General features: G+C 36.5%; 9 protein-coding genes across 21 annotated transcripts; 3 read left to right on the top strand and 6 right to left on the bottom strand.

The window, feature by feature from the left end:
* The first annotated feature begins 1718 nt into the window (after window positions 1-1718).
* On the top strand, window positions 1719-6256 carry LOC104099446 (pentatricopeptide repeat-containing protein At4g01570). Of its 3 annotated transcripts, XR_687006.4 has the most exons (3): window positions 1719-4241; window positions 4348-4416; window positions 5245-6256. XR_687006.4 is itself a non-coding variant. In XM_009606441.4 (2 exons), the coding sequence occupies exon 1, from the start codon at window positions 1758-1760 to the stop codon at window positions 4206-4208; it is 2451 nt and encodes an 816-aa protein (XP_009604736.1). In that variant the 5' UTR covers window positions 1719-1757; the 3' UTR covers window positions 4209-4241; window positions 5245-6256. The 3 variants fall into 3 exon arrangements, 2 of the variants coding, with proteins under 2 accessions (XP_009604736.1, XP_070031421.1); XM_009606441.4 differs by lacking the exon at window positions 4348-4416; XM_070175320.1 differs by having other exon boundaries at window positions 4348-5306.
* A 4947-nt stretch (window positions 6257-11203) lies between these two features.
* LOC104099447 (uncharacterized) lies at window positions 11204-11875 on the bottom strand. The gene has a single exon (XM_009606442.4). It carries the CDS (start codon window positions 11873-11875, stop codon window positions 11204-11206), a length of 672 nt encoding a protein of 223 aa, XP_009604737.1.
* Window positions 11876-14420: 2545 nt separating this feature from the next.
* LOC104099448 (small ribosomal subunit protein mS33) lies at window positions 14421-17985 on the bottom strand. The gene is made up of 2 exons (XM_009606443.4): window positions 17844-17985; window positions 14421-14925 (listed from the first exon to the last, which is right to left on the bottom strand). Exon 2 carries the CDS (start codon window positions 14887-14889, stop codon window positions 14581-14583), a length of 309 nt encoding a protein of 102 aa, XP_009604738.1. The 5' UTR covers window positions 14890-14925; window positions 17844-17985; the 3' UTR covers window positions 14421-14580.
* An 11049-nt stretch (window positions 17986-29034) lies between these two features.
* LOC104099449 (sister chromatid cohesion 1 protein 4) lies at window positions 29035-46313 on the top strand. 2 transcript variants are annotated; one of them, XM_070175315.1, is made up of 16 exons: window positions 29036-29256; window positions 29615-29871; window positions 32623-32884; window positions 33650-33747; window positions 33828-33871; window positions 35549-35595; window positions 36394-36481; window positions 36613-37570; window positions 37673-38098; window positions 38456-38603; window positions 40444-40580; window positions 42110-43245; window positions 43961-43994; window positions 44586-44697; window positions 45663-45792; window positions 45906-46313. In XM_070175315.1, exons 2-16 carry the CDS (start codon window positions 29748-29750, stop codon window positions 46002-46004), a joined length of 3843 nt encoding a protein of 1280 aa, XP_070031416.1. In that variant the 5' UTR covers window positions 29036-29256; window positions 29615-29747; the 3' UTR covers window positions 46005-46313. The 2 variants fall into 2 exon arrangements, with proteins under 2 accessions (XP_070031417.1, XP_070031416.1); XM_070175316.1 differs by having other exon boundaries at window positions 29035-29871; window positions 37676-38098.
* A 279-nt stretch (window positions 46314-46592) lies between these two features.
* Window positions 46593-55872, bottom strand: LOC104099450 (U11/U12 small nuclear ribonucleoprotein 25 kDa protein). Of its 9 annotated transcripts, XM_070175318.1 has the most exons (10): window positions 55719-55872; window positions 54122-54421; window positions 52608-52636; window positions 51708-51774; window positions 51457-51514; window positions 49903-50109; window positions 49694-49799; window positions 48748-48847; window positions 47092-47217; window positions 46593-47056 (listed from the first exon to the last, which is right to left on the bottom strand). In XM_070175318.1, the coding sequence occupies exons 2-9, from the start codon at window positions 54395-54397 to the stop codon at window positions 47110-47112; spliced, it is 951 nt and encodes a 316-aa protein (XP_070031419.1). In that variant the 5' UTR covers window positions 54398-54421; window positions 55719-55872; the 3' UTR covers window positions 46593-47056; window positions 47092-47109. The 9 variants fall into 9 exon arrangements, with proteins under 9 accessions (XP_070031419.1, XP_009604741.1, XP_009604745.1 ...); XM_009606446.4 differs by having other exon boundaries at window positions 46593-47217; XM_009606450.4 differs by having other exon boundaries at window positions 46593-47217; window positions 49694-49790.
* A 10863-nt stretch (window positions 55873-66735) lies between these two features.
* Window positions 66736-79268, bottom strand: LOC104099451 (beta-glucosidase 42). The gene is made up of 13 exons (XM_009606452.4): window positions 78967-79268; window positions 78176-78242; window positions 78044-78102; window positions 77695-77770; window positions 76133-76207; window positions 75530-75617; window positions 74634-74859; window positions 74338-74453; window positions 70137-70351; window positions 69968-70002; window positions 69787-69889; window positions 67624-67732; window positions 66736-67059 (listed from the first exon to the last, which is right to left on the bottom strand). Exons 1-13 carry the CDS (start codon window positions 79126-79128, stop codon window positions 66864-66866), a joined length of 1527 nt encoding a protein of 508 aa, XP_009604747.1. The 5' UTR covers window positions 79129-79268; the 3' UTR covers window positions 66736-66863.
* A 648-nt stretch (window positions 79269-79916) lies between these two features.
* On the bottom strand, window positions 79917-85141 carry LOC104099453 (uncharacterized). Its single transcript, XM_009606454.4, has 9 exons — window positions 84560-85141; window positions 83125-83648; window positions 81708-81758; window positions 81511-81618; window positions 81279-81374; window positions 80971-81069; window positions 80819-80878; window positions 80598-80719; window positions 79917-80333 (listed from the first exon to the last, which is right to left on the bottom strand). Exons 1-8 carry the CDS (start codon window positions 85050-85052, stop codon window positions 80654-80656), a joined length of 1497 nt encoding a protein of 498 aa, XP_009604749.1. The 5' UTR covers window positions 85053-85141; the 3' UTR covers window positions 79917-80333; window positions 80598-80653.
* A 4548-nt stretch (window positions 85142-89689) lies between these two features.
* Window positions 89690-114704, top strand: LOC104118173 (protein transport protein SEC24 C-like). 2 transcript variants are annotated; one of them, XM_070175313.1, is made up of 26 exons: window positions 89690-89869; window positions 90017-90158; window positions 90709-91591; window positions 93059-93274; window positions 93475-93549; window positions 93700-93798; window positions 100928-101039; window positions 102921-103048; window positions 103979-104098; window positions 104894-104974; window positions 105692-105769; window positions 105879-105971; window positions 106248-106302; window positions 106842-106918; window positions 108577-108648; window positions 108769-108852; window positions 109032-109151; window positions 109265-109333; window positions 109866-109943; window positions 110104-110242; window positions 111747-111911; window positions 112391-112536; window positions 112683-112862; window positions 113398-113486; window positions 113661-113692; window positions 114260-114704. In XM_070175313.1, exons 3-26 carry the CDS (start codon window positions 90731-90733, stop codon window positions 114364-114366), a joined length of 3276 nt encoding a protein of 1091 aa, XP_070031414.1. In that variant the 5' UTR covers window positions 89690-89869; window positions 90017-90158; window positions 90709-90730; the 3' UTR covers window positions 114367-114704. The 2 variants fall into 2 exon arrangements, with proteins under 2 accessions (XP_070031414.1, XP_070031415.1); XM_070175314.1 differs by having other exon boundaries at window positions 90017-90247.
* Window positions 114705-115729: 1025 nt separating this feature from the next.
* On the bottom strand, window positions 115730-116302 carry LOC138893120 (uncharacterized). The gene has a single exon (XM_070176890.1). It carries the CDS (start codon window positions 116300-116302, stop codon window positions 115730-115732), a length of 573 nt encoding a protein of 190 aa, XP_070032991.1.
* Between the last annotated feature and the right edge of the window lie 4466 nt (window positions 116303-120768).

Genomic DNA, 120768 nt, shown 5'->3' with positions numbered 1-120768 from the left:
TAGTACTGGCTAGAGAGTAAATATATTTAAAATAGTGGCTAAAAAATAAAGACAATCTCTAATTAGTGTCTATCTGTGCACTTCCCCGAGCCTGTGACGTTATTGATCTTACAATTGTCATCCACGATCTTGCTGGACATTTCAGTTATAACAAGTCGCTGGCTCAGATCTCTATGACAAAATCTGGTTTTGATTTTTCTTATGAGATAAGGAGATTTGTTTGTACATTAGTTAACCAACTTGTTTTCCTCGTAAAAAATATTTTTTCTTTCAATTGAAATGTCTATCTTTTTAATCCATACCACAAACGTAAAATTTACTCTCCTCTAAGTGAAAAACTTTACGAATAGTTATTATACTACAAGTACGTGTATTATAGAATCCAAACGTATACACATAATATAAATTTTTGTGTTGAATCAAGCTACGATCATTTTGGGATAGGCAGCACAATACTTTACCCTACCCTCATAAGGTTTCTTATATTTTGCAACTCTTCTCTTAATATCTCCAATCAATTCAACTCAAGACAATTTGATGCTCCAAACTGTATTTAATAATTCCGCCATTGTTCGTATGGCCCTCAGCTTTTGTAAAAATTGGAAGGTTTCCACTTTAGTCCATAAATTAGAGGGAGGTTATCAATATATTTTTATCAGATAAGTCTTGGTCACAGAGCTGTTCGATATCTATATTGTTTGTAGGTTGAAAAAAGTCAAGGCGTCTGCAAATTAACATGCAATAATTTCAAGTATGAGTACATATAAGTAACTGTATATTCAGTACAACTAATGAACCTTATCTCTAATAATGAGCTAGTTCAATCAATTTTGGACAGGTCAAAACAAGTCAAATCAACAAATGGATCGTGATCCAACTTGGCCATTTTGCTTAGCTCAAGGTGAGTCACAATCAAATTTGGACGGGTCAAAACAATTCAAATCAACAAATGGATAACGACCCAACTTGTTCATTTTGTTTAGCTCAACCTGGGTCAAATTAGTGTTTTAAAAGGCGTTTTCGGGGCGAGCCCTAGGGCGAGGCGCACCAAAAATGCCCCGAGGCGATGGTGTGGGGCGAAAGTTTTAAGAGGCGTACGCCCGGACGTTTGAGGTGTGTTTTTTAGTGAGACGTAAGCCCCAGAGACTTTTTCAAATTAAAACAAAATTTGTTGAATAAGTCCTTCATATAATACCCAAATTTTCAAAAGTCAGCTTGGTAATTACTCAAAAGTTTTAAAAAGGAACTGAAATGTATTAAATTTAAAAGTCAAGACATTTTTTATTGATTGAATTCCTAATTCATGGTCTTTCCCAATTATTTATCTTGTAAGCTAGTTTGCTAATATCTCTCAAAAGCAACGAATATTTAATTTTTTTTACAAATTAAATACAAAGAGAACTCTATTCTCCTTTATAGTAGCAGGTTCAAAGTTCAAATTGTAGGTTAGTCATTCTTTTTGTTCCTCCATGTAAAAAATTTTATTCTTTTCGACTCAAGTTATTTATGCTTGTAAGTAGCGTATAATAGATTGTTTTAACTAATTTTTGTGGGGATGGAGCACATCTATCTCTCTCTCTATATATATATATATATATATATTATCAAACTGTTAGCTGAATTGACCAAATTACTAAAAACGACGGGTTGATTAAGCGAAATTGAGACAAACAAAAAAATAAAAAGGGTTTAAAATGTAATTACAGCATTAGCTTCCGCCATCTTTGTTTCAATAAATCAAAAACCTTACCGCTGCTATGGCCACAACAGCACAAAGAAACCTCTCAATTTTCTACACTAGAAGACACTTCACCGTCGTCGGAGCCAAAGTCGCCGGAACGAGGTCTCCGGCAGCATCGAAGATTGGAAACTTACTCGTCGTCGCTTCAATTACAAAAGCTTTGACAGCACCAGGAGGAACACGTAACCTAGAAAAATACAACGATTCAATTCCCCTATCAGAAACCCTAGTCCTCCAAATCCTCCGCCGCAACAATTTAGATGCCGCCACTAAACTCGACTTCTTCAAATGGTGCTCTCTCAGGCCCAATTTCAAACACTCCACCGAAACTTACTCTCAAATGTTCAGATCCATTTGCTATTATTATTTTCACAATCACCGGGAAGATATTTTCGTTCTACTCAACTCCATGAAGCATGATGGAGTGTCGCTTAATTCGGCCACATTTAAGTTGTTGCTCGACTCGTTTACTCGAGCTGGTAATTTTAATTCAGCTCTTGAGATTTTGGAATTCATGGAGAGTAATCTGAAAAATTCTAATATTAATTGTTTAAGTCCTGATGTGTATAATTCTGTACTTATTGCACTTGTAAAAAAAAATCAAGTTAATTTAGCTTTGTCAATTTTCCTTAAATTGTTGGAAACTTATGATGGGAATGGTAATAGCATTGGGATTAGCGATGCTGTTGCATGTAATGTGTTTCTTGTTGGTCTTAAGAGGGCTAATATGAGGGATGAATTTAAACAAGTTTTTGATAAGCTTAGAGGAAAGAAGAATATTTTTCCGTTGGATAGATGGGGATATAATATATGCATTCACGCATTCGGGTGTTGGGGGGATTTGTCTAGTTGCTTGAGTCTTTTTAAAGAAATGAAGGAAAGGGGAAGTTGGTTTAGTCCCGACTTGTGCACTTATAATAGCTTGATTCATGTGCTTTGCTTGCTCGGGAAGGTTAAGGATGCTCTTGTTGTGTGGGAGGAATTGAAGGGATCTTCGGGTTTGGAACCTGATGTTTATACTTATCGAATTGTTATACAAGGTTGCTCTAAGGCTTACCTGATAAATGATGCGATAAAAGTGTTCAGTGAGATGCAGTATAACGGTATACGTCCGGATACTATTGTTTATAACTCCCTCTTAGATGGATTGCTCAAGGCGAGAAAATTGACAGATGCGTGCAATTTGTTTCAGAAAATGATTGAAGATGATGGTGTTCGAGCCAGTTGTTGGACCTATAATATTCTTATTGATGGCTTGTTTAAGAATGGGAGGGCTTTGGCTGCTTATACCCTATTCTGTGATTTGAAGAAGAAAAGTAATAATTTTGTGGATGGGGTTACTTATAGCATTGTCATTTTGCATCTTTGTCAGGAAGGTAGGCTTGATGAAGCACTGAAGTTGGTGGAAGAGATGGAAGCTAGAGGGTTTACTGTTGATTTGGTTACCATTACTTCTCTTTTGATTGCAATTTACCGGGAGGGGCATTGGGACTATACAGAGAGGCTTGTGAAACACGTTAGGGAGAACAATTTAGTTCCAATTATTCTCAGGTGGAAAGACAGTATGGAAGCTACAATGAAAGCTCCACAGAGCAGAGAAAAGGATTTTACACCCATTTTTCCATCAAATGGGAACTTTGGTGATATTCTAAGCCTAGAAGATTTAACAGTCCCTGCGACTGATACTGCCCTTGGGGCAGAGGATGAGAGGGATCCGTGGTCATCATCACCATATATGGACATGCTGGCTAGTAAAGCGAGCTCCCAAAGTCATGCTACAAGAACATTCTCTCTTACCAGAGCAAAACGAGTAGACACTAAAGGTGCAGATTCTTTTGATATTGGCATGGTGAATACCTTCTTATCAATATTTTTGGCCAAAGGAAAATTGAGCATGGCCTGTAAGTTATTTGAAATTTTCACCGGCATGGGTGCTGACCCTGTTAGTTATACTTACAACTCTATGATGGGTTCATTTGTCAAGAAGGGATATTTCGACCAGGCCTTGGGTGTTTTACAGGAAATGGGCGAGAAGGTTTGCCCTGCTGATGTAGCAACTTACAATGTGATAATCCAGGGGTTGGGAAAGATGGGAAGGGCTGATCTTGCTGGTGCAGTGCTCGACAAGCTGATGAAACAGGGGGGTTACCTTGACATTGTAATGTATAACACCTTGATAAATGCGCTCGGGAAGGCTGGAAGAATTGAGGAAGTAAACAAGCTTTTCCGGCAGATGAAAGATAGTGGAATCAATCCAGATGTTGTCACTTACAATACACTAATTGAAGTTCATGCCAAGGCAGGTCAGCTTAAGCAAGCTTACAAGTTTTTAAGGATGATGTTGGAAGCAGGGTGTGCCCCCAATCACGTCACTGACACAACTTTGGACTTTCTGGAGAAGGAGATTGAAAAACTGAGATACCAGAAGGCGTCCATTAAACGCCCCAATGTTGATAACTCGTTATGAGAAGAACTTTCAGGTTTAGAGGAGTGAGTTCAGGTATGATGTTCTTCCATAAACTAGTGAATTCAGCATTTGCATAGCATGCAACATTGTTTAAACAGTTGTTCTTCTGGTCTAAAGTGGGAAATTGTTTTTTTTAAAGTAATGGTGGGCAATTCATATGGCTGGTATTCAGAATAGAGTTGGTTGTTTTTCATGAATGCAAAAGCAGGTAAATTTTCTACAAACAGCAATCCAGGAACTACTTTGATTTTCTTTTAATGCATAGTCTGAAGATTTGAAGTTTGAATCGCTGTTTGGCAATGATCTTGTTTTATGTTTTATCTATGGCTTCCCTAAGCAAACATGTTTCTGATACATCTGGCCTTTTCCGAAGAAATTGAGTATTTGTATGCTCATTAGTAACGCATTCTGACTTTTTAACACTTGAGTTTATATTTTGAAGTTGAATTCGAATTATGTTGGTGGTCAGATTTGATTACCTTATTTGGCATAGGGCTGAAGTTTATATCTACTTAGAGGATAGATAATTCATTTGGTTAAATAATTCGTTATAACCAGTGTTCTGATTTTTTGAGAATGCAATGTGATTGGTTAGAGCTCAAAATCTGGATTTGGCTAGGGCTTTTCCGATCCACTTAGTCTATCCTACCCGTCATGCAGAGTTCAGATCAACTGAGAAATTTATGAAGACCGGAAGCTATAGCATACAGAACTATAAGAACTATAATCACAAGATTAGGAAAATAAAAATGAAAAATCAGTTTCCATACAAATACCCTTTATTGATAGATTCTTAAAAATCACATCTTCTATTATTGTTCTCTTTTAGTGACCTTGAAGGGCGCCAAATACAGCACTAGAGTTTTCAAGAGAGATGATTCCCGTTTTGCTTGGTTTGTTACATGACTTGCATAACTTGTTAACTCGGACAATATATGCCTGACATTGTCCTCATTCTGCATTTCCAAATTATGCTCTTACGTTCTCCAGGCTCCATGTCTTAAGTTTTTCATTTGAACAAATTCTTATATTTTAGGAGGCTCGGGAAGAAGTTGAATTCATAGAAATTGAATTGAGTGCCTAGAATTCATAGCAAAAGTGAGTGCAAAGGGTTGTCAAAACTCATAAATTATAGAAACAAAGAAGCAGAAGAAAACCATCTGACAGGAACTTGATGATGGCACAGAACTGAGCTCTCACAATGGCTATTTCTCATCTTAGTGGATTGCTTTGAAATGCTCCTCCTGGCCAATGAGCTGCTGACTGGCGAAATTGGAGATGTCAGGGGGAGAATAAGTTTGAAGATAAGAGAAAGCTAGAAGTTAATAGAACATATCACTGAAGCATGCATCTATTGGCAGCAAAGACATGTGGATTAACACCTCATATATTGTATTCTCCGATTCGTCTTCCTGAGCCGAAGGTCTATGGGAAACAGCCTTTCTACCCTCGGGGTAAGGGTAAGGTCTGCATACACACTATTCTCCCCAAATCCCACTAGTGTGATTTCACTTGGTTGTTGTTATTGTATATTTTATTTTCCGAAGAATAAGAAGGTCAATACACCCCTCAATGAAGTGGGATGAAAATCATTGGAGACCAGGGTTCAATTCCCACCAAAGTCGCAAAAACCCTAAGTGTTCACTTCCTATTTGCCTGAGCCTCTTGGTGAACAGAGTTATATGGGATCTATGCTAGTGGGACTTTTGGAGATAACACTCTCTTACACTTCAGAAGTGTGTACGGCTCTTGTCGTAGAGATACGGAACTCAATGAAGAGGTGAATTGGAAGAAGGTTGAAGCAACCCAACGCAGACGCGCATCAGAATGCGAGGAAGTACAAAATATGGAGATATTAGCTAACTGAACACTGCCTGATATTAACTAGGTTGAATATCTTAATTTGATACACCATACAAAACATATGTATTTGAGTTGCTTTCTATTCTTTACCTAACTTTGGATTATATTTGTTCATTCTTTTCGAACATTTCCTTTTTGTATTTCTAGTTCTTGAACATTTCCTTTAGTACTCAAAATTTCATCAACATTCAACAGGCTCTCGAATTTGTTAATATTATTACTATTAATGTTTAATGTATATATTTTCCAAAAATATTTTCCCCTCATCAACCAAAAATCCAAATTCCAGAAAAATATTTATCTATTTTAAGGAAAAATGTTTTTCACAGAAAATGAGTTCCCTGATACCAATCACACTCTTAAACTAGACTGCTTTGACATTTTTGTTTGGAGCCTGGAGGTTTTAATGAAAAACACTCCGTCAATTTCACTGATTCTAGAAGGTTTTTAATGCGTTTCGCTTAATTATTTTCCGGGGAATTCTTAATTGGCTATTTCCGTAAGGTAGGGCTGTGCATAATTCGGTAAATTTACTGTACCGAAACCGAAAATTTTGGTATTTGGTATTCGTATGGTATTTGATAAGTTTTTTAAAAAAATGGTATTAGGCATGGTATTTGGTATTTTAAAATGAAATACCGAAATATCGATACAGTACCGAAATATATATTATATACTCAATACACATATTATTAATTATAACATAAATATAAAAAATCTAAAATTTTACTTTCCTTTATTCTCTAAGTTTATCAATTAACTCTAATCAAGTAACAAGAAATTTCTAATGATCAAATTTATTCCTTTATGTATATTTTTTTCTCTGGGTTGATATTTGCAGATTTTGGACAAAATTTTTGTCAACAAACGATTTTTATTTTTGTACTTTTGAGTACTTTAATTAAGAATATTACAGTCTATGACTTTATGCACTAGGTAGTATTCAAATCGAATAAATCGAAGTTACCGAAAGAAGAAAAATCGAACTATACTGAATTTAATTAGGTACAATATTGGTATAATATTTTAAGAAACGGAATACTAAAAATACCGAACCGAAATATCTAAATACCGTATCGTACCGACCAACGAATACCCTGACATAACGAGATTGTTCCGCCTAAAAACAGTATAGAATCAAAAAGTCAAAGTTACAAAAGAATCATAGTACTCTTCTTAAAATTCTCTACCAATTAAACCTCTTTGATTATTATTTTTTTTGTGTGTGAAATTAAAGTGAATTGGCAATGGTGGAAGAACTAGGCCAGTCCTGCGGATTGAAAGATTATTCCAAATCCTACTAAAAAGTTATTATTCTCTCTTTCCTACTTTATGTGATACGATACTATCTAATTTTGGATGTAAATTAGGACAAAGAATCTTCAATTTTTTAAAAATAATATTTATATTTATAAAAAGTACATAAGCTACTATAAATCATAATAATTTAAAAAATTTAAAAGACATGATAAAATCGCAGTCAAACAAAAATGAAAAATTTTCAGAAATCACTATGTTTTAGTGATTATTAGCTTGCCATAGCTACTATTTACTAAATTACTTCCTATAGCTATGTTTTAACTTGTTATAGAGTGTATTCGATATATTTAAGCTAATGTATTCATGAATACAATAGGAAAAGTCGGCGAAAAAAAGGGAATTATAGCTAACGTATAGACTGTATTCATATGTATTCGCGAGTTGTATTCGTGAATACAAAACGAAATTTGCGAAAAAAAAAGGGATTCAGCTGTTTAAAAATGGTAAGTGAATCAATTAACGCGATAGACTCCTAATATAACTCAACAAACTCACTTATGATACACAAAATTTGTATTTTCAGTTATTGAAAAGATTATCAACCGAAAAACACTCCAAAAACAGAGCAATCTTCAGAGATTCAATCCATCTTTCTTTTTTTAGTGGTATCTTTACTAATAGATTTATATATTAAAATTATATAATTACATTGAATACAGTTAAATACATAAAAATACATTGCATACACGAAGTATAGCAGGTCATCTAAAGTGCAAAAACATATGAATACATATTCAAGATACATTTGAATACATATAAACATCTGAATACATAAATTATATTAATTAAAAAAATATATGAATACATTCTACAATACATTGAATACATACTGTTAAATATATACTGCTGGACAAACAGTAAAACAAAGTGGAGCTTTGAAATTATATAATTACATTGAATACAGTTAAATACAGTGAATATATTAAAAAAGTAGAAAAAAACTAAAGACAGTGAATACAATAAAATACATGGAATACAGCGAGATACATTGAAATACAATGAAAAAAAGGATAACAGACTCTTCAAATTCCTCAGCCCCAAACTCCGTCCCCAGTCCACCGATATCCAGGCCGCCACCATGTGGGGCGTCGCCGCTGGTACCGGCGCCCTCTAAGTCGTCCAGGTAGTGAATCTCTCATTTTTGCTTTGAAAATTTTGAGATCTGCACTTGTATTTCTCCATATCTTTGTTTCTCCTTTATCCTTTTTTTTTTTCAGATCTTTGTTTCTACTTACCATAACTCTTTGGAGCAAAAAAAGTTGAATGCAGCACAACAAGGAAGGGGGAAAGTGGTCGTCGGCACAACCCCCTGCTAGGGTTTCTAAAGCAGGGAAAAAAAAAATAGGGGGAGGGGGGGGGGGGAGGGGAGAGAAGAAAGAGGAAAGAGAAAGGAGAAGAGAGGGAGAGATAAGTTTACTTCCTATACGGTAATTTTGCGAGAGAAAAAAAAAATATGAGAGAAAAATAATACACAGCGTATTTAATGGCTTAAAGGTAGAAAGTGACCATAAATAGATATTTTGCTATAAAAATTAAAAGATAGCTATAGGAGATAATTTTTTTAAAGGGTATTTATTTATAATAAATAAGGTATCAACCTTTGCTATAGGAGGTAAAATTTCCAACAAAAATTCATTTGACTCTATGCATCACATAAAGTGAGACTGAGAAATTATTATATTGATATAAAACGGATTAATATGACTAACAACAGGACCTCAACATATGGTTCAATTGACAGTTTCAGGCTTTAAAAGTCTTCCATTTTTCTTCTTTACTTGTCCTTGGGCACGCGCATTGCACGCCTATTCCATATAATTAGTAAAAAATTATATCGTCTTGTACATGAATAGTAAAACGCTTTGAATCATAATTGTATTTATAAGAAAAAGATTGCGCTTAGAAATCATTTATAATAATAATCTAAATATTTAAGCTAAGAAAAACAAAAGGAGAAGATAAAATATTAGCTCAAAAAAATTATTTGACTTTTTAAGAATTGTAAATGTTAGCTCAAAAAAATTACTATAAGCTGAAGTTAAAGAGCTTAACTTTGTAAAGTGAAGAATTTAGATACATGGACCTTACTAAATTCTTTGATAATTCCCAAGTCAAGTTTAATGTTACAAAACTAACTTTTGTTATTAATATTGAAGGTATTATTAAAATAACTTTTAAGGGCATAAAAGTCCAATAATAGTATAGGGTTATTTTAGTCTTTCACATTCAACTTTTGATCTTCATGCTTATAATATAGTATGATATGATATGATATGATGATTAATATTCAGGACAAGATAATAGTATTTAATATTGCAATATTAGAACCTTATTATTTGCATGTTAATTTACAAGTTACCATAATTAAGCTGGTCAAAAAATTTAGCTAGCGTTTGGCCATAGATTCCTAAATTTATTCTGAAAAATCTAATTTGGGTGAAGTTTGGTTTGAGGATGAAAATATGTTTGGACATCTGTTTTGGGTGAATTTTGATTTGGAAAAACATGAAACATGACTTATACCCATAAGTTTTAAAAACTATCACAAATATCCAACAGTACCATTATCAATAACATTCATTATATTATCGCAAACCATAGTCATGAACATAAATAAATTTGATACAAAATTATCGTTTTTATAATGAACTACATAATACACTATCAGATGACCGTGAAGACGAAACAACATCATTATAAAATAATAAATGGTGGGCTTTTTTATAAAATATAAAAGTTTGGGACAATTTTTAAAAAATATAATAGTGATATTTTGGTCCAAAACCAGCTATGATTTGGGATTTGGTCAAAATGTAGATAAAATCTATGGCCAAACATATATTTACCAAATAAAAACTAAATTTATTTTGACAAAATGTATGGCAAGGGTCTTTTAGAAAATCAAGCTGGGTGCAGGATCGCCGGCCAACCCCAATGGCAGGATCTGTGAAAGGATATACAATTCAAACGCAAAGCCTCTTCAAAAGTCACTGTTCTATTTACGATGTTTTTCATTATTTCAGCGTCAACTTTAAATAGAAAATTTGAAATTGAGAAATTAATTTTCGGAGTATTTCAAATGAAATACATGATTTTCCACCACAAGAAATTTATATCCAAATGCAATCAATATACTTAAAAATACTCTTTTCCAATTTAATTTCAAAAGAAAATGCAATTTTTTTAATTTTATCAACAATTTGCTTGTCTCATTCCCATTATCCCTGTTTCTACCACTGTAGGTTTACATTTTTAATCCCAACCTCGAATATAGAATTCAAAAGAATCAAGTTATCGCATTCTCTAGATAATTCAAATTGAAGCAATACTCTTATCTATTCTCTTTAAACGACTGTACATGAGCAAACGCTGCAAACCTAAAGAGAAACTTTGTCATTACCATTAATGTATATTTAGGTTCGTTTTGGTTTGGAGACAAGTTAGGCTGAAATTAGTTATACTAGTATTATTTCTTATTAACTGTTTAGTATGTTATTAATTCTAGGATTGTTTTATCCTATGATAATTTATCCTAGAATTATTACTCTAGATCGTGGCAAGTATAAGTTATTTCAATATTATTTTTAAAATTAGAATAACTTATCGCATGATTAGTAACCAAACACAGAATAAAACGATACTAAATTTTTATCCCGATGATTATTTTTGCTTATCTATCATACCAAACAGCCTCTTAGTGTTTATTATGGATAGGGATTAAATAGAATTAGACATAATAAAATAGGAATTTAAATATTTAGTACTTATTTTTTCAATTTCAAACCAAATATTATCCAAAAGAAGATAGAATGCTAAGGCAACGCCATGCAATGTTTTCGCAGGGAAAAACAACGCAATGACTTGGCCAACACGTTAGCCAAGTGGGGCCTACTCCTCAACCCCTCGATTTTTTTGGTGGGCCCACTCTTATTCTTCTTCTGACTACTCTTCACCAACGCCGCCGTTTCTCCACCGTTACTCGCCGGAATCACCGGCGGCGGAACACAACGGCGGCTCTGTCTTTTCTTGATTGCACTTAACTCCATTTCGGGATTGAACTTTACAGGCCCGAACATGAACATTCTTCTCCGAGATTTTTCTGACATGGAGGTTAGTGCAGTAATATTCACCTTCTGCACATTTTGTGAACTGTAAAACCGGGCCGAGTTGGCCCGTTTTTGGTTCATCGCCGTCGTAACGGGCCGATGAAATGAATTGGAACGAAATAATGGAGACAAATAAGTCTCATTCAATTGCTCTTCTAATTGCCTTTTGTCATTATTTTCATGGCTAATTTTTTTACCGCAGAAAATGATTTCTGAAAATGTATAATTTTCAGAATCAGATTCAGTGAAAAATTCAAAAAAATCTTGAGGAGAAGAGGAATTTTTGGGGCTCTCGTTTCCATCCTTCATTTGTAGGTCAGATAAAGAAATTGTTTCTAAATCTTCTTCTACTCTTCGTTTTTCAGCTTTGATATCCATAATCAAGAAGCTTTCAAGTTAAATACGATGTAAAAACAATTTTTGGTACAATAGAACGTAAAATATATATATATACTTATATACTGTACTATGTTGTGAAGATGTGAAGATTTATGGGAAAATATATGTACAATCACAAAAGTGATGTCCTTTCATTTTTCTTATTGTTATTTTTATTTTTATGTTTATTTTATCCTTCCCTTGTTGATGTTACTTAATTAGATGGAACGGCTTCTAGATAGATAGGACTAGAATTGAAGAAATTAAGGGGTTGATTACATGGAGAATTAGAATTTTCATTGATATCAAAATATAAAAAATTAAACCCAAAAAAAAGTAAAAGGAAGTCAATATTTAGTATAAATACATAAAAAGGAATTTTTATCTAACTACTTAGTATAATTTTTCGGTAAACGGCTCTGCCACTAATCACATGCTAGTTATACAAAAATTATGAAATATTTTATACTTTATCCCGCATAAAATAATACATATATTCTAATTTCTAGCTTAACTTATTATGCTTAAAAAAAAAATTATACGACCAACCAAACACACTAGTATAAGTTAAGCAATAATTATTTATGATACTTATACGAGATTTTATGTTAGAAATTATTTTTTCAATATCACCAATCCAAGGAGGTTGGAAAATTGTAAAGAAAATAAGGTTACTAGAAGAAGACCGGAGGAGGTCAAATAGTAATGTGAAAGAAGGTGGGAATTGGGAGAGGAAGGTAAGAAGTGCTAAAACGTTATCTAGAAAAAGATATGATAGTATTAATTTCTAACGTCTAGAAGATAATGTGATATTATCTCGGAACAAGCCAAAGACATTGATCCATTTAATGTGTGGAAATGACATCAATTAACTAATTTACAATATATTTAAAGATTAGTCAATTCGCTCAAAGTTTAGAATATGACGTACTGAAATTTAAACGTCAAAGTTCAAACTTCAGGATATCGTGTTCGTTCGAAAATTATATCCAAAATTTAAATCTTATGTCTTGAATTTTAAATTAGTACTTAGTTCAGAAAAGGATACTTAGTCCTGAGTTTTAAATTAGCAGCTCAAAAATTTAGGACACTAAGTCCTGAATACCAAATTAGCAGCTCAAAAATTCACTATATAAAAATTTAAAATACTTAGTCTCGAAGTTTGAGTGAATAGTCTAATTTTTAAATACATTTTAAATTACATATATATTTTAAAAGGCTTAAAAGTGTCTAATGGTATACTTCGTCCATATAAAGTTGATGAAGCAGTTTTAATGGCAAGGTTAATTACGACTGTCTGAATTAAAATATCTTGATTAATAAAAGTGTTAAACGGAGAGATATGACAAGGCCGTGGTTAACATGGAAAAAAATGAAACAAAATGATAAATAGTGGAATTCTCCAGATTATTAACAAAGGAGACAACTGCACAAAAATGGTAGAATTACAAACTACTCTCTTCGGCCCCAAAGATTAGTCAGTCTGACAAACTAAATTTGTTTTAGAAATTATTTTGATGTTTAAGCAAAACATCAAAATACAAGAGCGTCCGGAAAGCTAGAAATAACTTATTTTATTATTTTATGCGGGACAAATGAAATAAGAGTACAAATATTATCAATATATGGATTAAATTAACTAAAATGACAATAACGCCCCCATCATCTTCAAAACCAATTTATTTAGGGGTCGTTTGGTAGGATGCATTAGCTTTGTGTATTAGTAATACTTTGTTTGGTACACTTTTTGAACCTATGCATTAGTTATGCAAGCATTAGTTATACACCCTATTTGGTATTATCCTATGCATAACTAATGCATAAGAAACCATGGTATTAACAATGCAATAGGTTTTAATGCATGCATTAACTTAGTTAAAGACTAAAATGTACTTCGAAATTTATACTTGATTAAAATATGCTATTATGCAAGTTTGAAATAATCCAAGAAAGTGAGAAATAAAATTATATCCCTAGTAAATAAATAAAGACTTAGCATATTTTCTATTTTATAAATAAATATTAAGTTCTATACTACAATATAGGTAGACAAATCAAATAATTTGTTTAAACCCTTTTCATATACAAACATTCCTCAACATATGTTTCTTTAAAAAAGATGTTGTGTGGACTGGTTATGAGAGTATTTTTGTAAACAAACAATTCTTTTAGAAATTGTGCAGTATTTTAGTACATCAAACCAAACAATGGATAAGAAATATGTCAGCATAACTAATACCAACATAACTAATGCAAGCATAACTAATATCAGCATTACTAATGCACCCTATTCAGCATTATTCTTATACACTCTACCAAACGACCCCTTAATACAACAAACCAAACATCCAACCACAAATAAGCCCTCCATTACTAATTTATGCATTACATTCCTTTCATTGCTTAATTTATCGTTGCATTACTTGTTTTGACATTATGCAATCTATGCATAACTAATCCGTGCCTAGTTTGCATGTGAACCAAACGGCCCCTAACTTCACATTAGTTTATTTGCACTTAAAGTGGATATTGGGGGAATTAGAAGTCGAAACAAGCATGAAGAGTATTGAAAGCATATGTTTGAGTTGCAGGAAAAGGTCCCAGGAGATTAAAGAGAAAAAAGTTAGATATCAAATTGCAATCAGTAACACTAGAAACAGCCCAAAGCTGCTGATACCATTTGCAAGCCAGTGAAAGCGTCAACTCTATTTGTTGCGTTTCTTAGCCTGCTTGCCCTGGCCCTTCTTAGGTGGTCCCTTTCCACGACGTTTCAGCATTTCAAGCTTGCTCAGTCGCTCTTGCTCTTGCCGTGCCATCACAAGAGGATCATCTTTCATTATATCGTGCGGGTACCATTGTGACACCTTTTCACCAATGAGCTTCTTGCGTAAAACCTTGTGAGATGATCTCTGCCCAGTTGGATTAAGCACATGACCAAATATCCTGGCCCTTGCCTCAGCTACCCCTTCAATGGCTGTAGCAGCTAGCACATTCTTCAGTCTGCCAAAGTTCATTTCTTGGTTCTGAAAGCAGTTCCAGACCCGGATTCACTGCACAAAGAAGAAGCAGTCTCAACAATGGTTCAGTGAGAATTCTAATGCAATTGCAAATACATCAGACTCCGTGTTCTTAGAAGCACAGCAAAGAGACAAGATCCCTAACGTTTGAAGTGAAAATCGAGAAATGAAGCACATAATAAACTGAAAATTAAGGAACCACTAAGCATATACTATGAATTTAGCACTATAATAATCAAAATGCAACTAAAATAACTAATCTCATTATCTAATACTATATAATAAAGCCGAATTTTAATCTACTCAAAATAGAGACTCAATGAACCAACTAAACCTCCTTTGGATCGCTTAGCACATCGTTGCAAATAAAATAACTAATCTAATACTATATAATAAAGCCGAATTTCAATCAACTCCTCAAAATAGAGACTCAATGAACCAACTAATCCTCGTTTGGATCGCTAAGCACATCGTTGTTTGAAGTTCACACTTCTTTGAAGCACATGGCTTCATCCAAGAAGCACTACCCCCCGCTTCACATCGATATCTTTAAAGCAATGAAGAGATGACTTTTAATAACACTGATCAGGATCAACAAAAACCGGACTCCACCACCTGGAAAGGTCATTCAAATGGCCTCTTGTCGGTGAAATCTTGCTACAACACACTGTCACCTCAGAATAACAGTGGAGCTTGGCCACGGAAGAACATATGGCATAAAAATGCACCTCTGAAAACCTCGTGTTTCTCTTGGTTAGTGGGGCAAGGGAGGCCTGCCTCATCCAAAACAACCTTCAGCTAAGAGGCTTTCAGATTTGTAGCAGATGTCCTCTCAGTGAAAATCATTATAAAAAGAGATGCATATCACATATTTCTTCATTGCAAGATCACATATCACTCTGTAAAATTTATTTTTTGCTTTACTTGGCATCTTCTGGACAATGACAAACTCCATCAGAGAGCTCTTCACATGCTGGAACATGGACAGACTCAACAAATAAGTGTTACACAATTTGGAATACAGCTCCCCATGTTATTCGGTGGACTGTTTGGACAGAAACGAATAGCAGAATCTTTGAAGGCAACAAGAGAAACATTCTTAACCTTAAGTCTAGAACTTTTCCATAACCTGTTTTTCGGATCAAAATGTTCTTATGTACAGGACGTAGATGCCTTGTTAGAAGTAATCTAGGATCTGCACAACTTTGAACTTTATATTATTGCGCTATCTTAGTGTTGTTTACTCTCTAATAAAATTTCTTATTACTTGAAAAAAAAAATGAGTACATTACTTTAACAACTTTCATAAGAACTTCTACCTCATCCTTAAAACCCCTGATCACCAAAGGTGAGTTTTCTCTCCCTCTTTTTCTTTGGTACAGCTTTATAAAATGCTTAGCATCCATTGAAATGGATCAACAATAATAATTTCCACGAGGCCTTCTAGCTTCTTTTTCAAACTCAAGGGTGATGATATTGTCAACCCTAACAAGTATGAACACCGTTGTCACCTTTGCCGCAGAATTTTTCCTACCAATGCGCCTCCGCTACTGCATGTTTCAATTCATCTTTGAATCCATTTTCTCTACGTTCGCCCAGGGAAGAAAAGAGTTTAACGAACCAATTAGCTAGTACAGTTTTCCAGCTAACAATGATATCACAACATGATCATACTATTACTTTAGGCAGAGTTTGAGAATAACTTAAAATGACAGCAATTGCAATGAAACGTTGGTATTCTCGATGAGATGGTCTAAAAATAAGTATGCTACATGAAGCGCAATTGAAACTGAGTGTGGCCTAGTAATATGAAGGTACATCTTTTTCTTGGTCACATGAGATGTCATAATCACGGGCGGATTTTGTCCTTGCCAAAAACAATCATGGGTGGACTTTGTTTCGGACAATATTGATACTATGATATGTGTAGATTAAAAAGATGTGTATGTATAAACCATACTTATTCTGAACAGCCAAAATTTAAGAGTCGCCTCAGGTTACAACAACAACATACCCAGTGTAATCCCACCTAGTGGGGTCTGAGGAGGGTAGTGTGTACGCAGACCTTACCCCTATCCGTCTCAGGTTATAATTAATAAACCATAGGATTTTCCCCACCCTGTAAATTATAAGCGTAGGATTGAAAGATGGTGTTCTTAATCCCAAACAGAAGGGGGAAAAAAAGATTGAAAAAGGACGATGAAGAAAAAACATGGCTGCCGCCCCTATGTTTAAATTATGAAGGGCTCACTGTTATGCTAGTAGCAAATTAGAAGAGGGCGACCAGAATACGAGGTTCTTACCCTCATGTTTAGAGTGCGACGGACTCAAACAACATTTCAGGCTCGTTGCAGCGATAAGTTTCATAACTTATACAAATTCTATGTTCTTCGAAAAAAAATGTTAAATACAAACAATTGCAGATGTCAATAAGCAGTCCCAAGGGAAATATGAAAAATGAACTGAAACCAAAACAGCTGAAAAATTAAGACTTTAGAGTCTAAATATTAGCTAACAATTTATTTTAATGCAGAGAACTATAATGATAGAAAAATCTGAACATTCAGAACAAACACACACACACACACACACACACACACACACACACAAAAAAAAAAAAAAAAAAAACAGATAGAAAACAAACGGAAAAAAATTGGTACTGTCCGACCTAAATCATTTGCAGAAACAAATAATTAACATGCTGGCAGCAATACAGGTTGAAAAATGACTATTTTCTGATACCGTCCAAATTCAATTTTGCGTGAGGAAAAATGGAAATGGCAGGAAAAAGTAATTACACGGCTTCAAAACTAATAAATTGCCAGTAGGTAGAATCAAATGCACCATAAACTCAAATCCATAAGCACGCAGGCATACAACGCCATAACACCACCGGCAACCCCCCCCCCCCCCACACACACACACACACACAGAGGTGGAAAGGAACTGACCGGAGAAGCCGCCGACGGTGTTGGATGACGGAAGAGCGGCGACTGGGGTGAGCCTTGAGGGTTTCGTTCCAGCGGGTAGCGATGGGTTTGACGTTTGAGGGTTTATTGATCTGGAGTTTTTTCCCCAATTCTCTTTATTACTGCGTAATTTGTGTCAAAAATTCATAAACACTGAAGAAATTTTGTAGCAACTATGGGCCTTAACTTTTTAAAAAATAATTATTTATTTGAAGTTTATTTTCTTAATCTTTTTTAAATGAAAATTATTAATAATTTTCTTATAATGAATTTTTCAATTTATAATATAGCTTAGGTAAGATTTTATCGGTTTTAATTTTGAAAATTTTCTTTCCGCAACAGAAGTTATTAACATTATTCTATAAGCAATATGGGCATTTGAAAAATAATTAAATCTTTTTATTTGATTGAATATATCAGTTAAACTGTTATCTTCTAATTGTACTATTTTAACACTTTTAATTCAGAGAATAAATTTAAATCAACAATATCAAACTGATTATTATACTTTAAGGAACATTCAAGATTAAGACAATATTTTTTTCAAATTTCCATCATCTAGCGATCTCTGTTTTTTTACTCTAAATAGAAAATCAAAAATAATTTCATATGCTTCGAATTCTTTAAATATATTTTGAAGTTGTAAAATAACCTCCTCTACTATGTATAAAAAAGTAATCAACTCTAAAATACTCTTCAAGAGATTGTGAGATTTCGTTATCAACATTCTCATTAAATTATTTTTTCTATATATCACACGTTTCTTATAAAATTAGGCTTCGATATTCATTTTAAATACAATTTTCTTGGCAGAAATCATAGCAATTGCAAACTCTTATTTTCTATATATGCTAAAGAAAGAAAAAGAAATCAAACATTTTTACTTCACTTTGACTTTTTAAAAACTTATATGTAGCCTATCACATGTTACAAATATGGAGCCTAAATCAATTGCTTTACTTGCTTTAAGGAAGGGGCGTCGCCCGTTAGGTGATTGCAAATAGCTAGTAAGCTTGAAGTGTCCTAAAACTTTACAAAATATTATAAACAAAAAAGATTTTTTTATAAAGAAAAGGACGAACAACGAATATAAAATGAAGAGAAAGTTAGGAAATTTGTTTTGAGAGAAGTATTTTGTGAATAAACAAATATTATTAAGGATAAACTAATAAAAACCTTGGTCAAACTAAAAGTGCTTATAGGTTGAAAATTATAAGTTAGAGGTGACCAACTTACGATTTATGACTAATTTTAGCTTATAAGTACATTAGATGTTTACCAAACGCGTAGATAAGCAAAAAATGTACCTATAAGCCAGTTTGATCAGTTTTTAAGTTTAGCCAAACACTATCTAAGTTGTAGTATTATAAAAATGTAATTCATTAATAGTATTCCTGAAACGTAGCCGCATTTCTATTAATTATACATCATTTGGAACAAAAACATAAATGATGTAATAAATGTTCAATTATCATTTAGAAAATGCACTAATTAATCTTCATACTCACTCAATTTCAACTCTGTGACGTTGTTTCTTTAATAGTCTGATTAAAAAAGAATTTGTATAGATGCATAAATATTGTGGCATATTTTTAAGGCACAAATTTTAAAAGTTTTATAACCCTGCGTATATGATATGTTAAAGTCATAAGTTTCAAAAGTGTATATTTTTTCTTAAACTTTGTATCAATTCAAAATATATCACGTAAATAAAACGAAATGAGTATGCTTTAGGCTGTTTGCAAAATTCACAAAATACGTAATATAAATGGTCAATAATCATCTTTCTACTTTTGACAAACAAAGGTACCTCAAACAGTAACAGAGCTAGAAAACTTGCATATAGCGTTTAAAATTTAACATATATTCATAAAAAGTAACTTTCGACTTATATAAATAGTATAATTTTCTATATACTCAGTATAATTTTTTGAACAAGGATGTTCAACTGAACACTCTTCATTTTATATAGTGATGACACTAACCTCAAAATATAAATTTTTTAAAAAAATCATTCATATATTTACCCATGTTATAAATAGTATTTTATTTATGATGAATGTCTATATTTTAAAGAGATTTTAGGGTTTTTTACTTAGTGGCTAAATCATTTTTTCCCTATAAATAGAGGGTTTTATCACATTGTAATCCATCCCAAATCAATAAGAATTCTCTCTATCTACTTTTCTCTCTAATGCTCTTCTTCATCTTCTTTTATTGTTTTATAACACGTTATCAGCACGAGACTCTAACCAATTAAGTAAAAGCTTTGGGATTGAGCATAATGATTGTCAATTGTTCCATGAACTTCCTTCGTGATTAAATTCTGGATTTAAAGTAAGTATTTTACTTTATTTTTCTCTTTTGAATTTTTGAAATTCTATAATTTGATTTTAAATACAAGCAAAGGTAATAAATTTTGATTATAACTCTAATAGAGTTTGTAAGATATTATAACCACCAAAAGTGATAAAAATTTTATGTCTTGCCATGATCAAATTCATGTATGATTGTGTGCTTAAGAAGTGGAAACTCGTCCCATTGAATTTGCTTCATTCTCATTCCCTTAAGAGAATGTGATAGCAGTATGTGATAAGTGTGAAAGAAGACAAAATTATTACCATGAATATATCAATGGATGTGGATGTGGCAATAGACGAAATTATAATCGTCATCATTGTGGTAATGAGAACAATAAGTATTCTCAAAATAATCCTTCACTATGTGAAAGTAACATTTGTCATCGATTTGTCATGAGATTTTGTAAAGCACGTATAAATGATTATAGTACATTCATGATGTGAATGTGACAACATGTGATTTATGAATACATATTCATTCTGGGAAGAATATGAGTGTGCTAGTGGTATATACCACACTCGCCTCTAAAAGAAGGTTTGATAAGAAATAAGAAAATAATGTCATTATTATGGCATAAATGGTCATTGATCACGTACTTATTGTACGCCAAAATATTTTTGCAATGTGATTATTACAAGACAACGGTAATGCAAGAAACAAATCTTGCATATAATTTTGACCATAACCACAATGGTATAACTTTCTCTTTAAAAGAGATATTCACCATATGGATGTTGATAAATATGTGGTAGTACAAAATTAATTGAGAGTTCTAAAAGAGCCAATTATTACTATTTTGGAGGAACAAAATTGATTATCAATAAGACATTATGTTGTAGTAAGTCTCAAAGAAACTTATTGAGTTTCTAAAATATTCGCAAAAGCGATTGGTTATATTGAGATTATAAATAAAGGAAAATTTTAATATCTTATATTACTACAACTTGTAGCGGGTGATATGTATGTAAAAAGCTACCCGCTTTATTCTTCAATTTGTACTATACAAACAAAAGAATGCCACAATAAAGTAGAAGTTTATTGATATAAAAACTCATATCATAATAAACTTGGAGTTTATTCATAATTGCGCGTGTCATGATGTAAACCTGAAGTTTCCTAATACAGACAATTTTATCAAGCATGGCCTATTGAGCAATCTTGATTTAGATGCACAAAATAAATGAGAATTAACATGGATAAGTGTTGAAGAAGATTCTTTATGAATTCTCTTACGTTGCTTGTTCTCACGATTATTATACCAACTAAAATTGGGATTGAATCCCTTGAACTATGAAATTTATCAAAGGTGAATATGGGTCCATTCACCTGTAATGTAAACCTTATAAAGATGCATCTATGAGTTGGTTACATGTGCGATTATTATTAAACCGCAACCTGGTGTTTGTGAGGTAACTTGCTCAATAATTTAATATAGAGCATAATTTTCATATTTTCTATTCAAGACAGTCCATCTTGATAAGTCGGTTTACATCACAGTTGGTTTAGTAAAATGATTTATTGAGTGTCTTCACCTAATAGTTAAACTATTGCTTATGAGAACAAAGTTATCTATATTAGTTTGATATATATTATACACGAAAGTATATTACATTCTCCCCTCACAAGTGGTTCAGGGTCAGGAACCAAATAATTTCATCTTATTATTATTGACGTGCGGTGTATATTTTGATTAACACCATAATGCACAAAGATGAGTTCCCAAAGTTAAGGAAGCAAGTTAGTTTTTCTAACATGAGTGGGGGACAGGATAAACAGTTAAGAAAATGTCACGTAGAATGAATTATCATTTCTATATCTAGATCCTCGAATAAGATAATATGAACTTGAAGTTCATAAAAGATAATTTATCTGCAATATATTGGCAAGACGCATTTGCTGACCCAAAGAAAGTAACTAAATTCTCACTGAAAATGCTCCTATTAAGTCCTAGAAGAACAAAGTCTATGGTGCGCTTAAAGCATATAGACAAATCGGTTTCAAATAAACTTCTTGATGAAGAATACGAGCAAATGATCAGAATGATCATAAAAGAGGCAAGTGATCTAGAAGATCACATGACATAAAACTTCATAAAATATCATGAGAGATTCAGGTACCTGAATATATAAATGAAGAGATCTCTATGTTATGTCTTTATGAAAAATAAGAAGGTTGGAACCGATATAAAATATTTGTCGACGACATCTATAATAACGCTAAATATATATGAGGATCTTAAGTCTGGAGAAACAATTCAAGTGGAATTTGGTTTCATATGAAAGACATGTAGTTTTGGATATATAGTTCAAACACTCGAAAATATAAAGTCAATAGGTGTGTGCAATAACTTTCATGTATTTTATATGTCGGCATGACATGAAAACGTGATATAAATCTAAAGTCTATTTATATGGCTTATTTGACTATACTTATATGATAATCTCTGAAGGATTTCAATTGCTTGAAGCATATATAATTCTTGATCTTGAAGTACCACATCATCAGTACAATTTATACACAAATGTATCTTGCTATAACTATAAGTATGATAATGTGATAGCGATAATTTTTTACCTCTATGGAGATATTTAAAAGGCCATTCCACGACAGTTTATGAAGACATTATATATCTATTAAGGATGATGTTCATTCAAGTTAATATGACTGATTTGTGTATCAAATCTCTACCAACGATATTTTGAAGATGGTGCACAAGATTGGAATGCGAAGGCTCAAGGATGTGAATTGATGCTCTCATTAGGGGGAATTAATACGCGTTGTACTCTTTTTTCCTTACAAGATTTTGTCCCACTGAGTTTTTCTTGCAAGGTTTTTAACGAGGCAACCAAAATGCGTATTTCTAAACATGTGTACTCTTTTTTCTTTTCTGTAATTTTTTTCCCACTGGGTTTATTTTAGTTAAGATTTAACGAGACACATTATCTATTGAACAATAGTATTTTATTTATGGTGAATGTCTATATTTTAGAGAGATTTTATAGTTTTTTACTTGGTGGCTAAGTCACCTTTTCCCTATAAATATATGGTTTTATTCCATTGTAATTTATCCCAAATCAATAAGAATTCTCTCTATGTACTTTTCTCTGTAATGCTCTTCTTCATCTTCTTTTATTGTTTTATAACAACCCATTATATTTAGCTGATTTATGTTGATCTCATTGTTAGCATTAGCAATGTACTTTGGCATAATACTTGAGATTGTTGCCGTGCAAGTAAATCTTAAGCAAATGTCATAAATGAAATTTAATTATAAGTTGCATTTTAGAAGTGGGGTTTATAAATTGTATTTTAAAATGCAATTTAAGTAAATGAAACATCTCCGGATCGTATGTTATCTGGAATAACTCAGGACACACGTAAATCGCAATTCACATATGAGTTTGCATATTGTTTTGAAATTCTCACAAATGTTGCCGTAAGTGAAATTTCTCAACCAAAATTGCGCACTTTGAATAGAAATTATAAATTCCATCTATGTGACTCCTCAATTGTCCATTAAAAAAAATAGATGACATGGATCGATTTATATTTGATCCTTTTTAATATACTTGTTATTTAATCTGTTTTTAATAGATCGGTTATTTAATTTATTTTATTGAGCGGGTTGGACGAATATATAAAATATTTATCCATTTTGTCAACACTAATTGACAATTGAAACGTAATATTATTTTTAATTTATTTTAAATATGCTCACTTTACACTAAATAAAATTGAATTTACAGTTATTATGTTGAGTCCTCAACCTTTTAAATATGCAAACTTCTCTTGATTATTTTCTCTCAAATCCCCCCTTCATGAAAAATTATAGCTTTAGCACACACAATGAAGAAAGTCGAAAAGAGGTTTAATAATTTCAAAATTTCAGCATCAATTACACTTTAAAAAAATCCAACATCAATTCAAAGTATATTAACAATTTTTTTAGCACCATAATTTAATAACCAGTTTTAAAAATCACCAAACGCAGCACCTACAACAAATTCCCAAGTATTGTTAGGCAGTGCATGAATAGATAGTTCCTATATCATCTTCACTAGATATGTTAAAGAGGTTTATAGCATATTTGGCTAAGTTACAAAAATTAGTTTATTTTTTATAAATATTTCTTTTCAAAAGTATTTTTCTCAAAAGTACTTTTGGCGAGAAATTATTTGTGTTTTGCTAATTAATTTGAAAAGCACTTTTGAGCAGCAGTTGGTGTTTGACCAAGCTTTTAAAATTGTTTCTAAGTGTATTTTTCTCAAAAGTGCTTTCAAAAAAATGCTTTTGGAGATGAGCTACTTTTTTTTTTTGATTCTCCAAAACTGATGCTTCTTCTCCTCGAAAGCATTTTTTTTCCAAAAGGTTGGCAAAACACTTTAACTTTGAAAACAAAAAATACTTTTTTTGAAAAAAATTACTTCTAGGATGGGAGAAGTTTGGCCAAACAAGCTAATATAGTTCCTTGATTCCGGATAAGTTAAATTGACTCTCGAGAAACGTAAAATAACACATAATTTGAGGCGGGCGAGATATTTAGTTGGATTGTCTAGGTCATGCTCAATGCATTAACTGGTATCATGAGAGTGTACCTTTATGCTATATAAGATAATTATGATGTTTCATATTTGTTAGGAGTCAAGGATTTATCGAAAATAACCTCTATATTTATACAAGGTAGGACTTAGGAGTAAAACTACGTACTCGCTATCTTTACCAAACTCTCCTTATAGGATTACACTGATTTTAGTTTTTTTTGGTTGTTGTATGAAGTTTCATTTTTATTAATTTTTTTCTCAATCATTCTTCTATAACTCATGCATACGTGTTAGTTAGACATGAAAATTGCAAGATGGGCATAATTTTGGAAAGTGCTTTATTTTAACTGTCACTTATTTGCTCGTGGCAAATGATCGACGGGAAGCCATTTGGCGCTTGAGCCACTTATGTGTGTGTTGTGTATGAGTCTACTAAAACTCAATCATCACTTCCACCAAGGCAATGCTACTGCTCATCTACACGCAAAGGAGGCTGTAACTAGTTCAAGTTGAGCAAGACCACCTTTTTGGCTATGCCACCACTCTATGTTTTGCAATAACTACACAATGACAAAAAAGATAGTACTCTTTTTGTTAAGTATTTACCGGAAAGTGTGTATAAGATTGCGAGTTCGAGTCACCCCAAGAGCAAGGTGGGGGTTCTTGGAGGGAAGGATGCCGATGGTCTATTGGAAACAGCCTCTCTACCCCACAGTTGGGGTAAAGTCTTCGTACACACTACCCTCCCCATACTCCACTAGTGGGATTATACTGGGTTGTTGTTGTTGTATATAATATCCTAACTAATACCCAGACTTTAGACAGAGTCCCAAATCGACAAAACACAATAGAGATGCTGAGTATATAAGTTAAGAAGTCTTGAGCCTCATTTGTTTTTTGAAAGATTAATACGTCTTAATCTGAATGCACTTCTGGATATTAAGATTATAACATCTTAATCTGAATATACATTTGAATATTTAAGTTGTTTATTAATATATGAATATCAAATGATTAAGACTGTTTATTTTTTTAACATCGGAATGTATATAATTTATCCTTATTTAAAAATTAATAAATAAACAATTCAAGAAAAATACTAATTAATTTAATATTCTATTAATAAATAATTTTTTTAAAAATATGGTAGTTAGTGATGGTGGTGACTGATGGTAGCGCTTATGGATATTGAATGGAGGTGGTGGTTGGTGGTAATTTTGATTGATGGTGGTGGATCTAGGTAGTAGATATTGGTGATTGATGGTGGTGGTTCTAGGTAGTAGTTAGCGGTGATTGATAGTGATAGTTAAGATTGAAGAAAGTGGTAGTAGTTTATAATAGTGGATAATGGCAGCTATGATTGATGATGATGGTATGCGTAGTTGATGGTGGTAGTTGAGGTGACTGTGTGGGTGGTTGTAGTTAAGGATGATGGTTCGTGGCATTAGTTGATAATAATGAGGATGATGTTGGTGGCATTAGTTGATAATAACGGGGATGGTGGGTGGTGGTAGCCGATAATGATAGAGTTGGGGGTGATAATAGTCGATAATGATAGCAGTGGCGGCTATGGTTGAAGATGGTGGTAATCAGTGGTGGTATTTGAGTTTGGTGGTGGTTGAGTGTGCTGATGGTTGGATGGCACATGGTGCATAGTGGCAGGTGACAATTGTGGGTGGTGGTGACAGTTAGTAATGAATGTGAATGATAGTATCTTAATGAAATTAAGTGTCTGTTATAGATCTTAATCAATAAGATCTATTCAGGCCCATTAATTGGATGAGAAATTAAAAAACAAACACACCTAATGATTAAATTCTGAATAATCAATTAGACTTAAAAAATAAACGCACTTAGTATCTGAGATTTGAATGATTAAGATTCAAACCTTCATTAAGTGCAAACAAATGAGGCATTAGACCCTAGTGACGGGTGGCAAACAAATGACGTGTTTTAAACCCGTGAGTACGGGTGGCAAATGGGTTGTTTGGACTGGTGAAGATGGGCTGACTCATTGCATGGGTCATTACCCAACCCCGTCCAAAGTTCACTTGGATTAAGATGGGTTAGGTCAAGATGGGCTAAACAATAGGTTGTAACCCAAGCCGCCAAATTTTTGTAACATTCTCAACTTTTAAACAAGCATATATTATCTTATATTTTTGAATAAATGTCAATTCATGCCAAATAATTTCTTTCTTCAATTTGGATTTAGAACTTTATTTGATAGTTATTCACTTTATAATACTAACAAATATCGGAATAATTAAAAAGTAGTAAAATTATAATTTTCCACCCACCCCAACCCACATCTCACCACCCCAACTCCCTACCCTACCGCTTAACCCCTACCCTATCCTAAATAGAAATAACCCGACTTGCTAGTGATATTATCTGCTATGGCTCTAGGCTCTCATAGGTTTAAAATACATTAATAGGGTATACGGCTTATTAACTCAGATATCCACCATCTCTCTTGTGTTTTGACGATGTGGGGCTCTGTCTAAAGTTCGAGGTGTTATACTACGCCTATAATGGGTAAACTCAGTGACATTAATGTTTGACCAAAAAGTATAACTTTTGGTTGAAACTATTATTTTTATGAAATAATGTGTTAAACCTAATTAATGATAATATCTCTAGATGCAAATACTGAGAGCGTGAATAAGGTGGGACATATCCAATAAGAGGTTGATAATAATAAATATTAAATATTCATAAAGTATGAGTAATAATGAAAAAGTAACTGATAATAAATAGTAATAGATGACATTTAAGTAAATATGAGGAATGATTCATCAAATAAAAAATGGATTAGACGATTGTTCCCCCTGACAAAAACGAGTGACAGATAAATCCAAGACAGTTCGGACTATTCTCGGATCTGGTAAAAAATGTGAAATAATATCAACAGTGATCTTGATAAAAAGGTGATGTTTGTATCATTTCTAGAGGGAGAGAATTTTTTTCCAGCCAAATGTTCTTATTAGATTGATATTACATAACCATTTGTCCTTATCTTTTTCCTCCTTAGAACACACCCCCAGTAAAACTTAATAGTACATATATATAGAATATTATTTTGGATATTACCTCTATTGTCATATTCTAAAAATTAGCTGTTACGATTTCTTCCGCAGACTTCGTCCTCGACTATTATAAACATCTCGACCACGGGCTTTGCCATCTCCTGATCAACCTGAGCTGGTTTTTCCTCAATGCTTTCTCGCTCTAAATGTTCCGTAGCAGATTTCAACCTATACAACTACTATAGCTTGTAACAACTTGAACGCTTAGTTGTAATATAAATATCATTTATTCTCAAAAAAAGAGTCTACTAAAACTCATATATTTATATAGTTTTCACATCTTGATACAAAAATATAAAGCACTATATTAAGTTCAAACGACCTCAAATTGGACAGAGCAGGATTGATGAACTTGTGGTCATTACAATATCGAAAGAGATGCAGGACCCAACATACACGAGGCGTTCCAACAAAAGAAAAAAAAAACGAAGAGAAAAGAATAGGACTTAAGGAAAAGATCCAAAAGGAGCTACAAAGGCAAACCTAACAAATTTGATATCATTATAATTGTTGAATACAATAGCTTCAATATTTCGAATAGGTTTCCTTAAAGTAATATAGTATGCGCTAAACACATTACGGTGTTGAAAGCATAATACGTTGTAAATTTCAAAATAAGAAAAAATCAGGAGATCGTATGAGTTTATAGTTTATTTATGCATAATTACAATGCATAGAGTGTTTATGCGGTGCAATAATTATATATTGTTATATGGTGAATAATAATACATGGATTATTACAAAAGCATTTTCTAATTTAAGTATATCTTTTGTCTCTGCATACTCCTATATATGTATTACAATCAATAAAAAGATTTTCATATAAAGTATCACAATTTAGTAATACAACAACTTGATTTCCAGTATTAAACTCCGCATAGGACAAATCATGTGGGTTTTGTATTAAAAAATCAAACATTATATTAGTTATAAGAAATAAATAATAGTATAAAATTCATACAAAAAATAATTATTTTATATAATGCAAACCAAACAAACCCAAAAGATTAGTATTTTAGTTTCAACATAATTAGCACAACACAAAAAGCGTACGTGGTACACTTCTCACAGAAGTAACGATGACTTTCAACTCAAATCCCAGCCGTCCATTTCCGATCTCTCTGATCGTACGGTTCTGTTAAACCCTCAGAAGTACACATGAATAGTACAACAACTATTCTCAGTTCGAAGGCGCTTTGGTCCAAAAACTACGAGTTAGTTCAAAAATTGACAAAATTCTCAGCTTCCCACTTTCAGTTCAAATCACCCCCACAAAAAAAATTCACTTTTAATTTCATCAATTGTCTGCTAATTATTCCACTTTTAGTCTGATTTGGAGTTGGATCTTAGCTTTGGGAGTTGCTATTTCATTATTGGTTGAGCTGAATTCTTGAATTTTTCCAAGTAAGGGAAAGTTAGGGTTTCTCAAATTTCGGGTCTTTTCTTGGAAAAACCCTAGCCTATTAGTTCAAGCTAGTAATTTGAGTTGTGGGTTTTGGGAGATTTTACGGATTATTGAAGATTTGAAGCTAATTGCTGTGTTATTGAAGTTTTTGCTATGCTGTTTATAGTAAAGATGGGGTTATAGTTTGAATTTGGTGAATTTTATTGGAAAAGCCCTAGCTTTTTAGTCCAACACAGTAATTTGAGTTGTGGGTTTGGGAAATTTTATGGGTTCTTGTAGATTGAAGCTAATTGTTGTGTGTTATTGAAGTTTTTGTTATGTTGTTTATAGTAAAGATGGGGTTTTCTTTGGTTGTAGGTTTTTCAGGTCCTGATTGAGATTTGGGAAAAAAGTTAGGGTTTTTGGATTTGGAGTTAGGGTTGTATAATAGGGTGTTTGTGGATTCTATTTGTGTATGTGTAGAAGAAGAATTTGAAGTTCTTTTGGAGAAATGTTTTACTCACAGTTCATATTGGCCAAAAAGGGGCCTTTGGGAACCATATGGATTGCAGCACATCTGGAGAGGAAACTTAGGAAGAATCAAGTTGCTGATACTGATATTGGCGTTTCCGTAGGTCAGTTTTCCATCTGTGATTAGATACTTTCTCCTTGTTTTCATTTTCCTGTTCAATTGCTTACTGTGACTTGCTGCCTAATTATTTATCCGTATTTGGAATACTTGCTTTCTGGATGAATTTCATGTTGTAAAATATACATTTACATAACAAAGTAATAACAAAATATACAGGAGCAATGTGGTTCACTTGCGTTAATGCTCTCAAAATCTCATAGTTTATTGAATAACTAAGCATATAATGCCTTCTAATATGTGGGACAAAAGGATCCTTCTTGTGTTCATGTTGGTGCTAAGCGTGGAGATTCTTTTTTATGGTAGAAGTAAGTGCAAGAGTTTGTTCGGGTAGATTATCCTGGATCGATTAATGGTGTTAGAACTTTTAATAACTTCGCCTAAAAACAAGGTGGTGAAGGAAGAGTACTTTAAGACCACTTATCTCTCCTCCCTCCTTCCCCCCCCCCCCCCCCCCCCAAAAAAAATAAAATAAAAAAAAACTACTTTATGACCAAGTGCCTTTCTAGGGGTTAACTGAAATTTGATCCAAGTTCATAGGATTTTGATGGTTAGATTACCTGATTGGTTAAGCTAGAAGGAAATTTGCCATTTAATGCGTCTTAGGTTCAAATTCTAGCAGAAGCAAGAATAAACTAGGTGATTTCTTCCTATATGCCCAAATCTTGATGGGCAGAATTACCCGGTACCTTTGCTGGTCGGAGGTAGTAGATACCTTGTGGAATTAGTCGAGGTGCGTGCAAGTTGGTCTTGACTTCACATTTATAAAAAAAGATCTGCCATTTAATGTCCTTGACTGTCATTTTTTAACATCTCAAGTGTATAGGTAATCACAATGCTTCTGTTAAATGTGGACTAATGTGCTTGCTCTCATTTTTTCATTTTAGTGAAATTTTAGCAATTGATTATTTCCTGCGTTGCTGTTCTGTGTTGTTTCATTATGTTTTTAAGTTGGCTTAGTACCAGGATGTTAAACTCTCCTTGTTCGACTTTGTGAGCTATCTGCACGCTGCAATGGTATACAAAATATTTTCATTGGAACTCTTTGTCCATGGATGCTTCCATCCCTCTTTATGACAAAGGAGAGAGTTAATGAACTTATTAAAAAAGAAGAGGCAGCGAAAAGGGATGAGAAGAGAAATATGAATATAAAACCTCACTGTATACAACCTTTAATGACTTCAACATATATCTGGTTATTAAAAAAAAGACCCAATATGTATCTGTATCTGAGAAATCTGAGTATTTTAACTTTTCAAATGTATAAAGTTCTAATTATGTCGGTTGTAAGTAAGAGGAGAACTTGAATTATACTCTTTCTATTCCAGAATTACATCACTCAAATTGAGTTTTATAAATCTTCAATTCCTGGATGCACGAATCACATTGGCTTATTGGAGTATGAGTAAATGTTTTTAGACAGTTTGAGAGCTATTCTGAGTAATGATTAGAAATGTCAAAATGGAATAGGTACCTAAAATGATACTGCATAAAGTTTGGAATAATATGAATACTACTAGTTTATAGTTTTTTGAATTGTTGGAGGGAGGAAAATGTGTCATTAGAGAAAATCAGTCATGCTTTGGACCAAGGGAGTAATTTGGGGAGTAAATACAACTATGAGGAGTGAAAAAGAGATCTTTGAATCTTTCTGGGTCTTTGTATTGGGCTCGCATTCCCACTGGACGTTCCTTCTAATAAAGATACTTACCTTTAAATATCAAAGGAGCAATGAAGATGTGACAAAGTTCACCACAAAAAAGATTGAAAGCTCTACTTCTGGCTCTTTCTGGGTTTCTTTGCAGAAATACTTTCCAGTTTCTTTTAGTGAATTACTTTTTCCTCTTAGTATATTGCACAAAGAGGCAAGTTGAACATACATGTAAAATAAATGAAAAATTTAATATCATGGAACTTTGTATTGAGTCTATTTTGTGCTCCTTAGGCTGCAAAATCTGAAGAAGATATAGGCGATTCGAGTTATGTAATGCAATGCTTGAAAGAAATTTGAACTATCCAATTCTACGTTTGATTTACCTGTTTATGCCTATTTTTTAAGGAGGGAATATTTTGCAGCTTATAAACCCTCTTTCTAAGGGTTTTAACTTTTAAGCATGTGGAAAGCAAAGTTTCTTCAACCTGGTCAAAATTTGTGTGGCCTATGAACTTGTATCACCATTGGTATTGCACTTCTTTAATTAGTTATTTTGGCTTCTGATATGCAACGTAGTTATATTAGAAAGCACCAAGAGTCTGCACCTAGTAAACCAGAGCTTCTGCAGTAAAGCGCATACCCGTTCTTAACCTATCGTAAAAGAAGTGACATCCTGCTCATTAACTCTAGTTAACAGTAAAATAGCGCCCTTCTGTAAGGCTCAACTGATACAAGTTTCAGCAAGTTCTTGCTTATTACCATATCTATCTGAATATATGAATAGTCTGGTTCTTTTTGTTCCAACAGACTTTTGTGCCTGTCATATTTTGAAGAGAACAGCTACTTTACATAGAACTTGTTGAAGAAACTTTTGGTTAAAAAATAAAATAAAAACAGGAAACGTAGGCCGTGCTTAAATAGGATGAATGTGTTTTTTCAACAATGTTTCTAATTGTTAGGTTGAGAGCCTGAGGTCATCTTATCTCCATCCCTTTCTTCTGAATACTAATTTTTTTTTTGTCGCTTAATCACGAAAGGTATTCTTCCTTTTGTTTTTTAACTTGTTTTGTTCTTCTGCAACAGACTCAATCCTTTTTCCTGAAGTGCCAATTGCATTGCGGTTATCTAGCCATCTTCTGCTTGGAGTTGTGAGGATATATTCTCGAAAGGTGGGTTACCTATTCGACGATTGCAGTGAGGCTTTGCTAAAAGTCAAGCAAGCTTTTCGCTCCACCGCTGTGGATTTACCACCTGAAGAATCTAAGGCTCCTTATCACTCAATCACCTTGCCAGAGACTTTTGAACTTGATGATTTTGAATTGCCAGACAATGACACTTTTCAGGGGTCAGTTTCAGTCTATCTTTTTTTGTCTCTTTATTATATTTCTAGCTTGCTGCATGTCATGGCTTTTGCGAGAATACAACATACTCCCTTTGTTTCCCAGTTACGTGGATGTATTTCGTTTTTGGTCCGTTCCAAAAAAGAATGATCTCTTTCTGAATTTGGAAATATTTAAACTTACACTTCCAATTCTACCCTAAATAGGAAGCTTTTATAGCCGCACAAATACTCTGGTATGTTTAACACAACAACAACCCAGTATAATCCCACTAGTGGGGTTTGGGGAGGGTAGTTTGTACGCAGATCTTACCCCTACCCTGGGGTAGAGAGGCTGTTTCCGATAGACCCTCGGCTCTCTCCCTCCAAGAACTCCCCACCTTACTCTTGGGGTGACTCGAACTCACAACTTCTTGGTTGGAAGTGGATGGTGCTCACCACTAGAGCAAAATAATTATAGCCATACAAATGTTATGGCTTGTTTAGGACCACACGTTTTGAAAGTCCTTATTTCTTTCTTAAATTCCGTGTCCAGTCAAATATGTTCACATAAATTGAAATGGAGGGAGTAATATAGTTGCTCTCTGAGGGAGTTGCTCAATTTTTTGGTAAATGAGATATAAGGATGGAGTAAATAGCAAAGGATGTCTGAAGTACTTATCTTTTTTCTTCTCGTCCTGTTACATCAATTAATCTTATTTTGGTGGAAGATTGTGTTATGGTCCACTTAGAGCTCAATTTTTTATACTAAAGTCAACGTCAATTCTGCAGTAATTATGTGGACCATCATGTTAGTTCAAGGGAGCAGATTACACTACAAGATAACATGGAGGGCGTGGTTTACTCAACTTCAAAGTTTGGATTGGATGGTAATTATTACTTTGGATAACTGATTTCTAGATTTGTTATTTCACTGATACTCATATGTTGCATGGTGATTTTTGCTCAGAGAGATTTGGGGATGGTGACACTTCTGGTTTAGACCTTGATGAGGTAAATCATATTATTATTTCACCTCTTAGCTTCGCGTTATCTTGTTGCTTTATTTCATTTACCTTAATTCCAATGCCTTCCCTTTCCTTGTTATTCTTGCCTTCTTGACGGGAAGCATTCTGCAGCTCTTTCTTTTTTTTTTTTTTTGGGGGGGGGGGGGGGGGGGGGGAGCTGGTCTGGAATTGAGATCTTAGCTTTTCAGCAATATGATTATTGAAGCTGTTTTGATTTTGAGTAATCTCCAAATGTTGGATTGATTTTTGACCATATTCTGTAGTCCTGGATGCTACTAGGAAGCAGGAACGTGATTGATTTTTGTCCACTTAGACAAGACTTCATCCTGTTTTACAATCTAAACTTGTTCAATTGGAAGCACCTCTTCACTGAACATGATATAGTGTGTTTTTTCCCTTTTCTTTCCTTTGGAAATGGGATGCTTCCAAGTTCTGCTTATTCTTTTTCTTTACCTGCATGTTTGTCTGTGCCGAAACTACTGATGTTCTGATGCAACCTCTCTGTCTTGTTTAGTTGAGTTCCTTGAAATTTCTTTTTAGAGTTTAGTGCTAGAGATAAAATGGTATTATAGAATAGCGAAATCTATGGAAAGTAGAAGGTGCATTCTAGGAAGTGGAGGACCTACAAGCTCCAACTCCCAAAGGGATAAGGAGCAGAACAATTGAATGGAAAATGATTTTTTCCAAAGCACTGAATGTCACCCCTTTTGCTATCTTGTGGGTGCATTGGGGAAAAGGAACTTGGTTGCTTTTCGTGGGGAATGATTTTTTATAAAAAAAAAAGCCGGTATTTTGTTTCTAGTTAAGCACCCGTAAGTTTATCAAGTTGTATTACTTCTAAATGAAAGTTTCTCAAGTGTTTATTTATTTCTATGGTGCTAGAACAGTTGAGCTTTGTGGAATATTGGATAGATTTACTGCAGCTTCTCCAATTTAGTGTTTTCTCCATGTATGTGCATGTGTTTCAATGTTTTATTTTTTCCTTTTTTACCTTCTTTACCCTTCCCTTTTCTTTTTATTGGTTCAATATTTTATATTAATTTCTCCATGTAGCATGTATCTCAATTTAGTGTTTTCTCCACGTATGTGCATGTGTCTCAATGTTTTGTTTTTTCCTTTTTACCTTCTTTCCCCTTCCCTTCCCTTTTCTTTTTATTGTTTTTTTCCTTTCTTTACCTTCTTTTACCTTCCCCTTTCTTTTTATTGGTTCAATGTTGCAAATTAATTTTCTTGTGTGAAGTATTTTTTTGCCTTGAGCACTTCGCCTTACAGGACAAAAAGACACTTAAAAAGAAGTATATCTTTATGAGGATATACAAAATTCTTTCTAGAGGATCTCAAGGGAAGAATAATCAGTCATGGTGTATATAGTTTTATTTATCCTGTCATGAGAAGAGAAACTTCCTAACTAAAAAAATCTTGTTCAAGCTTCATGGTCACTAATGGCATATTTTCTACATGAATTATGTCCGATAGCTGTTAATCTGTAGTCCTCCATTGATGCAGGAAACCTATTTCATATGGCTAGAACTGGTCATATATATAGTGCTCCTTTTATGAAGAAATGTGTATTTCCTTTTGATAAAGGATGAAATATGTATTATAGTGTTATGTCATTTTATCTGTCTTCCATTCTGATTTTTGGACTTCTAATTGCAAACAGGAATTATTTATGGACAAGGTTGCTGCTGCTGGAGATCCTAGTGTGAGGTGGATCTCAAATTATACGCTGCCTCTTACAATATTCCCCCATCTCCATGTCCAAAAGGATATTTCTGATTAAAGCCATATATATATATATATATATATATATATATATATATATATATATATATATATCGGACATATTTCTGCAGAATGTTCCCAGTCATAAGTTTCTTATGAGCTTCATCTAATTTAAAACTATGATATGGTTTTTTTTACCTCCCGTTATGCCCTCATTTTGTGTGACAGATTCAAGCCATTTCATACCTGATTATAACTGCATTCCATTTATCTAGTTAAGTTTCTAAAATCCCCTTGGATTTAACGGTAAGTGGGGAGAAGGAATGTGATTTTGTTGATATTACTGTGGTGAAAGGTGTCCAATCTAGTTTACAAAACTCTGTAAATCTTATCTGCTAGAGGCTCACTGCGCCTTAAATCTATTATATTCACATTTCTCTCTGCAGTTAAGATTCTTTCAAGTGTATGAGTACCCTACTGCCAAGATGGTTTACTAAGTAATTGATGCAGAACCCATCTAGTGCTAAATAGGGTTATTGAATACCAGGGCTAATACGTCTGGTTGGATTCTTGGCGGGAAATGAGCCAAAAAAAATGCAGCTTGATGTTCTTCTTTTCTTTTGAATTTTTTTCTGACTCTCTTGACTTCTTATCTTGGGGTTCTGTTGGGGCAGATCAAACATCTATAAAAGGTGTTTTGATTGCCAATCCATCAGGCTGCAATTCTGTATTATTGCAGTTTAAATCATATGACTATCTGACACAAAAATTTACTGATTCTAGTGCTGATCCTCTAGCATCCGTTGAACCAATGACACCACTCAAACAAGAAGAACACCATGAAGAGATGGCTGCAAATTCCGAGAGCATGGTAACTAGTCTATCTGTCCTTTATTCCATATAATAGCTGGTTATCGACTATTTGTTGTTTTGTGTGTCAAACATCTCATTTTATGTACCTTTGCATACTTATGCTAGAATGATCAAGGCCTTTTCTTTCAGGTTGATGGAGTTGATGGCGATGCTGATTTCATGGATCATGCTCCATGCACTCCTGGGTTGGCGGAAGAACCGAACTTGTCTAACATTCAGGAAACATCAGCATGCGAGGACCATCTAGGACTGGAAGATCGTCATTTAACGGAATATGCTGTAAAAGGAAATTCAGAGAATCTCTCTTGTGAAAATAACGTGAATAATGGGAGTGAACTTCTAGAAAATCAGGCACTAACTGATGGCTCTAATGCTGATAATGTTCTCTTCATGGCTCCTGAGGAGAATGGTTACCATTTAGGCAACACGTGTGACAAACAACTGGCGCCGGATGGTCAGATGCCTCCAAGTGAAGTTGCAATTGATCCTGTGACGTCAAGTGACCCCCCTGTAGCATCTGGACCATCCTCTGCTGCTGTTCATCAGGCTAATTCAAAATCATCTGCACGAGAATGTGCAGATGAGATTATTGCTGCATCTGATTGTCAAACAAATGAGAGGAACACACAGTGCATGCTTTCTGGCATGGACAAGGTTGATGTATCTACCCCTGGTGGCTTCCACGACGACGCTCCACTTCCAAATGGAATTAGTACCACAAAAGTTGGCCATGATGTTTCTGCTTTAAGTAGCATTGGCCAGCCTGTTCCTGAAGATATTTCACCTAGTAATCAGAGATCACCTGAGGCAGTCTCAAATAACGTTGCAATTCCAGGAAATTTGGATGCTGGTGAATCCCAAGATATAACTTGCTTAGAGACACCAAAGACTGTTGATTGTCTGGAACAAAGTGTTTTTGCTGAAGATGCCATTGGTGCCCAGGTCCATGTTCTGAGTCGATGTAATGCTGCTCAACTTGATGCATCGATGTCTAGGTCTGAGCATGTTATTAATCATGAGCCACTATCTACTTTTTCGGGTTTCCACCCACCAGAAACTTCTAAAGAGGAGGAATCACATGTTTCAGGTATTTCTGCTAGAGTTCTAGGTTCCTTGGGAATCTGTGTGCTTTATTGTAATATTGTTTGCGAATGTACTCTTACACTTTCAGTTGAAACATGTCATGCAGCAGGTGATTTAGAACAAATTTCAAAAGAGAACCCCGTGCAAGAACCTGTATCGTGCGAAGACATTTTAAAAGAATCTAACAAATCAACTAATCAAGCGGATACTGTCGTTCTAGAAGATCGCCTCGTGGAAATTATGAGCGGTTCAGCTGCTTCTGCCTTGCCACCTCCTGAAAAGATTCTATCAATGCCAGGAGGGCTTGTTGATTTACCTCGGAGTATTTTTTCAGAGGCTACACCGGATTACTTGGCGGGGATCGATGAAGCATATGCTAGTGGTAAATTCATTTCAGGAAGGAAGCGCAGTTACACTGAGAGCACACTAACAGAACAGAGTCTCAACTCAGTTGAATCTTCAAGGATGGTCCGTTCCAAAATGACTGCAGGATTTATTCCTGATGATGATGATTTGCTTTCTTCTATCCTAGGTACATTAGAATTCTCCTCTCGGACTTTATAAAATGGGAGGGTGACTAGTTTTCATCTTAATGAAAATTTCTGGCTCATCTTCTTTAGAATATGGCATATATCCTCTTTTCTGATTCATGTGAAGCATTCCCACTCTTCAAATTATTTGCCACAATTCTGCAAAGAGTAATGTTTATAATATGCCTGTCAAAGTAACCTTGTAAGCTGGTCGTAGGTTCAATCCTTCCATTCGACATAATATTATCCTTATAAAAAAGAAGTAACCTTGTCAGCTTACATAACAGGGGACAGATGAAATTAACTTTGTGCTTGAGTTTAGACCTTATTAGTTGTAACAATCTTCATTACCATTTCAGCTGGAAGAAGATCTTCAGCACTGAAGCTTAAGCCTACTCCTCCACCTTCTGAGAAAACATCAAGCAAACGTCCTCGATCTGCTGCCCGAATGAGTGCCAGTAAAAGGAGGAATGTTCTTATGGATGATATCATGGTCTTGCACGGAGAGTATGTTCCATCATCTGTATATTTTTGTTTCATTTCCTGCAAATACGTATTGGTTTTTCATCAGTTTATATCACTAAACCGGGTATTTTGTATTTCCTGTCCTGTGGTCAAAATATAGCACAGATTAAACCATATGGAAGGAATAAAAATGTATCTTGGTATTTAAACAATTATAAATGGATCCGTACCAATAACTTCATTCCTAATTTTATCTTCATTCTAGGACACAACCTTATCAGGGTCCCCGGTACGAAGTAGAAAAGAGTTCCACTACCTCCTAACCTACAACCCTAATGCTAGACCTCCACACCTTCCTATCAAGGGTCATGTCCTCGAAAATCTGAAGCCTCGCCATGTCCTGCCTGATCACCTCTCCCCAATACTTCTTGGGCCGCCCTCTACCCCTTCTCATACTCGTCAAAGCCAACCACTCACAACTCCTTATTGGGGCGTTCAGACTTCTCCTCCGCACGTGCCCGAACCATTTGAGCCTAGCTTCCCGCATCTTGTCATCCATCGGGGCCAGGCCCACCTTCTACCGAATATCTTCATTCCTAATTTTATCCATCCTAGTATGCCCGCACATCCACCTCAATATCCTCATTTCTGCTACTTTCATCTTCTGGATATGAGAATTTTTAACCGGCCAACACTCTGCCCCATACAACATGGCTGGTCTAACCACCGCTCTATAGAACTTACCTTTGAGCCTCAGTGGCACCTTCTTGTCACATAGGACTCCAGATGTTAACCTCCACTTCATCCAATCCACCCCTATACGGTGCGCGACATCCTCGTCGATAAGATCTGCATCTGTAGCGTAATAAAATCTTGGTCTAGCTGCTCTTGCATTACTGAATTCTTTAGTGTGTGCCAGAGTTTAGGTGCTGGTCTTACTCTGATCCAATGGTCAAAGGCATTTCTTTTTATAGGCTTTGCTTCGATGTTGCACATTTGTTGTGGCCGCCTCGTCTTGTTTCTTTGTTTTTTCTCAGTCAACTTTCAGTACACAACCCTTGTTATTAGGGTAACCCATTCCTTAATGTTTCAGCGATCTGGAAACTGTTATCATGACTTCTAGTCTAGCACTCTGGTTCTCGTTCTATACTTTATCAGTGCTGTTAAAAAAAATATCGGTGACAAATAGAACAACCTAATACTTCTTAATGATCCTCAACAGATCCTCTTATAATCAAGTTGGTTCTTGGTTGGATCGAAGATATACCTCTTAACACATTTTTCCATCATTTCCATTTGTGCAACCAAGGTTGTGGCTTAGTGGTCGATGAAGCTGGAATAAAGACCATGGGAGACCAGGGTTCAAATCCCAGTAGAGACAAAAAAGCTAAGTGATTTATTCCCATCTATGCCTAAGTATTGGTGGGCAGAGTTTTCTGGTGCCTGTTGTGGTGGGAGGATGTAGGTACATGGTGGAATAGTCGAGGTGCGCAAGCTGGCTCGAACACCATAGTTAACCCCCCCCCCCCCCCCCCCCAAAAAAAAAAGAAAGGAAAGAGAATTGATTATCTTTTACATTTTAAAAAAAGAACTGACTCTCTTTTTTTCGTTTCTGCGTCTTATCGGCATGCCAATAGCTGACCCTTCTAGTGGCTATTCCAGTGTTTGCTATCTAGTAGTGAACTGATGTGGGATCTGAATGATGGCCAATTCAGTTAGGTGCTGTCACTCCAAATAGTTAGTTTTTGTTTTGTCATTTCTGCCTTATATACTTTTTCCTGATAAGTTATTCCTCGATGAACTGAAAAATTGGTTTTTGTTGAATAGCTTGACTGGCCTCACCCTTTAACTGACTGATAAAGCATATTTGCATTTGTGATAGTATGATAAGACAACAGTTGATACATGCCGGGGACATACGCCGCATAAGGAAGAAAGCTCCTTGCACACATGCTGAAATCGCAGCAATCAAGAAGCAGTTGTTGGAAGATGAAATTTTCAAAGAAGCGGTATTAACTGGTGGGTTCGACATACGACTCTACACATTCTGCTATTTGATTATCTCCTCCTTTTTTTTTGATAAAGTAAGAGATATTATAAATGGCATCAAGAAGATGCAGAAATATAGATATAAAAGATTTGTTAGCTTCAGTACAAAGAGTCCTATACTAATGTTAAACAGCTAACAATGTCCAAAAACTTGTCAGGGGATTATACAGGTGTTAAGGTGCTCCAACTGTACAAAAGTAAAAGACATTTAGCCTTAAGGAAATGGTTTGGAGTTGCTATTCCATCAAAACATCTCCTATCTCTCATTCCAAATACACCAAAAAATACAGAAAGGGATTAGTTTCCAGATTTTCTTGATGGTTGTACCAACTTTCCAACTGTTCCAGTTCAAAAAGGCTTCCTTTAAACTCCCAGGCATTACCCAGTCCATTCCAAAAAGAGACAAAAACATGTTCCATAGATCTGCTGAAACTGGGCAGCGTAGTAGAAGGTGCCTGGTTGTTTCTTCATTTTGCATGCACATGTGGCATCTGTTTGCCAAGTGGAAAGATCTTCTAGCTAAGTTGTTTTGGGTCAAACATGTGAATAGGTTGGGATATTCCTCCTGCAATGGTGTGGCACCAAGCCATTTATCCTTCCAGAATTTGATGTGCTGTCCTTTCCCAAATCTGAGGTTGCAATTTTTGGAGAACTCTTCCCATAATTTGCTGATGTTCTTCCAAGGACCAACACCATGTGGTGCTCTTGAGGTTTTAGTACACCAGTGATCGAGTGATCCATGTTTAGCAGTCACTATTTCCTTCCATAATGCTGGCCCTTCTTGACTATATCTCCATAGCCATTTCAACAGCATACATTTATTATGAACAGCTAAGTTTCTGATGCCCAGACCACCCATAGTCTTAGGCTGTGTGACCTTGGCCCACTTAACCAGATGAAACTTGTGATCTTCACTATTACCTTTCCAAAGGAAGTTTCTCCTTAACCTATCCAAATGTTGCAGTGATTTCTTAGGGATACTGAATAGAGACATAGTGTAGGTTGGGATACTGTCCTAGACACTACTGATGGCAATTTGATTTTCTCCTTATTTGTTGAATCATGCAATTGTTTTTGTTGTGGATCAATAACTGAGAACATTATAAAAGATGACATATTGTCTGTTTTTAATTTGTCAAAGTGCTTATATGATCTAGTTACACTTCAAGTTCCTTGGAGATTCGTTTCCATTGATTAATTTAACATCTCTCTACTGGGATGTACACTGTGGAACTGTTAAACTTATGTGTTTGGCAAATAAGTATAGTTAGACTCTATGTCAAGTGCTGTCAGAGTGTCAGATAGCTTTTCTGAAGACACCCTCAAAGTACGAGCACATGTTTTGTAAGTGTTAAAGTTCATTTGCTAATTGTTTCATGTTAGGAGAAGTTACATTATTGCCTTCCTCTTAACTTTGTTTCCGGTGCTGCATAATACCAATGGCCTTTCCTGTAATGGATACTAGCTCATCATATTGACTGAATTTGATTTTGATGCAGATATGTCAGTGGAATTGGCTTCTTTACATAAGCAAAAATTTGACTTGAGTACAGTTAAGGTCTCTTCTAGTGATGTTAGCTGTTCTCATACTGGGATGGCGGTTGACCCACAGCTAACTGCTGTGTATGCTGAAAATTCCATCTCAAATTTGAAGGAACAGCATCAACAGGTAACTGCTGAGTATGCTGAAAACCCCATCTCAAATTTGGAGCAACAACATCAACAGATAACTGCTGAGTATGCTGAAAATCCCATCTCGAATTTGGACGAACAACGTGCCATGGTGTTCAATGAACCACATGTTGAAAGAGATAGTGGAATAGAAGGAAGCAATGAATGGTATGTAGCTAGAGATGATAGCATATTAGGAGCTGTTGAGGCTACTGTTCCAACTGAGAACAAGGAAGTTGATGAGCATGGCCGACATTTAAATAGTGATGCCTCTCAACTGCGGCTGGACACCATCACTGATGCTGCGGTGCCCAATGACTTTAATCTTGAACCTTCAGACAATGCAGCAGAAGTAGGACCACAGGGAACTTGCCTTTCAGGTTTTCAGGCAGCTGAAGCAACAAATATCGCCTCTGCTGCTGAAGAATTATTTTCATGTCATAATAATGGCGGGTTAGGTGGCGATGGTGATGTAATAGCAGGTCTACCTCTGGACGATTCGTTTAATGAGTCTGGAAAGGAAGATGCTTTTATTTTAGCGGAAGTATCTTGTGGGCCACCTAATCATACACTGGCTGCTCAAGTTGATAAGGCTCTGGAAAATTTGAACGATGAAAACCTAGTGGATGGTAGTGAGTGGCCAGAAAACAACTGCTTTACTTCTGAAGCTGGAACTGGAACTGAAAATATGATAGGCAATGCAGTTCTACTGGATGCTGCCCAAGACAGTGCTACAGCTAAAGATGCAACTAATGTAGAAAATATTGTAGCAGAGAATGACAACCAGAGCTTTGCTGATAATGTTATAGGAACTGACCAACCTAACAGGGATATTGTATATGAAGAAATGGATTATATGCTGGATCATTCCATAGGAGCTGGACAATATCCATGTAAAGAAGAAGATTTCTCCTACAATACGGTGGCTGCAGATTTCTCTGATGCCAATCGGGGGGACCTTAATGTAAGTTTTGCTAAGTTTCGTGTTTCCATGTGCTCTCGTTTTCTATAGTTTCAGTACTCTGTGTGTGTGTGTGTGTGTGTGTGTGTGTATATATATATATAACAACATTATTTGTTCTGTTTTGATGTACTTGATAGAAATGCCCAGGATCACTTCTAGATTGTTATAGATAGTTTTGAGATATCAAGGTAGTAAAATGCGACCGCTGAAATTTAGGCCTTAAAAAGACAATTATGAACTGCAAAACTGCAGTACTCTTAAAATATAGCTTCTATTGAATTTTGTAAGAAAGTTGAGTACAGAAAACATCAATATGCTCATCGTAACTAATTTTGCTAACTAACCTATTACATGAAGTATCACTACTAACTGTAGGGCATCACAAATTTGTGCTGACAAGGAACTAATTAGAGTTTCGTAAAGAATCTGTAAGTTGGATAATTTATAGTCTTGGCTATAAGTGATTGGTAAACCTTTTTGGGTAGCGCAATATGTATGAGAAACTTTGTCATCATTTAGATGAAATGTACGCTGGATGTTCCCTTTAGTCTTGCGCTGTTTTGCTTTTCCAAACTACTAGATTCTTTGTCAGCTGGTTGCTTTTGTTGAAATGGGCTTGAAATGATGCTGTTTTTCTTTGCTTTAATGAAGAGATTTTCTTTGATATCTGCTCTCTGCTGAATTGTGCTTTTCTCATTTGTTGTATTTTCTGCAGGATCTAGATTATTCAGCTGCTGGAGATGATACAGGTTTGTTTTCCCTGACCTGCAACTTTGTAAGACCTGAAGACTTCCAATTGCCTCAAAAGAAAGAAAATCAAACAATGTCAAACTGGAGTAGTATGAAAATAGTTTTGAATTTGCAATAACAGAAGGCATGTTTGGTTACTTAATGGATTTCAGAACTTTGTATCTGAATTTTCTAATGGTAATGTAAATTCGATGATGGCATTGCCAAAGTCTGCATTTGGTTTGATGTTATTTGTTGTAAAATTGTTTTGAAGGTCTCTCCTTAACGACTCCTCTTTGTCCCTGTTGCATTTAAATATGTGAAGAAATAAGTGACACAATTAGAAGAGTTTGAGAGATGTCTGAAGACTAATGTCTTAACTCGGAATCCGTTTATAGGAACAATTTACAATGTATATAGCTGTATTTATGAGAGATGGGAGACCAATGCTATATTTCACCTAAGATAACTATTAATACTTGACTAACAACAACCAACCAAGGTGCCAACTTCGTTAATGTAAGTTTATTTGGAAGTTTTTGCAAGATTTCTCAAAGGTGTTTGTGATTCCATGCACTTAGCTCTGGTTTATCATTGTTGTTGGTATCTAGGGTTTTTGAACTTCGATGATGATGATGAAGAAGCCGAGGCAGTTGATGATTATGTACCTGATGCTGATGTCACCCGTATCACCGAGAACAGTGGATGGTCTTCTCGTACTAGGTGTGTAGCTTGTGCTTTTGTTTCCTGTTATTCTGCTGCTTTAACAGGGCTGCACAAACTGAGTGACATTTTAGGCAAATTTACCCTCCTTGCCTGCCTGCTTTTTTCGCTCCTTAATCTAGCAAGGGCAAAAATACAAAATTGTCAAGTAACCCAAGAAGCTCAATATTTTCAGAACAGAAATGTGTTCGGGAAAGGACCTCTTTAAATTCCTGCTTCTTGCTTGTTTTTCCTTCTTTTTCTCTTCCTTGTTGCTCTCACCGTATATTTTGACGAAACTTGTGAGTCGTTCTTTTATGTCTTAAATGGTGCATTTCGTCTTTTCTTTTTCCTTTTTTTCTTCTTGACAAGTATTGACATTGAAGGAAGTAATCCACGTGTAGAGTACCGGATGAACTACCCCATATCTTGCCTTCTTGCTCTGATTCAACTATCCCTCTTCTTTTAGTCCCGCAGAATGGTTTAGTTAGTCTTTTCTGCCAACTAACAGATGTGGCATATTAAGATAGTGGATCAATAAAGCTCGGTCTGATAAGCAGTAGCTAAACCAGCATCTTAGGTCAGTTGTGTCCAAGGTTGTTCGATGAGAGTTTTAATGATGCTAGTGGGACTTGTGATTTTCTATGTTGCCGATCTCTCAATAAATGGGGCTTTAACCCCCCCACCCCACCATAACATCCTATTACTAATTTGTGAATTCTAAGTCCGGAATGATTAAGGAAGCTGCATATACTCTGTGAATAAAAATTAGAAACTTTACATGATAGGAATGTGATACATACTTGATGAAATTTTTAACAGGGATATTAGTTCTAAGGCTTTGGCTTCCTTTCCTTTTGCCTATAGATAGGGTCTGTTATTTTTCTAATTTTATCTTAATATTTTCCTTGAGAAGCTTGTAGCTAGATGCTATTGTTTATGAACTAATATTTCGGCGGCTTTCACAATGATGTTTGTTTACTTAGGGCTGTTTCCAAGTACCTCCAAACCTTGTTTATTAAGGAATCTGAGCGTGGGAGGAAATCTCTCTCCATGGACAGTCTGTTAGTTGGTAAAACGCGAAAGGAGGCGTCGAGGATGTTTTTTGAAGCTTTGGTATGTAACGCCTGTATCATTTGTCTTTTTCCTAGAACATTTGTTACTGCCCTTTTCCTCTGTTTGCAAGTGCAATTTAAATCACCTTGTGTGTACGTGTGTGTTTATTGCAGGTTCTTAAAACAAGAGATTACGTCCATGTAGAGCAAGTGATACCCTTTGACGATGTCACAATAAAGCCACGAATGCAGCTTATGAAATCGGACTTTTGAATCTGATACGTTTGGTAGGGTATAACATAAAAAGTTGGTAAACAGAAATATGTATTTGTAGTAGTTAGTCATTGGGTCTGTTTGTGGTCTACTCTTGCTATAGTTCATTCTTTACAGTCATGTTTTGATGGTCAATGTAGTTAGGTTTTTACTTGGCTGGCAGAGTAGATCATTTGACAGGGGTGTTTGTTGCACTCTGTACAATATAGATCTTATTTATATGTAAATATCCTGTATAATATTTGGCCATGGTTCTGTTCTAATGCCCTATCCTTATTTATCATAATAAAGATAAAATATCTGCTCTTATGTTTAGCCTTGTGATATGGTCAGTTTAGTGTCTTTAGAGTAAAAGTCGAGGTACAATAGCTTTTAGATACGCTATTTAAAATATAGCCAGTTTGTATAATGTAAATCTTAAATACTTTTTAAATTTGGTAATGTTCTAAATAGCAGTCCCAACTGTCCTAAAATGGGCTATTTGTGCACCTCACCCAAAATCAAGTTAAACCAAACCGTGGACACCTTTATCTGAAGGGTACTAGTCTCTTGGCACAAACAAAAGCAGACGAGTTAACGGTTCTAGTATCAATTTGAAAATCAAATAAACTGATTACTAGGAATAAATTTACATCTAATAATTTGTACACAAATATTGGTTATAAATGTTGAGACTACGTGTTCATTAGGAAGTAACCTTTTCGTGAATTGTTACATTTACTCCCAAACCAGAAAACGTTTCAGAAAGTAACACGGTTAGCCAAATAGAGCTTTCTACAGAGGGAAAAATCTAACATAAAATGGTACCTCTCGTAGCTATACTTTATAAAGCTAGGCGGTTGAAAAATAGCAACAACTAGACCTCAATCCAAAAAAGTAGAGCTCAACTATTTGAATACTTGTTGGCCATCTCACTCCATTCAAGCTCATCTCAAAACTAGGCAATTGAGAAGGCGCCTAGGCTTGATTTACTTTTCCTTGGTTTTACACCAGCGCTGCTATTACATCTGTGGTTAGAAGCCAGATAGAAGCATTCTATGGCTTCTGTATGCGGTAATCTAATCCCTGATTCAATACTTATGTATGCAGTAATCTAACCCCTGATTCAATCAGTTGTTCGTCCCTTTTTGCTTAGGCCATGAAAAAATCGGTGTTTTCTCCTCTTTGAATGCTTCTTTGAGGCCCTCGAGATGACATAGGGAATGAATTGCACCTGTCAAACTTCTCAAGTTAGACAAGAACGAATCGAGAATCACACAAGATCTTACAAGAGGCCAACCAAAAATGGTATTCCAACTTTCACTACTTTAAGAGAGCCAATATTTGGAATGTAAAACTTAGTCCTCTTTTAGAGGAGGATTCACATCTCCATCCTAACCGTTAATATAATTTCTTACTATTTCTCAAAACAGAAAAGGAAAACCCTTAAAGGTAAAGTCAGTACAATATAGACCAAAAGGTCGATTTCCATTTTCCACAATCAATCTGCGGGACAAGAGATCACAATGATTTGCAGGACAAGCAACTAACACATCACCCTTGAAATTCAAATTGTTCCGAAGGCAACGAGAAATCCAGTTCCTCTGCTAGGTTTTATACTTACGGTAGTTTTCAATAAATAGGAGTTCTTTCATTAACTTGATCGTTCAAGAATATTAAGCACGATATCGTTATGATCAGATTACTAATATTTGGAAATTGCCAGAATTGGCTCTCCTGATGATTTAATTTATTCTGAACTCCCGAGGATAATTCCAAATTATGGAAGTGGTCACTATAGAGCTGCGGCCTAATATGGTAATATCCCAGACATTAATGCATTACTGATCCATGTTGAAGCTTGCATTAGTCTTTGCACTATAGTTGTATTCTGAAGAGATTGAGTCAGACATCTAGCAGTTGCTATTTACTTATATGATACTAATGCTGCAACTGCAGTGCTTCAGCAGGGCCAACTGTAAATAGTACTACCCATGCTTTACACATGCTTCTGACGTGTGTACTAGCTAAGTTGCACGTATTAAGCTAATGTATCTTTTCCAGTTTCCAATGAAGCACTGCACGAAACTTAAGGTCAAATCAGCATGAGACAAATCAAGCACTTTCAAGGGATATGGACATGGCAAGGGTTACAAATTTGCATTAACCCTGGATTACAAGAAGCTCAACTCCATACATAGGCTTCTACCACATGGAATACCAGAAGAGTTTGTAACAACATTACATAATAGTTTTAATTAGTGGGTATTAAAGTGACTACAATGTTGAGAAACCACTGTTGTTTGGGAACTATTAATAATACTAGTTTGACTTAACTAGAGATGAGGCTATTTGAAGCATTGGCTTTATCTCTTTAAACACCTGTTTATTCTAAGATATGGTGAACCCATAGGCACACGATAAAGAAAGGTTCTATTGCAATCTGCGAAGCTGAAGCCCTTCATTAGGGATTTTAAATTTTTAATAACAATAAGCCGAAGGTGAGTGACAACTGCAATCTACTGTAGAAAATATTACAAAGTGAACTCAACATCTGAAACTGTGACTCATGGGAGATTAGGTTTTTGAAACTCTTCTCTGGTAAAAAAAAAATATTTCATGAGTGTTTTCTTCAATTAGATTGCAGTTTGGCATCAGGTATATGTACAACTTCTGGAGATCATTATGGGTAATCTTCTGAAAAACAAGTACTGACATTTGGCAATGCAATTGCAACATGAATGTGAGCACCAAAGTAAAATACCTGAGCATTGTTCCTAATGCCGTAGTCCTGAAGTTTAGCAGTATCATCTAGTAACTTCTCATTGTGAAATAAAAGGCAAAAATTTGACCAGACATGCCTCCTGTGCATCAACAATAAACATTCAAGTTAATAAAAGGGAGAGAAAATAAACGTTAGCATTTCTACAAGTAGCTCAAAATGAGTATCATCAAGCTATAGCTCAAGACATCTATGCTTGACCATTACAATAATATCTTGAACAATGTAACTGATGTTAAAACTAAAGTAAACTATAGCAGCTAAAAGTTCAATCAAAGTTCCGGCTAGTATACGCTAGAACATCAAGTGAGCCAAAGTGATGCAATGACGAATCCTTGCGCCAACAAATCTATTTTCTTCAGCATGGAAATAAAAGTACTAGCACTTATACGAGCCAGGGTTCCAGAAGGATTTATGTGATCAAATATTCTCCATTAAAGTAGACAGAAACATCTAATGAATCAACCAATTGTAGTTTGTCAAAAGTGTTGGTGAGTTATGTTACAATGTCTTCAGAGGCACCTACATTGGCTGGCAGCCGTTCAGCTTGGTGAAATACCTGGTCACTCGCTCTTTCTAGGTTACTCCCCAAGAGATAGCTATAAATCCTCTATGAATAGGTACCAGCAGGTCCAGCACCATATCATCATTCTGAGGCTACCTTCAAATTTAGTTCCTCTTGGCAAATTGCTGATTTAGCAAACTTCGACCTTTCCCTTAATTTTTCTCTGTTTCCAGTTTACTCTCTTCTTTTTGCTGATTTATCCTCTTACAGCACGTGTCCGAATTTTCTTTTTGCCTTACTTCGCTTTTATTCCCGTTACAATGAGGAAAAAGTTCATATATCCATAAGAGGGCTATGAGGAAATCATGAGCCAAATCTATGAACACTAAGTCACGTAATCCTATAACATTTCAAGCAACATACCAAGAAATATGCCGATGGCCCATCTTAGATTGCTCACTGTCATCTATCCTTTTGCGAACAGCTTGTTTCAAGTCTTTAACTGTCGCGGAATTCATCACTGTTACATCTTCACGGCAAAAGAAGAAAATTAATACATGTAACTGCTTATTCTTGTCTAATTCAACCAACAAAAAAAAAGTTCACAACTAATAACAGAGAGATGTAGGTACCAAAGCAGCTGCCATCCAATTTGAGGATAGAGATGCGCATGGCACTCCCAAGTTCCAAGCTGATAAGGGTGTCCACATCCATCAGAGTTGGTTTTTTTGGTACATCAGAAAGCACAGGATCGTTGAGGAGAGAAACCAATGTTGAATGGAGTCTTGCCTTCTTCATGTTGCTGTTGTATTCCAGTGAAATCTCCTTCCTCCCCTCTGCTGGTAAATATATCTTAAAATCAGCCAATATCCTATAAGAATTAATAGGCTTACACAACGTACACAGAAAAATAGATAATGCAAATACGTCCAGCAACTTTTATGCAAGCTAATTTGGGAACTAAGAGAAGGCAGAAAAAGTACATATACCTTACCTAGTACCTCCTTTAAAATTCAACCCCATAATTCTCTCCTAACATCTTCCACGCATCATACAGAATATAACCAAGGTATCTATACAAAGCCTTAAAATTATGTCATATGGTTAGGCATTACATCAAGTACAGAGAGACCATTTGGCTCTGTGCACTGACACGTATGTTTAGCGGGCTAGACTGTAACCATGTGGGAGAGTAGAGTTACAGAAGTGGGCAAATCTGGACCATTTTGCGTAGTTCAAGGGCAAATTTGATCCCTTTTCAATTGTAAAAGGGCCATGTGTCAGAAAGCTTCTGTCAATAGTCAATAAGGTAAATCTAGCCCAATTTCGTTACAGCATGACTAGATCTAACCCCAACTATTAACGAAGGCAAAATCTGAAACATTTCGCAAAGTTCAAGCTACAAATTTGACCCTTTTCCCTATTTATTGAAGATAGAGAAAAGAGAGTTCTCATGTGAAATTCGTTTCACAAAGAACTGGGAAAGTGTACTAGTCCATCCAGACACCTCCCAAAACAAAAAGAAAAGAAACAAAATAGACATTACTTAAGCTTCGGTTAAGCAAGTTAACGGAATAGGTATCTGCAGCAAAACATTGATAGCTCACCAGAAGTGCATCTTATGACACCTTCATCAAAATTCATTCCCTTTCTAATAATTGGATCGTTCAGAACATAAAAGAAAGTAAAATATGATGAGCTAAAGTAGTGATGGGGCAAAGCCATAACCAAAGACCTTAGTCTCATAATTTCGTAGCAAAACCTGTGTGACCATTAGAATGGACATGTTACATCTATGGGGCAATATCCGAAAAACCCTAATATCAATAAGAATCTACTTGATTTTAGGGCCAGTATTGGAGAGACCAAGCATTTCAGAAATTCTCTAAGAAATGAGTAGTAATTTCTACTTCTTTGTCATAATAGATTATTGGACTTGGATGTTGGCAGAGTGTGTGTGTGTGTGTAATAAGTGTGTCTGTAAACATATAATTTTTCTTTTGAGAAAGAGAACTGTACAAGAGGATTACAGAGGAGACCATGAAGAAATCTATATATTCAACCTAAAGGTTTGAGTATAATGTGTATCAGAATCTGTAACCAAAGTCTCCTACTCTCCTTGAGGACGGGAGCATGAAAAGAGGAATTCTTTGGGATATGAAGCTAAAACGAAATACAATTACCACCTGTGTGTTGTTTAGATTCTGTAGTAAGATCTCCGGACAGCTCTAACAATGTCATTTGCTGCATAACAGTAATTGAAGCTACTTAGTATATGAAGTTAAAGGACAATGCAGAGGCAAATATTCCATTTTGCAATACCCAAAATTTAAACAGTTGAAATGCAAAAAAAATCAAATTGTGCTGCAACTTTCTAGACCCAACGGAAGGTAATTTTTGATTAAAATAAAATAATAACGACGGCAGAATCATTTACCTCCTCTTTAGCTTCCAGGTACTCTTCGTTTGCTTTCGTTTTAGTCATCGGATCATTTCTTTCCTTCCTGCTCAGGCAAGTAATGATTGACTCAAAAGAAAGGTAAAGGGAGTTATATGTGCTGATCAAACAAGAGGTAAATTCGACCAATCAGTATTTTAATTACATCATTCAAGATTGTGAACAGTATGAAATGCGTAGAGAAGCAAGAGCCTCTCACCATAGCCCAGCCAAAACGGAGCTTTAGGAACTTATATTCAGAGTTGATTTTGTGATGCTAGGAACGGCAGAGAGAATCTAGGAAGTTTAGAAGAGGCAGAGAAGGAAAGCATGGGAAATTGGTCCTTGGATGCTCATGTGGACAATAGACAAATAGAGGAACTGAAAAATGTCGAGAAGTTGAAAACACACTAGCACATATTATTGGACCTCTTTTATCTTTTGTCTACTTTTGGAACTGATCTTTCAGTTAGTGTTGATGAGTGAAGTATTTTTTTCCGGAGGTTTAATGTTTTGATACAGGATCTTCTACTTCCGTATACACCTTGTTTTGAAAAATTCATTATCTTTTTATGCACCTTGTATGTGGAACTTTTTTCTCCATCAAATCAATAAAATATTAATTTCATCACAATAGATATTATTTTCAGCTATTTATTGCTATTTTCATCACACCATATCACTGCTACCAACACGCCAGAAAAGTACAAGGAAATTAAGAACTAAAAACCTTGATAACTTCATGCCATATTCTAAATATGGGTAACACTTCAAGTATTCTTGACAAGAAAGATTTCCTGATTTTCTACCTGACTAGGTATAAAAAAGGCAAGGAAGTTTATGGACATGTACGGAAAAGAAGAGTTAAAGTAAGAACCAAAAGCTCCATCAGAGGCTTACCAGTTTTCGGGACCAGTTGAATTGAAGACCTGAGAAGATGGAATAGTAACTAGATTATTCTTTCCTGTGTGAGAGAGGACAAATATGCAAATTGCAACTTGAAGTACAGAATCTTTGGCTAAAATTGAAAGAAGAGTATGCTAGGGATTCTAACATCCGATTTTTAGAACAAACAAAGGAAGCGAACCACTGTTGGTTACAAGGTTCAAGAAAAGATGGATATTCACCTATTTGAAAAAGAAAGATGGATATTCAATCAAAAAGGCAATCATACCTTTCTAATTTGTCTTTGCCGCTGTAAATTGCTACCTATTATTCCTTCCTCCATCGTTCTCAACTTACTCCTCTTTCAGATTTTAGAAATTTCAAGTTTTTTACTTTCTTCGAGCACCTCCACCAAACAACATTAGTCAAATTTCCCCTACTCTCTTGTTTGACAAAGTAGAAATTTCAAGGCAACGCAAGCTCCAACATCCATCAATTCCTTCTTAGTGCTTGTTATCCTGTTCTTTTCGGGTGTCTTAGGCCAAGTTAAACTAGGTTGTCTTAAGAGATATAGATGAGATTCATACTGTTATCTTCTTTCATTACCCGAAAAGGGCCAAAACTGCCCCCTGAACTATTGCCTTAGGGCTATAAATACCCTCCGTCCACCCATCAATCCAAAAATGCGTCGACCCTTACTTTTTGGGCTCATTTCTTCCCTTATGACTAACGGCCAACACTGAATTAGGAAAAAATTATTTAAATTTCACGTGGCATTTTATTACTGGTCCAAATTTAAACCATGACCCCAGTTAAATAAACCCACCTCAATACCCAGTTTTCTAACCCAAACACTAACCCGCCTGGAAAACATAAAATCTCCGAAAAACATAAAGATAAAGAGAAGGAATTGACCGAAAAAGAAGATTCCGGCAAAATTCCACTTTTCCAGCCACAATTCTTTTCAATAAATAGTGAGACGTTTGAATCTAAAGAACAAGAATAAGCAGCTTCAACTTTTTCTAGCAGAAAAGAGAGGAAGAAAAATAAATTTGGATCCTTCAAAAAAGTATCCAGCGATCTCCATTTTTTCCGGCTTTATGCAACTTCAATGGCCTTATTGAAAATGTATGGTGGTGTTATGGTCTCGCAAATCCCGGGTTGACCGTTAGTCATAAGGGTAAAAATGAGCCCAAAAAGTAACGGTGGGGACATTTTTGGACTGATAGGTGGATGGAGGGTATTTATAGTCCTAAGGCAATAGTTCAGGGGTTGCTTTGGCCCTTTTCCGTTGTTTTACTTATCTTAATATTCTGTTTCTCATAATTTCCACCTTCCACTTAATTATTCGACGCCCACGTATTTCAATTCTCAAACTCCACAAATGGCAGTCTATGCCAGAATTTAGTTTAAGCAGTCTTTTAACAACTCTTCTAAGCATATCCAATAGCAATATAGTAAACAACAAGTGCACAAAAAAAAAAAAAGCAGAATACTCCAATGTAAAAGGGTATTCATAAATAAAGCACCTCATTTTGTCTTTCTGTGTCAACATTAAAATTTGAACTGGATCTGCGATGATCCATGCTTTGATGATCTGAAGCTGAATAGGAGTAATCATGTCTCGGCCTAGGAGACCTATGCTCAACTACATCTCTTCCTGATCTTCGTTCTCTTCTTTCAGATGACAATTCTTTATTCAAATCCATGTCCTTAGGCCTATGCCTATGCCTGTGCCTCTGCTGTAACGGAGACCTATCTCTACTAGTGGAAGACTTTGTCTCATGATGCCCCATCAGAATCATGCAATTATACAGCCATGTATATATCTATCGCAACTCAAATACACCAGAAACAAATGCCAATTATTAAACAAGTAGACGAATTTATCAAAGTTGAAACTTGCATATAAACAATTTCTTAAAGATTCATCTTGTGGGGCATGTATGAAGAATCCGTCCCGTCACTAGCGTGAGATCAGTAGTAGAAGATACAAAGGAATATCCAATAACCGTGGGTTTACACTAGGGATCGACATTGAGCTCGTATTTGTTTACCTTTGTGATGGATGAGATAACCAAAACAACACAAAATGAGGTTTCATGATGTATGTTATTTGCTGATATATTGTACCGATTGACAAAACCATCAAGAATGTCAACCAAAGCTTGAATCATGGATAAGCACTCTAGCGAGTAAGGGTCCTAGGATAAGTAACAGTAGGACTGCTATATGCACTACAAGTTTAGCCAACATAAAAAGAGCGAAATCAAGGTGAGATTAGATGGGGTTGAGGCGCTCAAATGCAAACAATTCAGATATTTAGGTTCATTGTTCCAAGAGAATGGAATGATGGATAAATATGTTACACATCAGTCTATCAAGTCAATTATTGGATGATTGCATGCAACTCTCTTGATAAACTTATACTAGTAATCAGATAAGGATGATAACTAAGGTCCCATGACATGTCAAAATTCATTGATAGTATAAAATATATTTACATTATCAGGTCAATTATTAGGTAATTACAGATAAATCTCTTGATAAGCATTAAACGCTAATCAAGTAAAGATGGTAACTTTTCTGTTGCTAGTGCTAGCTAGTAGATATACTGTGGAATTAGTTAAGGTAGGCGCAACATGGTAACTAACCTTCTATCACAGTCAAAATTCATGCTATCAGGTCAATTATTGGACAATTATAGGTAAATATCTTGATAAACATTAATTAGTAATCAGGTAAATATGGTAAATAGCATCCTACCACAAGTCAAAATTCACGGATAGCATAATTTTTACATTGCCAGTGTACATAACTTAAAGCCATACAAGAATTATAATTATGCTTGTTGGCTGGTGAACATTTTCTGCAATTGAAATTCATGGGTTTCTGTAAATGAGAAAAGTGAGAGCAGCAACAGCAACAGTTATAAGTCAGCGACTGCGCCACATCAAATACACCAGAACAGGCACAGAAAGAAAAAAAGAACCAATTACTAAACAAGTAGACAAATTTATCAGAGAATAAAAAGTTGAAACTTGCACATAAACCATTTGCTTAAAGGTTTCATCTTGTGGGGATTTATATTATAACACAATATGGTAGGAATTAAATTAATCTCACCTATTTCATCAAATTATAATTGGGACTCTGTTGCTCCGCGATACTCCCGGCAAAACCGATTCTCCGGTAAATTAGGTTCTAACTTCTAAGTGCAAAATAATTTTCCCCAAAATGAAACTTTATGACAAATATTTTTATTATTAGTATTTATTGGAGAGCGGAAAATAGTTTTTCAACAAAAACATAGGGGGAAAAAAATCAGAAATATGGTGATTTATAAATGCTAATCGAAAATTAGCAAAAATAAAATCTGAACAAAAATATCCTAAAATATTTGAAAAAATCTAGCATAATATGTTGAAATTATAATTTCTTACACGAGATTCCAGCATATTTATTGTTAGTATTTATTGGAGAGCGAAAAATAGTTTTTAAACAAAAACGTGGGGGGGGGGGGGGGGGTGAATTAGAAATATGGTGATTTATAAATGCTAATCAAAAATTAGCAAAAATAAAATCTGAACAAAAATATGCTTAAAAATTTGAAAAAATCTAGCATAATATGTTGGACTTAGAATTTTTTACATGAGATTCCAGCATAATATATTCTTAGTATTTATTGGAGAGCGGAAAATAGTTTTTTAACAAAAACGTAGGGGGGAATCAGAAATATGGTGATTTATAAATGCTAGTCGAAAATTAGTAAAAATAAAATTTGAACAAAAATATCCTTAAAAATTCGAAAAAATCTAGCATAATATCTTGGACTTAGAATTTTTTACATGAGATTCCAGCATAATATGTTATAATTTCATAATGTGATAGGAATTCAAACATAATATGTTGGTAGCTTATATGCAAGAGCTCCATAATCTATCATATTATGCTGGAACTTTCTGCGTTTCAGCTAGAGTATTTCTGTCCAGATTTTATCTCCGCATAAAATAGTCGCTTTCAATAACTTTGTAAATATTGACTATTTTTCAATTGGGTGTGCGAAAACTGGCCAACATACGCTATTTTGACCAGAAACATAAGTAATTTTTTCCAATGTTTAGTTGTATAAGTGATAAATAAAAAAATTGAGAAGTTTGGGAATTAATTTTTGTTTATTACAAAAGAAAACAACCAAAACAAAGAAAAACTTTTGTGAAAATATTTTCAATCAAAAGGTTTTGAGTATTAAAAACGAATACTAATATATAGATGTTGGTCAGAGTAGTAACTTAAAGTTTTGAGATGATTTAACAAAGAAAAATAGCATCGAATCATAAGTGTGAGAAATAATTCTCTTCATTTGATGAATATGACAAATATTTTACGTCATATGTAACACAACGAAATCATAAAATGTACATTTGAATAGATTTTGATTTTAGTTTCTTACATATTTGGAGTCTCATTCTAAAATCATGTCGATAACATTGAAGAAAAGTTGAAGGTCCATAGATTATGAGTAGTGATAAAACTGGACATGTCAAAGGCGCATGATCGGGTTTTTTAGCTTTTTCTCACTTAAGTTTTGAGGAAAATGGGATCTTGTGAAATTCTCATTGATACATTATAGAGATCGGTGGTTTTCATCATTGTCTCTGATATGATTTATTTTAACGTCCGAAGCTTTGTCATGTAACGTAAATATTTTATTTGAAAATCCAGCTTATTATGGTTTTATTAGCCAAATTGCGTCTCATGATCAACCACTTATTTTATATTGATGATACAATCATCTTTACCTCAATGGATAGGCGATCCTTGAATTTAGTCATGGGTTTTTTGAAGGAGTATGAAATGACCTTAGGTCAAATGATTTTAGAGATGAGAGTGCAATTTATATGCATCATCTAGCTGTATGTACCCTAAATATATATGTGGTCAAGTGACTGATTTGGTGCACTGGTGACAAGTGCCCCTCTTGTCTCTTTTTTGTCCCTCAGGTCAAGGGTTTGATCACCCTACAATTATGTTTAATTAATTCCTTTTATAATTAATAAATAATAATTAATTTTTTTTTTAATTAACAGCAGACCCCTACGCCCTTTCCTTCTTCCCAATAAACAAACACATTTTTACTTCTTTTTTTAAATTCCCTTTTGCATGTCTCTTTTATTTTTCTTCTCTTAATCATTCTTTTGAGTGCAAAAACTTTAAAATCCCTAAAAACAAAGTACTCGTGACTCGTCTCTCTCGGTTCTGAGGCTCTCTGTGGATTCAAAGCAGCAAAAACCCCTGCTCAATATTAAGTGATGCCTTTTTAATAAAATTAGAATGATTATTTAGTTTGCTATATAGAGCGTGAGATATTTAAAATTGTAAGCAATTATCCTATTATTGACTATTTTCAAAGTATGAAAACTCGCCGAGGACATTTATAAAGTGAATGATATTTCTTGCGTATATAGTATTAATAAGTTTGCTCGTCAACTTGTTATCACTATAAAATTTTATATAATGGAACCAAATATTTATCTTAAAGATAATAGTACACCCTTTTTTAAAAAAATCTTGGATACGCCTCCGACAAGGGAGGAACTTCAATGCAAAGAAATGGCTCTTCTTGTCACTTCTTTGAGAACATGAAAAACTTAACCTGACAGCTTTTGTGAATACATTTCATAACCAAAAATTGATCACCACGAGTAACCTGCTGAGGATGTCCATCACTATTTCCTCTAGGAATTATATTCCCATGGCCCCTAAATTGATAGCACAAAATTAAAAGGCAAGCAGGGGCGAAGCTAGCAATTAAGTGACGGGTTCGGTCGAATACAGTAGTTTTGATCCAAGCCCTATAGTATCTTAAGAAATCCATTGAATATGTACAAATTATTAATTTAGAATGCAGTAACTTAAAAGAACTAAAATCTTGAATCCATAAACTTTAAATCCCGACTCCGCCTCTAAAGGCAAGTGCTTTAGTTAGTATAAATCTTTGGAGCTCACATATATGAAAAAATATTAGAGAAGAAAGCTAGAGCAACTAGAGCGAGTATTGTTTACCCGAAAAATTAGATAACGTTAAATTTGTGTATGGTTCTAAGGATATGTGATATAATTTGATATAAATCGTATAGAGAAATAGAAATATGTGTATTTTTTACTATGAGAATGGGAATAGTGAGTGAAAGAATGAATAAGGTAAAATAAATCAAGCATGAGCAGATATCTTCCAATATGAGAAGTGATCTTTTGTTACAGTCTATTCTCTGTCTTCGTATGCTTACAAGGATTCTCCCTTTTAAAATAGAGGGATCCTACTTTATTTACAATAAAATAAAGCATATAGTGGAGGACTCATGATAAATTATCTCTTCTTCGATTTCTGCCAAGATTCTCTCTCTTAATGCGGTTGTAACGGCTCTTGTCTGTAAGTTTCAGGGTGGTTTCGGATCATTTCAGAAAGTTTGACTTTGCTGGTTTCTGGTGAAACACTGTTCATTCGCAATTGCAAACCATTTATGGCAATTGCGTAAACACTGTTCATTCGCAATTGCGAACCATTTATGGAAATTGCGAAAACACTGTTCATTCGCAATTGCGAACCATTTATGGCAATTGAGAAACCATTGTTCATGTGAGGTACTGTTCATTCGCAAATGCGAAGTCGAGTGAATGATTCGACTCCGGATAAAGTGGCCCGTAGGCGTAATGGTCGAGTGCTTGCTTGCTCGAACTCGAAATGAAGGTATCCCGTAGGCTTAGTAGTCGAATTTATCTTAACTCTGTTTGTGTAATAAATCTCCAAATAGAGGAATTTTTCTTGGATATAAGATGTCGGTAAAGAGGAGAACTTTCTTTGCAAGTCACTATACATGTGTTCGTGTTTCGCGCCTGGGTTCGGGCCAACTACATGAGCATGGTTTGTTTTGACCATTTGGCTCTTACAACTTTTCCTATTGGAAGCCCGTTGTTTGCGAAATAACTTTCTTGCTTCAAAACTTGATATATTTGAAGGCTAATGCCCCCAGTATTCGAGGTCGATTGTAAAGAGGCCTTGGATATTGTTGTAAGTGCAGCACGATCTTTGATTGCCTCGTTAAAAACCTTGCCGAAAAACCCATTTGGGATAAAAACCGGTCTAAGGGAAAAAGAGTGCAACGCGTGCTTTCAAATCTATGGTAAAGGATCCATCTTAGCTCCTGCTCGGAATTCTGCAGGGGTCAGTTTTGAAATGCAAACGAATATGAAAGGTTCGTACCTTAGCAGTAGTATCGTTTTAGATGTGACACATTCCAATTGCTTGATAGTTGTTTGCCGTTTATAATGTCGAGCATGTATGATCCCTTTCCGACGTTCTTGAGAACCTGATATGGTCCTTCCCAATTTGGTCCTAGTTTTCCTTCGTTCGGATTTCGGGTATTGATGGTGACATTCCTTAGTACTAAGTCCCCGGGCTTGAAATGGCGGAGCTTGGTTCTTCGATTATAATATCGTTCGATTCACTACTATTGGGCGACCAATTGGACGAGAGCAGCTTCATGTCTTTCCTCTGATAATTCGAGGCTAGTGTTCATAGCCTCGTTATTTGATTCTTCCGTCGTGTATCGAAATTTGGTACTGGGTTCGCCAACTTCGACTAGTATCAATGCTTCGGAGCCATATACTAAGGAGAATGGGGTCGCCCCCGTACTAGATTTCGACGTCGTTCGATATGCCCAAAGGACTTCGGGTAGGATTTCTCTTCACTTTCCTTTAGCGTCGTTCAACCTCTTCTTTAGGTTCTAAATGATAGTTTTGTTCGTTGATTCTGCCTGTCCGTTCCCACTGGGGTGATATGGTGTTGATAATATACTTCTTATTCTGTGGTCTTCGAAGAATTTCGTCACTTTGCTGCCCACAAATTATTTCCCATTATCACATACTATTTCGGTGGGTATTCCGAATCGGCATATGATATGATCCTAGATAAAGTCTATAACTTCTTTCTCTCTTACTTTCTTGAACGCCTGTGCTTCAACCCATTTAGAGAAATAGTCAGTCATAAATAAGATAAATTTGGCTTTACCTGGGGTCGATGGCAGAGAGCCGACGATATGCATTCCCCATTTCATGAATGGACATGGGGATAGGACCTAGTGGAGTTGCTCTCCGGGTTGATGGATCATTGGTGCAAACCTTTGACATTTGTCACATTTTCGAACAAATTCCTTCGTATCTTTGCCCATATCGATCCAATAATACCCTTCCCTGATTATTTTTCAGACTAATGGTTCAGCACCGGAGTGATTCCCACAAGTACCCTCGTGCACCTCGCGTAAGATGTAATCGGTATCTCCTGGACCCAAGCATACTACCAATGGTCCATCGAATGTCCTTCGGTATAACGTTCCATCTGAAGCCACCGTGAATCGAGCAGCTTTAGTTCGTAGGGCTTTTGAATCTTTAGGTTCTGATGGGAGCTTTCCGTCCTTTAAGTATTCAATATACTTAGTTCTCCAATCCTAGGTTAAGCTTGTAGAATTTATCTCGGCGTGACCTTCTTCGATCACGGATCTCAAGAGTTGAACGACAGTCCCCGAGCTCAAGTCACCTTCCTCGACCGATGATTTCAAATTCGCAAGTGCATCAGCCTCACTGTTTTGCTCTCGTGGAACGTGCTGTAAAGTCCATTGTTTGAAATGGTGCAAAGTGACATGTAGTTTGTCCAAATACCTTTGCATTCTATCCTCTCTAAATTTGAAGGTTTTGTTTACTTGACTTACCACCAACAGAGAGTCACATTTGGCTTCGATGACTTCTGCTTCCAAGTTTTTAGCTATCTCGAGACCTGCAATCACGGCCTCATACTCGGCCTCGTTGTTAGTCAACCTGGAAGTTTTAATAGATTGCCTATTGGTGCTACCTGTGGGTGGCTTTAAAACTATGCCCAACCCGAACCCTTTTACGTTCGAGGCCCCGTCCGTAAAAAGGGTCCATACCCTCGAGGACTTACCCGATTTCAGCAAGAATTCTTTTTCGACTTCGGGTACGAGGGTTGGCGTGAAATCGGCCACGAAGTCTGCTAAAATTTGAGACTTGATAGCCGTACGGGGTTGATATTCGATATCATACCCACTGAGTTCGATGACCCATTTGGCCAATCGGCCTGATAGTTCGGGCTTGTACAAAATATTACGAAGTAGGTAAGTTGTTAATACGCATATGGGGTGACATTGAAAGTATGGTCGTAACTTTCTAGAGGCTCTTATCACTGCAAGTGCCAATTTTTCTATGTGTGGATATCTAGCTTCTGCTTCTCCTAAGGTTCGACTTATATAATAAATGGGAAATTGCGTACCTTGCTCTTCCCGAACTAGGACACCGCTTACTGTGATTTCTGATACTGCCTAGTATAAGCAAAGTTTTTCGTATGCTTTCGGAGTGTGAAGTAGTGGTGGGCTCGACAGATATTGTTTAAGTTCCTTCAATGCCTATTGGCATTTCGGGGTCCAAGCGAAACCGTTCTTCTTTTTGAGTAGGGAGAAAATTTTGTGACTTCGATCTGATGATCTCGAAATGAATCGGCCTAGGGCCGCAATTCGTCCTGTTAGCCTTTGTATAACTTTTACGCTGTCCACGATGGTGATGTTTTTGATGGCCTTGATTTTATCGGGGTTAATCTCGATTCCCCGATTTGACGCTATGAAGCCGAGGAACTTGCCCGAACCGACCCCGAAAGCATATTTTTTTGGGGTTGAGCTTCATGTTGTATTTCCTCAAAATCTCGAACGTTTCCTGCAAATGGGTCAGATGGTCCTCTGCGCGCAGGGACTTAACTAGCATGTCATCAATACAAACTTCCATTGATTTACCTATTTGTTCTTCGAATATTTTATTTACTAGGCGTTGGTAAGTAGCCCCCGCATTTTTTAGCCCGGAGGGCATCACATTATAACAACATGTTCCATATTTGGTGACAAATGAAGTCTTTTCCTGCTCCTTCGGGTTCATCCGGATTTGATTATACCCGAAATAGGCATAGAGAAAAGTGAGAATCTCGTGACCGGCCGTGGCATCGATCATGCGATCGATGTTGGGTAGTGGAAAAGAATCTTTGGGACATGCTTTGTTTAAATCCTTATAGTCCACGCACATTCTAAGTTTGTTTCCTTTTTTAGGCACTACAACTATATTGGCTAACCATTCGGGATATTTTACCTCCCGAATGGACCATATCTTGAGAAGTTTGGTTACCTCGTTTTTTACGAATGCGTGTTTTACCTCGGACTGGGGTCTTCTCTTTTGCTTTACTGGTCTGAACTTAGGGTCCAAGCTTAGCCGATGCGTCGTTATGTCCGATGGAATCCCTGTTATATCTAAATGGGACCAGGCAAAACAATCAATGTTATCGATAAGAAATTGAACAAGTTTCTTCCTGAGTTCGGGGCTCAACCCCGTTCCCAAGTATACCTTTCGTTCGGGCCAGTGCTCGATTAGTGTGACTTGCTCCAATTCCTCAATTGTTGATTTGGTGGCGTCGGAGTCATCGGGAATCACGAAGGATTGAGGGACCCTCTGATCATCATGTTCTTCGATCATCTAATTATCTGGTTAGGTTGAAGCCGATGTCTGTGATTGCTATTTGGTGTCTCCTTCTGAGGCCGGTCCCTTTACTGACGAAGGCGAGGATATTGGTTTGGCTTCCTCGACGGCGAACATTTCTTTTGCGGCTGGTTGTTCTCCGTACACTGTTTTGACTCCTCTCGATGTTAGGAATTTGAGGACCTGGTGTAGGGTCGAAGGTACAACTCTCATGTTGTGGATCCATGGCCTTCCGAAAAGGGCGTTGTACTTCATATTGCCTTCGATCACGTGAAACTTCATTTCCTGGATGGTTCCGACCACGTTTATTGATAGAATTATCTCGCTTTTGGTGGTTTCACATGTCATATTGAATAGAACTAGGGTTGCGGATACGATCTGGTCCCGCAGGCCGAGCTGCTCTATGACCTTCAATTTGATGATGTTGGCTGAGCTACCTGGATCAATCAACACACGCTTAACTTTAGTTTTATTCATGAGTACGGATATTACCAGTGCATCATTATGAGGTTGTATGACCCCTTCTGCATCTTCATCATTGAAGGACAAAGTTCCTATGGGTGTATAATCATGAGTTCGAGATCGTTTTTCTTTCACAATCGATGTTTTAGTGCATTTAAGCACTGGTCCCTGAGGGGTATCGGCACCGTCGATGATCATGTGAATGACGTGCTGCGGCTCTTCCTGCTCGTTTTGCTTGTCGAAATCACTGTTTTTAAAATGGTTCCTCGCCCTATCGCTCAAAAATTTCCGAAGGTGGCCTTTGTTAAATAACCGGGCTACTTTCTCTCTTATTTGCCTGCAATCTTCCGTTCTGTGGCCATGAGTGCCATGATATTCACACATTTGATTGGGATTCCTTTGGGCAGGATCGGTCTGCATTGGTCGAGGCCATCTAGTGTCTTTGATGCGTCCGATAGCAGACATGATAGCGGATGCATCAACGCTGAAGTTATATTTCGATAACCGAGGTGCTTCTATAGGATCGGCATATTTATCAAAGCCGCTCTTGCGCATAAGTCCCCGAGAATTTCGCCCTCGATCAATCCTTCGATTGTTCCGAGCGGTGTTGTGTGTCGAACCGTTGTTCATCCGATTTGCGACGTACGGTTGATATCGGTCTCTATTCGACCTTTGTTCTTTGTCGATCTCCCTTTGGTTTTTAGTAGTTATCCTGTTCTGATGCATGGATCCAGACGGAGCTCCCAACTAGTCATCTTCGACCCTAATTTTCGACTCATATCGGTTGTGTATATCTGCCCAAGTTATTGTTAGATACTCGATCAAATTTTGCTTCAACCGACGCGATGCTATCGAACTTTGCTCGTTCAACCCTTGGGTGAAAGCTTGGACGGCCTAATCGTCTGCGACCGGTGGCAATTGCATGCGTTCCATTTGAATCGGGATACGAATTGCCTCATCATTTCATTACCCCTTTGCTTTACTTTGAAGAGGTCTCATTTCCTTATTGCAACCTTTATGGCACCAGCATGTGCCTTTATGAACGAATCTGCTAACATGGCAAAAGAATCGATGGAATATGGCGGCAGATTGTGATACCAAATCATCGCTCCCTTCGAGAGGGTCTCCCCGAACTTTTTCAACAACACGGATTCGATCTCATCGCCCTCCAAATCGTTACCCTTGATGGCACATGCGTAAGAGGTGACGTGTTCGTTAGGATCGGTCGTACCATTATATTTAGGAATTTCGGGCATACAGAATATTTTGGGGATTGGTTTTGGGGCCTCACTCGAAGGAAAAGGCTTTTGTATGAATTTTTCCGAATCCAGCCCTTTTTATCATTGGCGGAGCTTCCGGGATCTGATCAACCCTGGCATTATATGTTTCCACTCTCTTGTCATTGGCTTCGACTCGTTTTGTGAGTTCTTCGAGCAATTTAGTAATTTCGGGAGTGGTCCCCGATTCTTGCTCGTTTGATTTCACTATGGCGGGCTCCGTTCTGGGGGTGATTTCTCGAAGCGGATTGGGATTTGGCCTGCTTTGTAAATGAGTTTGGCTCTGCAACTGAGCTATCGCTACTTGTTGGGCTTGTAACATCTCGAAGATCATGCGCAAGCTGACTCCGATTTCTCCCATGTTATGGGTGTCTCGAGCTACGGATCGAGTACCGCCCTGAATATTTTTTTCCGGTTCGGAACGTTGGTTCGCTTCAAGAGCCACTTGCGAATGTACATCTAACGATACTTCGGCTCGAATTTCGGGTACTTCCATTCGAGCCTCAGTGCCATCGTCAAGTGGCCTTCCGGCCCCGGGTACCAAGTTGTTGGTTTCATCTTGAATGACGGCTTCGTGGTCGATAGGTAAAGCCATTGCTGATTCGAAGTTGTAAACTGGTGTGTACTGCAAATTTATATTAAACAATCACTGTTATCCTTAGCCCCACGGTGGGTGCCAAACTGTTTACCTGAAAAATCAGATAACGTTAAATTTGTGTATGGTTCTAAGGATATGTGATACAATTTGATACAAATCGTATAGAGAAATAGAAATATGTGTATTTTTGACTATGAGAATGGGAATAGCGAGCGAAAGAATGAATAAGGTAAAATAAAACAAGTATGAGAAGATATTTTCCAATATGAGAAGTGATCTTTTGTTACAGTCTATTCTCTGTCTTCGTATGCTTATAAGGATTCCCCCTTTTAAAATAGAGGGATCCTACTTTATTTACAATAAAATAAAGCATATAGTGGAGGACCCATGATGAATTGTCTCTTCCTCGATTCCCGCCAAGATTCTCTCTCTTAGTGCGGTTGTAACGGCTCTTGTCTGCGAGCTCGACACTGGCTCGAACTCGTTATTGGGTCGAGCCCTCGGTTTTGGCTTGAATTCGACCTCCGGGGTGGGCGTAGCGCATTTCTGACCTCGAAGCAATGCCTTGCGGATCGATTTGGTCACGGGCTCGATAAAAGTATCGAGCCGATTCCTCGATCAGCCTCCGGACTCGAGGCACGTTTGTATTGCTTTCGGAACTCATCCCAAAATCCCACTCCGATTGCTTACCATTTGAACTCGACCGAACGTAGAAAGGCCGGAATCTATTTCGACCGTATACAAGTATTATTTGGAAGAACTTTTCAGCCATGGCGAAAACACTGTAGAATCTAAGTCCCAACCAAGAAGAATTAAACTCATTTGTAAGTAACACCTTTACACCCTGAAATCACTACTCACCTGATCAACAATATCCTTATGCTAACGCTCTTCCCTGCTATTTAATTTTTAAAAATAATTGTGGTTAGCCGATAAAGCACAAGCAGAATAGAGGCCTTGGTTGGCATAGTTAGTAACACGTATCCCAAGTGGAATAGTGAGTTGCGTACAGGCTGCTGGCAGTGGCGAAGCCACGTCCAAGTTGCTGACACTGTTTTGATAGTTAATATTTTCTTTAATGTATATATATTATATGTTGAATCCCCTTGATTTTTTTTCAAAAAAAATTGACACCCTTAGTAAAAAAAAATTCTGGTTCCGCTTCTGGCCTATTAAATAAAAGACACACACAGCAGCAGCAGCAGAAGAAACAGGCGAGTTATAATTAAACCTATCATACCAGAAAGATAAGCTAAGAGCCTTACAAGCAGTGTACAGTGATAGTCAGTGGGAAAACCAGAAACGAAAAAATATACTAGAAGCTAACTCCATAACACCAGAAGTTAGCTAATCTTCTTTCCCATGTTTTACTTGTCCACCTTTCAAGAACCTCATGAACCAGTAAGCAGAAGATTTCATATGCCGAGTCAGCCCATTCTTGAAGTCCACATATATCAAACCAAAGCGTTTTGTGTAACCCAGACTCCACTCAAAGTTATCCAGCAATGACCACGCGAAATAACCTCTCACATCAGCACCGTCCCTGTCGAGAATCCATCATCCACAGACAAATGGAAGTCAGCCTACGCGTTAAGTCAAATGGAAAAAAAGGAAAATAACATTTGATCCCATTATAGCCAGAAGCCATTCAAAAATGATCAAGAATTTAAATGTGAAAGCAAAACTATCATATGCATCAAAAGCTGATTCCTCCTCGTATGCTGTAATATTTATTCATTATGCTGAACTAATTTCCATCATTTTTTTGAAAAAGACCTAGAATAACAGTGGATGCCAACTGTTTTGGAAGAAAGTGGTTAAGATGAGAAAAGAGTAGAACTCATATTTTCTTTGCAGTTGCCTGAAGTTTCCCTATCAACGTCAAAAAGCCTAAAACAGAATGGGGAATGAACCAGAATATTTCAAGAAGCAAGTAATTCCTCTAATCTGGATGATTGACAAATAAAAGTTTGAATGAATGCAGCCAAGAATGCTGAACAATGAGCTACTAAGATCGACAGGTATCAGCCGATATTTATTATGCATGTTGATGCCAATACATGTTTATAACACGAGGCCTGTGAAACACAGGTTTTGGAGCACGCACAAGATTGCCTGATGAATAGCTGCAAGGTACGCCTTGAAGTAAGAAACTCTCGATTTGTCATCCAACATCTCATGGAGAGGAGATGTGTCTTCATCTTCATCGTCCATACCTGAACATGAAAAGTGAAATTGCAATAAAAAAAAACTGAATTGGGTTATCACCTGATAAAAATTATTAGAAGCGTTCATCAAAGTGTTAGTAGCAAGTTTGAAAATGAAAAAACTCTTTCACTTAATTAGGCCACACAATTATTTTAACAGTTAGAAAATTAGTTTATCAGGGAAGCTCCAATAGTAGCTCTTTCCTGTTTACAAGGTGCCCTCAGGTCTTCGTTCTTGAGAGTTGAGACATTGTCAAAAGCTACAAGTGTGTAAGAGAACAAGAATTTATTTGTTTTCACTACACCGTTTTGACCTCATAGCACATCGTTGTTGGCAGGTTAGGCCATAGACATGATTGTCCAGCCAAACAAGAATGACAACGGAAGTGCTCTGAGCATATTCTGAAGTGCTGCATTCAGCAGAAAATCATGCTCAAGTTCATCAAGTAAACAAGCAAACATGGATTTTACAGAGTGCCAACGGACAAGGAAAGCACGTGTCTTTGACACCAGGTCAGCTATACGCTGAAAATCCTCGACTGACTTTCTTTTCTCTAAAAAAAGAAGAATTTAAACTGACCCTCTTTTCTCCATGAAGGATGGGACAGAAATAATTACTCCCTCCATTAAAAAAAATGACAAAATACATAAGTTACCCCCTGAACTATGGACTAAATCTTTGTTACACACTTTCTGACCACGAAAATCATATTACACACTCAATCTTTCGAAAGTGTATCAAAGACACCCCACTTTTTTCTTGACCATTTGTCAAAACATGTGTGATGTCACGCACCAATAAAATCATGACACGCGTGTTTATTTTTATTAGAAAATAAAATACTTAAAATTACCCTAAACCCTTCTCTTTCCCATCTCTTTTTGTCCTCCCTCGCATCTCCATTGCTGCCGACTATACTAGAACCACCACCTTCCGATTTCAAACCAAAAATTAGGAGCCCAACTAGATTTAGTCCCCAAGTTTTAGACTTTAAATTCAGATTTAACACACACACGCGCACACACACACAAACCAAACCAGAAAAGATGTTATGGTTGCCCGATTCGCCGACATCCGCTCCGACCAGCAAACCACCCAATTAATAATTTTCTTGACAAAAGTCACTGATGTTGACCATTTTTGGTGATAGAGGGTGGATTTAGGTGTAACTATTGGCTGCAAAATGAAAAACCCATGACTAAGAACACCAAAACTACCCTCTACAAACTAACACTTTAAATGGTGGTTCTGCCATGGATGAAGCTAAAAGCTAAAATAATTATACGGATGTAGAGAATTAGGAAGAAGCAGCTGATTATATATTGTGTGTAGAAGAGGAAGATGAAGAATTCTAAATTGGAAACTGTTTGATAAAGCAAGAGAGTCATGGAAACCAGGGGATCCACCGATCAGTGGACTTAGTAGGATACTATGTCCCTTCGCCGGCAACAAGGTACATAAGATGATTAAAAAAAGAAAGAAAATGAAAAGGATACGCACGTGGGCTCCAAAAAAGGCTTTAGAAACAAAACAATTTACTATTCACTCGCCTCTTCTGAGTGTAAAACACTCGCGTGCCACGTAGCTAAACAGGGGTGTACTAGACACACTCGGAAAAGATTGAGTGTGTAAAATAATTTCCGTGGTCAGAAAGTGTGTAACAGGGATTTGGTCCATAGTTTAGGGGGTAACTTATGTATTTTGCCAAAAACAATTCACTCTTGCCAATATGGGATGTTCCAAAGTTGTCATATTTTTTAATAAATCCTTTTCTTCAGAAGAAACTTCAATTTTAAGCAAATGGAAATTTCTTGGGAAGACAGTTTTATTATATAACGTCAATAGTATAAACATGAAAATATTCCGTTTTCTAATATTGTATGAAAAAGCTTAAACGATGGTAATATTTATGGGATCGAGTAACAAACACACACACATTATAGAGAGACAGAGAGAGAGTAATTGTTGTATTAAGCTAGACAAGTTGGACGACACCAACGAAAACCTATGTACTACACCCTTTCAAGAACTAATCTCGATGGGTGAAAAGCAGCAGCATTACCATTCTCAGTGATATAGACTGGTGGATTGCCATATCTCTCTGCAATATAATTAAGAGCTTTCCGAATTCCCCAAGGAACAATGTAAAGCCATGAAGATGCTGCCTGCAAAAAAATTCACATTTCAGTATATGATGTCCAATATATATATCCAAGGAATTGGAAAAGAGAGATCACCCATACTTTCTCACCAATCACGTCTCCTCCTTCCCATTCAGCTATGACAAAACAGGGAAAGAAACAGAAAAAAGAAGAAAAGAAAAACGAAAACGAGTCAACTTAGGGAAATGCTCATATGTTTATGGACTAGAAAACACTAACAAGGGGCAAAAGTTGTTAAGGTCTCACTTACCAATTATATCTACATCCTGTATTTTATAGAAGTCATTCTCTTCAAAACTACTTGCCGCATGACCAACAAATCTTGAAGTATAGTGGTTTAGACCAATGAAGTCTAATGAATGTTTAAGCAACTCCTTGTCTTGCTGTGAAAACTTTGGAAGCCGAGCTCCAAGTCTTTCACGCATGCTTTCAGGATAATCTCCAAAGAATATAGGATCCAGGTACCTATTAGAATTGTTTGTTTAGAGATCACAAAAGAATAGAAGTAAACGAAGAAAAATTCCTTTTATCTGGCACAGCTTCCCCCTAATATACGCCTCCAATGTCCAAATGACTCCCCAAACATAACAGAATAAGCAGACAGTTGATACCTTATTTCACTATGAACATGCTTTAGAAGATAATGCATATGAGATTTTCAGAAAGATACATAAAAAGCTAGACGATATAAAGAACTTCTGGTACTTTTTATGTTTATTTATATTTTATTTAATATTGGCCTGAGATGAGTTTAAATGGAGTGACATGGTCGGTGAGGATTCATATAGCCGACCTCAACTTGCTTGGGACTAAAGCGTAGTTGTTGTAACATAGAAAGTCAGAATCTAAAGTACAAAGTCTAGAGCCTCAAGAAAGTTAAGTTTCATGTCATTTTTTATGAAGGTATTTCAAAGAAATTCTGAATCGAACATAGTAATAACTAATAACTTACAGCAAAGATGGTGAATGCGACATTTACTCCTAATCTGTTCATGGCAAGGTCCAGAATTTCATGAATTTCAAGCCAAGATATTTATCTCCTACACTACGTGATTCACAAAAATGATGATAAATTGACTAATGAATTGACTCATTATCAACCTTTCATTCAGAAAGAGGGAATGGAGAAAGGCACATTCCTTTCGGTCAAGTTTTATTTCCTCGTTCCTCTTAAATTATATGGAGTAATTATTTTTAGTGCACCACAGACAGAAAGACACAGTTATTTGTTGGATTGTTGGTTTGAAGAGGCACCACTTAGAAAATAAGTTCCAGATCTGTATAGTAATGCAATCACAGCAAGAAAGTAACAATAGCATAATGTCGACATGAAAACGAATGCAATCTAAGGTTCTTCCAGGACTAGGAGGTGGAACAGGTAAATCAATTTTTATCTAAAATAAAGGAGTTCAGGGATTCACTACAGAGCAGTATACTCTAATGGGAAAGTCAGAAAAAGAAGCTTTCAGTCAGTTCATGCTATGAGATTCTTAATCAGATAATGACAGAAACCAGGCAGTGTCTTGGAGCACTTTATAAAAACAAGCCTCGCCAAGCAGTGGCATGTTTTGTTCGGATAGAAACTTATGAGCTAGGAGACTTGCCTTACACAAGACGACTTGCGGAAGAGGGGTTCAATCACACTTGGAATGGATAAAGAAGAAGCGATGGAAGCAATTTAAAAAGGAAGTTGCAGCAGCAGTGTGGGGTGCTAAAAAGAGCAAGAAACTGGAAATTATTCAGAAGTGAATATGTAAATACCAATTTTGTAGTCACACAGGTTAAGAAAGAGATCATTGAAAGGATAGAGTTTTTACAAGAGTCTAGGAAAGCACATAAATGTAGATTTTTGATTCACAAATTATGTAACTAGTTGCTGGTTTTGTTGGAGGCCTATTTAATTATGTTACTCAGTTTTAGTAAACAGGGAACCAATGGGCTTCTTCTCCCCTCAAAAAGGATTCAGGCAGGGAGACCCACTCTCCCCTTTCCTGTTCATTCTGGCCATGGAGGGACTAAGCAAGATGTTGGTAAAAGCCAGAGAAATGCAGTGGATTCAGGGATTCAAAGTAGGCTCCAATATAGGGAACTCAGTTACTGTTTCTCACCTGTTATATGCTGATGGCACTTTGATCTTCTCTGAGGCAGATAAGTCACAAGTTATGCACCTAAACCTCACTCTTCTCCTCTTTGAAGCTTTGTCAGGGTTACATGTCAATGTGCTGAAAAGTATAATTTATCCTATCAATCAGGTGCCTAATGTAGAGGAGCTGGCAGGAATTATGGGTTGCAGTATTGGGATTCTACCTACAACATACTTGGGCCTACCACTGGGTGCTAAGTTCAAAAACTGTGAGGTATGGAATGGGATCATTGAAAAATTTGAGAAGAGACTAACCTCCTGGCAGCTTCGATATATTTCCATGGGTGGCAGATTAACTCTCATCAACAGTGTGCTTGACAGCATACCAACATACTACATGTCATTGTTTCCCATCCCAAAGAAAGTACTAAAGCAATTGGACATAATAAGGAGAAACTTCCTCTGGGAGGGTAATAGCAACACCCACAAGTTTCATCTGATAATGTGGGATAAAGTCGCTCAGCCAAAATGCAATGGAGGATTGGGAGTTAGAGATCTAGCAACCAACAATAAATGCCTACTAATGAATTGGCTTTGGAGATATGGCACGGGAGAATCAAGCCTATGGAAGGAAGTGATCGCTGCCAAGCATGGGAAAAGAGATAAATGGAGCACTAAAAGTTCTAATGCACCTTATGGTGTCGGTCCTTGGAAGTACATCAGTATATTGGGGAGTGAATTTTTCCAGTACATCCACTTCAAACCAGGCAATGGGGTTCACATAAGATTCTGGAAAGATAAATGGCTAAACAACACTTCACTCATGGTTGAGTGTCCTAGCCTATATCAGATTGTTGTTCACCAGAATTCCTCTATAGCTCAAAACAGAAATGGTAGCAACTGGGATGTTCATTTTAGAAGAGCAGTGCAAGACTGGGAAATTGATAGCCTATTTGATATGCTAGCAAAAGTGGAGGGGTACAATACTGATGTGAGCCAACCAGATACCATCTGCTGGGGAATAAGGGCACCTTCACAGTAAAAGAATGCTACAGGCAGATTGGTTCCCAGAACCAGATGATAGATGCATGGCCCTGGAAGTTAATATGGAAGACCAAACTACCTATCAAAGTCATTTGCCACAACTGGATTGCCCTCTATGAGGCCTGCTTAACTCAAAACAATCTCAACAGAAGAGGTTTCCAGTTGATCAACAGGTGTTATCTATGTCTGGGAGATGCAGAAACTGTCAACCACCTGTTTTTGCACTGCCCTATGGCTTTTGACCTTTGGAATATGTTCCTTTGCATTTTTGGCCTGCATTGGGTCATGCCACAGAATATGAAAGAGGCTCAATTGAGCTGGAGTTTATGGAGAGTTGACAAGACCATCAAAAAAATCTGGTTGATGATCCCTAGTGCCATTTTCTGGTGTTTATGGAACGAGAGGAATAGAAGATGTTTTGATGGAATCTCAACTCCAAATCACACTCTCAAAGCTAATTGCCTGCTCAATCTTTTTTGTTGGACTAAGTTTGCTTCGGTAATTAGCACTGACCAATTTATGAACTTTGTTAGCTCCCTGGTCTTAGATTGACACTGTAAAGGGAGCTACAATTCTTATTTTTTTCATTCTGCATTTCATTACTTTTGTAATTCGCATCTCCCTGATGCCTTTTGCTAATGGAACACCTTATTTCATCAAAAAAATAACATGTTACTCTTCCAGGAAGATGAACATGATGTGTAGGTGCTCTTTAGGTGTAAGTGTTTGATTGTTAATGGTAATTTTTCACAGTTATTACCAAAAAATCTGAGCACTAGATGTTATTTATGTAAATATTGGTGTGTTACATTTTTGTCCTGTTGGTGCGGAATGAACATTGCAGGAGAGAGTGCCAACCAGGGGTAATAAACTTGACGTTAGATAGATTAATGTAGCTCATGATCAAAATTTTCAGTTTATGTGAAATATGTTAATCCTTTTATGTGGGTAATTTTCTTGGTAAGTTTGTGAGATATGTTATGCTTTCAACTGCACGACTTGAGATGATGGATAAGGACTTAAATACATTCTATCTTTGCAATTAATCTTAGTTAATTATTAGCATGGACTTCCTTCACGAAATAAATACTGTTAACCAAGTCATTAGTGTTTAGTTCCATATGCAACAGACAATAGCTTTTATGATGATGATACTACAGGTTTCTGTCTTCAGCCCATATGTACTACCTATTCTATCAGATATCTGGAAAATCACTGAGGTACAGTTTTTATGACTGACTGGAGTGTTGGGTCTTTCCACTTTAAGCTACCCTTTATAACATGAACTTTTGGCTGACCACAGCATAGATATAACAATAGGTACCATCCAAGCTGAAAATCAAGGCGCCTTGTTGCAGCAGCTTTGTCTTCCAAATTATCTGATAAAGGCTCAGGCCATTCACAATCCACAACCAAGCCTATTTCCCCTCCTTGCTCATCCTGTAAATATAACACCAGTCAATATCATCACCAATCGTAAAGCAAAAAACTGCCGTCCCCAACTTATTAGGAAGCTTAAGTCATGAACGAATAATGTAAAGTAATCACAGAAACTTTAGTTACAACACCTAAGCCTATCTATCAGTGAGATAGAGAAAACTCTCAAACTGTAAGAGCTACCTTAAATTTATTTCTATAGATGGAAACAGCTTCTGCATGTGCCAACAGCTGATTATGTGCTACCAAGAATGGTTCAGTAGAAGAACTTTCACTTCTTCCGGGTGCATGTACACCAGTACAATATCCATTCACAGCTGTCTGAAGAGGTTCATTAATTGTAATCCACTTCTTCACTCTATTGCCAAAGCTAGCAAAGCAAGTCTCTGCATAGATGGCAAAATACTTTCTAGATATTTGCCACGAAAAGCCAAGTTGATTGTTAGGAGGTGACTATCAACAAATTATTCCACAAGGAACGTGGATAAACAAACTTTAATAGCAGCTTAAATGAAAAGGAAAAAGCCTGCCTTCTTAAAAAAAGGTAATTAAACATTTAAAAGAATGACTAGCTAACTTCAAGTGTTTAGGTAAGGGCAGAAAATCGTAAGCAGGAGATAAATAAAACTCCACAGACATTCTAAAAAAAAAGAATAAGGTGCATGGTTTCTTGTGTCAACACAGGTTCATAGATGTTCGCTGAGAAGAATATTACAATCATAATCACAGCAATCAGGAACTGATTGGAAGCGGCAGATCCTCATATAATATCCCTTCAGAAACCTATGACTAACATAGATCAATTAAACCAAAAGTGCTCCATCAGATTTAGAGAACCCATGAATGCTACACTTTATATGGAACTTGATTTTAAATCGCACTACCATACATTCGCTTTACAGCATTTTCAGCAACCAGAGACATCAGTGTTCCATCGGATCTAATAATAGCAAAAATCATGTTGAAAATTTTATGATACAGACTTCGAATTCCATATACATCACCCACTCTGTTATAAGCATCAAAAAAAAAATTAACGTGTTGGTTACCAGAGTAAAATTTAAAGGACTGGAGCTTACACAGTTTGTTCATCTAACCAGCCGCCACAAGATTCCTGAAGATTCAAAGGGAGATCCCAATGGTACAATGTTATGTAAGGCTCAATGCCTGGAAAACAAGGCATAAATTCATCATTAAAGGACAAAAAAGGAAATGATTAATCAGTATAAAAACCTTCACTTCATCTTTATGTTTACAGAGTAGAGGCAGCTGGCAGATTTTTATACGTAAAACCAAAGGCTATGATAATACGCAACCCATACTTGAAACTCATGGTAACATTATGGAATTCAATTCCAAGAGAGAAAGTTTAGCCAACATACCTCAATTGAGCTTTTCTTAAATTACTACAACATTCCGGAAATTCTAGCAATCCCAATCAATTTTGAGACATAATAAAATTGAACCATAATTAGGAAAATATTCATGGTCTCAGCTCATTTGAGCATTTTATCAAACACTAGGTGTGCAAATTTAACCATAAGGTTCTTCTGCAAGATTTCCTTCACTACACAACCCAATCCTTACTTATTTAAGTTCAACAATCTTCCAACAATTCTTATTGATACATAAATGTATAAATAATACTCTCATATTAACAATGGGGAGCAATAACATCTTACCCCTCTCAAGAAGTGCATCAATAATATCATTGTAGTACTTTACGCCTTCATGGTTGATTTTGATCCCCAAACCGTCTACATAGGTGGAGAAGACCTTATCAAAAATCTGTAAGATATTACAGTGGCTAAGGAAATAGATATCTAAAAACATAAGATCCGAGTTGCCGAGCATAAAAGTCGTGTATTGACTAGACGTAGGTATGGTAAATTGGCTGCAGAAGTTATTAAAGTTAACTGAAAAATGGGATAACACATTTAAGCACGAAATCGGAGTGCACTAACTTGCACGATATCTAGCACAACTGAAGCCCCAAGCTATAATAAGTGTAGGTAAAATTTGTTAGCCCATAACACAGATATTCTACTACATAATTCCCCAAGAAATGATTTAACAATAAGAAAATGCAAGGTCAAAACCTTATAATTTACAACTAGAGAGAACAAAGATCTCACAAGATATCTAGCATAACTGAAATTACAGACAAATTTTCATGAAAACTCTTTTCACAATTTTCAATCTTCGTTTAAAATTGAATAATCTTAGTTTGAAGAGAACAGAATTAGTCTTTAGGGAATGAGCTAAAGATCAACATCTTCTTTGTGGAAAATTATGCTTTTTGAGCAGTACTGCTAAGTTGTCTTAGAACTCCTTTTAGGCCGGAACAACTCCTCTAGTCCTTAGGGACTTCAGGTAGTTCTTTACATTATTAAACTACATGTATTTTTGCTTACATCAGCATATTCTTGGTGCTGTTTCTTATCCAAACTAAGAGCATTACTGCAGCCTAATATGTTTGTGATTCATGTGGCACACTGGAAGTTATTCCTTCAGATTCTTTGCCTTTTCTTTCTTATCCTTCTCATGTTAATGCATATCTAAGTCTCTAACCTTAAAATATAGTGAGGACTTTTCAGGTTTTATCATCTAGACATTGTTCTTCCACCGACATCACCAAACTAAAAGCACACTTCTTATGCATCCATCTTTGTTACGCATATGCATTTCTTAAAGCGTGTAGAACCAGCTTCTTCAACTCATTCCCGAGCTCTTTGCTTTGTTATACATATTCATTTCTTAAAGCGTTTACTCGTTTAGAACCAGCTTCTTCAACTCATCCCCGAGCTCTTTGCTTTTAAACACTAACCTAGTTTAAATTTTTTCCAGATATTTTCAGCCACAGACCAAACTAAAGCCTGAAAGCATAACTTCAAATCTGCTTGACTATAAGTTGTTTGATCACAAGAGAAATACCCTCACATTTGTTTGACATCCATACAAATCAAATCTTTTTGAAGCAATTCGTCACTTGTTCTAGAAAACCTTCCTGATTTAACAGTCCCTATTTCCTTTTTAGATGATTTCAGATACTTTTAACTTTTAAAAATGAAAGCTTTTTCTTACAAAATTCACATCGTAAATTGGAAAAGGAGAAGGCAGCTTCCCAGCAATAATGTTTTCTTATATTGCACAAGAAAGTTGTGTTTACTTTTAACGGAGATTATGGAGGTGGTCTATGTGAATGAAAAAAACAAAAAGAATTAACAAAGGAAAAACTTAATACCAGGAAAGATGCGACTCCATGATATTGAAAAGCGATAAGCCTTGACCCCCAACTTGGCTATCAACTCAATATCTTCCTGTATTTAAAAGAACAAGTTAAACCCAAAAAGAAAGAAATTCACTGCCATGAATAATAAGACAACAAAAGTGAAGTATATCGACAAAAGACTAATAAAACACAAAGCATATATCGTTTTAACACATCCTACAAACCAAACATAAAGTCCAAAAAAAATAATACCTATCTTCCCTTGAAAAATTCTTCTAAATCCAATGTCAAATCAATTTTCTTTTTGCTCAAAAAGAAAAATTGACAAAAAATATAAATAAATAAAAAGGGAGAAAGCTACCTTGTAGCGATGAAACTGATCAGCAGCCATATCCCCAGTGCTTCCATCACATATTTTGCCTAACCAAAGCAAATTTCAAAAAACAAAAACAAACAAATGATTAAAAAAGAACAGAGAGAGTTGACTATTTACCTTGAGTATGTGAAAATGAATCCCATATGCTCGGACCCCTTCCTCCCTCTTTACTTCCACCTTCAACCTTTTCACCATTTACCAAAATTCAAATAATAGCTCATTATATAATGGGAGATAGTAAAGAAAATATTACTATGTGTGTCCCAATTTATGTGATGCACTTTTATTTTTTGCATGTTTCAAAAAAAATGACACATTTCTATATTTAGAAATAATTAACTTTAAAATTTTCATTTTACCTTTAATGACAGGGGTGTAACTGAAAGGTTAAGTACGGGTTCGGCAGAACCTAGTAGCTTTAATCCAAACCTTGTATTTTTATTAAGAACTCGTCAATATGTACAAAAATGAAATTCAGAAACTAACTACTAATACTCGATATCATTATCCTAGAATTTAGAAACATGAAAAAGAATTATCCAAAATAGCTGCTCATCCAACTGCTTAAACAAAAAATAGCCGGCGTATGTATAATACATGTATAATATGTGTATGTGTATAAGCATGTATAATTAGTGTATAATTAGTGTATAATCTATGTATACCGGCTACAAAAATAACAATAAATCTGGCTGGCTATTTGTGTAAAGATCCCAAACATAAAATTCAAATCTTAGCTCCGCCTCTACTTAATAATATGATCAATAGCCATACAAATATCTACAATTTATTTTAGATCACAAATTAAAAAGTTTTTCTTTCATTATTAACCTCTGCGTACATTCAAAGTGCATCAATAAAATGAAACGGACCAAGAAAAATGACAGGAGCGGTGAAATGGAAGAAACCTGGTAAGCAGAAGTGGCAACACCGAATATGAATTGGGGAGGGAAGTCAGAACGAGAGAGTTGGTGCTTAGAGCTATAAATGGAGTTCCATTCTTCCTCTATTTTCTTCTTCTTCTCTAAACCCATTAGTTTTCTTGAGTTTACACTGGAATTTGTTTCCATTTCTATTAAGGGGTTTAATTCTAAAATGATTTTTCAGAACTTTAAACTGAACGAAAATGGAAGTGAACTGTGAAATAGTGAAAGTGAAGAGAATACGGCGGAGCGTGTCTCAACTGAACCTTTTCTTTTTTGTTTTTCCTTTTCTTTTCTTCTTTCCAATCTACTTAGTATAGCATATAGTAGTAGTATATTACAAAGATATAAATTATAAATTTGTGCGTAAAAATTACAATATATATGAAATCATAATTTTAGAATATAACAGCTTGGATGGTAAAAATTTTAAAAATTAAACTTATAAAATTTAAATTCTAAATAAATGAGTAATATAAAATAGTTTAAATTATGAATGAATTTTTTAACTTGCATGATAGTAGCTTATATGTTATCATATACCCATTATTTTGTTTCTCACAAAAAAAAATATATAATTTTAATGAGGGACACATTGACATGTTTGGACAGTGTCATTTATGATTTTATATTACGCGCTTTCTATTCCTTCAATTTGTTTGACGTTATATATACACAATATTACGAGTAAATCTACACCTGTATAACGGGACCAATAACCTCCTTTGACTCAAAAATCAACAGGTGAAATCTTGGTTTCAGTATCATGGCCAACAATATATCTCAACTAATTTATCGGGTACTTGTTACCTCTTGCATAATTTTTAATAAAATCTCGTAATGGGATCACTTGACATGTTTCAGTATCATATGATCTGAAGAGGCTAGTGATAGGAGTCCCCAGCCAAAATGCATCACGAGTATTACAGGCGACATACAGGAAATCATTGGGAAATGCTTTTATTTCGTTTTCAAACTTAAGTGTTCATCCTTAGACCAAATCAAGAACATAGCACAAGGCATGATCCCTCCAAAAATGAACAACTCGATAGTACAATGGGCCTGCATAAACATAGTATCTTCAACTGTTGCTTCACTACCTATATACCCGGCTCAACATTCTTGGAGAACAATCAAATCGAGGATTCGGAGGAGAATTGGCCATTCAATCTTGTGAAGTAGCCGAGACTGGAACTGGGAAAAGAGATTCTACCATAATTAGTAACTACAACAACCAAACCAAGAACAAATTCCACCAAAAGGAAAGGTAAAAGAAATTAAGGTAACTAGCTTATGAAAAAGATGGGCAATATTGATGCCTCCATGCTTTCGACCTATCCATTGTTCAAGCTCTGCCAAAACAAGAGAAACGGCTAATTAGTCCAAAACCTCATAGAAGAAAAGTTCAACCTTCAAAAGCCAGACTACTGGATATCTCAAAGATTAGATACACTTCAATCATTGAACAAATTTATAAATATACATAACCATTTTCCACCTATTACTATGATGAATCCCAGAAAAATCGAAATGTGTGGACAGTGGTGGCAAGAGGACAAAGGACGAATGGAAAAATATGACAACCACAGGAGACTAACAGAACTTCAAGTTCTTACCTGCTATAACAAAAAATGTGCCAAGCAACACCACAGAAACATCTGGAGGATACCTATTACAATAAGTATGACTCGACGACAGTTCGCCCAAACTTTTCTTCAACATCCTTGGGTGTCTCAATCTAATCCAAAAATAATCAAGAAGAAGTCAAAGTTAGAAAACAAAGAAATGGGGCAGAGTGGAGAGTAGCATCAGAACATAAGCAGAACATTTGACTTACCGCATTTAGAGCTTTGAAAAGAGCCTTAACTGTGTTATGTGGGTTCCTTGAGCCAACAACCTGTCGGAGTATGATGTTACAATGATGGGCACGGAATAAATACCAAATTTCAATATTACGTGACCTGCTTGATAAGAATTATAATACAATACCTTTGATTTTACATTCCTGAAACCAGCTAAATGCAAAATTGTTTGGACGGTTCTACCTGCTTTCATCCCTGTTTGAGTAGGAGCGGGCCACAGATATACCTGCATTGAGGTGCAAGTAAGCAAAGGTTCAAGACCAAAGAGTCAAAAAATGAAAAATAGAGAAATTTTACCCTTTATAAACAGAAAACTAAGACTCCTCTTTTTTTAAGTAGGCATAAAGAGAAAGTCACGATGCATTTGCTACGTGTATGAGCAAACAAAAACTTAACAAAAGAAAGACTAAAATTCACACTCCAAATAGTTGGCACCTTGGTCTTTTTGTAGCTTGTTTGAACTGCATGCGAAATTGTATGCTCCTCATGCCGCTCGACATAATGTAGGTTCTGAAAGCATTTCTCATATGCCTGCACAATTCATTTTAAAAACAAAAGTCTTGTTTTAGCAGAGTTTCTGAAAGATCAATCATCCAATCCAAGGCATTGATCAAAATGAAAACATGCCTTTAAATGGAATGGTCAAACAATAAACAGACTCCTGTACCTTTTGCAGGGCAATGGGAATAGCTGGACCTTTTGCCTTTGCGAAACCAACAACTCCGTGATAGTTCCCACAAGCCAACAAAGCAGTATACTTGACAACTTGTCCCCCCTGTATCACATTTCAACCATTATTTGTGAAATTGTTTATTCAAGCTCCATTAAAAAAGAATGAGAAATCCATTGGAATAGCCGCATTACCTTAGTAACCTTACATGTCCTATTGACATCAATGAGTTTCACATCAAAACCCTGCCATTGTCAATAAATAATAAGTGAAAATGAAAGAATGATCGCGTCCAATTCCGTGAAACACAGATTTTACGAAATAACTCAGAATATACCCATAAGAATCATAGACATAACATCAGAGGGTGATTTGTTAATGTAACGTTCTTGAGGAACAAATAAAAGTTCTCAACATAGAAACAAATATATGCAAATGTGGAAACAGGGTTCCCACATCACATTTCACTTAAGAGTCCTAGGAATACCGAAGATATTAGCAAATATTACAAGCTCTCATTACTTGGACTTAACCATGATCTGAACTCTTGGATGAGCTACTTCAATAACGATTACTTATTGAAATTTGCAATATGCCGGAGGATTCTCGGATGGTCCCTCTTATCAGACAACTAAATGTATACTGCCCATTTTGTTTGGTCAGAGAACTCTTAAAGGCAACCAAACTAGATGAAGCGTTTTGGAATCACCTAGTTTTCCTTTCTCAAAATGAAACGTTATTGGGAGCACAAGCCAAGAATGAGAATTGATTAGTCCATTTCGTGTCAACATCCACTCTTCCTCATTCTATTTCTTAATTTTTTGGTACGGACATGTCAGATGAACTATTTAGTTTATCAGAAAAAAGAATGTCAAAATGCGCTATTTAGCAGCGTCTCAACTAAAAGGTCTCCTACCATATACTAACACGGAAAGAGGGGCAACATGCACCTACTTCCCCCAAACAAAAAGAGGGGAGCTTTTTCGGCTACAGACTAATCTACTGGACATTAGGAGTTTTTGTCCGCTGCATGGGCGCTAAAAACAAAACAAAAAAAAAAAGATATACATAGCATGCTTCTACTTTCCGTCCAGCAGATTAGAATCTGACCTTTAACTAATAAGATTCTCATTCTTGCCAAACAGCTTAGGAAAATTTCATTACTTGCCAGACAATTTCTATCAAAATAAAATCAATTATTAACCTGTTCCTCTAACAGTATGAAGAACACAACCAAATTTTTGCTTTTTGAGAACCAACACAGCCAATTTTCCTAACACCACAATCATTTCAAAGAAGCCATACAGGGAAATTAAATCAAGAAGCTGAAGTGATATAAGAAAAGTGATTAGTTAAAAGCTATCCCTATTCCCTTCTATATGCTATGAACCAAAATACTAGACACGTGAACATAGTGTACGTGTGAGTCTGGCCTCGAAGTATTTGGTACCATCAACATGCTTCTTGTAATTTTACTTCATTTTATTGCCAGAAATTTTGCAGGATAAACGTTTTCCAACTAAAACGACTTTCCCAAAAGTTAAGTCTCATTTGCAAGAAAGTTAAAACCAATGCTTTCATATTATAACCAGCATAAGACTTGGCACTTACTTTTCTGTACAGAGGTCTTCTTTTCTTCTCTGTCAACGAGTTCCTTTCTTCAGCAAGATCTCTGATTTCCTCTTCTAAGAGCTTACCCCTTTTCCCAAAGGTGTGGTCCAATTCAGCCAGTTTCTCTTCAAGTTTCCTATCAATGGCATTGAGCTTCTCTAACAATATATCATCCTTCTCTTTCATGTCATCAAACTCTATGTCATCGTCGTCATCTCCTCCTTGAATCATCTCCTTTTCCTTTTCAAACCCAGCATGTTCTAAAAGATCTACATTTGGTCCCACCTGCTCATGTTGAATGATTCCGTAATTCTCTGGGTCATTGGGATCATAAGCTTCCTTCCACTGCACCATTCGCATGGCCCTATTTATCTTCTGCTGCAAAAGAAATCTTTCCTTACCCTCGGCCACTTTAAGGCGGTTCATCAGTTCACCAATCACACGATACTCTGGTCTCAACTGGAAATGCTTTTGCTCAAACTTGTCAATTCTATTCATCCATTTGAATGCATCATCAAGAGTCTCTGGTCAAAACTTCCGTAATTTGTCAATTCCAATTCAACAACAAAATGATATGAATTTGTTTTGCAAGTCCTTTCACATAGTTGACTTTCACATATATACGCACAGACAAACATAAGTCTAACAGTATGTGATTATTTTCTCATATATATTCCAACCTAAACCCCAAGAAAAAACTTACCCAACATTTACATTAACTGATATTTTTGGCCGTACTGTTCACATCCATCCTATAAACAACATAAACCTGAGGGTAACTTCTAATCCCACCAATTATCAAGCTTTCTTTGTGTTAATAAACTAACACTATTTTCCTCTTCTCTCCTCCGCCATTTCCTTATGAGAGAAGTCATAAGCAAATACACCTTTAACTTCTAGGGAAAATGTCATTTTACTGCAAAAAAGATCATTTTTTTCGTTTACTCAAAATCGAAAACCTCTTCACCTTACTATAATACTTGGGTTCTAGAAATATTTACACAATCAGTTCACTAAACGGTAATTAAAAAGTAATTGTATGTCACTCTATTTTTTTGATAACCAATTGCATGTAACTCTATTTAATAGCATTCATTAATAGCCTATAAAATTTTGTAAGTAACTTGTTATAACACATTAAGTTACAGCGGCGGTGTAAAACATATTACAATGTCAGTGTATATAACTTAGACCCAAGCTATTGATGTTTCAATAACCTATTATGACACGTTAAATTACCCATATGGCATACAAAAATATTGAGGCATTGGTGTATATAATTTAAATCCTAACTACTAATGTCTCAATAACATATCATAATGGATTAAATTACACATGTGGTCTAAAACAATATATTATAGTGTCGGCGTATATAACTTAAATCCTAACTATTAATGGTCTCAAAAGGGCATAGATGAAAATTAAACTATCATGCCTGCATCAGTGAAGTTCTTAAGGAGCTCTTCATGTCGCTTAAACTTTTTTTCAAAAGTATCCCATCGTTTATTAATAGCCTCAGCAGTCCACCGTTCATCATCATCATCAGAATCAGAATCCGTAGGCTCATCAAAATAGCTAATTTTTTCTTCCTTAATCTTTTTTTTCTCGAGCTTCTCAATTAGTGGGCCCACGCCCATGAAATCCTCATTTTCCTCAGCATCAATATCCGTTGTATCTAATCCTTTCTTCTTTCTCTCTTCCCTTTCCCTTTGCTTGTCCCTTTCCACGTCAAGGAATAGCTCTCTAATTACCCTATCCGCCTGCGGTGTTCGGTATGATGCGGAGGAGAATAAACGTACGGAATGCGGCGGGAGCGGCGGATGCCGGAAAAGTGGCTGATTTGCTGCGCCGGCGGCGGACGATGATGAAACGAACCGCAGTTGATTGCGGAGTAGTCGAGCCCAAAACGTCGTCGTTCTGCTACTCATTTTGATCTGCTTTTTCTCCTCTTTGAACTAATAGAACTTCATTTCATTTGGTTTCAAACAAAAATGGTGTGGAGAGTGAAGAAGGAAGAAGTGGATGCAGGGTTTAGGGTATTACGTAACCGGGTCGGGTTGGAGTTGCGGGTCGCTAGATACCTTTTTGCCTTTTTGTTTTATTTTCCTTTTTGTTCGCATTTTGTGTTGATCATTTTTTTATCACTTGTGGTTTTTGCATTGCATGTATACTAATTACCAACCAAGTATAATTCTGAATTAACTCAACTAATGAAGACATACAAAAACAACTATTACAACAAAGATTTAGTTTTCACAAGTTGGTCAGCTTTATGAATCATTAGTGACTGTGTTATCTTATTTAAATTATCTCATTTCAGTTAATTGAAGGGGAACATTAGCGTAATTGGTAAAATTGTTGTCATGTGACTAGGAGATTATAGGTTTGAACCGTGAAAACAACTTCTTACAGAAATACAGGGTAAAACTACACACAATAGACCCTTATGGTCCGGCCATTCTCCGAATTCCGCACATAACGAGAGTTTAGTGCACAGGGTTACCGTTCATCTCATTTCAATTAATAATGATAATGCTCACACATTTTTATAGCATCATTTTAAATTTTACACCACTATCAACCTTTATCCTTTATACAATAAATTAAAAATATCAACTTTACAAGACTTAGAACCTGAAATCTCAAGGTTTAAATTGCTACCCAAAGATGTCATCACCTGCATGTTGATTTGCATCATTTGGCGGTTTGAAACTATATGAATAATTAGAATCATGCTTCTCTTTGATTCTACAATTTAGTTGAAAGTGTATCTTTCAATTTAGTTATCTTTTCTTTATTTTGAACTTAAGTTAATTTGTTGCACAAGACATTTATGTTATATTAATGTGTGTAAACTATAAAAGTATATATCATTTTCCTTGGAAGTGAAAATTTATATATTAGTGTTAAAGTTAGTTAATAGCATTATATCCCATAGAATTGCTACTTAAGATATTTTGATTGCGAAGTTAAGCTAACTTAATAAAATATTACCTGAAATAAGTCTAACAAAATGTGCTCCTTCTTTATCCATCAAATATGTGATGTCCATGACGGCGGGCGACTCACGAGGACGGGTCAAGCAGAACTGGCAAGTTTCTAGGCTAGCAAACTTTTGAAGAATGGGTGTACATGACACCTTAGGCGCAAATCGGAAGGGGGAGAGAAAAGTGGAGAGCTTTACAAGGAATGACACAAGTCACATCGTATGCGCGCTTTATGGGGCTCGAGGTGGCGTTGCCCTAAAAAAGTCAAATCCGTGCGGATCAAAACCCAAAGCGAACAATACGTATCATGAGCTTGGATCGTAACAAAAATGGTATAAGAGCCGAATCTCCCTCATTTACGATGGTGGGGCAAACTCAACAGTCAATTGAGTTTAGGCAAATCCCATATCCTTGAGAAGGTGGTGGAGCAACCTCAACGAGGACGATGAGTCCCGGGGGAGGGGGTGAATGCGATGTACATAGTGAATGGCTGGACAATGAGGATTGACAAGCTTTTAGGTTGGCAAGCTTATGAAGAAGGTAAGCACATAATACCTTAGGCGAATCCTACATCGAATTGGAGAGTAAAGTGAAGAGTTTTATAAGGTATGACACAAGTTCACATGGTATGTGCGCTTTTGGAGCCGAGGTGGCATAGCCCAAAAAAGATAAACATGTGCGGCCTAAATTCGAAGCGGACAATATGTGTCATGGGCCGTGATAAAATGCTTCAAAGATTGAAGTCGGACTTGCAACTTATCATTCTGTTGTGTTAGCTCATGGGTGATGAAAAAATATTATATACATGTGTTAATATTTAAATGACCGCAGATATAAAAATAGGACGCAAATAAAAAATACCTGAATGTTATGAGTAATATTTGTGTAGAAATTCAATAATAAGATGGTATTTCTGTACGGTTTATGTGTTATTTTTTTCATATACGACTATCTTATCTATAGTTTATCATAGGCATTGATCACCTTTAATTTTGTGAGATAAAATATATTGAACGTAATTTATCTCAAGTTTTATTGGTGTTCAAAATGGCCCCGAGAGTGCAATCGAAAACAAGACCTAGCTAGTCGCAACATAGTGTCCCGTTACGTGAGATTATATGAATTTGCATGGATTGAAATGTTATGATTTACTCACATGAAGAGATAGAGGGTGATGCAGTAACATTTGTGATGATTTTGTCGCGCAAATTCAATTATAATTATAACTTAAATACAAAGACATATAAATTATATACTCTCATGAATATTAAAACTCAAATATACCTTTGTTGTTGCATAAAAAACTCAAAAGGCGGGTAAATAAGATTAAAAGTCAATTGTGCATACAAACATAAAGGTTATAGGCATAAAAACATTTGTTACAGGGGTTCGATAATGATATGTAGATCAATTAAAAATAAATTTCTACATAATTTTGATGGAGATTTTAACATATCAAATAATTGAATTTGTACTACTAGCTAATTATATAGTTGGAAACGAACAAAATTGTTCTAGGAGGATTTCACTCTGTTGATTAATTAAATTTAATGTGAAAATGTAATGCAGAACTCTTTGCACACAGTTAATCTCATTGATTTAATTATATTACGATAATAACTTATATAATAATATAAATGAATTTAAAATCACAACTTAATACAATAAATGACATCAAACTATAAATAGAACAATAACTATGCTTATTCGTACAACGGTACAATTAAATTTATATTTTGGTTTATAGATGCGTGAATTAGTTTAATCCAAAAAATACGAATAAACGAGAATGAAATCAAGAATGTAAAAATAAGTTAAAGAACTACAAGTCTGTTTGTGTCATGATCTTCTTCGGAAGTAGTACTATGAACAATATTAAGAACAAAAGAAAGCAAATAATTTTATAATTCGAGAGTAGAATATAGCTTTTGTGTACAAAATATTTTGTCCGTACAATGGATGGTAATTATCCTATTTATAGCTTTATTTAGGGAGACAATATCCCAAAATCAAGCTCCCATTGAATGAAAATAAATCGGTCATTGATGGATGCATAATGGTTGGCTATAAATGCAGATATTTTTTGTAACAGTTGCTAATGCTATCCGATGTCAATTATTTGAATCTTTGTTATCGGCTACTCTGTCTTTCAAATTCTTCCAGCCACATCCTACCTGCATCCGGTGCCAGCTATCTAGTAACTCACATCCTACCTGTCTTCGGTTCCCCGTGCCACTTCGTCATTCGTCCAACTGTCGCTAACCAATTTTAGCCCACACAAACTATGCTTTAGTCCTAAACTATCAGTAAAACAGCTAAAACTAAACTCTAGAAAGAAAACTTAAACATGAGAAAACAAAATTATTATGTTATAAAAAACAAGCAATTTATACTATATTAAAAGCACGAAGGTCCTTAGTGAAATGTTGTTAGCCCCTTTTACACTTAAAAAATCGAATTTACACTGGATAAAATTGTAATTTAAGTTGCCTTCCTAATATTTAGGAATAAACATTCAATTACCATTTATGCTAATTTCTCTAAAGTTAGAACTTTAAAATAAACTAGAATTTTATATGTTAATATTTCTTTATTGGATTGTATTACAATGTTATTTGCAATAGGAAGACGTGATTTTAATACACTAAAGACTTAGTGTTTCAAAAGAAAAAACAATACTAGCTTTTTACCACGTCCAATCTCCGTATTATTTGTAGAATTTTAAATTAAAACGCTAAAAAAAGAGAGAAGATTAATCAAGTACACTACTAAATTGATTAGTTTATATAATACAAAATAACTTACATATCTACCTATCTATATTAAAAGCACGAATGTCTTTAATGAAATATCGTTCGTCTTTTTCACCATTTAAAATTAAACTTCACATTAGACAAAATCATAATTTAGTTATTATTGTAATATATAGTACTTTGAAATCAACTAATTTGGTTATAAAATATTTCTTGTGTTGAATTATGTAGGAAGTTAGGACTTTAATATAAATATTTCTTGATTTTATGCAGGAAGTTAGGACTTTAATATAAATAATTTTCCAGATTTTTTTTTATTTTTTTCGGAATAAGTGTTGATTTTATATTTTAATAAAAATTTCAGAAATAAATATTTTTTTCAATTTTTTTTTACTTTTTTCGGAATAAGTGTTGATTTTGTATTTTAATAAAAATTTTTGAGAAAATATTTTTCACGAAAAAATAATTTTGCTATGGTGATTGTTTAGGTGGATGACCATATAAGCAAATTTAACCCAGTTGACAAGATTAACAGTTTAAGTGTATTTGTGATTCAAAATATAGAGGGCACTGATATTGGAAACATTTTTGAGATGTTTCAAATAGTTGAAGGGCATTTTTGCCCTTTTCCGTTTCTATAATTACAAGTAAATTATTAGTATCAAAATTAAACGGGGTATCACAGTCCTACATAATCTAGTTGTGTCTGGATTGACGTCATTTTCAGGTGGTTCGACCAATCAAATTGTGTATTTCTCTAATACATTCTATGTAATAAAATGAAAATGAAAATAAATAAATAATAGAACAAGGTGAAAATTGAGAAAATCTATATTTGCACAGGCAAACTAAAATATTTACACCTACATCTAAATGACCTTCTTCCCCATTGAATAATTGTCCGAACTCTGTGAAATCTTCACCAATTTCTGATCTATAAACCCACCCACTCCCCGTCCTTTTCTCTAGCTTGTCACATGCTATCTTCTTCCCTAAGATCTTCAGGTTTAACATTTCTTCCCGATGTGAAAATGATAATTTTATGCTATGTTTATGTGAATGTATTCAATTATTGGATTTGTTTTGATTTCGGACTTAGATTTTCTTTTAAAGATCTAATTTTTATTAATCTAATTGTTTTTTTTGCTTCAGATCGAAATCAGTCGAATCATTGAAAACCGGGTTCACTTGTAACGGTAAAAGTTTCGGCGAATTCATCCTCAGTTCATAACAGACGACGCCGTTTCCTTGCTGCCGGCGTCGACGTCCTTTAATTCCATTAACATCTCAGCTGGTGAGTCTTTTTAATTTGGGGAATTCGCGCTTGTAGTCCCTCAAATATCAACAAATTCTGATTTTGATCCTTGTGATATCTTGCTCTTGGTAAGCACTCTTGACCTTCAATTAATTAAAATGTGTACTTTTGATCCCGTCTGTAAATTCACATAATTCTAATGAATTATTAACTATTATATCATTTATTACCAATGTGTTCTGTTAAATTTGTACTGTTACTTCATATGTGAGAGTAATAAAGTTATAAAAAAGTTTAAAAGTAACATATTTCCTATATATAAAAAGACATTAACACACATTTTAATTAGTTGATGGTTAAATGTGATTAGTCATATATCACAAGGATCAAAATTAGATTTACCAATAAGTGAGGGACCAAAAGTGCTATTATCCCTTTTTTAATTATTTATAACCTCGTAATTTTTGTATGTTTCACCAGTTCTTTAATGCTCTATTTTTATGTTTATTATCTGTCTCATTTCTATGTACGAGATCAGGTGATTGTGGGACAGAGCTTGTGTAACTTAGTTGAATTGGAATTTGTGTAGGTGGGAAATTTGGGAATAATCAATGGCAGCTCCAGGGGGACCTCGACCAGGGAATAGACCACCACCCAACTATAACCCTAATGCACTTGCTGATGGTATGCAAAATCTACAATTAAATAGACCTAACCAGTCACCTAGTGCTCCGAGGCCTAATAACCCATTTGGGCAGCAGCCACCTAGTGCTCCTAGGACTAATAATACACCATTTGGGCAGCAGCAGCCACCTTTTGCTGGTGGACCAGCCATTAGTCGTCCAGGACCTCCACCACCTGGTGTGTTTCCCAGAGGTCCTAGTGGTGGTCCTCCATACACTGGATTGCCTCCTAATGTAGCTTCTAGACCAACTGGCCCTCCTCATGTGGCTCAATCTGCTCCTCCCTTTGCATCTCGGCCACCTCCTCCTGGTGCAATGCCTCCTTCTATTGGCGGTACAACCCCGCCGTCTGCATTGGGTCCTCGTCCAGGGCCTCCGGGTCCTTTTGCTTCTTCGCCATTGACAACAGGTTCAGCTGTGCCGCCACCATCAAGCATTTCTAGTTCGGTTAGTAATGGACCACCTGCAGGTGGGCCGGGAATGATGCAGGGTGGAGCACGATTTCCTCCTCCAAGCAATACAATGAGGCCACCATTTGGAGCTTCTCCACCAGCTATGGTTTCATCTGGCACTCCTTCTCAGCCTCCGAGCATGCGCTCACCCTTTGGCGGTCCATCATCTGTCAGCACATCACCAGTTACAACACAACCGCCAGCACCATTTTCGGGATCATTGCAGAATGTGCCACCTCCTTCAGGTTCCTCTCCATTTGCAGCACCTGGTCAAGGCATGCCTCCACCCATGGGTGCACCTTACGGAACACAGTCGTGGAAAATGCCACCCCATCAGGTGATCTCTATATGCGTGTCTTATTGTACTTGTTTTGAAAGGTGAAATTTATGTATTTTTCCATTAAAAAAGGTATGATAGAGTCATTTAGATATGCTATTGAAGGGACAAAAATAATAGAGTTTTCTTCAGATGCATGGTGTTAAGAATTTCCACTAAACTCATTAGCCGAGTATAATTTATTATATGTGATATTTGAAGCTGAGATCTATGTTTAGTTCTTGCCTATGATAGACTACAAAAGAAGGAAGTCATAGGATATATATTTCTTTATCTGGACGGAAGTTTTTGGGTCAACAAGTCACACGAGATGTGTTAATAATCAAATTCTATGCGTTTAATGATCTTTAGTAATCATCAAAATCTAGCGTTGAAGAGATGCTTCATGACTGTAGGATAGAAAGAATCAATAATATTCAGGAACTTGTGATTTCTAATTCATTCAAAGATAATTAGAGAAGTTTTTTTATGAATTTGTAATAAAATGTACCACTATTTTAAATAATTGTCATTTTAGTATTATGTGCATTATGTTGCTATTGCTTCTTTTTTCATCTTTCCTTGAGCCGAAGGTCTATCGGAAACAATCTCTCTATCTTCTCACTTCTCAAGGTAGGGGTGAGGTATGCGTACACACTACCTTCCCCAGACCTCCCACTTGCGGGATTACACTGTTTTTTTTTTGTTATTTTTTTGGTTGTTGTTGTTGTTGTTTGTGCATTATAAATTTTCTTTTTATCTTTTTTTCCCAACTTTGTGTAATTGCTATTAATAAAATTACCTATGTGAGATACTTCTTTATCTTTTAACTTTTAACATGTTTGGAATTCTTTCATTATTCAAAGTTATTAAATAATATTTTTTATTATTGTTTATTTATTTTTACTCCATAAATAGAATTTGTTTTTATTTATAAGCTTTTATATCCTTGCTTGGGATTCGGACGTTCTTGAAAATTATTAAAAATTTCTTTTGAGTATCATTTGCTATTTATCTAAGTTAATTCAAAGTGTAAATAATGAAATCCTTCTATGAATTTGTTATCTAATGTGCCACTATTTTATATAATCATTATTTTAATATTAAGTATATAAGTATTTATCAAAAATAAAAATAAAATCTTTAGTATACAACTTTGCTGAAGTTTCGCTGGACCATCTGAAAAGGATAACTGTCTTTCACAACTGAAGCTACAACAACCTAGCTATCCCTTTGTAATTAGAAGAAGAGGTATAGCAACCTCACAAAAAATTTACATTTAATTCAAAAACACCCTAAAGTACACGGCACTTTTCCAATATAGTGTTTTCTTTAGTTTGTTTTTGATAAGAAGTGTTTTTTCCTTTGTTTTCTATTGAAATTCTAAAATTCTGTGGATATTTTGGATCAAGTAGATTGGTTTCAATTTGCTTTTATTGTATTTCCACTTTCATGCGAAGTACATATTCTGAGTTTACTTATTGGCAGGGGCCTCCGCCTTCTGCTATTCCTGGTTCAATGCAACCACCGAGTATGTACGGAATGGCGCCTCCTCTTCCAAATCAGGCAGTGGCTTCGATAACTCCTTCTATTGGTCATACCAGCCCATCAAAAGTTGATCCCAATCAAATCCCGCGCCCAATTCCAAATGCCTCTGTAGTTCTGCATGAAACCCGACAAGGCAACCAAGCCAACCCCCCTCCGGTAAATTATCATTTCCTTTAAAGAAAGAAAACATTTGGCTATAATATCTTGCTTGGTTGTATTGGACTGTTGCATTTACGTATGAACTATCTTTTCTTCAACTAGTTATGCTTGCCTCCTAAGGGTTCAAATTAATCTATTTTTTTATTTTTTTTTATTTTACTGCTTTTTCCTGATTTACTTTTATGCACCACTTGAAGCCTGCCACAAGTGACTATATTGTTAGGGACACTGGAAATTGCAGCCCACGGTACATGAGGTGTACTCTTAATCAGGTACTAAACTTCTTTGCATTGTTCTTTTGTCTAAACATAATTCTTTCCTCTATGGTTTCTGCATGTATGCTCTTTCATCTTTCTATGGAAAGAAAAGCTTATTAACCATACATTTTTAATTAGTTTTGGTCCTTGCTGTTTGTGTAACAGATTCCATGCACTGTTGACTTTTTGACAACCTCGGCAATGCCATGGGCTTTATTGGTCCAGCCCTTGGCTCTTCCTCATCCATCTGAAGAGCCCCTCCATGTAATGCACTCTTTGCCATCTATATGTTCTTATTTTAATAGCCCTTCTCTGTGCTCGCTCGGGTATTAGCTAATACTCATAACCAAACACCAGATAAATTTAATCCGACATTTTATACCGCGATTAATATCCTAATCCCACTAATCAAACGGTCCCTAAGGGAATTTAAGAAGGCTAGCTATATGTCTACTTTATTTACAACATCTGAAGTACACATAAAGCTGCAGTTAATAAACTTTGTACCTGAATCTTTGTCTAGTGCGAGATATTAGTTCTGCCCAGATATTTCATCTATATTTTGTGGTTTGCATCAGTAAGGCTTATACAAGAGTATTTCTTGCTAAATGTACATTTACTTGTGTGAAGAAAGTTGGCTGCTGTTACCCATAAAAATTTGTCAATGTCAGCATTAGCTATAACCTCTGATGCCAACCCTATTGTATGAACCTGTGGCGTGGTAGGAAGTCACTTGAAGTAGATGGTAGTAGTGACGAAGGCATCTTTTTATGCTGGACGAGTGTTTCGCACTCTAGTTAGTAAAAGTGTTACAAGTCTTGCTATCTAAGTGGTATGAAGAACGCCGGGAAAATGGTCATACCATAGAAGGAGAGGAGAGCAGAAAAACAGAAAGGTAAAACAAAGATGAACTAGTCTTGAAACTTCACTGGCACTAGATACACCGAGAGATCTAGAGATCTAACAGTGATCAAGTGCTGGGGAGGTAGTAGTTCAGGAAATGGAATGAGCTAATAAATATTTGTTATTCTTATCTGTGCTTTTAGGAGATGGTAGTGAAAACTTAGGGATTATACTGACTTTTGGATAATTAGTTGCATCTTTGTGGCTTTCGTTTGCGTACCTAGGTTGACAAATATATTGAGGATGTTCTGTAATGAGAAGTTACCTCATTATGAACATACTTTATGTGATGAAGGGATATTCTTTTAGTTATCCTCCATCCAATAAATAAAAATAAAAATGAATACCTTAATAAAAGGGGAAAAACAAAGTGAAACCACTGCTGTTTAACACTTTGTCGTTTCTTTTACATAAAGAGAAAAGAGTACAAAATTTGGCCTCAGGTCTTTGTTCTAGCGGTAAGAGCACAACATGTGATGTGTGGGTTAGGCAAAGGTCACATGCTTGAACATTGCCACAGTCAAAAGCCTGGTATTTCAGTGGAGAAGGGTGTGAGAAGGCACGGGAGAAAATATGTTATTGATATATTGAATGAATGAATAATACTACACAAGAGGTTCTTATTTATAGCTATACTATACAAGGACATACTACTCCTCTACCAATGTGGGACAATACTACACTATATACATGCTGTAAATTAACACTCCCCTCAAGCCGGTGCATACAAATCATATGTACCGAGCTTGTTACATATATAACTAATATGAGGACCGGTGAGAGACTTGGTGAAGATATCTGCAAGTTGATCATTTGACCTCACAAACTTTGTAGCAATCTCTCCTGAAAGTATCTTTTCTCTGACGAAGTGACAATCAATCTCAATGTGTTTAGTTCTCTCATGGAACACCGGATTTGATGCAATATGAAGGGCAGCTTGATTATCGCACACAAGTTCCATCCGACTGATTTCACCAAATTTCAACTCCTTGAGCAATTGTTTGGTCCAGACTAGCTCACATGTTGCCATAGCCATTGCTCGATATTCTGCTTCTGCACTAGACCGAGCAACTACATTCTGTTTCTTGCTCTTCCAGGACACCAAATTTCCTCCTACTAAAACACAATATCCAGACGTAGAACGTCTATCAGAAGGTGATCCTGCCCAATCAGCATCTGAGTATCCAATGATCTGCTCATGACCTCGATCCTCAAAGAGTAACCCTTGCCTGGAGCCGATTTTATATATCGAATAATGCGGACAACTGCATCCCAATGACTATCACAGGGAGAATTCATAAACTGACTTACCACACTCACAGGATAGGAAATGTCGGGTCTAGTCACTGTGAGATAATTTAATTTTCCAACCAGCCGCCTATAGCTTGCAGGATCGCTAAGCGGCTCCCCCTGTCCTGGCATAAGTTTAGAATTCGGATCCATCGGAGTGTCAACAGGTCTGCAACCTATCATCCCCGTCTCCTCAAGAATGTCTAAAGCATATTTTCTTTGAGAAATAACAATACCTGAGCTAGACTGGGCAACCTCAATACCCAGAAAGTACTTCAATCTGCCTAGATCCTTAGTTTGGAAGTGCTGGAAGAGATGCTGTTTCAGGTTGGTAATACCATCCTGATCATTGCCAGTAATAACAATATCATCAACATAGACTACCAGATAAATACAGAGACTTGAAGCAGAGTGCCGATAAAACACAGAGTGATCAGCTTCACTACGAATCATGCCAAACTCCTGGATAACCGTGCTGAACTTACCAAACCAGGCTCGAGGAGACTGCTTTAGACCATAAAGTGACCGACGCAAGCGACATACAAGGCCACGAGACCCCCCCTGAGCAACAAAACCAGGTGGTTGCTCCATATAAATCTCATCCTCAAGATCACCATGAAGAAAGGCATTTTTAATGTCCAGCTGATAGAGGGGCCAATGACGAACCGCAACCATGGATAGAAAAAGGCGGACTGAAGCCACTTTAGCCACGGGAGAGAAGGTATCACTGTAATCTAGCCCAAATATCTGAGTATATCCTTTAGCAACAAGACGGGCCTTAAGTCGATCAATCTGTCCATCGGGACCAACTTTGACTGCATAAACCCAACGACAACCAACAGTAGATTTACCTGAGGGAAGAGGAACAAGCTCCCAAGTACCACTTGTATTATGTAAAGCAGACATCTCGTCACTCATAGCCTGGCGCTATCCTGGATGAGACAACGCTTCACCTGTAGACTTAGGGATGGAAACTGAGGACAAAGAAGATATAAAAGCATAATGGGGAGATGACAGACGATGATAGCTCAAACCGACATAATGAGGATTAGGGTTAAGTGTGGTCCTTATACCTTTCCGAAGTGCAATCGGTGTACTAGGAGCAGGGTCCGCAGCAGGAGCAGGGTCAGGTGCAGGACGAGAACCAGTTGGGCCTGATGGAGGACGCAAACGACGATGATAAGTCAAGAGTGGTGTTCCTGTGGCCGGGGAACTAGGGGGAACAATACTAGACTCCTCAACGGTTGGTATGGATGAAAACTCTGTGGTCGAAGGTCGAGGAGCTATAGTAAACTCCTCAAAGGTCGGTATAGGTAAGACCTCAGATATATCATGGTGGTCAGCAGAGGTAAAGAAAGGTTTAGACTCAAAAAATGTGACGTCAGCTGACATAAGGTACCTACGAAGATCTGGAGAATAACAACGATATCCCTTCTGAACACGAGAATAACCAAGGAAGACACACTTGAGAGCACGGGGAGCTAACTTATCTTTCCCAGGGGCTAAGTTATGAACAAAACACGTGCTCCCAAAAACACGAGGTGGAAGAGAGTATAAGGGTGACTGGGGAAACAATACTGAACGCGGAATCTGATTCTTGATGGGAGATGAAGGCATCCGATTAATCAAATAACAAGCTGTGAGAACTGCATCGCCCCAAAAACGCAACGGAACACGAGATTCAATTAGAAGTGTGCGAGCAGTCTCAATAAGGTGCCTATTCTTTCTCTCAGCAACCCCATTTTGCTGAGGGGTATAAGGACAAGATGTCTGATGAATAATTCCCTGAGAAGTCATAAATTGCTGAAATTGAGAAGATAAATATTCTAAGGCATTATCACTGCGAAAAATGCGAATAGAAACACCAAATTGGTTTTTGATTTCAGCACAGAAACTCTGGAATATAGAAAATAACTCAGAACGATCTTTCATTAAGAAAAGCCAAGTACATCTTGAATAATCATCAATGAAACTGACAAAGTAACGAAATCCCAAGGATGAACTGACTCTACTAGGACCCCATATATCAGAATGAACTAAGGAGAAGACAGACTCTGCATGACTCTCAACACTACGCGAAAAGGAGGCTCGGGTATGTTTCCCAAGTTGACACGACTCACAATCTAATGTAGACAAACTAGATAAACTAGGCACCATCTTCTGAAGTTTGGATAAACTCGGATGTCCTAAACGTCTGTGGATTAGATCTGGAGGATCTGTAACTAGACATGTTGTGGAAGGACTGAGTGACTTAAGGTAGTAAAGGCCTTCTGATTCACGTCCTGTACCAATTGTCTGTCCCGTACTGCGGTCCTGCATAATAAAAGAATCGTCAGTAAAGTATATACCACAATGGAGGGCACGAGTCAAACGACTAACAGATGCAAGACTAAAAGGACAGCCAGGGACATAAAGAACGAAATCTAGGGTGATAGAAGACAAGGGATTAGCTTGTCCAACTCCTTTTGCCTTAGTTTGATATCCATTGGCTAAAGTAACAATGGGAAGAGACTGTGAATATACAATATTTGATAAAAGTGATATATTACCAGAGATGTGATCAGAAGCGCCGGAGTCCATGACCCATGGGCCAAGAGTGCTAGACTGGGAAACACAAGCAAAGAATTACCAGAAACAGAAGTATCAGTCTGAGCAACTGAGGCTACTTGTGGAGATGTCTGCTTACTTGCTCGATACTGAAGGAGCTCATTATATTCTTCTTTAGATAAAGAAAATCCTTGGTTACCTGGAGTCTCGGTCTGAGCAATGTAAGCATTTTTGGGTGGACGACCATGTAAGGAATAACACATTTCACGAGTGTGTCCAAGTTTGTGACAATAAGAACACTTGGGTCTAGATCTTCCAAAACGACCTCCTCCTCGTCTATGCTCCATAGTTTGAGATGCCCGAACATCCATTATCTGGGATGCAAGAACAGAGGAATCAAGTATCTGTGATGAGCTCACTGGTGGACTTGATGCTGCAGCAAGGCGGAGTAATCGAGAGAATAATTCATCAACTGTCGGGACAGACGGACTAGCCAAAATCTGGTCGCGTACTGAATCAAGATCATTAGGAAGTCCAGCGAGGGTAAGAACGAGAAACATCTTCTGTCGCTGCTCTTGTTGTTTTTCCACACTAGCCGAAACTGGCATCAACTTCTCAAATTCCTCCATGACTGCCTGTACTTGACCCAAGTAAGTAGACATATCCAATTCCTGCTTCTTTAAGTTTGTCATCCGTGATATCACATCATAGAAGCGAGATATGTCATTAGTGTATAAGGTGCGTGCCTTTGCCCAAACCAAATAACATGTCTGGAATGGACGAAACAAGGGCATCAACTTGGAATCAATAGATCGCCACAAGATGCTACATAACTGAGCATCGATTTTTGCCCAAAGTGCTATTGCCTTTTCATCTCCATCGCTAGACTGTTTGATTAGATGTTCTTGAACACCTTGACCTTGACCTCTACACCATAACTTGACAGATGAAGCCCAAGCTAAGTAGTTTGAACCTCCCATTAAAGGTTCCGAGGCAATAATAGCACTAGAGTTTCCAGAACTCATGTTTGTAGACCCAAAAGCATCAAATCCCTAAGACATTGTTGCAAATTATTACCAAATAGGAGAAAGAATCAACTGTAATCCACTTAAACAGTGTACGGAAACACAGAAACAGAATACTGAAATACTGTAGCTGCCGGAATCTACTGTAGTTGTCGGAATAGTACTGTAGCTACCGGAAAAACTCAAAGTTGTCGGAATAAAATGAAAACAGTAGGGGTAGGATCGGAATTACCAGGCGACCCAACTGTTCTGAAGGAAGATTTTCAAAAAATGGCCGGAAGTGGTCGTACGCGCCGGCGCGTGAGCTCACGCGCGTGAGCTTCTGGTGGCGCGTGGAGGCGCGTGAGGCTGCTTCTGCCGGAGTTGTTCACTGGGGTTTGGTCGCCGGACAGTGACGACTCTTGTGGTAGTGTTGGATTTTGCACAACACTGACAGAAATGAAGCAGATAGAAAACAACCTTAAAAAAAAATAATGATTTCTCTTTTCCGGAATCGCCGGAAGATTCCGGAATTTATGCACAGCGATAAGTCTCTCACAATTGCTCTGATACCATGTGAGAAGGCACAGGAGAAAATATGTTATTGATATATTGAATGAATGAATAATACTACACAAGAGGTCCTTATTTATAGCTATACTATACAAGGACATACTACTCCTCTACCAATGTGGGACAATACTACACTATATACATGCTGTAAATTAACAAAGGGTAGAGGGGCAGGCCCATTATCCACTGATTCGAACCATGCACCATGGCCTTCGGGAATTTCTCGGTTATCAAAGAGAAAAAAAATACAAAATTCGGTAACTAAATTAAAATGTATTCTCTCGTTTGTAAAAGTCACTATCTTATTTGAGCTTTAAACGTCTAGCAACAGTTTCTTTCCTAGTTCTCTCATAATGTTTTATGCAATGCGGTTTGAGGTTTAGGAGGAACTTGTGAGTTTGCAGAATTTCGAAGTTTGGTTGAATTGCTTCACAAACAAAGAACTGTACCAGATAGACATGATGTATGGTGATGGGGGGCTGGGGATAACATCATACTTTCTGTTAAATGCTATTATGAAAAGCTTCTGATTAGGGAGTAGTCATTTTTTTCAACACATCTCAATATGGATCCCAAGGGTGTTGAGGAAGGTGTGTTTTTTCACTTGGCTAACTTGCCAAGGGGGTAATCTTGACGGCCGAGAATTGGAGGAAGAGGAAGAGGAAGAGGAAGAGGAAGAGGAAGAGGAAGAGTACTCAGAAGAAGATGTGAATCACCTCTTACATTGTTGGATAGCATATTGTTGTGTGGTGGGAAATTCTGAGAAGGTTTGGACTTGCGTGGGTGATGATGTATGCTAAGATGCACAGTTGACTGTAGTGACTCTTGGCGGCCAGGTGTGGTTTTCCTTTTTCTTATTGGTGGCCAAAAGGGACGAATTGTGATCCCTAGAGTGGAAATTGTTTCTATTAATCATTAGAAGTTCTAGGTTTATGCCTGTTATATATCTGTTAAGCTTACTTCATTTTCTGAGCACGTAGGAGCACTTGAATAGTGTAAATTGATTCTGTAGCTTAATGAAGGCAGAATGAATTAATTTGTTAGTTCTTTTACCTTCTTGTTGCTTTCCTTGATAGGTGGTTGATTTTGGGGAAAGTGGTCCTGTTCGGTGCTCTCGTTGCAAAGGCTATATAAATCCTTTCGTGAAGTTTATTGATCAAGGAAGACGTTTCATCTGTAACTTGTGTGGTAAGAATGAAATTTATTTATTCCCACTAACTTACTGTTATGTGATGTTTGGAGTTTAGAGCACGGCTCTAGATATTATTTAGGGACTCAAGATTGAAATCCAACATAGCTAGGACGTGGTGTTTTGCGAAAAACCACAGGACACTACATAGAAACATCAACTTTACATTGTTCTAGATATTTTCTGCTCTAACTATTTTAATGAAAACCATAAGCACATTTTCAGGCGTCTAATATACATTTTTACTGGTGATCTGAGAACATGTGAGCCTTCTTACTCTTACACCTTGCATTTCATAAGAAACAATTAAGAAATAAATATCTTTTAACAGTCTTTTCTGGACCAACTTGAGATATAAGTGCTGTTCGAAAGTAACATTGATATATATATTAAGACGATCCTATAGGTTGACTAATAGCCTGTTTGGCCAAGCTTCTAAAATCAGCTTATTTTGAGAAGTGTTTTTCTCAAAAGTACTTTTTAAAAAATTGCTTTTGGTGAGAAGCAGTTTGTGTTTGACTAATTAATTTGAAAAGCACTTTTGAGCAGTAATTAGTGTTTGGCCAAGCTTTTGAAAACTCTATTAAGTATATTTTTCTCAAAAGTGCTTTTGGAGAGAACTACTTTTTTCTGTTTCTCAAAAACTGCTTCTGCTTCTCCTCAAAAGCACTTGTTTTCCTTTCAAAAGCTTGGCCAAACACCTCAATTTTTGGGCAAAAAAGCACTTTTGGCCCAAAAAAGCTTGGCCAAACAGGCTATAAGTCTATACATTAAGCCGGCCATAGAGCAACTTCATAAGTGGACTAATGTTATGATGTGCGAGAGTAGAAGGAAATAATCTCCGACTCTCTCTCTCTCTCTCTCTCTCTCTCTCTCTCTCTCTCTCTCTCTCTCTCTCTCATGTTGGGGATTCACATAGACAATGTGCGCACAAGCTGGCTTCAACATTGCCCGTCCTATTTTTAGTGATATGGTCCTGCTTTGACAGCAAGACCTCTGCCATTTTCTATGATATAGCTTGTATTTCCTGAATCATCCTTCCTAGCAGGGGCGGACCCACATGGTGTCAAGTGGGGTCAGTTGAACCCGCTTCGCTGAGAAATTACATTGTATATATTAGTAAATAATATTTGAAACAACGAAAATACGTATAGAAATATAAATTTGAACCCGCTTTAACAAAGTGCACTGTCTGTTGAGGTGGTAAAGAGGGTTCAAAATGTATGGAAGGTGTTGTGTTCCAATCCCACTTGTGGGCGTTCCTGTACATTTTGTTTTGTAATCTCTAGTGGGCCGGAGTTATGTGTGCACAAGACAGATTATCCCTTCTGTATTTATTATTCTTACTTTTGTCTGTTTTCTATTTCACTTTATTTTTTTTTCCTGAAATCAATACACATTATTTTACAGTTTTACCTACTTCAAAAATTAACCTATCTACAAAGTGAATTTGTTTATTTCTTTCTTAAATTTTGATAAAACATAAAAGTATATTTGTTTAAATTATTTAAGAACAAAAAAAGTGTTCAAACCCTACTTGTCTCACCCGATATTACTGATGTGAATAGCCACCGTCATCTTTTATTGAACCCGCTTGTATAAAATCCTGGGTCCGCCACTGCTTCCTAGTGGATATGCATGATTGTGATATAGTAGAAAACGTTCAATCTCCTTGTTGAAGACCAATTGGCCAGTGTCTATGCTATTCACAGATTGCATATTTCCAAAACAACCGACCCTAAAAGGAAAATGGATTAAACTCCTATTGCCATCAGCTTCACTGAATAAATCGAATGTAGAACCATTTTCAATTTCCTAATGCTGCGTTTTGAATGAAATTGTGCTGTAATGTAGTTATGTTTGTTGGCTTCTTTTTGCAGGGCATACCGATGAAACTCCACGTGACTATCACTGCAACTTGGGTCCAGATGGCAGGCGTAGAGATGCTGATGAAAGGCCCGAACTATGCCGAGGAACTGTTGAGTTTGTCGCTACCAAGGAATATATGGTTGGTACCTTTTAGAACATTGGTTTGGGATGTGATTACATGACTTTATAGCTGTAATGTCATACTAAGTTGACATTCCTGGCGCTGAACTTTCAGTTTAAGCATCTTTGAGCTTTCAAATTTACTATCTAAACTTGTTTTAATGTTCGGGGAAGCTAGGAAATGGACCAGAATAGAGTGGAATGAATACATAGGATTTATATTGCAATATCAACTAATTTGAAAATGAGGTTGTTATAAAAAATTTACTCCCTCTGTGTCAATTTAGATGACACATTTAGCTTATTGAGGGAGTAATAAATAATAAAGAAAACACTAATTTGAGATTGAGGCATAGTGGATTGTAATTCTGGAATCTTGCAGTTCACAGCACCCTTTTCTATCTATTCCAAATGTCGGCTCTTGTGTTACCTTTTTAGCACCAGGTTGTTGCTATCTGTCTGCTATTCTGTTGCTGATTTAACTTATTCAAAAAAAAAAAAAAAAGGAAAAAGGAGAAGAAAATATTCTACTGATGAGCATTCTTTTGGTGTCTACCTTAGACTTGAGGAGAAAACAGTTGTGCTGTATATTATTCGTCACAAAATCTTTTTCAGCATTGAACTCCTGAAGTAGTATAAATATAATACATACAGAGAGAAAGCTAGAGAGGAATGTGGGGAGGAGGAGAAGGGTCCAGTAAGCAATGAATGGGAGATGTGAAATGTTGAACTCTGGTAGACTTGTCAAATTATTGCTCCGAGAATACTGTGTGATTTGTTGACAGCAGAGTCAATAGGTTGAGGGTGTTAGTAGTGTGGACGAGTAGGATCTCACATTTAGAAAATTAAACTAATACTTTGACAGAGACATTTATTGACAGTTCCTTAATTCAAATTTTAACTTCATGAATTTTGCAGTAATAACTTGGAATTTTGTCTTGTATTTCAGGTGCGAGATCCCATGCCGGCTGTATATTTCTTCCTAATAGACGTTTCCATGAATGCCATACAGACTGGTGCAACTGCAGCTGCTTGCAGTGCGATCAGCCAAGTTATTACTGATCTCCCTGTAAGTCGTTTATGGTGATGCAGCATGCAGTTTTTGTACCTTTAGATTACCGAGATAGAAAAGTATTTGTTTTGTCTTCTCAAGTGGAATCATCATTAATCCGTCACTGTTTTGTACTAAATCAGTGAGGTTAATTAGAACTTCTGATGTAGCGAAGCAAGCTGAAGCTAGTACCCGTTTAATTTGTCTGTTTGAGATGACGAAAAAGGTTATTGATGTGTATGATTTATGGAGAACCCAGTTTGTCTCCATCTGAATACTGCGGTGTTGCGCAAATGCTGCCCGGTAACCTTGGTTTATCCAAGAGAGCATTATGGTTGAGTGGCTGTTTTTTTTTTTTGGGGGGGTGGGGGGAGGGGTGTTTAGGCAAACTATTGCCTGTAAGATGAAGAGATTATGACGCGATAACCTGTGATTCACATCTCCTTAGTGATGAAGCAATGTCTTTAATCATTCCAGAAGGTCTAAGGAAAATGATGAACATGACAAAAGGATTTAGGTGAACCCTTGAATGTCTTCGATTGAGGGGTTCTTTCCTCGTCATCTGGTGTCATTTTTACTAGCTGAATGAACCAGAGGTGATGTGGTAAAAACAGCTACCTATGATCTACTGGAACTTGGGAAAGATGGGGTCAGCAAGCGGTTAGAATTTCGCGTTCACTGCATGGATTAGGGAATAAATACTATTTTTGATATTATTCAGCTAAGCTGCACTTTTGTATTTGATTTTAATGCATAATTTTAATTCTTGGAAAGTTTATCAGCTGTCTTTGACATTGACAACTTTTATTGCAGGAAGGTCCTCGGACATTGGTTGGAGTTGCTACATTTGACTCAACTATCCACTTTTACAATCTCAAGCGTGCATTACAGCAGGTTTGACACATTCAGATGAGTTTGATTATGCTAAATTAAGCTTTAACATCTGAAATTAAAAGGAGCTTTGAAATCAGTGTTGAATCTTAATCAGTTATCTTTGCCTTTTTCTCTTTGTGTGCTAATGATGAATTGACAATTACTTTTAAGGGGAAGAATGCAAAACTAGTGAAATGGTTCTTGTTGGATTTCAGGAAGGTGTTGCCCAGATGATTAACTTAATGCATATCTGAAAGAATTTCTATAAAAAACTGTGTTTTTTCATATCATCTAACAGAATTTCTATAAGTGAATAAAAATAAACAAATCTTTAACCAAGACATCTGGGGAGAGGGAGTTAGCAGCACTTACTAAAACAAAGTAAATTTGTCCTTATTCATTTTTCTTGTCTTGTCTGTGATTAAGTCATAGGGTGGTAGGAAAAAAATATTAGCCTTCACAAAAGAGTTACTTTATTGCCCTTCTAGACTTCTCTGCCTTAATTACCTGCTTGTCTCCTTTACTGCCTAATTGCTCTATTGTGCTTGATTATGCAGTTCTCTCTTTATTCTTCCTGGTATATTTGGATTCTATTTCACTCATGCCATTCTTCTCCGATATGATTTGTTCGTTGTTCTTTTGAAATAGATTCTAAAATGGAATTAGGGTTGTGGAAAATGGTTTATGTTGGTGAAGTGCCTGTTTTCTGATAAGTCTATTCTGGATCTACCTTTGCAGCCATTGATGCTTATAGTCCCTGATGTCCAAGATGTTTACACCCCCCTTCAAACCGATGTTATTGTGCAGCTCTCGGAGGTTAGTTCTGCATGATGTTGACCAACTTTCTGTTCATTTTCCCCTTAAAGTGAAACGACTAAGAATTTCAGTGCATCATGTGAATGTGGTTGCTCGGTTGTGTTTTCAGTGCCGTCAGCACCTAGAGCTTCTCCTAGAAAGCATCCCAACAATGTTCCAGAATAACAGGACTGCTGATTCAGCTTTTGGGGCTGCAGTCAAGGTACCAATGCTTTACATGAAGTTAGTTTCCCAAGTTGTATTTGATCACACATCCACTTGTTTTATATTGCCTCATTGATCCATAGATGGAAAAAGTATTTTCTGCATTCCTTCTAAAATGTGACTAGTTAGCTCACCACGGTTGCGTGAGACTTTTCCATTCTGAGAAAGAGATTGGAAAATTTATTATTGTGTTGTTGCATGCAGATGAATGATTGCAAGTATAACCATCAATCTGATGGTCAATTGATTCTTACTTTGCGTTTTGTTACTTCAGGCTGCTTTCTTGGCAATGAAAAGCACTGGAGGCAAACTTCTTGTGTTTCAATCAGGTAAGGTGTTAAGTGCAGTGAACTATAAGTATCATGTACAACCTTCTGTGTCTAAAATCAAGACTATATCTTTCTCCGCGTGCTTGTGTTTAAAATGTTTTAGCTCTGATTTCTCCCTCTCTTGTTTGCAGTACATTGCTGATTGACTGTTTTGCTTTTATTAATTTATGCTCAACTTCGGTGTCCAATGCAAGCTGCTTAAATAGGATGATCCATAAAAGGATTGCTTTCTATGGCACTGTCCGGTGGTTTTAATATTGAAGTATTACTAGGATAGCTATGTTTGGATTGTATTTTCAGTAAATTCATGGTTTTGAAACTCTCATCAAATATTTGGACTGAATACTTTGTAAAATAGAAGCATGCTTTAGGCAATTGTCTTATAATTCCTTTTTTCTCCTTCACCTGGTGCATCAACAAGTTCATAAGTCCTATGATGTTATATTTCTTGGAAATGATCTGTTGCATGAGCTGGGCACCTTTGACCACACAAATTGTTATACATTTCTAAGTGTTGGATGTACTTGCTATTTTTATAGTCCTGCCATCTACTGGTATTGGAGCCCTTTCTGCTAGAGAAGCTGAAGGAAGAACCAATGTATCAGCTGCAGAAAAGGTAAATTTGTTGAACCAGTTTTTAGTTCAGCATGTATCCGTCCTTTAGCTGAAGCTTTTTTCGCTTAAGTTTTCTTGTTCTGCCTTTTCCTTGATTGCTAAAGGCTTCTTGCTACTCCACCACTGGTGTCTCTCTTTTAGATTGTTGTGTACCCACTGTCCCCTAGTTTTTGCCTTTATATCATATTTGAATGTCCCAAAACATTGTACATATTTATCATGTTGGCTCTGCCATAAAATTGTCCATATCCAGTGTTGAATACATAGAAACTTCCAGTATGGTCCTTAACATGCATAAGTGTGAGAGCTGTTGTGTTTTAATTGTCAACTTTTATGAAAGGGAAAATAGGAAAATTAAATAGGCATTTCAATTTATTGACATGAAAAATGTCTGCTTGAGGTGATGCCAGACACTGTTTAAGAGGAAATGTTCAGTCAGAGTTATGGTAGAAGGAGAAGACGCAGGGCGTGAAAGCTTGCGTCACTAGCACTTGTGTGGGTCTTTTAGAGGGAAAGAAATAGGAGAGCTTTTGAGAGTGTATAAATTAAACTTAATTCAGTTGGGGAGTAGTATTTTATCCCTTCTTTCTTTTTGGTGCACCCATAAGGTTCCCTTTTGTATAGAAGATTGGTTGTCGTTCATAGAAAATCATCTATTCTATTTTTGTAGGTTTTCTACTTTTTGATTTACTTCTCCTATATGGGCATGCTTTTTTGCCCAAACATTAATATAATTTATTACAACAACAACAAACCCAGTATATTCCCACATGTGGGGTCTAGGGAGGGTAGTGTGTATGCAGACCTTACCTCTACCTAGTGAAGGTGGAGAGGCGGTTTCCAATAGACATTAATATAATTTATTACTTTAATAAAAAAAGATATTTCAATTTTTTTAACAGAAAATGTGAGCACTTTTTTACCAATCACATCAACTCTCTATTTTTGGTTTCAGCACTTTTATCCAAACACGAACTACTTATTCATAAATTCAGCCCAGACACTTGAGAAGTGCTTTCCAGCACTTGATGCTTTTTTCTTATGAGAAGTTAAAGTAATTTAATAGATAAACTAGCATAAAGGGTGTGTTGTTACAACTCTAAAATATCTTCAGAAGCAAAACAACCAAAATATGTCCTTTCTAATCCTGTTGGGCTTCTAACATTTGTAACACTGATTCAACCTCGTCTACATGTCCAATCTACACCAAGAGCAGAACAAAATTATACAGTTAGATTTTATTCATGATAGAGTTAGCAGAGTCTTCAAAACATCTTCTATTTCTTTTAGTCCATTCAGTCCGCCATATGCATGCTGGGATAGCATACCACCACCTGCGCTTGCTCTTCTGTAGCCCTGTTTTATACCAGCTCTTTTCAGCACGTCATGCTTAAAAGCCACTTAAATTCAGCTAGCACAAACGAGCTCTAATTCCTTCTTCAGGTCTATTTTGGCCTTCGGGTGAATATGGTACATTCATATGACTTGGATAAGTGATAAATTTCATCACATGTCTCCAGGAGTAACGTGGATCCGAGTTTTTGTAATGTACATATCCAGCACCAATGTGGCGATGAATAAAACTTTTCTAGCTTATCCCCCAAAAAAAGAAATCATGGTGTTACTTATTCAGAAGAGTTGAATATTTTCCTATTGCAGGAGGCTCACAAGTTGCTTCAGCCGGCTGATAAAACTTTGAAGACAATGGCTATTGAGTTTGCCGAGTATCAGGTGAGTTACAAAAGCCTGTGGAAGAATGATTCATTAAGCACAACTAGAATGTTAAGAATATCTTTGGTCTTTTCATATTATGACCGTTCACATCAATTAATTAGATCTCAACTGCTTCAGGTCTGTGTTGACGTGTTTCTCACAACTCAATCATATGTAGACATTGCCTCCATCTCGGTCATCCCTAAAACTACTGGTGGGCAGGTAACTATTTTAGCTTGTCTTCTCCCCGAGGCCCTTGGTTACGATGCACTTACTGTTAATGGAATTTATGAACATTCTTATTATGCAACTTACGATATATGATAGCCACTTCACTTCATATTCCTTTTGATATCTTTTATATCTAGGCTTGAGCTTTAAGGATGTTTCACTTGTGCCAGGTGTACTACTATTTCCCTTTTTCTGCTCTTGCTGATTCTGCCAAGCTATACAATGATCTTCGATGGAATATCACTAGGCCCCAAGGGTTTGAGGCAGTAATGCGTGTAAGATGTAGTCAGGTATGCTTCCCAGTTTTTGTGTCTTCCTGTGCTTCTTTCATAGAACTAGCAGCAACATACAGCATTTATGGAACTTAAGTGTAAAATTCATGTCGACCGTGTTTCATTTGCAGGGCATTCAAGTTCAGGAGTACTCTGGAAATTACTGTAAAAGAATTCCAACAGATGTTGATCTACCTGCGGTTTGTCTCTCTATCTCTCTACTCCCTCCCCCCTTCGAAGAAGATTATGCACTTCCCAAGCAAAAAGTACAAGCACAACAACTTAAAATGTAATAGATTAACTGTGCGCTTCTGTATTAAGTTCAAAGCATCTGTGGCAGATTTCTTGGGGAATACCAAGCATCCCCATATTATGTTTGACTATAGTTGATAGTTTACTATGAGGCAAAGGTGCAGGCTCAATATTTTTATTTTGTCTGATTCTCTATCGATTCCCTGCCGGATTTTCTAAGTGGATTTCGAACGATGTTGATTTCTCCACCATACAGAGTTTTGTCCTGCCATCTTTTTCAGACTGTCTGTATTAGGTTTTAGTTGATAAATACAAATCCACGGTCATTTCTGCTGCTTATTTGCTCTGAATAATTAAGCTTGCCTGTCAATTCCCCTTTTTTGTGTGCATATTACACTGTTGATTCTCCGTTGAATGTGCTAGTGTGACTAACTTCTGAATTGAGTGTATTCATTTCTAAAGGAGCTTTCCATTGTGCAGATTGACTGTGACAAAACAATTATGGTGACATTGAAACATGATGACAAATTGCAGGATGGTTCAGAATGTTCTTTTCAGGTACAAATTTGTTTGCATCTTCAGCAATGAGTTTTTGGTCAATGCTGTTTGCATTGTTTCTGTATGTCTATTTTCCCTACCCCTGCTCCCTCATTTATTCCTTTTTCTTCCGTGGTGCAATTTGATGGCCATTTACTAGAGCTTGTTTCTGTGTTTCTAGTCTGCCGTTCTTTACACTACTATCGATGGCCAAAGAAGAATCCGAGTGTCAACTTTGGCTCTGCCTTGCACGATCGTGTTGAATAACATGTTTCGAACAGCTGACTTGGACACACAATTTGCTTGCATCTTAAAGCAAGGTAGAGTATACTATGTCTTAATTCACTGCCACATTCTTAAGTACAATATTTATTTCACAGTTCCGCCTCCTCATCCGCCTTCCCAATGGTTTGGGGGGGGGGGGGGGGGGGTTATCTTTTTTTTTCTTCTCAATCAATCCCCAAATTTTGAAGTGCTAAAATTCCTGGGAAAATTTTATGTCTATAATGTGCTTTCTGCCTCAGTAAGGATCTTTGGTTTCTGCGACTACGCCTCCTTTCCCCTCTTTGTACCAAGATCTTTGACACTTCATTTTTTCTTTTTCTTATAATGTATGCATTTATTTAATTCCGAAATAGCTGCACTGGTTTTGCTCCTTTCTCATATGTGCATAGCCGAGATATATCTAAAATTGTGCGTGGATACCTCCTCCAATTGACCAGGCAGACTTGTCCATGGGCACCATATTGAATCTGATTATTTCTGTAATGGTACTCCCCCGTTTCTATAATCCCCATAACCATTTTTCTGCAGATTTGGAACGAATTGGGGTTGTAAATTTTGTGTCTAGATCTGTGATTTCGGATGCCATGCGAAAGCGAAACCACGGATGAACAAATTGAGGGACAAAGAAAAATAAGTGTCTTATCAAAAAAGAATTTAAGAAATTTTGCCACTGCTGGAATAAGTAGAGGGAACTGGTGTTTGTAGGATGTCACCTCTTTTATATCTTTTGGCAGACTGGCTAAATGATATTTTCCTTGTTTTCCTCAGGGATCAATTCGTTTGGATGTGTAGGAGAAAATTAATAAACCGTATATTTTGCCGTAGAAATGCATAATTAATTAACTCCTTTTTTTTATTTCACATTTCTTCTTGACTAGTCAACGCCTAACTTGTCACCACTCTTGGCATTTAATGAATTGGTATATGGAATCTAGTCAGCAGCAAATTTGTGCTACTGTACTTAGCTTCCATCTTTATTTCCTTTTTCCTGTGATTTTTCGTCAAAGAAGAATCTATATTGTATCTCACGAGGGCTTAACATCTTGCTCCTCTCTCTCTCTCTCTCTGCCTCTGCCAGAGGCTAGTACTTTTATTTTTTTTATATGTTAAATCCCTCCTCCCCCTCCCCCTCCCCCTTCCCTCCCCCCCCCCCCCCCCCCACACACACACACAAAGGAAATCCCCAGGCCAGCAAATAATTATTTTCGTCCTTTTCAAGAGTCCACAGTGTATTTAATTGCTTATTTTTGATAAATGAAAAAATTGAAGCTAGAAAATCAAAGCTTCCAAATAAATGGAATAGAAGTGCCTATGAACTGCTCTGGTCTTCTTTATTAGAAGATAGCTCTTTACAGTTTATAATTGCAGTTGTGGTCCACATAATAACTAGCATGAGTCATTAAGTGGCCTACACTACTTGCTTCTGATGTTTAATGTTATCTCATGCCCTGTTGCTATTTCATCATATTGTTCCTTATTTTCACCTTGTTTATTATTTTAAAAGACTAATTGTACTTATGCCATTTTTCTTGCATGCAGCGGCCAGTGAAGTGCCAACTGCTCCTCTCTCAAAGATCAGAGAGCAAGTGACAACCCTTTGCATCAACATTCTGCACTCTTATCGTAAATTCTGTGCCACAGTGTCATCCTCGGGACAACTTATCCTTCCGGAGGCACTTAAACTTCTTCCTCTTTACACACTGGGTATATCTTGCATTCCTTTTACCCTAGCCTTTCATTTCCCAAAGATTTAACAGAGTTGGTTTATACATGCAGTATAATGTACAATTAACTCTCTTCTATAATTTTCTTTTCTTTTCCTTTTTATATTTAAGTTGACATATTGGTCAAAATGCCTATACCCCTCTCCTCTATGTTCCACCTTGGTTTCCTTTTGTTGTTATTCTTTAAGATTGTTTATTCAGTGTATTATATTAGTTGAGCTAATGTTAATCATATGAAGGAAAATAGTGCCAAGAAAAGCTAAATGAATCAATGATCACCCACTCTTTTCATCTAAACATTATGTGCATTTAGCTTCCGAATGCTTCGTATGTATAGCGAATATTGAATGTCTGCCTGCCTGCCTCTAGTCTCTTTGTTGCTACAAAACTATTTCCTGTAAATTGTTTGAAAAAAATAATGTAATAGCTATGTTAATATAAGTTTTCTTAATTTTTCAGCTTTGCTTAAAAGCACTGGACTTAGAACTGATGGACAGATCGATAGTAGGTCCTTCTGGATTAATTACGTTTCCCCACTCTCTGCTCCATTGGCAATCCCTCTGGTCTACCCTAGATTGATAGCCATTCACGAACTCGATACAGAGGTATGGACATGTATTTATGGATTTACTTCCCTTTTTTCTTTTGCCTTTCTAAGTCAACTTGGTAGTTTTATTCATTTTCTCGATTCATTTTGAACATTATTTTAGGATTACATTTCTTACATCTCATTCTGTAACTGAACTTGCAGGAGAATGGCGATTCTCTTATTCCTCCTTCTATTCCACTTTCCAGTGAACAGATCAGTGACAACGGGATCTATCTTCTCGAGAATGGCGAGGACTGTTTGATATATGTTGGGAACTCTGCAGATCCTAGTGCTATCCGTCAGCTGCTAGGCATTTCATCTGTTGAAGAAATTCCTGCTCAGGTAAATTGGCATGTCTTTCCCTGTTGATTGGTAATATTATTCTAAATGTACGAGGAGGTAAAAGAGGGGAAAACATTCTCAGCACCTGTTTTCCTAGGATCCTCATATAGAGATTTGATCCATGTGCTGAAACACAAGTGCTTTTAATTTGTATATATTATTCTTGATTGCTTCGGTTAAACTGTATGAATCCATGGTGGTCAGATGTGTCAGTCGGGTAAGTTATTGCAAGCAAAGTATGATGCTTGCATTCAGCCACCCTCTCCTATTTGATGGTTTGTTTTTGTGCCATTTCGTTCGACAAAGTTCCATCTTAAAAGTAGACTTGGGTTTGTTTTTTGGGTGGGGTTGGGGTCTCCTGTATGCTGTTTGTTTATACTTTGTTCTCCAACTTATTAGTCTCTTGGGTTTGTTAGGTTCTTGATGGACAGAGCAATCAAATGTTTCTTTTTTTTTTCCTTGGTGAAGCGAAGCAATTACCTATTGTAATTTAGCTCCTCTGCTTAAATTCTGAATTTTCCATATTTCTCCTCAGTTTGTTCTGCAGCAGTATGACAATCCACTTTCTAAGAAGCTCAACGATATCATTAATGATATTAGACGCCAAAGGTGTAACTTTCTCCGGTATGATTCTTCTTTTTATGTGTATTTGCTCCTCTCTTTACTTCTACCTTTTAGGAGATGGTCCCTCAATTACATTTCATTACTAATAAATCAAAAGGAATGTAAATGGTGAAGTCTTACCTATAACACTTAATATTTCTAATTTCTGAAATGTTCTCATTCTGATCTTCGCAGCTTAAAATTATGCAAAAAGGGAGATCCATCAGGTTTGTATCCACACCATCTTTTTTCACTTCTACCCTCAATCTTTTACCCCCCCACCCCCCCCCACACACACACCACAAAATCGTAAATTAGTCATGAAGTGGATGAAAGGAGAAGGGACGGAATAACTAATCATCAAACTGATCTAAATAGTTTAATCATTTTAATCAATCAAATATTTACCCTGCATTCATAGCTGCCTGGTGTTAATACTTCATATGAGATCTTGCAATGACTAATCATCCTCGCTTTGTTTATTAACTCACCTTTAGCCATTCCAGATTTGCAAGTTTTAAAAAAATCACTAGGTATTCCAAGGTCTATCTGAGGTTAGAACTATTGTATCGTAGCAGGCTGTCTTCTACTCTTCTTTTAAGCCGTATAGCTTTAAATACCAATGAGGCAAAAAGAATGATTATACAAACATCTCCCAAAGGATTTCTACATGCAAGAAGCATGCTCCTGTCAGATTGATTTGGAATGAGAAGCTCAAATGTTTTTCTTCATATGATGTTCATTCTTGGTCTTGCCACTAGTATGTTCTTAACGTTTGAATTTCTCTTTGTTAGGCATGTTATTTTTCTCACACATGGTAGAAGACAAGACACAAAGTGGACTTTCATACGTCGAGTTTCTAGTGCATATCCATCGGCAAATTCAAAATAAGATGGCTTGAGAGAAGATGTCCAGTTCTCTTCATGAATTTTGACGATAGAGAAGGGGTACAGATGGTTTCAGTATGAAGAGGCGCAAATAAGCTTTCGAGGAGCGGCCTCATCCATGAATGTTCTGTTGAAAAGCAGGAAAAGATAGTTTAGATGTCGGAGCCCTTGAAGAATTTTTGAAGTGTAGCACATAAAGAATGAAGAAGAAGCGTGATTTTTTCTGTACTTTCACAGTGATAGTGTGTTATTTATTCTGTTTATTTTTCTTGATGTGATTTGTAAAACTAAAATAGATAAAAGGGTTTTGTTGACTACATGGAGGATGGTGTCAAAAAAGTGGTTCTTTTTCTACCGTGTCTTAAGTAGCGAATGTTGTCTTGAATCCAAGAGCAGCATTAGCTGAACCGAACTCTGAAGATAGAGCTATTTGAGCTTTTCAATTGACTGAATATGTTCAAACTTTGTGGATAGAGTTACCCGGTACCTATGCCGGTGGGAAATCATAGGTGCCTCGTGCAATTAGATGATGTGCGCACAAGCTGGCCGGGATATTACGGTTATAAAAAAATAATACTCTTTCAGTCGAGCTATCAAATTTCCCTCAATACTCTGGGATTTTATTATTAAAAAGCGTATCAGGAATTAAGTTTTAGTTCTCACGTTAGTAAAACAATAACTTTCCATCATAAAGATTAGTGTGAGCTGGCACAGGGGAAACAAGTAGGCAAATATATGAATGAGTGAGTTGAATGGTTATGAACCCTAGAAAATTGTTTTCTTATTGATCCGAGCAAGCAAGCAATTTGCATGGTGAAAAAGGGTATTTCAAGTTCATTTTTACGAGCATACAAGCCAAAGAGTCTAATTAATGCTTTTCTGTTTTTACTTTATGAGATATGGTCATATTTTTGCATGTTTAACTGTTTTAAGTGTCAATTACAGAGACGACGACGACAACGACCCAGTGAAATCTCACTAGTAGGGTATGGGGAGGGTAGTGTGTACGGAGACTTTGCCCCTACCCGAGGGAGTAGAGAGACTGTTTTCGAAAGATCCTCGGCTCAAGAAGACGAAACGAGACAATATAGAAATAATAACAGCATCATAAAGACCAGAAAATAGATGAAAAGCAAAAGCGATAGCCATTATATAGACTTGGTGCTATGAAAAACGAAAGAGCAGTAAGACACAACATTAACCACTAGCAGTCTAAAAAAAAAATTCTATCAGACTAGCCTCACAAAGGTACGAAGTAGGAAAAGACTCAACTATCTCCTAACCTACAACCCTAATACACGACTTTCAAAGCTTCCTATCAAGGGCTATGTCCTCGGAAATCTGAAGTCTCGTCATGTCCTACCTGATCACCTCTCCCTAATACTTCTTAGGTCGCCCTCTACCTCTTCTTGTGCCTTCCAAAGCCAGTCGCTCACACCTCCTTACCAGAGCATTTGTGCTTCTCCTCTGTACGTGCCCGAACCATCTGAGCCTCGCTTCCCGCATCTTGTCATCAATGAGAGTCACATCTACCTTTTCCTCAACATCATCATTCGTGATCTTATCCATCATAGTATGCCCGCACATCCACCTCAACATCCTCATTTCTGCTACTTTCATCTTCTGGATATGTGGGTTCTTAATAGGCCAACACTCAGCGCCATACATCATGGTTGGTCTAACCACCGCTCTATAAAATTTACCTTTGAGTATCAGTGGCACTCTCTTGTCACACAGGACTCCAGATGCTAACCTACACTTTATCCACCCCACCCCAATACGGTGTGTGACATCACCGTCGATCTCCTCTCCTCTCTGGATAATCAACCCAAGGTACTTGAAACTACCTCTACTTGGGATGACATGTGATTCAAGCCTCACATCCACGCCCGCTTCCCTCGGCTCAGCGCTGAACTTACACTCTAGGTATTCCGTCTTAGTCCTGCTCATCTTGAAACTCTTAGACTTAAGGGAATGTCTCTAAACCTCTAGCCTCTCGTTAACACCGGCTCGCGTCTCATCAATCAGAACTATGTCGTCAACGAATAACATACACCATGGTAGTTGGTTAAGAATATGCCCGATAATTTTGTATATAGATAGTCAGTAGATATCTTAAACACATAGATCAACTAGATAATGCAGTTAGTGGACTAAATTTACTAACGATAGTAACTGTTACAACCCAAATTCGCATATCATAGATCACGCCGTAAGGTAGTCGACGTAAATCCAAGAAGAGATTATCTTTGAGATGATAATAAGTTAATCCTATTGGTCTTAAACGATACAAGGGTGTATAAGAGTGGTTAACAAGTATTTGAAGTTAAGCTAATCAAGGATGTTGTAACCCGTATTTTCGGATAACACTAGAGGTGATTAACTGTCCCAAGAGGTCTTGTTTTAATGTATTTGAATCATATAATATCCGCATCATAAGTCTTGAAGTCAAGCGAGTTATGAAATAAAAGTCGATAAAAGTTGTCGCAACTTAGGTTTATAATTTTACTTAAACTTTAGGTCAAATGTTACTGCATTTTACTCCCAATGTGCTTGGAATTATGGGGTGATCTACCTATCAAATTGAAGATCTATGAGTCTAGTTTCCAACGCATTAAACCGTTCGTCGATACGATCTCGGAATAGAGAGATATTCGCGTTTTCGCGAGAGTGCGCCAAGCTGCTCTCTATGGGGCCCACAAAGGCGGTTTAAGACATTTGGACATATATAAGATAACTCAACCCCGTTTTAAGTCATTATTTTTCAGTATATTCAGACCTTATAACCCTAAAAACATTCTCTCAAGGTTCTCTCATGATCCAAGACCCAAACAAAGGGCAAACAACACAAATCAAATGTCGGGAATCCCGTGGTGCTAGTAAGTTTCTTGTTTTTCTTGTTGTTGCTGATTTTTGTGTTGTTCCAGCTCGTGTGGGAGGTTGTTTTAAGTGCTTTATGTTCTGTAAATACACCTTCAAGTTTTTAATATCAACCCTAGGTGATTTCAAGTCTTCTAAAGTAATTCTAGTGCCGAAAAACCCGAATTAATTGCTAGTTTCGCTTCCTTGTTCTTGTGGCAGAATTGAAGGGATATTTCGTAGAAAATTAAGGTCAAATTGGAGTTGTTCTTTCTGTTTAAAGGTAAGTAACCTCTTACTCTATATATATTTAAGATTATCCAAGTTGCAGCTAAGTCGTTGAAGCTAGAACTTGTGAAATATATATCGAAAAGCTTGGTAGTAATGTTGTTGGTTGGTGGACTGTTTTGGAGGCTCAATATGATTATTAATGATGTTGTTTGGGCTGTTTGGTGATTGTATTGACTTGTGGGAAGTCATATAAATAGGGGAGGTGCTGTCCGTTTCATCGTAAAATAGGTTGCGGTCGATACATAATAGTTACGACGCTTAAACGATAATGATAGTGTCATTTCTTTTATTGTAGACTAAGGAGTCGTGACATTTGCATAGCTTGAGGTTGGGCAGTATATACAAGGTATGTGAGGCTATCCCCTTCATTCTTTTGCACGACTCCAATTGTACATAATGTAATGAACGAGCTCCCAAAGATACTCTACTCTTAGAAGCTAGCAGTACTTACATTGCTGCCCTTCTTATGAAACGATTGGTATTGATGTTACTTCTCTTATTCTTATATTATCAATGTTGTTGGTAGTTCCTGATTCTTATAAGTTTCTTGATGAAGAGTTAATCCTAATAACGTGTACGAAGGATACCGACCTTACGTCACTCCGAAAGGTTCAAATTATGATTCCAACGAGTCCAGCATGCATCATATATATGTATCTATTTTACTCTACCGAGCCGCGCTATAGTCGGCCGGGTATGGCACCTATTGTGCAACCACTGATCAGTTGGGTTTTACCGAGCTCCACGTGGCCGGGTACGATTCTACCGAGCCCTATGATGGCCGGGTACGTTTTACCGAGCCTATTATGGCCGGGTACGATATGATGATGATGATGCCCACAAAGGCATATGTTTTAAACGTTTATGTATATATATATGTATGTATCATGTATTTCATGTCAGTAGCCCTCAGAGGTACCCAGATGTCACAGGTTGTATATTCCCTATCACTGTTTACATTATTGTTCTTACTTATGCTATTCTGCCTTACATACTCAGTACTTTATTCGTACTGACGTCCTTTTTATTTGTGGACGCTGCATGTCGTGCTGCAGGTCCTGATAGACGGGTAGACGCAGCTCCCCCATCACAGTAGGCTATCCGGTTCAGCGTTATTGGCAAGATCCTTTCTCCGGACTTGCCGTGGTCTTGGTATGCATTTTTGTTATAGACATTATGGGTATGTCGGGGCCCTGTTCCGGCAATGTTGTAGCACTTATGTTCTTTTAGAGGCTCATAGACAGGTGTCGACTCATGTATGGTTTGGAATGCCTTGTCGGCTGATTTTTGTTGTATAGTCTTTCATGGCACCATGGTAGCTCGTACCTTATATATAGTTTCTTGACAGTCTTGTCGTCCCATGTTACGTATGTTCATGACATTATCTTTCATTGTTGGATGTTCATGATCCATGTCTTTCATTTATATTGGTCTTGTCGGCCCTTAAAGATAATAAGGAAGGTTAGATAAAATGTACGTTGGTGCTCGGCAAGTATGGCCCGGGTGCTAGTCATGACCCTCCAGTTGGGTCGTGACAAACTTGGTATCAGAGCAAGTCTGTCCTAGGGGTTGTCTATGAGCCGTGTCTAGTAGAGTTTTGATTATGGATGTGTAGCGCGCCACATTTATAATCAGGAGGCTACATGACATCTAGGGTTGTTACCTTCTTCCTAAATCTAGATCGTGCGTAGAGTTGAGTCGTAAGTGTTCATATCTAATATTCACATTGTTTTCTTTCAGCGATGCCTTCGACTAGGAAGCAAGCGATTAGTAAACGGCTTGATACAGCTGTGGGCGAGGGTAACATTCAGGTGCCTCCAGCCAGAGCAGGCCAAAGTGAGGCTCAGAGTGAGATGCCGTCTCATACCTCTCCGTCTCCTCCAGAGGATATTAGGAGGCACCCAGTACATCCAGTTCCACCGTCTGGCACTACAGACCACGATATGCGCAGTGCAGTGCAGTTGTTGACTAGCTTGGTAGCTGCTCAGGCTCAGAGGCAGAATACCGGTGTTGCTGATAAACCGGTTAGTGCGAGAGTTCGTGATTTTATTAATCTAGACCCTCCAGTGTTTACCGGATCAGATCCCAAGGAGGACCCACAAACATTTATTGATCAGGTTCATCGTACATTGCGGGTTATGCATGCTAGTGATACGGAGGCAGTAGAGTTGGCTTCTTATCGGTTACGGGATTTAGCGGTTTTCTGGTATGATAGTTGGGAGAGATCTAGGGGTCCGAACGCTCCTCCAGCCGTGTGGAAGGAATTTTCTGAGGCCTTTCTTCGTCACTACTTGCCAGTTGAGATACGACGAGCTAGAGCTGATAAGTTCTTGAACCTTCGACAGGGTAATATGAGTGTACGAGAGTATAGTATACAGTTTGATTCTTTAGCAAGGTATGCTCCCCATATGGTGGCCGAGATGAGTGATAGGGTGCATCTGTTCGTGAACGGGTTGGGACCACATCTGATAAATGAGTGCACAACAGCCTCCTTGGTAGAGGGCATGGATATTTCCCGTATTCAGGCTTATGCCCAGACCCTTCAGGATCATAAGTTATATGCTAAGCTCTCTAAATGTGAATTCTTGCTGAACTCAGTAGCATTCCTTGGCCATGTGATATCTGATGCGGGTATTAGTGTCGACACTCAGAAGATCGATGCAGTGAAGAATTGGCCGAGACCTACAACACCGTCAGAAGTCCGCAGCTTCCTGGGGCTAGCAGGATATTATAGGCGGTTTGTAGAAGGGTTTTCCTCTATATCAGCACCATTGACTAAGTTAACACAGAAAGCTACCAAGTTCCAGTGGTCTGATGCTTGTGAACATAGTTTTCAGGAGCTAAAGAATCGATTGACATCCGCGCCAGTGCTCACTCTCCCAGAAGGAACAGAAGGTTATGTGGTATATTGTGATGCCTCAGGTATAGGTTTGGGGTGCGTATTGATGCAACGTGGGAAGGTGATTGCTTATGCATCACGACAATTGAAGAAGCATGAAAAGAATTACCCGACTCATGATTTGGAATTGGCTGCAGTAATATATGCTTTGAAGATATGGCGGCACTACTTATACGGCGTCCATGTTGACATCTACACAGATCACAAAAGTTTACAATACATCTTCAAGCAGAAGGAGTTGAATTTGAGGCAGCGTAGGTGGCTTGAATTACTGAAAGACTATGACGTCGAGATATTGTACCATCCTGGTAAAGCCAATGTTGTGGCAGACGCTCTCAGCCGTAAGTCAATGGGAAGCTTAATACAT

This window comes from Nicotiana tomentosiformis, chromosome 5 (assembly GCF_000390325.3).
Source record: "Nicotiana tomentosiformis chromosome 5, ASM39032v3, whole genome shotgun sequence".
In the NCBI taxonomy this organism is placed as follows: domain Eukaryota; kingdom Viridiplantae; phylum Streptophyta; class Magnoliopsida; order Solanales; family Solanaceae; genus Nicotiana; species Nicotiana tomentosiformis.
Note: the sequence above shows the minus strand (reverse complement) of the source record. Positions and strands in the feature narration are given on the sequence as shown.

What these genes read in the sequence shown, in the direction of transcription:
- LOC104099446 (XM_009606441.4), top strand. Translation starts at nt 1,758, where the DNA reads ATGGCCACAACAGCACAAAGAAACCTCTCAATTTTCTACACTAGAAGA.
- LOC104099447 (XM_009606442.4), bottom strand. Translation starts at nt 11,875, where the DNA reads ATGGATATCAAAGCTGAAAAACGAAGAGTAGAAGAAGATTTAGAAACA.
- LOC104099448 (XM_009606443.4), bottom strand. Translation starts at nt 14,889, where the DNA reads ATGAACTTTGGCAGACTGAAGAATGTGCTAGCTGCTACAGCCATTGAA.
- LOC104099449 (XM_070175315.1), top strand. Translation starts at nt 29,748, where the DNA reads ATGTTTTACTCACAGTTCATATTGGCCAAAAAGGGGCCTTTGGGAACC. An exon ending in TTCAAAGTTTGGATTGGATG is followed by an intron (nt 33,748 to 33,827) that starts GTAATTATTACT and finishes ATTTTTGCTCAG; the next exon opens with AGAGATTTGGGGATGGTGAC. An exon ending in AGCTGCTGGAGATGATACAG is followed by an intron (nt 43,995 to 44,585) that starts GTTTGTTTTCCC and finishes GTTGGTATCTAG; the next exon opens with GGTTTTTGAACTTCGATGAT.
- LOC104099450 (XM_009606446.4), bottom strand. Translation starts at nt 54,397, where the DNA reads ATGATTCTGATGGGGCATCATGAGACAAAGTCTTCCACTAGTAGAGAT. An exon ending in AGAATCTAAACAACACACAG is followed by an intron (nt 50,110 to 51,456) that starts GTGGTAATTGTA and finishes TATATTTACCAG; the next exon opens with CAGAGGGGAGGAAGGAGATT. An exon ending in GCATTAGGAACAATGCTCAG is followed by an intron (nt 47,218 to 48,747) that starts GTATTTTACTTT and finishes GAAGTTTGACAG; the next exon opens with GTGCAATTCATTCCCTATGT.
- LOC104099451 (XM_009606452.4), bottom strand. Translation starts at nt 79,128, where the DNA reads ATGGAAACAAATTCCAGTGTAAACTCAAGAAAACTAATGGGTTTAGAG. An exon ending in TTCATTTTCACATACTCAAG is followed by an intron (nt 78,103 to 78,175) that starts GTAAATAGTCAA and finishes TGCTTTGGTTAG; the next exon opens with GCAAAATATGTGATGGAAGC. An exon ending in TCTATAGAAATAAATTTAAG is followed by an intron (nt 74,454 to 74,633) that starts GTAGCTCTTACA and finishes TTATATTTACAG; the next exon opens with GATGAGCAAGGAGGGGAAAT.
- LOC104099453 (XM_009606454.4), bottom strand. Translation starts at nt 85,052, where the DNA reads ATGAGTAGCAGAACGACGACGTTTTGGGCTCGACTACTCCGCAATCAA. An exon ending in CAAGCTACAAAAAGACCAAG is followed by an intron (nt 81,070 to 81,278) that starts GTGCCAACTATT and finishes ACCTCAATGCAG; the next exon opens with GTATATCTGTGGCCCGCTCC. An exon ending in TTTTCAAAGCTCTAAATGCG is followed by an intron (nt 80,720 to 80,818) that starts GTAAGTCAAATG and finishes TTTTTGGATTAG; the next exon opens with ATTGAGACACCCAAGGATGT.
- LOC104118173 (XM_070175313.1), top strand. Translation starts at nt 90,731, where the DNA reads ATGGCAGCTCCAGGGGGACCTCGACCAGGGAATAGACCACCACCCAAC. An exon ending in CTAAAACTACTGGTGGGCAG is followed by an intron (nt 108,853 to 109,031) that starts GTAACTATTTTA and finishes CACTTGTGCCAG; the next exon opens with GTGTACTACTATTTCCCTTT. An exon ending in CAGATGTTGATCTACCTGCG is followed by an intron (nt 109,334 to 109,865) that starts GTTTGTCTCTCT and finishes TCCATTGTGCAG; the next exon opens with ATTGACTGTGACAAAACAAT.
- LOC138893120 (XM_070176890.1), bottom strand. Translation starts at nt 116,302, where the DNA reads ATGAGCAGGACTAAGACGGAATACCTAGAGTGTAAGTTCAGCGCTGAG.